This window comes from Phacochoerus africanus, chromosome 15, assembly GCF_016906955.1.
Source record: "Phacochoerus africanus isolate WHEZ1 chromosome 15, ROS_Pafr_v1, whole genome shotgun sequence".
Classification (NCBI taxonomy): domain Eukaryota; kingdom Metazoa; phylum Chordata; class Mammalia; order Artiodactyla; family Suidae; genus Phacochoerus; species Phacochoerus africanus.
The window spans coordinates 16,080,186-16,224,364 of record NC_062558.1 but is presented as its reverse complement, the minus strand read 5'-3'; the positions used below and the strand labels follow the sequence as shown (position 1 = coordinate 16,224,364).

At 37.9% G+C, this 144,179-nt stretch overlaps 1 long non-coding RNA gene across 2 annotated transcripts; it reads right to left on the bottom strand.

The window, feature by feature from the left end:
* Window positions 1-29,330: 29,330 nt before the first annotated feature.
* Window positions 29,331-118,310, bottom strand: LOC125116826 (uncharacterized). 2 transcript variants are annotated; one of them, XR_007132431.1, is made up of 3 exons: window positions 118,116-118,310; window positions 110,894-111,040; window positions 29,331-29,555 (listed from the first exon to the last, which is right to left on the bottom strand). It is a non-coding gene; the product is annotated as an uncharacterized LOC125116826 (long non-coding RNA). The 2 variants fall into 2 exon arrangements; XR_007132432.1 differs by lacking the exon at window positions 29,331-29,555 and adding an exon at window positions 101,716-102,377.
* Window positions 118,311-144,179: the final 25,869 nt, after the last annotated feature.

The following is a 144,179-nucleotide window of genomic DNA, read 5'->3' as shown; positions in this document are numbered from 1 at the left end:
TTTATAATAAAACATAAAGACGGATAGTGGGTTAAAGTGTCCCTCAACCTGAACTTCAATCTATCTAGCCCTTGAGGCCTTTTTTCCATTCAGCTGCCTATGACCTCACCATATCTCATTGGAAGGACATCATAGAGCTGATCTTGGGCCATGCACAGACGGGCAAGGATTTAGGAGAAATGGGTTAGGGTTTTCTGTACTCTTAGATTGTGTGACTTGGAAAGGGAGTGGGAGAGGTGCCAGGTTGGGGGAAACTGATGGAGTCAGAGCTTAGCCAGAGGGGACCATCAGGCACTTTTTGTCACCAGCACCTGGAAGCTCCATTCAAGTCCCAAGACCATCTGAAAGCACCTTTCAGATGCACAGTGGACATCTGTTCCTTGTAGGAGTGACAGCTGTCCTCTCTGTTACTCCTCTTTGAACTTTAAATAGATGGTTTAGCTCAAATGTTATAAGGAAAAAATGACCCATTGTAGCACAAAGACTTTTTCTGCTCTTAAAAAATTCACACCCACTGACAGTTATGCCTAAGCTATAAGCTGTCAATGACACAAAGTGAACTTGTGGTTAAAAATTATGCTGCAGGCATTCCCTCATGACTCAGTGGGACAAGGATCCTGTGTTGCTATGGCTGTGACTCTGGTTGCTTCTATGGTGAGGGTTCAATCTCCGGCTTGGAGATTGAAAAGAAAATTATTCTGTAACTTTAAAATAGTCATATAGCCCAGCAGACATATACTGTGAAACATACATTCATTACCACTTTTATTATTATTATTATTTTTGCTGCATCCGCAACATATGGAAGTGACCTACTCCACAGCTGTGGCAATGCCAAATCTTTAACCCAATGCACCACAGTGGAAACTCTATTACCACTTATTCTTTTTTTTTTCTTTTTTCTTTTTGTCTTTTTAAGGCCGCACCCAAGGCATATGGAGGTTCTAAGGCTAGGGGTCAAATTGGAGCTGTAGCTGCTGACCTACGCCAGAGCCACAGCAATGCAGGATCCTAGCCATGTCTGTGACCTACACCAGAGCTCATGGCCACGCCAGATCCTTAACCCACTGAGTGAGGCCAGGGATCAAACCCACAACCTCATGGTTCCTAGTCAGATCTGTTTCCACTGCACCACAATGGGAACTCCTATTACCACTTTGTTGTGAAGCATTTCACAGCAAAGCAAGATTTTTGCTTTAGTCATTGAGATAAACTAAAGCTAGATAACTCTTCGTAATTCCTGAATATAAATTATGAAGGTTCTAAAGAGAATCTTAAGATTAAAGAAAATAATATTAAATGTACTATACTGCATTTTTTTGCCATATATATATACAGCAAATGGTGCAGTTTGCTAATTATATAGTTTGTCTCAAGTGGGTACTAAAAAAACCCACAGAATACTGCCAAGAAACATTTATTAATTTTTAGGATTCTAGGCATGAAGCAGCCATCAAATAAAGATAATATGCTAATGCAAGTGTCAAAATGATACATGAAATCCATATCATAATATGGGCAGGCAGCAGGCATCACTGATGCTGACAATCTTGTGACTCTCTCTTTAGCAGACTGTGTCCTTCAGGGAACGGAGTTTGACACTCAGAGCCAGTCCATCCCAGGACAACCCCAGAGCATCAAACAGCTATTGTTTTAGTAGAAACGTAGCCAGCAATGTCTCCTGAAGTATTTGGGAGTCTACAATAAGTTGTGTTCTCACATCCTCATTTCTGAGTTTTGTCTAAGAATATCACTGCCTTGGGTTTGGGAGAAAGATTTTCAAACGAGTTGTTGCACATGTAGATGCCTCCCCATCAAAACCTTAACAGTTTTTCCATCAACTTTATTTTTAAAGGAAACAGTTTAGAAATAGCCATGTGTTCAGCCGTTGCCAAGGATATTAGTGAGAAAATACCTAAAATATGTACAGCTTATGTCACACAATTGCCTAATAAATTAGTACAAAAAAAAGCGCAAAACTTCAAGAATACTTAATGATGACGGGATATTTTATCACACTGTAGCAGTGTAAAAATAGTCTGGAAATCTTGCCAGAAAATTTTAGGGACAATATTCAACAGTTCATTTCACATGCTGTACAATGCGGGCATCCAGATGTAGAAAACCTACCCAGATGTCCAGACTGGAGACACTCTGGGTCATCACTGAGACACTGTCTACCAATTTTTAACTAGTTTTCACAAACACAAAGGTACAAACACTCCTACCATGTGTCCTGTGTACCCCTCCCTGAATTTCAATAATGACCAATATTTTGCAACACTTCTTTTTCCTTTAGCAACCTCTAAAATTTTTAGAATAGTAATAATAATAATAAAAAATCCACAGACATCATGTCATTTCACCTGTAAATGCTGTCAGCATGCAACTTTAACTTTGATGGGCTTTTTAAAAATTAACTGCTATTCTCTCACACCAAAAAATTAACAATTGCTAGATATCATCTATATTCATACTCCCAGTCTATAGTCTAATTACCCTGAGGGTTTTAAGAATGTTTTTCTATGGCTGGTTAGTTTGAATAAGGATCCAAATAAGGTCAATAAAGACAAATACTACATGGTATCATGGACACGAGGAATCCTAAAAAAAAAGAGAGAGAGAGAGAGAAAGTCAAAGTCACAGAAATGGAGTGGAAAAAGTGGTTGCCAGGGGCTGGAGCTGGGGGAAATCAGGAGCGGTTGGTAAAAGGGTAGAAACTTTTAGTTATAAGCTGAATGAGGTCTGAGGATCTAATGTAGAACTCGGTGATGATAGCTGACACCACTGCTGTATAATTGGAGTTTGCTAAGAAGGTAGAACTTAACTGTTTTCCCCAAATATATGTATGGTGAGGGATTAAGTGTTATTACGTGAATGAGGAGACTCTTCGCATCATGTGTTCCGTATATCAAATCACAATGTATCCTCTAAATGTCCTACAATTTTGTCAATTTCACCTCAATAAAGCTGAAAAAAATAAGACCAATACACAACCTTTGTTGTTAGTCTAAGTCTCTCTTATTCTGTGACAGTTCTCCAATCCACTCTGCACCATTGATTTGATGGAGGGACTGGAAATAATTTTTTAAAAATCGTTAAAAATAAGAAAATGTAATTTATTAAAAATGTTATCCCTTTTTTGTTAAAAAGGTCAAGCCTGTATTACTCTTCCCTTTTATTTACATTTACGTCCAAGGTCTGGATTTGGCCAGTTGCCTGATCTGCTGTCATCTCCATTCTTTCACTTTTTCCGGTGAACTGGAATTTAGACCCAGAGGACTGATGGCCTTTAGTTATTCATGGGTGATGCCCAGTGCTTCCTTCAGCCAGTCTCGAGGCACCCATGTGGTTGCCGTGCTCTTAGTGTGGCTAAGATGGATCCGTGGGATCAGGTGGGGTCAGCCTGACTCTCCTTTATAACAATCCCCATAACTTCACTTTTTTTTTTTTTTGGTCATTTTAGGGCCATATCCGTGGTGTATGGAGGTGCCCAGGCTAGGGGCTGAATCAGAGCTGTAGCTGCCAGCCTACACCTGCATACATACAGGCACAGCAATGCTGGATCCTTAACCCACTGAGCAAAGCAAGGAGTAGAACCTGCATCCTCAGATTCGTCTCTGCTGAGCCATGACAGGAACTCCCACTTCACTTTTTTTAAACCTTGGTTGACAACGCTTGTATAGATTCAGTATTTCACTGCAGTTGGCAAAATAACAAGTCCCTAATTTTGTTGCTTGTGGAATTCTTTTAAAAAGGGATTGTGCGTTATCAATTATTTAGTTATCTTGAAACATGGGACACTTTCCATCTATTTAGTGAGGCTCAGAATAATGTGTTATCGCACTAGCAACCCCAAAGGTGTCCAGAGAGGCATTTTTTGGCATCATTTTTTTTTTTTTGGTCTTTTTAGGGCCACATCCACAGCATATGGAAGTTACCAGGCTAGGGGTCGAGGTGAAGCTGTAGCTGCCGGCCTACACCACAGTCACAGAAACTTGGGATTCTTAACCCACTGAGCAAGGCCAGGGGTCAAACTCAGGTCCTCATGGATACTTCATTACCACTGAGCCACCGAGAGAACTCCTTTTTCAGCATCATTGTGAATGCACATATATGATGTATTTTAATCCATTGCAGTTACTATTTTCATACTAAAACCATCACACTTAGGCCAGTGGGAGCCCCTTCATGTTACCTCCTATGCCCTTTGACATGATCCAATTCCTCTTTGAGAGAATTCCTGCTTTCCCATGAGCTAAGACCTCCCAGGCACATCGTACACATTTGCTGGACCTAATGGCAATTATTTCTCTAAGACCCCTTGGTTCTTGTTAGTGGGAAATCTGACCACCAAAACTTGACTTTATAAGAAATACTGCCCTGGCGTCATGGGCATAAACATTGCACACAGTATCTTTTATTTTTTCAAAAATCCCAAAGTATTTGAAAAAGACTAGACATATAAAACCTTAAAGTGGGCCTTTCAAGGTTTAGCAAGCCAATCTATTACTTCTGTAATGATTTAAAAGTTTTATGTACACTTATAGATAGCATGTGTAAGTGTTTTCATTTATGCCTTCATAAATTTTATTTAAGAAATTTTTGGTTCTCTGAAATAGGAAACACGTACACCAATGTTCACTTGGCAGTTTCAAAATGTAAGCAATATACAGCTTGAAGAATAATACATTTAATGAAACAATTATGTTTTCTATTTTCAATGATTTTCAAAACATTATTTGTGGATCTGCTTTTCTTAAGCTAGTATTTCTATTTTGGAACATTCAGTACGAAAATCTGAAGTATAGATTTGAAGTAGGTGTTTAGCTATCATTTAGAAGCCGAGCAGGCAAAGAGCTCTCTTTTGTCCAAATGTCTTTCAAAACAGTGCAATCCCTCTGTCAAATAACCCCTAGAAACTTCAGGGCTATTAGAAGCTGCCTAAATTTCTAAATTCTCTTCACTCCCCGAGGTGCAAAAGCATCACATAATCCTTTTTCTTCCTTCCTTCCTCCTTTCCTTCCTTCCTTTTTCCCTCTCTCCCTCTCTCCCTTCCTTCCTTCCTTGTTTTTTTTTTTTTTTTTGTCTTACTTATTTTGATTACTTGAGCTCCAGCAGGTATATTCAAAGACTTAACGTTACCTAGGCCCTTAGGCACCTGAGGCCAGTGTGGTGCTTATCAATGTTTTGGAATAAATGTACCAAAGAATCTCATGACCAAACCCAGAATGGTGGGGGAACTGAGGTGGAAGGTAGAAGTGGCTGTCTCCTCTGGTCCTCTCTCCGTTTGATTTTAGCTCTGGGGTACAATACAAGGTCTGGTCCAATACAAGTCTTGAAATTGGTCTAATTGGCTATGGGCTAACTTCCCTTCATCCCTATCCCTATCCACCCCTACTTTTACTGCCCTTGCCTCATATGAACCATTCATTTTTAGATTTTATGTGCGGCACTTTTCATTAGCAAATAGAGCCTCTTGTGACCTCCTGGAAAGACTTGTCAAATTAGAGGGGGTTTCTTGTTGCTTTTCGCTTATGAAATAAGAGCAAAGCTTATATAACACTTAAGTCTGTGGGCCAGACACAGTTCTAAGCACTTCACATAGTTCAGCTCACAGCAGCCCCATGACAAGGATACTGTTATCAGTCCCATTGTACAGATAAGAAAATAAGATGCCTAGAAGGGATCATGTAACTGGCGCAACATCACACAAACAAAGAAGGGCAGGGTTGTGTTTGGGGCCCAAGCCATGTGGCTCCCACTAGTCTCTGAGCCTCAGAGTTTGATCTAGAATTAGCTTCTGTGAGCTGGAGCCTCACAGAGTCAGAAGGACCTGGTCTTTGTCTTCAAAGGGTCTGGAACTGTGATAATAATATAAAGCCATTCTCGATTACTGTAATGGAGTGACTTTCTTTCTTTTCTTTCTTTCTTACTTTTTTTTTTTTTTGTCTTTTTAGGGCCACACCTGCAGCATATGGAAGTTCCCAGGCTAGAGGTCCAATTAGAGCTATAGCCGCCAGCCTACACCACAGCCGCAGGAACGCAGGATACAGCACAGCTCACTGCAATGCTGGATTCTTACCCGCTAAGCAAGGCCGGGAATCGAAGCCGCATCCTCATGGATACTAGTCAGGTTTGTTAACCGTTGAGCCACAGGGGAACTCCTGGAGTGAATTTCTTGCTAAAGCAAACCAAGCAACCAATACATAGGTCTCTGGTAACTACAATTGAGACTTTAAACTGTCCGTGAAGGTAAAGAAAGTGGAGGATTATATAGTACCACTTCAGCTACGGTGTCCTGCATCAGTTAAATTTTCCGGGCTATAATTCGAGAGGGAAGCTAAATAAATATTGAAAGGCGCAAAGCAAAGGCAGGATATTCATATTAGAAAGTGTGGACTAGAAATGTGGCTCTATCACAGCGTGTAAAGAAATAGTCGAGGTCAAGACCAGGAATCTGAGAGTGCCATGACCTACACAGAAAAGCTGTTCCCTCACCAGGACCTGGACTTCTACACATTACTGTCTGGAAGGTACTGAAGCCAAAACACAAAGCCTACTGGACCTGAAGCAATGGCGGGTGCGGGGACATGCTGTCTTTGCTGCAGCCGGTGCATGGGGTGGCAGGTCGTCCTTGGGATCAGTGTGAAGTTGCCCCCACAGGCCGCTGGGTTGTGTGGCCCTGAAACGTCTGGCATTGACGAGGCAGAGACCACCACCCTCTAGCCAGGCCGGGGACCCAGGTCTCCGAAGGTGGAAGGTCAGAGCCTCACCTCACAACACCGCCTGAGGTCTGTTTCTTATTACCAAATAATTTCCAGAAGGAGAGCAGGCAGGAGCCTGACGTCCCAGGAGCGGCACCAGGGGATGGAGACTCGGAGGAGGAGAAGCAGGGTCTTCCATGCAGCGTCTTCTCAGAGGCCGAGGCTGAGAGGGGTCGTGGGGTCAGGAGAAGGCGGCCCTCCCCCTGACCCCGCCCCAGGACAGATGTGGCTGTGGGAGTGACCAGGCCACTCCTCAGAGGACGACAGAAGCTCATGGGGAGGAGGAGATAGGATGAAATGAAGGCTCTGCCATCAGGAGGGCCGCCTGCCTCTCAGAAGCTGTGGGCGGCAGCCTCGGGCAGGCCGGTCCCCAAGAAGGGAGGTGCAAAGCACATCCACGGGCCCGAGGTGAAGGACCACCATTAAAAATAAATAAGAAACTCCAAATGTGTAAATCCGATATAAGCCAAACCATATGGCATAGCATGAAAACGTTTTCTCCCTATACGTTTGGTCCCATGGTTTCCTACTCGATTTGATCCACAGGAAGGTATTAACACACCTTGGGCCCTGGAGCGTCTCCCCTGACCCATGGCGTTGATAACACAAGCAGCGCAGCGGTGCTGTGGGTGCAGCTCTCCGTGTGAAGAGAGGGCTGTGTGTGGAAGGGCTGTAATCCCAGGATAACACCTCATACATTAGCGGCCTTCCACACTGAACAAAGCCATTTTTCAGACAAGTCATAAAGTAGCCCACGAAACAAGTGTTTCAGTGTTTGCTCCAAATGAGGCAGTGGCCCGGGGCCCACCTTCCCTGACATCATTGCTGACACGGCCAGCGAGGGTTTGGTATCTGATTAGGGCTCCCGCCACCGTGGTGCCAGACGCCCTCTTGAAGTGAGGTGACGGAGGGAAATTAATGTGTCAGAGTTAGCAGAAGGTGAGAGTGTCTGCTCCACGTTTCCTTTGGAGAGCTTCAGCCGGCTCGGCCTTTGATTCTTCCCAAGAGAATCTTTTGAAGCAATTTATGGAGTTTGGTAGTAGGTAAAGAAGAGCTTCCAACAGGAAACTCAGCCAGCATCACAACTGAAGGTGACCTAAGGGATGCAGATATGGGGTGACTTTATGGATAAATGGGGTAAAATAGGTGACTTGCTGAAAGGATGCTCTGAGGTCCCCTGGGAAGTGAAAGCAGCTGTATCCCTTTATCCCTAAAGGATGAATTTTCAGCTGGGCTGAGCCCTTGAGCCACCCCCTGGTTCTGGAGAATCATAACCTCTCTCACTGTCAATTTGTTTACCTTAACAATAAGGGGAAATGTTACATGCTTCACGGACTCATGGGAAAATTGGGTAGAAAATGCCAACATGTGCTTTGAGATTGTTTGATGAAAGGATGATGTATATATATATAGGTGTTATTTCTGTAATGTGTTCTTTTCTCCCCCTCCTCCTCCTGGCCTGTCAGCTGCTATATACATAAAACTTATCACAGCTCCCAACCCTCTTCATTTCTGCTTTCCCGGCCAACATTTGGATCTATAGATGGAAGATTCTGTGGTGTACCTTTGCTTTATTCAATTGAAACAATGCACACAAAAGATTTCTGCAGACCTAAAGCTCAGACAGAAATATCAGTTACTATTTTCTTTTTTAATTGAGAAAATACAACCCCAAAATTCATCCTTCTCATCAAAGTTGGACCTGAATCTTGGCTGTGGTACTCACACCTATGTAGAGCTTATGCACACACACACACACACACACATGTGAGCAAATGCAGTCACACATATGCACACACAAACACAGACACGTGCCTCAACTTGGGGCCAGAAGAATGGATCTGAATCCTGCTTCCACTGCATGGCAGTTGTGTGACCTTGAATCAATGACTCAACACCTGTACCTCAGTCTCCTCCTCTGTGAGTCGGGAATAATGACAGTACCTGTCTCACAACCTCGCAAGGTGGTTGTAAAGATGAAATCAACAAACTACTCAGAACAGTGCTTTGTGCATAGTAAACGTTGCATATTTATTTGCTGTTAATATTAAGGGGAGAAACTCGGCCCCCCTAAAAGAGATTTCTTTCTCAACAAGGCCTTTAATAAAATTTTCCATATATAAAGGGGAGAATGAAACATCTTACATGAATTAACAAAGATTTTAATGGGTCGGGCCATCTTAATACCACACATGGAAAGGCTGTGTCATTTTCGCAGCAAATGTCAGGCTTTCCTGGTTTACCCATTGGGAGAGTCAGCCCTGGGCTCCAGCAGTTTTCAGGAGAAATGCGAGACCACGGCCAGTAAACACTGTAAGTGCCTCAAGGTTCGTTTCAAGCTGTTCTCCTAAGAGTTTAATGGAGGCAATTATCTGCCTTCTCAGAAATCTGGGGGATTGAGAAGGGCCTCTCAATGTGAAAGGAAATAGGCTTCACCATTTAATATCTACTTTCTTGAGTAATGGAATATGCATGGTCACCGTTCTTCTTGGTGCTTTTTCCCGCAAGCCAACCTCTGAGAATGGCTGTATTACTTTGCGTTATGTTTGGAGTTGCTTCCGGTTCATAAGACCTGTTTAAAAATGTTCATTCCTTCTCAGATTCTCTGTAATTATGATGTACTTTGGATGGAAAAATAAGACCTTGATCAGGACTGTGGGGTTGAATAACCAGCCTTTTGGAGGCGCTAAGAGTTAGGAACGTGTGTGCTAAGTTGCATAACTAATGGAGATTTAAAGAAACACTAACTCCTGAAGTAACAAGCTTGGTTAGTAACTCAGAATTATTCTTCATCACAGCTCATTCTAATCTTAATTTCCAGCCAGGTTGAAGAGCAATATTCCATCAATAAAAAAAAAGAGAGAGAGCGAGAGAGAGCTCCTTTGACATGTGGGTATTTAACATGTAAATCATTGCAGCTTTGATTTCTAAACAGAATTTTATTTCTGCATCGTCCCTCTTCCAAAACCTACTTCCGAGGACCTTCCTGAAGTGCGCACACCCCTTCACTTTGACTCAGGGAGTCTCGGGTAACTGTAAATTTTCAGTCACATTATCAACTCCTCACCTGCATCTTATTTTCATCAAGGAGTATGAGCAGCTCAAAGTTTTTAGGTTAATGTAAAATACATACACAAACCCAATTAACCATTTCTTTTGTTGAGATCCTCCCCATCAAAAATGTTTCATATAAATTGCTTTCAGAAAAAGTCTGGAGTTACACTAGATTATAGCATAAATCTTTATATTCAAACAAAACTTTAAAAAGTGTTTAAATGGGAATAAGTGATGGACAGGAAATCCATTTTTTGATAACCTATGATGTCTCATGCACTACTCTGTATCTGAATTATTTGACTCAGTCCTCATAACAAGCATGTGATAAAGATAAAGAAACAAAGGAATTTCTGAAATGCAGGAAACCACTCATGCTAAGGGCAAGAGATGAGATTTTTTTTTTTATCCTAGATATAAATCTAGGATAAAATATATTTTAATATAGAAGGGCTTTCTGACAATTTCAAGCATACCATTTATTTTTAGTATTATTTTTTCGATCAGCAGAATATTAAGGACTCAGTACACACAGTGAGTTCATTAGGACAGTCACTGGAAAAATGATTCCCATCTTCAAAGAGGGGGATTTAATTGGTGAGAGAAAAACATACAACCCACACCTTCAATAACCACATCACTCTATAAAACAACATGGGACAGACAAATAGGGGTGAAGACAACGAGGTTAGTCCTCATTTATGGAAAAGCCTCCTGAAGGGGGGGGGTCAATTAACCAAGCCCCCAAGGATGGATGTGAAAAGCCTGGGAGGAGGCAGAATCTATCATTACTATCATAACGATGGAAGGATTTAAAATTATTGTGGGACCAAAAGAAACTGTAAATGATGATACAGTTTGGAGGATAATTGGCACAGTTTAAGCTTGTGGTGATAAAATCTGGTTCAAGATGATAATAGTACACATATAAACAGGGGGAGGGGGGGATAGTTTTAGAAGACCCATTGAAGCTATGAGGTCTTCACAGTGATAACTGTTTGACCTGGAAAAAATGGTTTTGCAGATTGTTTGATTTTACAGGAGAATCCTTTCATCGGACCCAACTGGTACTGGTGTTTGGTTGCATAACTGAGTCAGCTGAAGAAAAGAATCACTAGGAAGTGAAATATATGTATGGTTTGAACATTTTGGTTATTTTGAAAATTCTTTTGCATAAATAAGTGCATGAAGATGCACTTACTAATATTTGATGCAATTCCAAGCCTTTTCTTAGGTGGATATGTTCATCGGATTCTAAATCATCTTTCTTGTATAAAACATCCTTAGGGCATTAAAATTCCAGATTGTTGAGGTTTTTTTCCCAGGTGAATTAAAGACAGTTACAAAACAATATGATCAAGAAATTCACCTACATTTTGATTCCCCCCCACCCAGTCTCTCAAAGTTGTCTCACCTACACCACATTCAACAGCGATCATTTCTGTCACAGTATTATTAAATATGACTCAACAGATATTCACAATTGTGCAAATGAAAGCTCCCAGGTGGGATGTGAGCTTTCAGGGGGCTCCCAGCAGTGGTCACCGCGTTGTTTTGGTAGCAAAGGCATTAGTTAATCCAGCAAATCAGCAAAAGAGAGATTGGTGAAGAGCTTCTATTGTTCTATGCAGAACACATTCCCCCAAAAGTTAAATGGTAACTGGATGTTTATCATGATTACTATGTGCATTAAAGTGTACTGTTGCTCATTTTATAATAAAACTATAGCTTGACTGTAAACATATAGACCTCCAACATTTTCTTCTGGGGAATTTTCAGTTTAACAGAGAATAAATGTTGAGTCTAACAATTTGTAAATTTGGAGTAAAATTGAGGCTGTCAGCAGATAAGAAATGAGATAGAACTTGACCTTCTAAGGTAAAAGATTTATAAATGTATATAAGCCACAAATTTATTCGCTTCTCTTATTCTTTATGAGGTTAATCCAAATGAACACCTGCTTATTTTTTAAAACTGTATTTTCCCCCACATTTATAAAATTATGAAATATTTATCTGCAAGAACCACTTTAGGGAATTTTTTAGGGCTTTCAGAAACATGAAAGAAATGGATCTTCCTTATTCCCTAAATAAGTGAAGTTAAGCCAAAAAGTTATCACTAACTTCCTTGAAGTCATCCATCAAGTCTACAAAAGCAAAGGCTATAATTAAGGAGAAGACACTTGTTCCAAAGTTATCCTTTGACATGGAACCCCTAGATCTGTTATTCCATCTCACTTTTTTTTTCCCCCTTCATTTTTGTACATGGCTGTACCTGCAGCATATGGAAGTTTCTGGGCTAGGGGTCTAATCCAAGCTATTCCTGTGACCTATACCAAAGCTTGAGGCACTGCTGGATTCTTAACCCAATGAGAGAGGCAGGGATCAAATCCACATCCTCACAGAGACAATGTTGGCTCCTTAATCTGCTGAGCCACAGCTGAAACTTCCCATCTCATTCTTTCTTAAATCTAAGACTTTCACTGATGTGTCTGAATGGCAGAGCCTACTAGCTCCCTATTGCATGGCAGGCTGGTTAAGTTCATTTCTGACCTCCACTTTGGCATCCAGGTCCATAAATTAGAAAGCACGTGAACATAAGGCATTAAAATTATAGACTGTGACAACTGAACACTATAGCTGATTTCAAATCATGCCATTGCATGTCAAAATGAATCTTTTTTTTTTTAAAAAAGATCCTTTTCAAGGGTAAAGGTTTTAAATACGAATGTCTCAACTTTTTATTTTAAAGCATAATCTGACTTCACAGATTGAATTATCTAAAAGTAAAAATCCATAGTAGGAAACTTGAGTGTGTTCATCATGGAAAATTATCTTCCCAAAGTTCATCTTTCCAATCTCTAGATATGATAACCATGTCCCATCTAGTGTTTTATAAATTGAGTGATTTCCAAAGATCCATTTCAGTGGGTGTATTTCATTTAGTGAGCATCTGGATGGCCATTAACAGCTTTTAGGTCCCTCAGAGATTTTTAATTATGACAGCATGGGTAGGCCTGCAGTGAAAGGCCAACACCCAGCAGTACATCACTTAGATGGCATTGCACTTGAAGAGCAGGGGAGTTGGAGCTGAGTACTTTAGCTGATAAAGCAGGCATTTTTCACCAACCAGACCTCAGTTCCACTTGTCTCTGATCCCTTAAGTGAAATTCATTTTGTTCTATCAACGATGCTACCATTAGTTGATAATCCAGGAGGCAATAGATGTCATACACAGTTCACCCTTCGTCTGTGGCTTGGTGTTTCCGAACATAGGCTGCATATAAAAAGGAGGCATGGTGGACGTGCTTGGAGAATCCCTACTTACAGCCTTAGCTCAGAAATTGTACAAGTTTGGTGAATCGTTAGCCGTTTTGTGCAGGATTTGGGAGGCAGTTGGGGTGATTATGCTAATTTTTTTTTTTTTCCTTTTTAGGGCCATATCTGCAGCATATGGAAGTTCCCAGGCTAGGGGTTGAATCAGAGCTGCAGCTGCTGGCCTACGCCACAGTAACAGTAACATGCGTTGCGGATCTGAGCCGCATCCATGACCTATGCCACAGCTTGCAGCAAAGCTGCATCCCTAATGCACTGAGTGAGGTCAAGGATGGAACCCACATCCTCATGGATACTAGTCATGTTCTTAACTAGCTGAGTCGCAATGGGAAACCCTATTCCGATTTCTATAAGCAAAGAAATATTGGCAGATTTACTTTAAGAGTCCCATGGTCACTGGATTGGGAGAGAATTTGTGATTCTAATATTACCTTTGTGAGTTCTAGTGTTCTGTGTTTGCCTCCCACTCAGGTTAAAGATGAAAACCTAATGCCTGGGGCAGTGTTTATTATATAGTTTGTGCTGAAAATATGGGAGTAAGGGTGAGGTGGAAAAAGAGGTCTCTATTTTTTTTATTTTTTTTTATTTTTAGGGCCTTGCCCGGGGCACATGGAGGTTCCCAGGCCAGAGCTGAATCAGAGCTGCAGCTGGCAGCCTATGCCACAGCCACAGCAACGCCAGGATCTCAGCTGAGTCTGTGACCTATGCCACAGCTCAGTGCAACACCGGATCCTTAACCCACTGAGTGAGGTCAGGGATTGAACCCGAGTCCACATTATCCTAGTCAGGCTCATTAACCACTGATCCACGAAGGGAACTCACAGAGGTCTCATTTTATGAGACCAGAAGAACCACTAAGAATATTATCACAGAGGATTTGGGAATGAAAGATCAGAACACAGGTACAGGCATTAAGACTCTGAAAAGATGATACAAAAAGCTTTCCAGGAGTAGTGCTCAGCGAGACAAGACACTCATGCAGAAATAAGAAACAGTCAGATGCCTGAGGTCTTTCCTGGGGCTGCTGATTGAGTGGAAGACTGAGAGGGCATTTTACTTTTGGGTGAGTGCTTTTAGGGTCTACTCAGATATCCCCCAACCCAGCCTGGGGAAAACTTATCACAAGCTCTTCGAGGGAGGGAAATTAGGAAACTAAAAGAATGAGATCACCCTTCCAGGAATAATAATCAAGGAGGGAGAAGGCAACTATGAAGCCTTTGGGATTTTTCTTAACAGGCTCTAAGGACAGAGGAAAGCCCTGTGATCTACCCCAGGGGCACACTCTGGCTGCAGAGCTGGCTGGGAGGGTGGGATGGCATTCCCAATCCCCAGCCCTACACGTGGGCTTGATAAGGAGATAGCACCACTTACCAGGAGAGTCTACACTAGTTGATGAGTAACATTAATAACCCATCATGGCTGAGGTGGTTGAGTGAAGATAAGTTCCATGAGCGGCAGCCAGAGGAAGTTAATTACCTCCAAGGAGAATGTGTGAACCACTTGGATTCCACGTGGGAGTGGGGATGGCCTTTGGGGGCAAGTCCAGTGATGCTTCTGGCCTCCATCCAAAGACCAAGCCCCATTACTGTTGCATTGGATTTATTAATACTATAACTTTACACAAATTTACCCATGCTACAATTTAGATATGCAGAAAAAACTATAGTTAATTTATTTTGTCTAGAATTAGTCTCTCAAAAGTCCTTGATGGGAATTGGGGTATAGACAAAATAGAAGTTTCCTGTTTCCAGTTGAAACTTCTGGAGATAGATCCCCTTTAGATGGCCTTGCACCACTCTGAAACACGACCAGGGCAAGATAGGTTTGGTGGCTCCCTCTGGTTAGGCAGGGGAAACCTGGATATTCAGACTCTTTGGGCTGCTCTAAACGTTACCTATAAAATGGACTGGATGTCACCCAGCAGTTTCCACAGGCCCCTGGGTGGGGCCGGGAAGGTGGATGATTGCCAACAAATGAACCTGTTCTTGGACCTGCGTTCAGTACAGGTGAGGAAACTCTCCTAAACCCAGGAGCAAACTCCCCACAGGGAGCAGGTGGAGAATGTGAGATGCATGTGGCTTTTTAAAAAATTTTTCTTTTCTTTTTTTCCTTAGAATTTCTTGGGCTCATCCATTTCTTTCCTTTTCACTCCACATCTGTGGAAGGGACTGGCTACTGCATCTTACATCTCATTCGAAAGGAGAAAGAACTGTCGTTTAGAATTGCGGTTGATTCCAGCAACACTGACACAACCTTACTGTATATAATATATAATGAACATAATGAATGGAATCTCTGAAGACCCCCCAAACAAGATGCCTCATTAATAATTGAAATTTTGAAATAAGAAAATTATGCCTGCACTGGGGCCACAACTTCCTCTTTTCTGTTTATCTTCTCCGCAAAGACATCAGTCTACTTGTCCCACAAGCATTTGCATCATGAAGGTTGCTCTTTAAACATAATTCAAGTCCTGAAGAACGCTGGGAAGAACAGGTGAGAACTTTCATCTAAACTGAATTCCATAAACATCTTGGGGGACCAGCTTTGTTGAAATGTCCAGGTCACTTTTTTCATCTTAAATGATTAAAGGTGAAGAGGCATTTTTAAGGACAACATAATGATACAATAGTGTTTTAGAATTTTTAAATTTAATAGTATTAGTAATTCTGATCACTCTATGTCTTAGAATAGGTACTGTTTTACCAAGGAGGGACATGATTAGGCATAATGAGCACCATCAGCAGAACAGGGAATAGGGTAAAGCGAGTGGGGTACCACAGTGCTTGTCCTGGTGATTAAGAAGTTCGGCGAATGAGACAAGCTGGGTGGGAATAGCCTTGTCCCCTAAACTTTTCAGGTAACTACTGCCAAATCCAGTTAACTGAAAAATATGACGATGGGAGACACAGGTTTTAGAGGGAAGAGTGGTGTGACCAATTTAGAAAACATTTTTTTTTCTTCCTCTTTGTCTTTTTAGGGCCACACCTGTGGCATATGGAAGTTCCTAGGCTAAGGGTCTAATCGGAGCTGTAGCTGCCGGCCTACACCACAGCCATAGCAACTTGGGATCTGAGCCACATCTGTGACCTACACCATAGCCAACAGCAATGCCAGATCCTTAACCCACTGAGCGAGGCCAGGGATTGAACCCGAGTCCTCACAGATATGAGTCGAGTTTGTTACCACTGAGCCACAATGGGAACTCCTTAGGAAACATTATGTTTGGACTTGATTGTAAGAGGCAACATTGGGGAAGTCAGATAAAAGAGATGAAAAAGGGATGATTAATTCCTGAAAAATTTTCTGTCCTATTTGAGGTCATAAATATTTTCTTCGTGAAGGAAAAGACTAATAAAAGTCATTCTGCTAAAGAGTGTAATTCCCCTAAATCACAGCATCCACATTCTGAACACTTTTTAGCACACAGTTTGCAAAATAATAACCTGGCCACGGTGACAGATTGTGGATTCTGAAAACAGAAAAACCCTTTAAAAAAATTCTCAAGCATTTGTCCATGTATTGTTCATATTAGCTTTTTCTCCCTATTCTATCCCCTGTTGATTTGAATTAGGTGGCAAAAGGACATTTGATTATGTTAGATATTTGCCCTAAGGTTAATGAGTAATGTTTGTGATCTGAAACAGGTATATTACACTGATAGTGTCAGGAATGCCCCTTGCTGTGCAAAAAAAAGGTGTCAAAATGCCAATAACCAAGTGTGTGGGGAAGGTTGTAGGGACTGTATCTGGCCACTTGGCGGGCAGATCATAAACTCTTAATAAGTGGCCCTTGGGCTGGGAAAGCCTCGTAATTTGTCCACAAGTCTTTCCTCTACATCACCACCCCCCCTCAACGCACAGCCTGTGGCTTTAAACATTTTCTCAAGCAAATCTCAAGGTATTTCTTTCTAACTCCCCTGTAAATAAGTGGTGAAGAAAGAACTCTCCTGTGCTTTCAAACGTCTATTTTAAACTCCTAGTGTGGCTCATCCATTTTCATCTTTTAAAAAATAAATTACACCTATGAATTGAACCCCTTTAAAATGACATGCCCTTTTATTTTTTCTTTATTTTTTATTAGAGTATAATTGATTTACAGTGTTGTGTCAATTTCTGCTATACAGCATCATGACCCAGTCATACATACATATACATTCTTTTTCTCGTACTATCCTCCACCATGTTCTATCCCAAGAGATTGGATACAGTTCCCTGTGCTGCACTGGATCTTTTTTTTTTTTTTTTAGTGCCAAACCTGTGGCATATGGAGGTTCCCGGCTAGGGGTCCAATCAGAACTGCAGCTGCCGGCCTTTGTCACAACCACAACAGTCTGGGATCCGAGCTGTGTCTGAGATCTCCATCACAGCTCACAGCAGCACCAGATCCTTAACCCACTGAGTGAGGCCAGAGATCGAACCTGCAACCTCATGGTTCCTAGTCGGATTTGTTTCTGCTGTGCCACGACGGGAGCTCCTGTCCTGTAATGAATCTTGAGTTTGCATTTAAACCTCTCGATTGCAACAGGATGAGGCTCTGAACCACGATGGCCTTCAGAACCGGCTTATAGAATATCTAATCCAGTTACCTTCTTGGCAGCTGCAAAGACTATCCCACTTGTCTGGTTTTAAAGCGGATTTAAACATTTTATACGCTTTTTTTTTTCCAAATTAACATTTATGATAGTTTACAAAAATATTTCCTTCTTTTGTTCACTTATGCTTACCATGTGCCAGGTTGAATTCTAGGATTTGAGTTATTGGAGAAGAGAAGAGATGTGTTTGAGAACTTGGTTTTTGCATCACACACTAATGGATTTTGGCTGGTTTCTTAAACGGACCATTTCTATATTCCTGAAATTCAGTGCAAAAAGGAGATCACTGTGATCTTGTGTGAGAGTTTTGACAATTAATCACATTATTCTTATCCAGGCACTGTGCCTAGTGTTTTTTACTCATGAGAATCAAGGGAACAGTCCTCCCCCTTGTCCTCCTGCCAGTCAAATAATTAACCTGCTCATCGTGTCTTAAATGACTATGCTTCACAGCCTCTGAAATTCACATCTGGGACAAGCTGGGGGAAAAAATTCATAAAGAAGAAAATCCTGGTAACTTCTCAATGTTCTACTTTTCCTGTCTCTGGCTTCCTTTTTTCGTTCCACCAATGTTGTCAGCTTTTAATTCTTTGGGGAGAAGAATAAAAGAGATGGGAAAAGGCCACAGGTATGTTGGGACATATAGTATTACGTTTTTAGGTGGGGACATTCCTGGTAGCCCTATTGAACTCATGTTACCAATGGCTCTTCCCGGTAGCAGAATGCAGCTGTAGGATGCAGGAGGTTTTCCTGTTGGATGCTTCGCCATCCTGTCCATATTCCTTCCTCACTGTGGGAATGATGTTTGTAGAATTGTAAAACATGAGGGTTTTGAGTCAGAAATTAGAGGGCATTTATATTTGTCTTCTCCTGCCATGACTGATTAAGTTTTCCCGATTCATACTCTTGGATGAATAATAATGTTCTTTTTGCACAAAAAAAAGGTTATATCTTGAATTTAAATTCTCACACATACTGAGAGCGGGGAGGGATAAATTGGGAATTGGGGATTAACAGAAACACACTATTTTACATAAAATAGATAAACAACAAAGACCTACTGTATAGCACAGGGAACTACATTCAATACGATGTAATAACCTATAAGGGAAAAGAATCTGAAAAAGAATCACTTTGCCGTAAACCCCAAACATTGTAAATCTACTAACTTCAGTAGGAAAATTTTTTCACAATTCTGCACAAAAGAGTTTGAATTATATTCCTCCTTTCCTCTTTCAGACACTTTCTCTGCTGTACAGAATAGTGATGAGGCAGGAGGAGGCTGAAGGAGTTGTTCATCTTTTAATGCAAATCTATGGAAAATAGGGTTTCTTTAAAAGCAAACTGTGAGAAATGTCATTTCACTTTTTAAAAAGGAAATTGAAGTCATTGTATCTCTAAACAACAGTTCTTCATCTTTGCAGAAAAAAAAATTTAATTTTCTTTGAAAACTATCATGCATGGCACAGGCCTTGTTAATCAGAGAAATAATACTCTGGATAAATTATTTTTGACAGAAGTATCATCTCTTTGTATAGTTTTGGCCAAGCAACTTCAAGAAATTACCTAAAGAACTAGAAGAGAGTGTAAAATATGATGCTTTAGTTACTGTATGTGTGAGTTAGAGTCCAATAATATTAGTGACAGAGATCCCATAATCAGAGAGGTGTAGTTGATGAGTGAATATTTTGTTTGGGGGCTTCTGGGGCTTATCAAGTAGATTTAAAAGCTTGGATAGCCTTTCCACATACATATAATCTGGTATAAAACACGTATAAGATATTTTCTCAGATGATGTTCCTAGAAGTAACTGCCAGTTTGTCTTGTTTCGCTTTTCAGTTTTCACCTTGTCGACAATTTCAAAACAGCGATATTACTGAAAATAAAAATGCTCCAATGAAATCCATGTGTTTACAGCAGAGGGCGATTCTGCTTTTTCATATCGAAAGAAAGTATTTGAAAGACATAAGGTGAACAATTTAGGAACTTTGCTTTCACAGGCTGACTCTACTTTTGGTGGAGGGTGATTATTTCTGCTGTTATATTATTAGTATTTCATATTTCTACCCATAGTGTCTGCTACAGACATATTACTTTCCTTAATTCATTCTAAATACTTCAATTTTATCTTAGAAATGCTTGGGAAACATGGCCACAATTTCACGTCCTCTTCCCATAACTGATTTATTAGTTTTTACTTGATTACACAAATTCAATGCCAAAAGCAGACTGGAAGCTGACATAAGTCATTAGAATAGAAGTAATAAAAAATTCACATCATAAAAATTTCAAGTGAAGTATTGTAAACCAAAGACCTTGAATAGCCATCATTCTTTGAGCCCCTGTGTTAGACTTTTTTCCTCAAACTAGCGTCAGTGAATTCTCTGAAAGATAATTAAATTTTGTGATTCCGTTACAATGACAATCTAAAGAAAAATAAGATGTGCATACACTGGGTCTGTATATGATTCATGCCTGAGTTCTCACATTTGGAGATGTGCCTACAATCTCATTTACACTTGGGTAGGTCAAATAATGTCACAAGGGCTGTATGGATAAAAATTAATAGTATTTTGAATATAGAAAAAGGGAGTGAAGATTGAATAATTATAGAATGACTATTAATTACTCAACTACTATAATTGTAGTGTAGACAGCAAAATGGACTAGTCAAGCCCTAACAAATAAATAATATTGCCCCTATATCGTAGCTTTAGGTACTGTACTTGAGCTATGGATGGACGTATTGGGTAGACTGCCCAATTTACAATTCATTGGCAGTAAGTATGATAAATGAAAAGTAAAAATGTTTCTGTCTAGGATCCAGAAATCATTGGTTTCCATATCTGTTCAAAGTTGATTTCGATTGCACTCAATTTCACCCAACTTCAAGTAAACAATGTAATTTTGCAGAGTATTCAAGAACTATCTTGTTGAAATTGAGAATAATGCTGGGTCTCTACCTTTCCTTGTCTGATTGTTTTTGTAAATGACAAATAGAGTATAACTATCAATTTATACATTAAACGATGTACTTGGAGAACTGGTTCTTTTAAAGGATCGAATAATGGCATGCACAAAATAGTAGGAAAAGAGAAGAAGAACCCATCTTGCTTATTTGTTAAATTTTATAAGTTATTTGCCCTAGGTAAGTAAAATATTAGTAAATTTTTAAATTTATTGACTCCAATTTTTTCCCCTATATCTTAAGTCTTCCCCAATTTTTCCCTTTAAAACTCCTACCCTAGTGGGGGTCATGTCCCTAAGTACAGGTTTTACAGCCATGGGAAAGTTGCATACATTATGTAATATGCTGGTTTATGGCATAATGCATCATTTCAATTTTTGTGTGTTTCTCCTCACACCTAGAATGATACTAAAAGATGCCATAGAATAATCAGCAAATATATGACTTCATATCAAGGAAAAGCACTTTACGGAAGAGGAGAGACTCCAGGGCAACAGATTTCTTACAGCGGTACTTTCCTAAGTGTACTAAGGTAATTAGCCTCAATAGGAGATAATTTTGGTTCACAGGGGTTGCTGTTGTTTTAAGTCTTTCTGGGAAATTTGGATTTTCCATTGATAGCAGTTTTAACATGTCACCCTGGAGCCAGAGTGAATTAAAGTGAGGAGCTACACAGTCTAAACAAACATTCCTTCCCATTATCAGAAGCCTGACAACATAATAGCATAAACTATAGTCATGTGGTCACATTCACAAGTAATGCAGGATCAATTAAAAATCAAAGAAATGCTACATTTCCTAAACCAGACTGGAGTTGGGGAAAGCATGTTTAAAATTACCACTTTCCTCCCCTCCCCCATAACTTTTATATTGTGTTTTAAACTGAAAAAAATACAACAGTGTTTATTAGAATCACTCACTCATGTGATTAGTCTACCTCTCTGTTTTGTAAAATTAAGGCAGACTATGGCAATATTGCAATACTACTTCAGCTATTTCAATCTTGACTATGCTATGTGATTTGGCATGCTTAATTTTTATTTCTCTATTTTACCCTAATTGCACAATTACTCAAAGTTAGAGCTGCAATTCTGCTACATTTTACATTTTCCCCAAGGATGTTGATGGAACATGGTTTGCTTATATTTACCATGAAATCTTTTTAAACATGTGATGTTAAAAGTGAAATATTTTTCCATGTATTTTTTCATTTGTATAACAAGGAGATTTACAAAGTAATTTATAAAAATGGAAGAATTATATTTCTGAAGTGACAATATTTTGTCAGTAATTTTGGCATTCTAATATGACTTTGTTTACTACTTTTAGATGACAGTTATACAGATAACAAAAATGTATCAACATGCTTTTGGCTACAGAATGTTTGTGTTATAAAACAGCAACAAATTTTTTGTTGTTGTTCAAAGGAGAGTATATTAATTGTATTTCCAAAAATCGTTTAGATTTGAACTTTGTGTGTGTGTGTGTGTGTGTGTGTGAGAGAGAGAGAGAGAGAGAGAGAGAGTGATTGATTCATGGGGCCCAGGAGGAATTTACCTGCATGTTTTTTGAGCTTCCTGACCGCACATCCTTTGCTTTTTAAGACCCTCATTTTCAAATACTCTGTTTCCGTAAGTATATTCAGATTTTCCCAAACTTTTTATTTTCGTTTGAAAGGAAACAAATCAGTCACCACGATATTAAAACATGGTCCAGGAGGCTTTGTTGTTTCTTTGGGAGCAAATTCTCCAAGCAGTGGTTGGGCAAACAACTCACTTTGCCCTTAACTTTATCCTGGTTTGGCATCTCTGAAAACCAGCTGAATACTATTCTGAATTCAGGGATTGGGGTCAAGCCACAAGTGAGTGGAAAATACCAAGACGCACCAAAATGAATGACAGAGGGAATTCGATTCATCTTATTTTTAAAAATACCTACATATGCTAAAAACTGTGAGTAACTGTATGGAGTGCAATAATTAGAAATAGCCAGCTCTATCCTCAGAGAATATACACGCAGTAGGGAAATATGACGTAGAAAAATAATTACTATACAAGGCACATGATGGAAGTGTTAAAAGAGCAGAAAAGGTGCTAAGAAAACAACAACAAAAAATACAAGGTCTTGAAAATATCCCTAGTTCAGTGTTTCCCAAGCCCGACCATAGGTGAGGAACACCAAGAAAGACCTTGATTTAAAAAAAAAAAAATTGGAAATGCTATAAAATTGGCTGTGGTGATTTGTACAACTATAAATGTAATAAAATTCATTGAGGAGTTCCCGTCGTGGCTCAGTGGTTAACAAATCCTACTAGGAACCATGCATTTGCGGGTTCGATCCCTGACCTTGCTCAGCGGGTTAAGAATCTGGTGTTGCCATGAGCTGTGGTGTAGGTTGCAGAAGCGGCTTGGATCCCAAGTTGCTGTGGCTCTGGCATAGGCCGGTGGCTACAGCTCCGATTCAACCCTGGGAATCGGAGCTAGCCTGGGAACCTCCACGTGCTGCCAGTGTGGCCCCAGAAAAGACAAAAAGACAAAAAAAAAAATTCATTGAGTCATAAAAAATTGAAAAAAAAAACAAAGTTAAAAAATCTATACTAGTACTTTCTGGACCCACTGGATAAGAATTTTGGAGGTGGGAGGTGGAGAAACTAGGAATGTATATTTTGAAAAATCTCTCTTAATTCTGGAGCCCAATCAGATTTAAAAACATGAATCCGCACTATCCTGGTATAGGAATTTATGAAGTTTTATGTAACCGTGTGTAGCCCTAATTATTTTCTATTTGGGGCTCATTCATGTGGAACTGACTCTTTCCAAACTAACGTCCATTTGCAAAATTCAGAACATGCTCCAAGGAATCCCATGAGGCTCCCATCACTTCATTTACTCAGACAACATCTATAATTTTGTGCTTATAGTGGTCAACACAATTTCCATTTTTTAAGACATTCTTAGTGATTTGTTCATGATTTTATCTTGAGTACACCATGCATTAATGCCACTGAGAAATTTTTCTTGTAGTTAAAAATGTACATATATGCATACACATACACAAATCTATCTACATATGGATATTATGATTATACATATATACATGTATATGTTTTGCCTTATCAGCCTAGTCTTGTATTGTGTTTGTCGTGGTTGTGCCTACTTTATTGATTGAAGACTTTGGAAGACATTAGCAAAGTACTCTTCACAAGCATGCTGGTAAACATTTCAGTGACAATACTACCTCCCAACTCCAAACCCCTCACTACCCCCCTGCCCCCACCCCAAAGCAATTCTGGATACAAATGTAATTTATACGTAATTTCTACTTCTTAAGCTTTAGGGCTCTTTCAACCAGACTCTTGGAAATGTTAGTGATCTGGGAGACAGAGGGCAATTCCCCGTTTTTTAGCTCAAGACCTCCAGGAGAGTGGGATGTGGGAACGCAATGATTAGAGAGAAGATAACAAACAGAAGGGAAGGGGGGGGGACACAGGGATTTAGAAGCAGGGGATAACAGGGGTTATGCATACTTCTCCCCCATTTAACAGTGTGGAGTCCCAACTTTTGAATTCTGATTTTCTCATCTTATGGTAATTTTCTGATCTGTCATTTCACTTCAGGTTAATTTTCTTTCATCACAATATTTGTTAAAGTGCCAAGTTCATTGTATTTTCATTTACTACTGAGAATATTCTATTTTTGCTAAACTGAGTAAACTTGTGTAAGCAATAATAAAGCCAGGAAGCAAAGTTTCCAGGAAAGTGTGAGTATAACATATTTTTTCTTTAATCTATACATAGGGCCAAAACCCAATGCCAGTTGACAAAAAATGGCAATAGTTCATATCTTTGAGGTCATTAGACAAATGGTTATAAAAGGATATCAAATGTTTCCCACAGTATCACTGAGTTCAACCAGCTGGGTCACAGCAAGATAGAGAAACTTTAACCAAGAGCTCCCTGTGGGAAATAAAATTTTCTCCTTCTTGTGTTGACAACAACAACAACAACCACCTTATGAGGCACATGACTGGGGAGGGAAGGCATCCTGGCCTTTGTGTTCCTGCCTTTGAGAACCTTGTTCTGAGCATATCACATCCTTTCTGGCAAAAAGGACTTGAGTTTAATCACACTAAGCTTCCAGACCATGCAGATTTCTGATCCAGAACAGTTTTATTCCTGGCACATCACACAATTAAAAATACCCCTGGATCAAAGCACAGGAAAACCAAATCAAACCAAACCAACCAACCAAACAAAAAACACCAGAGATGCAACAGGTACCACATTCTGTAAAATGTGGAAGGTGCCAATGGAAAGCTGAAACATTAAAACAGTTCATAAGGTTGCACTGAGTGTTACCGAAATATGCAGTACAGCTCTCAGTTTCTGATGGTCACCCCTGGAGTCAAGACATTGACAACTCAGGAAACAATAGTCACAGGCTCATCTGGTTTTATTTTAGCAGTTATTTTAAGTTTTATCCTAAATACTGTGTATACAGAAAAAAATGGTACTTTATGTATTGATGGACTTTGTAAGGGTTGTTTTGCTTTAGCCCATCGTGAGAAAGTCCTGGAGAAAATGTTGACCAGCTTAGGAAATGTATTTACAGATTTCATACTCATTCAACAAACATTCAACCAACAAGTCTTACTGAGCATTGGCCCCTGTTCTCAAGGAGTATTTAGTCCCACCAAGAAGATATATGACCTGAGAAAATGTATATGACAAAAGATGGCCTGAGGGATAGGGCATGTTGGCTGCTACCAGCCCATTCTGTTTAGGGGGCATTATGGAATGATACCCCTTGATCAGCTGGGGTTGGTCACATGAGAAGACCTGGACACCATTCAGCTTGAACCTCAGCCTCTAACAGCATTTGTCCTGAAGCAAATCGCTTAGCATCCTCCTAGCCTCTCCTTCCTCAGCAGAAAATGGAGAATAAAGCTCCCCTCATTCATGGAAATTGTGGTGAGAGATTTTAAAATATGAGATAATAAGTCTAGGAAATAGTTTTATTTTTAATCACATAGTTTAATTTGGAGCTTATTGAGATTCATTTACTATGTGTGAGGCTCTGAGCTAAATCCTTTGATGGGTGCTATGTCCTTCTTACTCAAGATCATCTTGTGAAATAGCATCTTGTGCATAAATGCCATTATTCTTCTTAACAGAGGAGAAAACTGGGACCTAAAGAAGTTAAGTGAAATGTGTGCTAAGGCCACGCTGTAGTCAGTGGAAGTGTTAAAACCTAGGTTTTTCTGAAACCAATAAAAGCACTCTTAACCAGTATACTATGTGGCCATCTTTTAGTGCCTCAAGAGTAATTGATTTCTAAAGTATTCATTCTAAGTTAGCAGATGTAAACCATTCCATTTAGATTGGATAAGCAGTGAGATCCTACTATACAGCACAGGGAACTATATCCAGTCTCTTGTGACAGAACATGATGGAAGATAGTATGAGAAAAAGAATGTATGTACATTATGACTGGGCCACTTTGCTGTACAGCAGAAATTGGCACAGCACTGTAAATCAACCATACTTTAATAAAAATTTCTCTCTGAAATTCGTACACATATTCTTAGTCTAGAACATCACTGTTAAAGTGTCTGTGCTCAGAGTGGGGAGAGAACAGGGCTGGCCTTCCAGCCTTCCCCTGTTAGAAGATTAGTTTATCAAATTGTATTATCTTCATATCAGAAGAATCAGGGAGATGGTGCTGAGGGGATGAAGTATGTGACCTAGGTGCCCTTGAAGAGTTGCACCAGCAGAACCCCCTAGGCCCCTCGACCCTACCCAAGTCCTAGAGACCAGCCAAAAGCAAGGTCCAGTGGATGAGGGAGCAGGCTTGGGTGGTTGTCTTGGACTTTGAGAGACCTTTGCTCAGTGATGGAATGCAAAGGATGAGATGCGTCTATAGTGGCCAGAAGCGTTTTCCTTAGTGGTCTCAGGGCTGCCTGTTGACACCCAGTTTTGACTTTGTTGTTGATTGGGTGAGGTCAATTACAGGGAGGACAAAAACAGGAAACACAGCAATGTCACTTTTTTTGGATTAGATTGAAACTGTGCAAAATCATTTTTGACGAAAAAATGCCTGTCTGCTTAGTTATACAAAAGGAAGGTCGTGCAGTCATATAAAAAATTGGCTTGTGCATAAAAAAGAGAGACATCGATGCTATTTGTGTACGTTTGATAAATACTTGGATTTTGAGGTCATGGCAATCATAAAGGGATTCTAGCAGAGTGATTCATATGCAGTAGGTTAAGTAATAAAGTCACTACCATTAAAACTTGAATGAGTTTCTCTCTAGAAATTCCTAATGTGGGGCGTAATTTTGATCTGACATGGACCATAAATGACGTCCATTAAAAAGTGAACCCTTGAGAGAAAAGGATCTCTTTTTAGTTTTGTATAATACTAAGTGCACTTAGAGAGAGGGTTTTTCTTTTTCTTTTTTTTTTAAAGCTTTAGTTAGGCTAATGAAAAATTATTTTTAAAAGGTATGTCTAACAGAGGTCACCAACATGCCATGTCCAAAATTCTACTCTTGAGCTTCTCACCAAACCTGTTCCTCCCATAGTTTGGCACGTCTTGGTTAAAGGTCCTTTCTACCTGAGCTCAGGTTCAAACTTTGGAATCATTCTTGCCTTCTCTCTAACTGTCACATCTGCATCAGATCCATCAGCACATCCTATGAGCTCCTATTGGTTAGGGTAGAGGCTAAGTTGCTCTAATAAAGAGACCACAAAATTGAGGTACTAGGACCTTAGAACTTAGTGCTTTGTCATGTAAGAGTTCATGAAACACAGTATTAATTCAGGGCTCTGGGGAAGCGGCAGACCTGCCTTCATCAACAAGACCAAGGCTCCCAGTTATCACCATTTCCAGAAAGAATGGGAAGAAGAGAAGCAAAGGCAGGGCAACCATCTTCAGGAGGAAGGCTGGGAGCTGGCACAGAGCACTTCCGCTTCACATCCACTGGGGAGGCCCTCGCCATGTGGATATGCACTGGGCTCCAAAGGAAACTTGGAGATGTGGTTTCTAGCTGGGTATCCATATGCCCAGGAAGAAGTAAAGAACGGACATGGGAGGACAACCAGTGGTGTCTGCCACAGGTTGACATTTCCAAAATAAATTCCTCTGCAATTACCTACTGTCTCCTCTACTCCACCACCTCTGCAGGACAACCCTTCAGCCATCATCCCAGTAAAGCGGTATTTCTGCTTCTGCTCCCGCCTCTCTACATCGGTTCCCAACACCTCAGTCCCTGATGGTGTTAAAACCCCTGAGGAACTGTGGCATTTTGCTGCCCTTAACCCTGCAGTAACCACCCTGGGGCGGGGCGGCAGGGGGGGAATCTTGGTCTCTCCTTGCCTGGTCACCCCATGCGAAAGCGCAACTCCTCCCCCACCCCATTCTCCCTATCCTCCTTCCTGTCTTATGTTTATCTCCAGCACCTTCTAACACGTCCCCTATTTTACTTATCTGGTTTATTCTCCCCAGCCCCCTCCCTTTCGTCCCAAACCCCAGAAGTTAAGCTCAGGACAGTAAATGTTTTCATCTGTTTTGTTTTCTGTACCTTGTATGCACCTGGCCCATAATAAATGCTCAATAAATTCCTTGGAGTGAATCATAGGGGAAAACGTACAACCTCAGGCATCTGCCTTCTTGTTTAAAGTACTGTCTTGTGGTAAACACTTAGCAAGATATAAGGAATCAGTCTTATGATAAGAATTAATGTTGTGAGACTCTGTGACTAGGAGTTGAATATTGAATGGGCCATGGAAGGAAACAGAAGCTTGAAATGGGGAGATGTTATGTGTACTGCCATTCTGAGACTAACCTATTCATGAAATGAAACAATTCATTTCCTCTCTGTTTGCCCCAGTTTTCTCAGCTCAGTAAGACATAAATACCTACTTCAGGTTTAGAGGAATTAGGAAACTGAAATACGTGAAAAAGGCAATGGCACTATCCCAAAAGTATTTGTATGTAATGTGCCTTTAAGTTTACAACATTTATTAAAGTAAAAGAGTACCAAAGAATTTGCTAATTTCAAACAGAATCTTTTGTTAACTGCTTTAGAACCGTCCTTTTCTAGTTTGTGTTTTAGTCTCTATCCCAAAGTTGTACTGAATCCCAAAGGTGTCTTGAATGTGTCTAATAAAATAGCCATAGTAATAGGAATTAAGAACTTCTGTCTGTAACTCGAATATTTTTACATATTATATTAAATCTTTATAAAAACCCTATGAGGTAGATACTTTGAGACAGGTAGGATGTGATTATAGTTGACTTTAACAATTAAAATAATAACAAAATATAATTTGATCATTTAAAATATTTCAAATTTTTAAGATTATTTTATCTTTAAAAATTTTATTGGAGTATAGTTGACTTACAATGCTGTATTAGTTTCAAGTGTAGAGCAAAGTGAATCACTTATAAATATACCCATTCTTTTTCCTCATGTAGGTGATTGCAAACTATTGAGTAGATTTCCTGCTGCTATCCAGTAAATTCTTATTAATTTCTATTTTATACAGTATGTATGTGACAATACTTCAATTTTGACATTAAAACCCAATTAACAAAAAAAATTGTGTGCAGATAAAATGAATCTATTTTTCTGAGATGAGTATTTACTTACACAGATGACTCCTTCCCTTTTCTTCCACAATGGGTTATTTCCTCAAGTTCAACGGACAAAGAATGTCCGAATACATTTAAAATGTAAAAAGCAATAGCCTTCGTATTTCCTCTTTTACACTCTGATAAAGATGCAGTTCATGGCAAAGGTCACTCATTCAAATCTCATTGTTCCAGTTTTCTTTCCTAAATTAGAAAAAAAAAACCAAAACATGACTTTTCCCCCTGTATATTAACTACACTGCACCCCATAAAAAGAAGTTTTTATCTAATTTTTATAATTTATAAGAGTGACAAACTTAGAAAAAGAAGCAAATCATGAATAGAATGACAGCGTTTGGAATGATCAAGGAAATAATCCAGATTGTTGCTAATTTAGTTTCAGAAGATGATAATAATGCTTTTTTATCTCAAACTTGGCTCAGGCCTTTGGAAAAAATATTTCCCCAGGAAATTTGAACCCAGCTGAAGCAATTGATTTTTACTGGCTATATCCAGGATGCTCCTTTCTCAATTTTGGGTACTCCTGTGGTTGTTTGGTCACACGCATACTAATGGTTATTCAGAATTGAATCGACAACATTGATGGAGTTAATATCTCTGCTGGCCTTTCACAAAATGCCCTTATTACTCCAGAAGATGGACAAGAACCAGTAGAGACAACCCAGTTTCCTAGCTACCGTAATTTACACAATCAAAAACAGTGCTTGAGTAGCCACTGTTCCTTAAGACACCATGGAGAGGGCACACATTTCAAAAAGAACATGGTACAAGTCTCCCAGGAATAGAATTCATCATATTCTAAAAACAAAAAACAAAAAACAACAAAAAACAACAAAAGTCTTTAAAAAAATGTCATCTCCGGCCTTTTATTATTTTATGGGCTAATCTGAACACATAAAACTTGTTATTTCTACAAAATTCTCAACAATGATGGCTATAATGAAATTCTTGACAGTATTACTCTTAACACAAACCACAGATAACTTCAAATTGATTGAAATAAAAACGAAAAAGCCTTCTGGATGTTAAAAAAAAATAATGTAGTGGCTTTTTGCAAAACTTCCACTTTGATAACTTTATACTGATTATGGAAGTTTTAGTATCACCGTGACTTTCATTAAGTTTTATAATGGTAGCTAAGATAAGTACAGCTAAAAAATGTCCAGAGTGTTCTTGGGTTTAAAGGGTCACTTCCTTAATAGATTGGGGCTGTGTCAAATCTACTTTAAAATGAGATAGCACATATAAAAATACTTCAAAAAGTTAAAAGCACTATATAAATGCAGGACCTTTCATAGATCGAGGCCCTGTTTTGGAAGCACTTAACCATAATTACAAATGCTGATAAATGAAAAAAATAGGACACCAAAAATGCTTTCATTGCCTTTTTCCCCAGTGCAAGTGCACGCACCGATGAGGAGAAATCTGTTTCATGCATTAACTTGGCAAAACCATTTAAATACCAAACATGAAACAAGTATTCAAATCTCATTGAATGCTCCCTTCTTCTTTTAGCCCTGTATGAATGTAAGTTTGTTATAATAATAGTTTTAATTATAGTAGTCGAGCATAATTATAAACATGATTTGTCTTTCCAAAATGATTCATTCTTCCAAAGCGATAAACTTCTCCTAACTTGTTATTCTCCTCAAAAGGTAGGGATGGTTTTGTTTCCTTCCTCACTTTTATAGGAAAAATAATGTACAAACCTTTACTCTCGGGGTAGCATTAAGAATCAACTTCATCCCCCCAAAATTGCTGCGTCCTTGGGCTGTGCCCTTTAAGCTGTGAGGAAGCCCTAGCTCCCTCTACTGGCTGAATCATTATCACCGTTTCTAAGTTGCGTTGACCCAAGACTGACTGACATTCCTCCCCAGAAACTGAGGTGAAAACCGAGGGCTTTGCCGGCCGTGTGCTGGCCTTTCAGAAGCAGCCGTGAGCCAAACAAACCTGGGAAGTTTCTCTCCATCTTTAAAAGAAAAAGAAAAAAGCGATTACCATGAATAAAGAGCCCTCAGTGGAAGAAAGAAATTACTTTTCCTAAAAAAAAAAAAAAAGTACCAAGGCGCCTTTTGCAGATGAAAGTACAGATGGGCAGTGCTCTGTATGTACCATATGACTTCCCTCGGGATAAATAAAGACGAAGCAATTCGTGAAATACAGTCACCTAAACTCTCGTGGCTGCTCATGGATGAATATTAAAAAATCCAGTATTTATCTTCCTGATCAAGAGCTCATTAGGGCACTCCTACGTGTCGTCAGTGAGGGCAGCGCTGGAGTGGAGGTATTTTAAGTGGCGTGACACATTTTCTTTAGGTTCAGAGGGTTAAACAGGTAAGTGGTTTCACATGTAGGTCTTTCCTAAAACATGAGGACAAAAATGATGAGCTAGCCACTTTTTTAGAGGTGGAGAAAAAAATGGGTTAGAATACACAGTCTCTGGAGACACAGGCCCCCAGTAAGTGGAACCTTGTGACGGTGGAGGCGGAGCCAGGCAGCAGCTGGGTTCTGTCACCCTGACTGGGGCGGCCTTGTTAGTGTAGCGTGACCCCCAGAGGGCTCCCACAGATAATACCGGCACCTCTCCCCACTCTAATCTCCCACCCGTCTGAGCAATTCAACAGGAGATAGGGGCATTAAGGCCATATTATTCCAAACAACATTTAGCTGAATGGTAGCTGAAGATTGTGACAGCCAAAGACAAATTCTCCCGGTCAAATGCTTTCCTTCCCAGAAAAGTTTCCTGTTTTAGGATTTTTAAGGCACAAAAAGGTCATTAAAATGAAACCAAAAAGGAAATCCCACACCACCCTTTGCTGAACCTGGGAAGACTTTTCAATCTCAGACAGAATTTGGGGAGCTTCCTCTGCTACTAGGGGCTATAATAAATTCACCAAATATTCAGACTAAGTCAGTCCTTCATATATGTGCTGATTTTGTTGACATTGTTGCGTATCTCCAGATATGGGCACATAGCCCGTTTTTACAATACATCGCCGAATATCCGGTGGCCAGTAGCTGTTTTTGCTGGAATGGGACAGGGTTATAACAAATCTTGGGTCAAAACTCTGAAGCCAGCGACAAAGTACTGCTTCGTTAACAACTTCCCCTGCGTTTAGACCTTATCGAATGTGTTTTCCCACAGCCCCAGTGAGCAAAAGGAAAAACGTTCTTCAATTCTTACAGCTGATCTTCAGGGCTACGACTCGACTCTGACATTCTTCCCTATTTCAAAGCGGGAATCTAAGCAAATAGATATTTAATGTACGTGAGGAGAATTAAGAGTATCCCCTGTGGTTCCTTTTTCTATTTCTATTGTTTTTCCTTTCAAAATATGCAGCACCAGGATTATACTGTGATGTTCTAATAATCCAATTTGGATTTGAAATTCTGGCAATGAGACTTATGGGAAAAAAAAAAATCGGCTATCTCTCCGGTAATCTGCAATGCCTGGTGTTCTCAAATAAGATCAGACAGTGATGGGAGATGATGCTTTCCTGTGACAGGGAGCTGTGTTTTGGGAAAGGCTGATTATTCTTTTCATTTTGTCTGCACCCAGCATGACCTGGCTTATATGCAAATATTTGACTGGAGGCAATAGCCAGGGTCTCTCACACTCCCGAGTTTCACCATAGTTATTAATAATGAATAATGCTAATCATTTAAAAAATCTCCTTTCCGAAAAATGTGCGCTTTGCACACTTCAGAGGAGGTTATCATATCAATAAGGAGCTGTTTTCTGTATCATTCTTTTAAACATTCTTTTAACAGACTTTTTAATGATAAGGATGAGCTTTACTCTATTGAACAGCATATTACATAGCTTTGAAATTCATACTTCAGTTGCGAAAAATATATTTCCTGTATGTCAACTCAAATAGATTCATTTTGTGTTGTTTTCTGAGTCAAAGAAAGTAAGCTCATTCTGTGTGTGTGTGTGGGGGGGGTATTGGTGAGTCGTGAAGATGGCTAGTCACTCTTGTACTCCAAAGTAATTCATTTGTTGAATCTGCCCATAAGTCTTAATAGATTATGAAAACATGAATCTATTCTCATTAGAACGATTTCACCAGTTTATTAAGAGTTATATCTTCATGTTCTTTTGGTCACAAAAACAAAGGGAAAATGTATTAATGATAAACACGCTCACTGTTTCAACCTAATGAGAAGCATGTCACTTTACAGCTGGAACTTTGTAATTATCGAGTCAACCCCTTTATTTTACTATTTCAGTAACAGAATCCAGAAGATGAAATAATTCTTTTAAAAGCACCTAACTGGTTGTAATGGGAATTCACCGTAGAACCAAGACAGCTGAAAGAGTTTTGTTTCTACTACCTACTTCTACCTGCTGTACTAGACGAATTTTCAGCTATTCATTATAAGTCAGTTAATAAATAAATGGAGAAGTGGAGGTACAAATATCCCTCTATGGTAAGACTGGGTACAAATAGAATTATAGGAAGAGCCAGATTAAAAAATAGGCATATCAGGCAATCTATATACATTGCTGCAATAAATCAGAACTATGATGCCAGGACACTAGGGTTTCTGAAGAACACTTTGTACATAACTGATAAACTATAACTTGGTCCTGCTCATGGTGAAAATAAAAGCATTCCGCACCCACACCAGTCTATCTCTGAGTATTTCATTTTGGCTGTGATTCAGGAGTCGGCAGGGAGTGCCAAGGACATTCAGCTCAAGTTCACAAACAAGTAATACAAGGCTTTATTGAAACAGTGATTTATCTTATTATTGAAATAATTATTTAAATGTTAAATTACTTCATATACTTCCTGAGAAATTGTCTATTCTAGAACACTGAAAAGGCAAACTGAAGAATGAAAAAAGGCAGATAAATTAGGAGATTTTATAGACATGAAAGCAGGAGAAAACAAACATGTACAATATTTGTAACTAAACTTTATAGTTACATCTATGCACAATATAGCTTCCGGTAGTGTGATGGAGAAACTTTAAAAAAGACAATTTCCAGACTTTTAAAGTGCTATCTTGTAATGGATAAGAAACCCCCTTTATGATACCAATAGAACAACAAAAAATGCTTAGAAATATATTTAACAAGAAATACTCTAATTCTACATAAAGAAAACTATGAAATACAACTGAAAGCAAAGTATTCTTGAAGATAGGAAAGAGTTCCTTGTTCTAGGACTGGATGTCTGTCTGAATATTAAGATGCTGGTTTTCTGTTAGTTAATTTATAAAAATACCATATAATACCATAAAGTAAAAATACCAATAACCTTTTTTTAAGTAACAGAGCTAGGTGAATTTGTACTTAAGTTCATGTGAAACAATATGAAAGGCAAGCTAAAGAAACACTGAAAGAAAGAGGGAAGCCTAACAATAATAGACCTTAATACAAAGCATCTATAATTAAAACCGTATGAGAAAGGAAGGAAGGTAGGAAGGGAGAGAGGGAGGGATGAAGGAAGGGAGGGGATGAAGAAAAGCAAAGGGAGGACTCTTGCTTAGAGAATATTGAGAGTCAACTAGTAAATGTAGAGGGAGTGACACAGAACTGGGAAATCACCGTTTTGCAGCCAACATAGTTAAAACTAGTTCAGGCAAAAATCATCAATGGGAGCTAGATCGAGAGGGAGAAATTTGGAGTTCCCATCGTGGCATAGCAGAAACAAATCCGACTAGGAACCATGAGGTTAATGAACCTGACTGGTAACCATGAGGTTCCAGGTTCAATCCCTGGCCTCTCTCAGTGGGTTAAGGTTCCCGTGTTGCTGTGAGCTGTGGTGCAGATTGGAGACATGGCTCAGATCTGGCTTTGCTGTGGCTGTGGTGTAGGCTGGTAGCAACAGCTCTGATTGGACCCCTAGCCTGGGAACCTCCACAGGCCACAGGTGTGGTCCTAAAAGGACAAAAGACAAACAAAAAAAAAAACAAAAAAAAGAGGGAGAAATTTGATGAGGAGTGGGGTGTTTGCATGGACTTGAAACTTTTCCCACAGACTGCTATTACTTACAAGGGAAAAAAAAGCAATAACTAATGATGGAGAAATGGGACAACAGCCCGATGGGATACTCCAAGTTGACATCACCAGTGAAAGGCAGATGGACATGATACCTTGAGAGGGGAGTAGCCTCCCCTATATGATATTTCAGCTGAGACCATGTAACTTCAACCTAATCATGAAAAAAACTACAAACAAGTTAAAAGTGAAGAGAATTCTGTGTTTTTTAAAATGGGGGGGTTATACTTCAAACATGTCAATGTTGCTAAAACATAAGGAAAAGCTACGGAAATATTCTAGATTAAAAGAGGTTAAAGAAACATGACAACTAAATGCTATACTAGATCCTAAATTGATCTTGTAGTGGAGGGAAAATGATGTTATATAGGAAATTATTAAGTCAATTAACAGATTGGAACACAGGTGAGGGATTAGACAAAAGTTAAAGGTATTAAGCTACGTAGTTACATAAATGAATATTCCTATTCTTAAAAAATACACCTAAAGTATTAAGGGTAAAGTGCCATAATGCATGAAATTTACTTTCAAAGGGCTCAGAAAAAATATATATAAATAGATATATGGATTAGATTGGCAGATTAGATGTATTAGATGATAAATATATATAAATAGATGATAGATTGATAGATAACAAATAATAAAGCAAATGGGGCTAATGGTTAAGAATAGGGGAAAATCTGGGTAAAGGCTATATAGGCATTCTGTGTATGATTCTTTTTCTTGCAACTTTTCTTTAAGTTTGAAATTATTTCTAAATTAAAAGATTTTTTAAAAGAAAATACCTTATAGATGGTACAGTTAATACATAATTTTGAGTATAATGATCTGAACATTTTAACTCATAGAAAATCAATTTATTAACCCCACTCTATCCCCAACCAAATAAACGTTGAATAAATATTTATCAAATGTTAATTTGTGGATTACCAAGCCAGAACCTATCAAGAGTCCACATCTCAATAATTCTAGCTATTAGTGAACTTGTGAGGTAAGCTAAGTTGCTCTTGGTATCATTTGTACTTCCTAGAAACAAAACCAGCAGAAAACAGACTTTTATAGCATTTCTTTTTTATTTTTATTTTTTTCAGGGTTGCACCTGTGGCATGTGGAAGTTCTCCAGGATAGGGGTCTAATTGGAACTACAGCAGCTGGCCTACGCAACAGCCACAGCAAGACCATATCTGAGCTGCATCTGCGACCTACACCACAGCTCATGGCAACGCTGGATCCTTAACCCGCTGATCTGATTGAAGCCAGGGATCGAACCTGGGTCCTCATGGATATAAGTTGGTTTCATTACTGCTAAGTCACAATGGGAACTCCTGCAATAATTCTTACCAATAAGAAAAACGTGCTTGGTTATCTCAAAGAAATATTAAAATTCCAAAGAAGAAAATAACTCTAAAGTCATTTTGGAGTGCTTTATAGCCAGAAAGTTAAAGGATGGAGATACTTAGACTTGATACCCCCAAATGTCAGAGAGTAGAGTTCAAAAAATTCAGAGAAAAAAATAAATTTTGACTCCTAAACATGAATTTCTGGAGGACAGTCCAAAGTGTTTGGGAAGTTATGAAGGCCTCAAATGCAATTCTAGCAGATGAGGAATAAAAAGGGAGTACAGATAGGATAGTGTTACAATGTGGAATAATAAATGACCTCAAAAATTTTGATATAAGAGTTTGGGGTTGGTAGATGCAAACTATTACATTTAGAATGAAAAAGCAATGAAGCCCTACTCTATAGCAAGGGGAACCATATCCAGTCTCTTGGGATAGAACATGATGGAAGATAATGTGAGAAAAAGATAGTATATATATATATATGCATATATATAGATGTCATATTTCTGTACAGCAGAAATTGGCACAACATTGTAAATCAACTGTAATTTAATTAAACAAATTTTTAAAATTTTAATATAAGCATAAAAATTTTTACAAAACCAAATAGGAATGCAGCAAAGGATGGATGAAAAGGGTGATGAGGGCATGTAAAAACAATGTCAGGAAGACAAATTCTCCAATGATGTTGGAGTGCTCACCCTACTCCCCCAACCGTGCAAAAGAAAACAAAAATTTTCTCCTGCTGTACTTGAAGCAATAATAATAAAGGAATAGAGGACATTTTGCTCAACCTCAGGGATCATAGATAAAACACCACTTGGGCTGAATTTTGCAAGAAAAAGTTTGAGAAACCAGAGTCAAGAGGTCTTCCGGTGTACAGGAGTGCCACAATGGTATGAAGTTGAGGAGGAGTCATAAAACTTCCATTAGGAGAGGTTGAGGTTGATCAAATGTCTAAGACAGAGCCAGATTGTGAGGGCCTAATGTACCACACCATGGATTTGGGGCTCTAAGCTGCAACTGTGGGAGGTGGGGGTCACTGAAAAAGTTTAATATTAACATTTATAATTATGTAGTTCCTCTAAGCACTGCTTTGGCTTTAGCCACACCCTGCAATTTTGATATGCTATGTATTAAGTATCATCTTGTTCAAAATAAGGCTTTTTTACATTGTGACATCTTCTTTGCCTTGAGAATGACTTAGAAGTGGGCCACTTAATTTGTAAATAGCTTGGGTCTTTCTATGTATGGTGTTGTTATTGCTTTCTAAGTTAATTCATCTAAGATCAGAGGACATTCTCTGTGAATTTCCATGTTTTAAAATCAATTTGAGAATTATTTTGTTGTCCCAGATATGACCCAACTTGGTGAGCCTTCCATGTTCACTTTAAAAAACTATGTATTCTTTAAGTGTAATGTTCTATCACTGTCAATTTGGTTAACGTAGGTCATTTAGATGTTCTACAATCTTACTAATTTTTTATATGGTTGTTCTAACAATTGCTAGGAGAAGGGTGTTAAAATTGCCAAGTATAATTACAGGTTTGACTTTTCCTTTATTACTGTGAGTTTCTGCTTCATGTTTTTTTGAAGTTCTGTTATATAACTGTAATATATCAGTGATGTATTGACAATTTAATTGCTATGAAATGTCTCATTTTGTGACAAGTAATCTCCTGTCTTGAAGTCTGAAGGAGCCACAAACCCACAAATTCACCCAGAATTTCTTTCCAAGACAGATTCCCCTCTGATTTCTGTCTACTGCTTCCCAAGACCCCTGCAGTAATCCCCACACATGTGTAGCTGCAGTTATCCATGGATTTGGAGGGAATTTATGTTAAGATCCTGTGAGTCATCCCTCTTGCAACTTTCTCATTTCCAGGATCTCTCTCCTAGATTTCCAGATGCTTCGTCAACTCTTTTTGTCCAGCTAGGTACTAGGGTATGGTCTGGAAAGTCATAATTAAGACTTTAGATACTCTTCTAAATGCAGTGGGATGCACTGAAGATTTTGAAAGAGGAATGTGATGTGATGCAAATTTTATGGCAAAAAGATTACTCTTAATGCTCCAGGGAGACTGTCATAGAGCAGCAAGCATGAAAGTTGGGAGAGGACCGGCCAGGACATGATTGCAGTAGTCCAGACATGTACCCTAAGCTTCATTGTTGATTGGCTATCTGCAGGAATAAACACACACTCTGTGAAACTGAAAGTATCAGCTTTCATAAGGAATCAATCTTTGCAAATGTCTACATTTCTGGATATGTTAGGGCCTGATTCACTATATATTGGCTTATGATTAGTAAGTCAATCATCTTCTTAGTGAGGAAACAGTTGACAATATATTTCATGAGGTAGTCTGAAGTGACTGGTTGGCTCTGATCTAAGGCTGGGCATATTCTAGGCAAATTCTCTAGCTTCCGAGAGGTTATGGTCTAGATGGGGAGAAAATAATAACGAAATAGGCTAACAGACCTGAACCAGGCATGTGGAGGTAAGTGGGCTGAAAATATAATTAGAAGAATTAGAGCCAGTGAGCTCTAACTTTAGAGTATTCAAGTGAGTCTCCTCCAAGGAGGTCACGTCTGAACAATGACCTCAATGATGGGAATGACAGAACCATGTACAAGTCCATCAATATTGGACATCAAGATGGGAGAGTCTTTGGTGTTCAGGTACTGAAAGGACAGAGTGGTGGGATTCAGAAAGATGGTGTCTGAGACCCATCAAGGGCCAGGGAGGGTCAGGCTTCAGGGCCCACAGTTAGGAGTCTGAATTTCATTCTCAAGCATCACTGTCCATTCATGGATCAGGGAAGTAACATGAGCTGATGTATATTTCTAAAGTATCACAAAGTGTTTGCTATGATAATCCTTCTTGATCAATTCCTTTTGGAGAGAAAATGATCCATGACTGTCTTTAATTTCTGTATATCTTGAGAGCAGAAATATTTGCTACCTTGGTTGCAGATCATCTTTCTAAGGATGTCTGGGTGAAGAACATCCTTGAAGCTTAGAGAGAGTGTCTTCCTCTGGTGCACAAATTCACCAAACATGGATCTCTCCCACCTCATGTGTTGTCTGGTCTTTTTGATTAACTCTGGAGAACTGGAAGTTAAGGAAACAATAGCAAACATTGATTTTCTGGACCCTGCTATTTTCTTGGGCAATGAAGTCCTTTGACTTAGATTTATGTCTTTTTCCAGCATCCATGAAACCATGGCAAGCTAACTTACTAGCTTATAAGCTAAAATACTTCACATTTCTTGACTGTTTGGGCAAGGAGGATGGAATGCTGACAGGCAGAACACTTTCAGGAAAAGGCAAGAGGAGAGCCTCTCTGGTGGATTCTCAAGAATGGAGGGAAATCTATGGGAATCAGAAGTGAACACTAGCAAATCCTACAGCTGATTTGGCAATAAATGGTGTCCTTCTCTTCAGTGCTTGTTAATGAGGGGGGAATTGGGGAGATGGCTGCAGGTTGAGCACAAGGAACTGGGTTTAAAGACAGAATCCAAAATGTTCCCTGCTTGTTGTTTACTCTCCTTGGGGAGGTGGGGTGATGGGAAAGAGAGGCTTCCTCTGCCATCTAGCCATTAGCTGCAGGTTTGCCTGAATGTGGAAACGAAGACAGTTATCAGACTCAGGTTCAACTGGTTATCACTCAGGAAACCAATATTGAGAGACAAGTGTTAGGTGAAAGGAAAGAGAGCTTTATTGAGGAAGTTAGCAATCCTGGAGAGAAGGTGGACTCTTGTCCCAAAGAACCAACTTCCCAGTCTTTTAGGTTTTGTTCAGAGATTACACAGAAGAAAGAGTAAAGGCCTGTGTGTTGAAAAGAGGGTTGTGGGGTGCATGATAGGCTCATGAACATTTTTCTGATTGGTTGGTTGGTGAGGATTAACATCTTCAACCTTCTGTGTCCAACCAGTCTGGGGTCTACATACTTTTGGTTGGCATATAGTCAACATTTCCCACCCAGGAGAAAGTTTCAGTATATGCAAGACAGCTCAAAGGGTATGGCTCGGAATATTACCTATAGCCCTTTAGGAAGAAATAAAGGTCTTTGACTTTGTTTAATGAGTAAACTATTATTATTTTACCTTGTTTGACTATTTTCCTTTATTTCTGCATTTTATCATTTTTTATTAAATTTATTCCTTGGAACTAGGTCTTCACCCTCCACCACCAGGTCTTCCTATAGACAAAGCTAAATGCATTCAGAAGAAATACATAACCATGGTGTTCCTCACTGGCCTGATGAGTACAAATGACAATTAAAATGAAAAATGATTAAACATTTAAGGATGGAAATGAAATTGATAGAGAAAAGATAGATCCACTGAAATAAGGGCAATTTTTATGGCAGTAATGTAAGGAAGGAAACAGGAAAGAATTGAAAGTATTAAATGTGATCTGAGGGGAACTCTACAAAAAAAGAGAAGAAATCTTAGAATGATAAAGTTTTTTTGTTAGTAAAAATTATAATATATTTATTTTTTTGGCTTTTAACTCAATGAATTTATTATATTTATGGTTGTACAACAAAAAATTATCCAAAAAATAGAAAGGATAGTGATGAAAGCCTCGTTAATAATGTGGCAAATGAACTGGAAATTATCCTAAGACAAAGAGTAAAAAAGGCAAAGAGAGCTAATTAGGAGAAAAAAGATAAGCATAGTGGAAAATATATCTAGGAGATCAAATATACCAATAATTCAGAAGTAGATAAAGGAACAGATGGGGATTAAAAAGTCTGCAAATAGCAAATGCTGGAGGAGGTGTGAGGAAAAGGAAACCCTCCTACACTGTTTTGTAGGAACATAAATTGGTGTAGCCACTATGGAAAACAGTATGGAGGTTCTTCAAAAAACTGAAAATGGAGTTGCCATATGATCCAGTAATCCCTCTCCTGGACATATATCCAGACAAAACTCTAACTCAAAAAGATACATGTACGTCAGTGTTCATTCAAGCACTATTTACAATAACCAAGACATGGAAGAAACCTAAACATCCACTGACAGAGGAATGGGTAAATAAGATATGGTATATATTTATAATGGAATATTACTCAGCCATAAAGAAGAATGAAATAATGCCATTTACAGCAACATGATAGACCTAGAGATGATCATACTAAGTGAAGTAAATCAAAGAAAAATACCACAGGGTATCTCTTATATGTGAAATCTAAAATATGATACAAATGAACCTATTTGTGGAATAGAAACAGACTCACAGAGAACAGAATTGCGGTTGTCAAGGGGGCAGCATTGTGGAGGGATGGACTGGAAGTTTTGGATTAGCAGATGGAAACTATTATATACAGAATGGATAAACGATGAGATCCTACTGTATAGCACAGGGAACTATATTCAATATCCTGTGATAAATCATAATGGAAAAGAATATGAAAAAAAAGGAGAAACAGATGGGGAAAAGAAATAGTCAAAGAAATAAGAAAATATTTCTCTGATTTCCCAGATCTATTCCCGTGATTAACAGGCCAATTAACAGCAACAAACAAGACGTTCTATATAACCTGGAACATTTTCTGAAAACTCAAGGATAAAAAGCAAATCTTCCAAGCTTCCACATAGAGAGAAGAATTTACCAATCATTAATCAGAAAAGAGAAAGATGTCCCTGTTGCAACTCAGGAAGCTGCAACAGAGTAAAACAATATTTATAGTTTTCTAGAATTCAAGGATCCTACGGGCAGCCAAGTTATAACTCAGGAGTAAGGGAGAGAATTTAAGACTTATAGAATTGAGTAATTAAGTAGACAAAATTATAGATGCATATATAGAACTTAAAGAATATAAAGTGATATATGAATGGTGTACATCATAAAAACTCAGAATAATCATTTTTTCTTATGCCCATGGAGTATTTTCCAAATGGACACATAGTTAGTCACGAAGTAAATCTTAATCGATTCCAGAAATGCATATTTTATGGCAACATCTTTGGACTAAAGTAAAATAAAAATAAAATGTAAAAGTTCTGGTTATTTAGAGATAATAAACGTAAGAATATTCCATATGAAAACCTACAGGATATAGCTAAAGGAAAATCCACAGCTTTAAAGGATTTCACTAGTAAATAAAAAAGATTTAAAACAAATGGAATAGCCACTCAATTTAAGAAAGAGGAAAAATATAGGAGCTGGAAATTAATAAAGATAAAAGCAGAAATTACTGATTTAGGAAATGATAATAATCGTTAACATTTATAGAGCATTTGCCATGTACCAATTACTGAATAAGTGCTTTGTAAACATTGTCTTATTAAATCTTCATAATAACTCTAAGAGATAATATTCATCATGAAAAATAACAGTCATAGGTCTTTATGAGACAAATAACTATATCAGATTCTATAAAGAAAAACAGAATTACATTTGTCAAAGAGGTCTTTTAAAGAACTCTTTTGGCCTTTGATGAGTTTAGAAAATAAAAGGCCAAAACTCCCTGCAAACGAAACAAAACCAAAACAAAGCTCAGAGAATTTGAATAATTAGACAGGGTAGAATACAGGTATATTTATATTTTTCTCTTTCAAAGCTTATACATGCATAGAATTAAATATAACTGATATATTAACGCCCTAATGAAAATTAAATCTGAAAATCTGAATTTGTATCATTCACCGTCTCTGTTTAGAATTTAAACAAATTAAATTGAAACAGGCTCACAGAGAACAGAATGTGAAGGAGTTAATAAGTATTTCTATAGAATAATACTGAAATATTAAATATATATTCTCATCTGAAATTACATAATATTAGTGAAATAACAAATGAGGATTTTTTTTCAAAATCCATGAGATGAGGCCAAATCCAAATATACAAGCAAGTGAACAGACTGAATATTTAGATTATTAAACAAGAAAAAAATAAAATAAGCTAATTATTCAACTAAAAAAGTTCTGATATGTAAAAACTAAGGAAAATCCGCATGGAAGAACTCCTAAAAACAAAGTAAAACAATTATTTAAAACTAGATACATTGTTAAATCTTATTTTTAATTTCTTTTTTCTATTCTAATGCATTCAGAATAAATTCGTTTGTTATCATACTATAGCTTTTTTTGTCAGTGTCGAATCTGCGGAACTGTTTCTAAAGTTGATTTTAGTGATGAAATTCCTTTCTGTTTTCTCCCAGTCTCAATCGCATACCTTTTCTTGGGTCCTTTCTTACCTATGGTGGACGCTATTTTATCACCGGCCTGTTCCTTTCCATGAATTGCCTATCCCTTCAAAGAGGTTCCATTAGGATTTGGATGGCTTGCACCAGACAAAGGTAAACCCCGTGCCGGACCTTGGTAGCCTTTCTTGCCAGGTGGCAGTGGGAGAGCAGAATGGAGCGGATGCACGTCGTGGAGGTGGGATCGGGGGTGGAATTAAGAGAAGCAGTGTAGTCGGGGGCTCATCTGGATCCCACAGGACTCTCCTTCCCACCTCAGGCCTGCTGTCCCCCAACTGCCCCAGCATTTGTTGTCTCTGTTTTTGGCTGACTGGAATCAAAAAAATCCTTTCTCAACACGTTGTCTTTTCTTGCACTTCTTATTGGTTTCCAGTCATTATTTTTCAGTGACTTTACTGAAAATACAAACCAGACTCTTAAAATCTGTAGTTCTGCTTTCTTTGGTCAGTTAAAGTGTGTGCTTTTGTGCTTCTCCTCATCTTTCTATTAATGAACTTCATGGAGATGATTTTTTTAAATTTTGAAGAATTTTTTTTTTTTTTAAGGGCAGCACCCATGCCAAATGAAATTTCCCAGGCCAGGGGTCGAAGCAGAGCTACAATTGCAGCTGGAAGCCACAGCTATGGCAACATCTACAACTCACTGACAACGCTGGATCCTTAGTACACTGAGGGGGGCCAGGGATTGAACCTGCAACCGCATGGATATTAGTCAGATTTGTTGCCACTGAGCCACAAAGGGAACTCCTGAGTAATTTGTTCTTGAAGAAGATCAGGTTCTTCCACCCATGAGTGGATTCTCTTTGATGGCCTCTACTTGAGCACTGTTTGATATGCATGCCCTTGAAGGTTTACAGCCCTTTTCCCCTGTGACTCTGGTGGCATCTCCCTGACATCTATCTGTGAGTGGTAGGGTTCACTTCTGGTGACTCTGAGGCAGCCTAACCTCTTCTCTTGCCAGAATTTGTTGCTGAAGAACCATGATCCCTACATGAGTTACTTTCAGCCCTTCCAGGCTCAGCTTGTTCCTGCAACTGATTTCATATCTTGGAATGTCAAGTGCTACTCCCTGTCCAGTGCACTGTCCGCCTCCTGCTTCAGTGCATCATTGGCAGTTCTTTATCCTCCCTCTAGTCCTGGAGGATAAAAGTTCATGTCAGGCTGTGCTTGTTTGTAACACAGTGATACACTTTGCCAAAACCACTGGTTCTGTGTGTCAGACCTCAGACAATAAAGCAGAAGATTCCAAAGACAAAGACTGCATAGTATGGAAAATTCATGGTGTCAGGAAAGTATAGAACTTGTGTGAAGAGAACAAATTGCCCTATGGAGGCTTAATCTGTAGGTCCCTGAGTAACTCAGGGTTGGTTGTTGTGGGTTTTTTTTGTTTGTTTGTTTGTTTGTTTTTTGAGGGAAACAGTTGTCAAAGGGATTAGAAATTGAATGAGAAAACTGGATAGAAGGCTAGAGAGAGATCTAAGGAAAGGTCCTCCAGCCTCTTGTTTGTGGCATGAGGTCTGTCTGTTGCTGCCACCCTTGTAATCATGGTTTTTTTGTAGGTCATCATAAAACCAGAACCTAAATCACAATATAGTATCAGAGAAGCAAAAGTGAAAATGTATTAATGGATAGCTAATGAAAAGTGAGATAAGAATAACATATGGTAAAATTAGAAGATTCAAAGTTGTTTAAAGGCGTCAATAGTCAACAGAAGAGAATTTAACAGCAATGCAAAAAAATCAAAACCTTCGAACATTTTAAAAAATAATTAACAGGGAATTCCTGTCGTGGTTCAGTGGTAACGAACCAGACTAGTATCCATGAGGTTGCAGGTTTGATCCCTGGCCTCTCTCAGTGGGTTAAGGATCTGGCGTTGCCATAAGCTGTGGTGTAGGTCGCAGATGTGGCTCGGATCTGGCATTCCTGCGGCTGTGGTGTAGGCTGGCAGATGTAGCTCCGATTCGACTCCTCGCCTGGGAACTTCCATATGCTGCAGGTGTGGCCCTCCAAAGACAAAAAAATAAATAAAAAGGAAAGAAAAATATTAAGGGTGAGAAAAGTGAAAACTGTTCAAAATTAAGTAATTTGCATAAAGCCATATCAACAGTGAGTTATCAGTCATTTGTGTGAATAAAGCTTTGAAGAAAAAAAGTAGTGAGGAAATAAAATATATCTGCTGTGTTGTATTCACTCTCAGTTTCATTTAAAACTCAACCATGATAGTTTTTCTCTCTCGAGGTTTCTGCCACAATTATTTTGTCTTTTCCTCTCTCAAGTAGAAAAGAGACAAGTATCTCTGTCTTTAAATATACGCCATTTCAAATAATTTGGGGAAGCAGACACAATAGGTTTGGTAAATCTGTAATGTGAAAGTTCCAACATTCAAAATAATATATAAGAGGAGTTCCCATCGTGGCTCAGTGGTTAACGAATCTGACTAGGAACCATGAGGTTGCGGGTTCGATCCCTGGCCTCGCTCAGTGGGTTAAGGATCCGGCGTTGCCATGAGCTGTGGTGTTGGTTGCAGAGGTGGCTCGGATCTGAGTTGCTGTGGCTCTGGCGTAGGCTGGCAGCTACAGCTCTGATTCAACCCCTAGCCTGGGAACCTCCATATGCCAAGGGTGCGGCTCTAGAAAATACAAACAAACATAACATATATAAGAATGTCATTGTATTACTCCCCAAGGCAACCAGCTTTGCCACATCAGCAATGAAAGGAAAGGGGGAACATGGTGGAGACACGTATGTTCTTGCTTCACCTCCAGCATGGCCAGTGCCCTTGGCTTACCAGCCCCATGGGACCCCCATCTCCCGCTCTCTTGGGATTCTTACATATTATTCACCACCTATCACAGAAGACATGTCTGTTGAGAATCTCCACCTTTTTTTGTATTTTTCAACCCCAAACAGTTTTTCCAAACTTAACTTTCAACAGCTTAAGTTATAAAATTGAGATTTATTTTTCTTATAATGTAATAAACATGGAGTCAATGTTTTTAGGAATTGCACTGGTTCCATGGCCTGAAAGTTACAGAAATTTCTCCTGTAAGCATGTCCTCTCTTCCTAGCTTTTGCATGGATAATCACAGCTACCATTGCCAAGCTGGGAATTATGATCTTAGAAAATAGCGTAAAGATCCTTATAGATTTCAAAACAGTTTGTCCCTTTAAGGAAGACAGAAGAAATATCTTCGCAACCCTTACATTTTCTCCTTTGTCTAATAAGTTCGTGTTGTCTTTAAGAGTGGATTTTTGCCATATCGTCTGGATTTTCAAAGATTACATTTGCCAAGTAGAAAATCTTGGTCTGGTCATCACACTTTTGGTTAGGTAACCCCATTTTCAGGAAAACTATCCCTGCTTAAGGTGGGCATTGCAAGAAGAGAAAAGCACTGCCTATACTAAGCTTTCCTGCCATTGTCATCTCTACCGAATCTCCTTGGAGGATCCACAGTCGGTAGCTTTGTCTGTATGGAGACAAAAGGTATGTCTGCTGCCCTGAACTTCTGCATCTGGTATTTTACATTACAAGAAAGTCCACAAATCAAAAAGAAATATTAGGGGAAGCTGAAAGCTGCACATGGATAAACAAAGTAAGCCTTGAATAATGGAAGTTGTTGATGGTACTATAATTGGTCCTTGCAACTTTATGGAACAGATGGGATTCCTAAAAGATCTTAAGAACTAGAGGGTGGCATCTATTATATAACTGTCATACTCTGAACTCAAGGAGAGTTCTGGGAGGGGGGGAATAACTAAATTAGGAGCATGTAAAACAAATGTGTTTATTGTTGTCTATTATTTATGGCCTTCTGGATAGCTGGTGGTTCATTTGACTATCCTTCTGCCTAAACCAATTTAAATTAATCTAGCTGGTAAATTGAATAATGTTATATCAACTGCTTTGCTGCAATCAAGATATATTGCATATACTCAACTCTCTTAATCTAGTAACCATATTTTCCAATGTTGATGGATAATTGCCTTTAAGTGCATCCCTGCCCTCTGCTTTTAGGTCTGGTTGATAGGACCATTACTGGAAGTGGTGTGTTCCCAGAACCATTTTGAGAATGCAATTTGGCTTAACTCTCCCATCAGTGATATCAGTATAATCTGAGAGTTCTAAAGGCTATTAGCTTTCTGTAATGGTCTTTGACTCCCTTAAATAATGACCAAAAAGGATCCAACAGACAAGAGGAAACAAACTTCAACTTTCAACTCCCTACTATTTTCTCCTTTTCAGTCATTTCAGTATGAATGTTCACTGTCCTTCATAAGCACAAACTCCTGAAGGAAAGACTGTCTCTGTAAGGATGTGTGTGCCGGGCTGTATCAATGAAAACAGAGCGTGCAGCTAATCAAATCTGTAATTTCCAAAAATAAATTTGTCACAGTAGTCAATCTGTTTCCCTTTTATACTTTCCTCAGATATTTGTCCCATGGCCAACCAGGAAGCTGTGAAGAAACAAGAGTGTTGGTGAGTCTGGCCTTGTAGACCTTATTAACAGCTCAGCTAAGAGCATTTCAGTAATTTGTGAAATCCCATCACTTTCACCAATAGGACTGGCTCAGAATTATGAGTTGTTTGCACTTCCTGTTTCCGTTGAAGCGGTTGGTAGATACAAAGATTGGCTTTACGATCTCAGCTTGCATATGCTTCTGTTTCTTTTCGTTTTTATCAGGGATTGCTTATTCCTTTAACGTTCAATGTTAGTGCTATAGCTTTGTGAATTTAGCTTAGATGTTGTCTTCACGTTTTAAGATGAGGTTTTCGGAATCTCCCGTGATCATGACTACTGGTAACTACAATGGGAGACTTGAAATACTCCCACCATAGGGAGGGGGCTGGAAGGGGTCTCCCAGGTATGGTTATAGCTAAGGGTTGGTCCCCTCTGATTGATGCTGCCTCAAACAGACAGAAGGGGCTGCCTGTTTTACATCGTAGAGAAAACCAGATATTTCCAATAATTGTTCTTTTCAGCTGAAGAATAAGAGACCTAAAAAACCTTATGGGTTAAACATTAGGAAGATAATCTTTGAAAGATCATACCTCAAACCTCTAATGCCGTGGGAAAAACAAAACCTATAGCAAATGAAAAATATTACACTTTTTGTTGTAGCTAATCAAATGAGTCTGTTCATATACACATATATTCTGTTTTATCTTGAGTTGACACGAATGGGTGACCCAGTGCGTTATATTTCTAGTATAATAGAAATATGTTTATATGGTGTTTGGACCAAAATCAACATGAGCTCATATTTGGGAAAGTACTTCCTGCTTTAGTATACGTTTAAGATATGCGATTTACCACGTATAGATTTAGGTAGGCCTAAGAAGCAAAATGTTCCTTCAGCACTCTCACACTGAGTTATCCAGTTGGAAGGATGTTAGCTGATTCTTCACTGACATTTCTGGGTAATCATTTGATCATCATACAGTTTCCCAACCCAAATCCTTCCTTAAATGGATAACTGTAAATCATCAAATATTTACCAGCGTAGCCAGGATGACTGTCCACATCATCTCTGGTTTTCAGACACATGTGTTAGACAGTATTTCAAAAGGCATAAATATGTATAAATGCTCTATGAAAATCCACTTGAGTTACTGTCATATGTTAGCTAGTTCTCTCCCTTTATACATATAAACATACATACACAGACATATATGTGAATTTTTAAAAGATAAAATTAGATATACTCTTTATGCAGAGACCAGTTTTTATATCTTACCCAAAAGCCATTTTAAGAAACAAAGATACTTTTCATAAATTCTCCAAGTTTGCTTAGGATTCTCTAAGTTATGATTCTCGCAGTCATACACTTAACACATATACAATACGGGAGTTCCCGTCGTGGTGCAGTGGTTAACGAATCTGATTAATAACCATGAGGTTGCGGGTTCGGTCCCTGCCCTTGCTCAGTGGGTTAACGATCCGGCGTTGCCGTGCGCTGTGGTGTAGTTCGCAGACGCGGCTCAGATCCCGCGTTGCTGTGGCTCTGGCGTAGGCCGGCGGCTACAGCTCTGATTACACCCCTAGCCTGGGAACCTCCATATGCCGCGGGAGTGGCCCAAGAAATGGCAAAAAGACAAAAAAAAAAACCAAACCCACATACAATACACATAAATTTAGCTGTATGTACCTTGAGTGCAGAAGTTATGCCTTTTTTCTCCTTGCATAATTTTAGTACAGATTTTAGGAATATCCTAAAGTGGATACTTCATAGATGTTTACACGGAATGAATGGGTGGCCGAAAAACATCTTTTTTTTTTTTTTTTGTATCAGCTGTGTGGAAAGTTCTGTCAGTGTTAGTAAATGCTGGCACAGAGCAGCACTATTTCTTGTTTTTTTTTTTTTTTTTTTTTTTTTTTTTTTTTTATCTTCTTGCTATTTCTTTGGGCCGCTCCCGCGGCATATGGAGATTCCCAGGCTAGGGGTTGAATCGGAGCTGTAGCCATCGGCCTACGCCAGAGCCACAGCAACGCAGGATCCGAGCCGCGTCTGCGACCTACACCACAGCTCACGGCAACGCCGGATCGTTAACCCACTGAGCAAGGGCAGGGACAGAACCCGCAACCTCATGGTTCCTAGTCGGATTCACTGCGCCACGACGGGAACTCCCGAAAAACATCTTCTTAATATATTCTCAAGTAGAATTCTATGTTTGATTTAGAGGTCCAGAACACTGGTCCAGAAAGAACTGATAAAAGGTGATGTCAAGTCATAAAACCAGCAAGAACCCTCCAACCATCTACAGGCAGAACAAACTGGAGTGATGGAAGATACCATCTCTTTTCCTAAGAGAGACTTAGATTGTAAAGTGATGCCTATTTATCCGGGTCACCCTTGTTTTATTTCAGAGTGTGCAGGACACTCACTGCTCCCCACCACTGCCAGACTGACTAGCATGTGATAGTGACAAATCAATTACACAGCGTCTGAAGTAACAAGACACTCTTGTCAAGTAGATCTTATGTGTTTGGAATGTTCCAGATATGGAGCCATGATATTAATCCAGTAAATGCCCTAGTTAGACTCAAGTCAGCAGATTTTTATAAAGTGATGCTTACGCACTTAACATTCTGATAAGGATTCCTGGGGAGTTTCCATCCCTGGGGATTCGCTTTTGTTGGGGAGGACAGAGTTATATATATTCTTTTAAAAACCAGCGACTTGAGAAAACAAATATATGATCCAGTGATAAAATGGAGATGACAGATTATAAGTGTTTGAGGAATAAAGAAATCGGTGTGCTGAGTTGTGTTCAGACATAGGTTTCTGAGGAGAGCTGGTCTTGGGAAATGAGCCGGATTTGGATTGGCGGGAAAGATGGTAGAGACTGGAGGAAAGGGTATGGTTCACACACCTGTGTAAATAGGCAGTGTGGGCATCTTCACATCAATATTGCATGGTGATTAGAGTCAGAGCCCTGGACTCACTTTTCCTGGGTTCAACTCAAAGCCTGACCCTGTGTTACCTAAACTGGTTTTATCTCATTTTTCTCACCTGTGCAATGAGGGAAATAAAGGTAATTATAGTAATTATATATATAATTTATAGTATATATCATATTAATAATGTATCATTTTATGGGTTCTAGATCTTGTTTTATCTCTCTGAGTATTTTAATTAGATATACTTTTAAAATACTTTCTTCTCTGCCCTCCATTACATCTGTTTCCTCTAGATTTCTTTCATTTTTTTCCCCACAGCATGTGCAAGTTCCCAGGTCAGGAATTGAACCCACACCATGGCAGTAACCAGAACCACAGCAGTGACAACACCAGATCCTTAATCTGCTGAACTGCCAGGGAAGTACCTAGATTTCTTTCATGTGTTTGGTGTTTGCTTATTTCTTTAGCAATATTAGCAATATTATAAATATTATAATAAATACAATAAAGAAATTTTTCTTTTTTAATATTAGGCTTTCCTCAAGTATCTGGTAATCTCAAGCTACCCCATGTCTAGAATGAAGTACTTAAAATTCATTTATTCAGTATTCAATAAGTATCTATTGAATGCCTATGAAGTACCAGGCACTGTTCTCCAGGAGCTTGAAATTCAGCCATGCAAAATTGGTTGGGAATTTTCTGTGCTTAGCTGAAGAACAGACAAATCCTCTCCCCTCTCCCCTTATTTGTCCCTGTGTCTTTCTTCTAGAACTAAGAAGAACCTGCAGGTCTTCTTCCTGAGTAAAGAATGTTTGGTGGTTTCTATTCTAGCAGTGAGGCAGGGGATTGGGGATGACCCTTTCAATAAGCAGATTTTCATTCAATCCCAGCCAGTACCTCCAATGCATCCTATCCCTTGTTTCCATATTCGAAATTCTTCCAAGCAAAAGATTTCCGATTTTTTTGCCTGAGAGCAGGTCATTCTGATCTGCATGCAGGGGAACTGAGGTCTGACCTTCTATATAGTTTTACTGCTGGCCTCTGTGGAAATGGACAAAAATAAGCATGTCTAGATGATCCATGAGAAGAATGAAGAAGGGTGGCCTGAAAGTGAGAAGATACCAAAGACAATTTTTTTTTTTCCTTGTTAGGACTGAACTCATGGCGTATGAAAGTTCCCAGGCTAGGGGTCGAATTGGAGCTACAGCTGCCGGCCTACACCATAGCCACAGCCATGCAGGATCGAACTGCATCTGCACCCTACACCACAGCTCACAGCAACACTGGATCCTCAACCCACTGAGTGAGGCTGAGGATCAAACCCAAGTCCTCATGGATACTAGCTGGATTCATTTCCACTGTGCCACCACAGGAACTCCCCAAAGACAGTCTTGTTACCTCCCACCTTTCAGTGGGCCTGCAGTCAACAGTGGTGCCTCCCTCACTCACGGGAAGGCAAGTTACTTTCTCCTTGGCCTTTTTGTTAAAACCAAATACATTAAATCTCCCTCTTTACTGTTAATAGTTCAAACTTGCACTCACGAAGAGCAGAGTCTCCTCCTCTTTCATAAGCCCAGTATATACCCATGACTAATACATGTTTATAATTAGTTTCAAAAATTATTTTTTCATCCTCTCACGTTGTTTTTGCCTCCCTGTTCGGTAACATCATGTCCTCCTAAGCATCATTCAGTAAAATCTTCAATTAGCAGAGTAACTAATATGTCCAAGGCATCCATTTTAGGAAAAGGCAAAATAGAGAAAAATATTTTTAAATGATAACAATGAACACGGCCTATCTCTCTGAAGAGAGGAGATGACATTCTGATTGTGGAAATGAGGCATAGAAAAATACTTAACCGTACACGTATGACGGAAATGGTGAGGAAATGACTAGAAGGCAGCAAATGAGATGAGCCATCGCTGAGCAGGAAATGAAGATTTGGCAATTCTACCTCTGTTTTGTGGTAATTAAATCCTCTGTGTGTGGAGTCAGAGAGCAGGATCCTGAGTCTGCTGCTATTAGCTGTGCAAACCTCTGGGTAAGTTACTTAAACCTTAGAAACTCCGGCTACCTCATTCTTAAAATAAGTATCAGACTATTACCTAATTTTTTCAGTGATGTTGGAATATCCACCACATGCCAGGCTCTCCGGTCCCAACGGTGATTAAGACAGCTTTGGTCTCAGGCCTCTTGAAACAATAAAAAATGAGTCAAAATTGGGATAAGTATTCTGAAAGGGAGATATAAGAGTGCAGCAAACAAAACCGACTCCAAAAGAACTGGTCCTCAGGGAGGAGACCTAAGTTCTGTGCTGCATGTGTAGTCCGTCTGGAGGGTAGGAGGTGTCTGAAGGTTGGAGCAGGAATGGGGGGGCGGGAAGGCAGGCGGGAGACAGAGCCAAGACCTTTGACTGACTGTGGATTACAGAGGACTGCAAACCACAAGAAGTATTGCAGACTTTAACCCAAGCATGATGAGAATCTATGGGGGAGTTTTAAGTATGTCTCATTTAAAGAAGTGTTACAAAGGAGTTCCCATTGTGGCGCAGTGGAAACGAATCCGACTAGGAATCATGAGGTCGTGGGTTCGATCTCTGGCCTCGCTCAGTGGGTTAAGGATCCGGCATTGTGGTGAGCTCTGGTGTAGTTCACAGACACGGCTCAGATCTGGTGTTGCTGTGGCTCTGGCGTAGGCTGACAGCAACAGCTTTGATTAGACTCCTAGCCTGGGAACTTCCATATGCTGTGGGTGTGGCCCTAAAAAGACAAAAAGACCAAAAAAAAAAAAAGTTACAAGAATTACATGAGAAATTGCACATAAAGTCTCCTGCCTTCCTGCCATCCTTCCTTCTTTTTTTCTATTTCTTTTCTTTTTTTTCAAATTAAAGAGAAGTAGTACTAATTTACATCTCACTCATTATATAAGGAGCTTTGTGGTAAGAACCTTAAGTTTATCGACCAGACTCTTTCTGACTCTTTCTCTTTCCCTCTATACAGCCATATAGTTTCAGTCCCAGCTGTATTTCCCAGATGACCCACCCCTTAATTCAACCTGATAGGAATAAGCTGAAAACTTTATTTTAAAACAAATAGGTAATTTTTAAGAAATATATAAGACATGCCCCACTCCCACTCTGCCTTGGAATAGTATTCATTCTTCTCTGATAAAAGGGAGACCTTGGTGGAAAAGTGTTACAAGTGCTGATATAAGCTCTTCATAAATGGTAAAGTTATTATTATTTAAAGGAAAGACAGAGAGGAGCTTGAGGGTGCTTTGAAGCCCAGAGAAAATGGAACTAGGGTTTGTAGGAAGAGTAGTAAATGTGAATGGAGAGGAGAGAAACGTGTCCTAGGCTGAGGACTCACTGAGAGTGAAAGAAAAATCACAGCATTAGTTCACACACAGTAAGTTGGAGGGATAATCAGTGGAGAAATCTGGATAATATAGGGTCAGGGGGTGGGATGAGTAGAGAATCCATTGAGATCCAGGGAGACTCCAGTGTAATAAATAACTCCACGGTGAAAATAACTAAATAACTCCACGGCACATGATTCCTTTTTTAAAATTTTTTTGACTTTTTTCCCACTGTACAGCATGGGGATCGAGTTATCCTTACATGTATACATTTTTTCCCCCACCCTTTGTTCTGTTGCAATATGAGTATCTAGACATAGTTCTCAATGCTACTCAGCAGGATCTCCTTGTAAATCTATTCTCAGTTGAATCTGATAACCCCAAGCTCCCGATCCCTCTCACTCCCTGACTCTCCCATCGGGCAGCCACAAGTCCATTCTCCAAGGCCATGATTTTCTTTTCTGAGGAGATGTTCATTTGTGCTGGATATTAGATTCCAGTTATAAGTGATATCATATGGTATTTGTCTTTGTCTTTCTGGCTCATTTCACTCAGTATGAGATTCTCTAGCTCCATCCATGTTGCTGCAAATGGCATTATGTCATTCTTTTTTATGGCTGAGTAGTATTCCATTGTGTATATATACCACATCTTCCTCATCCAATCATCTGTCGATGGACATTTGGGTTGTTTCCATGTCCTGGCTATTGTGAATAGTGCTGCAATGAACATGCGGGTGCACGTGTCTCTTTTAAGTAGAGTTTTGTCTGGATATATGCCCAAGAATGGGATTGTGGGGTCATATGGAAGGTCTATGTATAGATTTCCAAGGTATCTCCAAACTGTTCTCCATAGTGGCTGTACCAGTTTACATTCCCACCAACAGTGCAGGAGGGTTCCCTTTTCTCCATACCCCCTCCAGCATGTGTTATTTGTGGACTTATTAATGATGGGCATTCTGACTGGTGTGAGGTGGTATCTCATGGTAGTTTTGATTTTCATTTCTCTTATAACCAGCGATGTTGAGCATTTTTTCATGTATTTGCACGGCACAGGATTCTGATTTGTTAACCTCCCACGCTTCTGAAGATACGAAATAAATTTTTACAAAATTGCAAATATGAAAAAGTAGGCTGAGTAATACAATAAAATCACTAGGTAGAATAAATGCATTTCCCCTGGTGTGCACTGATGAAGAGAAGAGTTAATTGAAACAGATGAAGGCTTTTGCCTGCCAAATAAGCTTCCATGCTGGTCGCATGGAAAAGTGGAGAAAATGAATCTGAGGTCAGATGCCTTGGAATGAAAATGCTTGGTTGCAAGCATCTTCAAATACCAGAAGGAGGGAGAATGCATTGAGTGGTTCATACAGTACGTGGTGTTGCACTTCATAGTACATGAATTCATATCTTATACACATGCATTGATCAGTTATGCAGTGGTTTGTTCCTTTCCAGAAGATTAAGTCCGCCTGAGAGAACCTCAAATAATCCTAAAATTAAAAGAATGATACTATTAAAAAAAAAAAAACCTTTAAAATAAATCTATCGAAAGAAAACTAGCAGTGATCTACGAATAGAAAACTAGCTTAACAAGTGTGATAGACTTAACAACACTAGCACAAAGGTATTTCAGTGTTAGAGTGACATATACCCACTCTTATTCCGGCTCCAAATCTAAAGTCAACCACATTAATTTTTAAAAAAAAAAAGAAGTTGAAGACTTTGTTGTAACTACATAAAGATACCAGATAAAAATGTTTCCTGTATCACCTCTACAATGCTAGAAGAAGAACTGCTGGGCCAGAAATCATGTGTAACTGTCTTTGCTTATATCAATTCTGATTTAGAGATCTTCCTCTATTTTGATAAATGTGTTAAATTTTTGTATGTAACATTTCAGGAGAAGGCATTTGTCTTATACTAGGCTTAGTGTGTATATCTCTGGGAAAGCTAGTCAAAAGAAAGACAACAGAGCTATTTTTACACAGTGTTCCTACATTTTTATTGCCTTTTAATGAAAGAGATCCTTGCTTTTTGAGGAGGAGATGATGAATAGTAGGGAGTGTGAAGTTTAAAAGAACATATATCTTGGCTATAAATTCCATAATGTGGATACAATCCCTTTTGTTTAGATCTCAGCTTTTCTCCAAGCAATGGCGAGCCCACTGGGGAATCACTCATGTATTTAAGCTATATTTACATATCAGCATCGTGTTTTGATGAAATAGGTGGTAAAGACATGGGGAGCTTCCGGGATGTAAAGAGAAAAAATAAATAAATAAATAGAGGTCCCAAAACATCCTGAGATTGTGAAATATTCACTCATATTCAGACTGGGAAAGCACACGCAAAATCTGTGCACATCCATCTTGATGAAATTTTGTAATTTCAAAAATAAAGAGGAAAATTTTACAAGCTTCCTAAAATGGGGGTGGGGGGGTGGGGAGAGGCTACAAAGAAACAGAATCCAACTGCATCAGATTTTATGAGTCAGATGATAGAAGACAATGAAGCAACTTATTCAGATATTCAGATTTCCAGGGGAAATATTTTAAATCTAAAATTTAGAAGTTATATATGGGGAGTTCCTGTTGTGGCGCAGCGGAAAAAATCCTACTAGTATCCATGAAGATGCGGGTTCAATCCCTGACCTCACTTAGTGGGTTGGGGCTCCGTCCTTGCTGTGGTGCAGGTCACTGACAGGGCTTGGATCCTGAGTTGCTGTGACTGTGGTGTAGGCCGGCAGCAGTAGCTCTGATTGGACCTCTAGCCTGGGAACTTCCATATACCTAAAAAGTGCACACACACACACACCCCAAATTATACATGTCGCACATATACCTATGTGTGTGATTTAATTTTTAAAAAAGTATGTTCATATGCTTCAAAAATAAAAATAGTAAAAAATGATATAACATAAAGAGAAGACTCCCACCTCTGTCCTTATCCTTTCTGAAATTTTATTTAATTTTTGTGTATTCCTCCTTTAGTATTTCTCTGTAAATATGTAAACAAAAGTGAATATTATTTTTTCCCCTTCTTACACAATTTATAACTTACTGTAAATATGGTTTTATTACTTTTTTTATCACTGAACAAATATTGTTGGTCCTCACCATTTTGGTACCAAAATCTTGGTTATGCTATTCTTTTTTTATATAGCTTTTTTATTCATCTTTTCTTATAGTTTCCTAGGACTGTGGTATGTGGATAGACTGGAGTTCATGTGACCAGTCCCTTGTATTTGGACTTGAACAGTTTCCAAGTTTGTAGTGTTATAAACAGACCTGCAGTTAATAATGTTGTGTATATGATATTTCTTAAATGTCCCTATGTATCTGTAGGATTACTTCTCAGCAGCAGGATTGCTAGGAAAGATGAAATGCCTTTAGATACATAATATCAGATTTCCTTCCTTAAGAGTTGTTCCGTTTTGGAATCTAGAAAAAAATGTATGAAATCACTGATTTTCCCACAATTTTGCTAGAAGACTGTCAACCTTTTGGATTTTTTTGCCAATAAAAAATGTGAAAAATGATACCTTAACTTGCATTTCTTATATTACCACCATTGAGGTATTGCTTCTTTTCCTATGATTGAGGGACATTTACCTGTAAACACTCTTAACCACATTTCTTTGGGGTTGTTGGTTTTATTTCAGCTTCTAAGAGCTATTTGCCTATTAGGGAACTCATCTTTGTTAAAGAGATGAGTTACAATTCCCCCGCCCACCAATCATCATCAATTTTTCATTTATCTTTTGAGTTTTTTTTTTTTTTGTCTTTTTGCTATTTCTTGGGCTGCTCCCGCGGCATATGGAGGTTCCCAGGCTAGGGGTTGAATCGGAGCTGTAGCCACCGGCCTACGCCAGAGCCACAGCAACGCGGGATCCGAGCCTCATCTGCAACCTACACCACAGCTCACGGCAACGCCGGATCGTTAACCCACTGAGCAAGGGCAGGGACCGAACCCGCAACCTCATGGTTCCTAGTCGGATTCGTTAACCACTGCGCCACGACGGGAACTCCTATCTTTTGAGTTTTTACCTGGTGTTTTTTTCAGTTCATGAAGAATTTCTCGATTTTTCTCTGCTCAAAATCATTCTCGTCTTTAACGACCTCTGGATTTTGCATTATATTAAGAAAGACCTTCCCCACTTCAAGGATATAAAATAATTCCATAATGTTTTCTTAGAGCATTTGTATGGTTTTATTTTCAAAATTTCAATGGTAGATCCATTTAGAATTTGTCCTGGTATAGGAGGAGCAACTTAACTTACTCCAGATGGCTAGCTGAGTGTTCTAACGCCATTGACCAAAAGTTTATATTTTTCAATGAACAGAAACCATGGGTTAGTGTTGGTTTGTAATTTCTCATGGGGGAAGGCTTTTCTAACCATTTTACAAAATCATGAAAAAGTGGAGCCTGATACTTTGGAGCACATGAAAATGGAAAGCTTCATCTTACCCACTGTTTTCCAGTGACACTTCTATTGCATATTAAACTCTTGTATATATATTTGATTACTTATTATCTTATTATTATGCTTAATGTGTCTGGTCACACATAAGTAATACATGACTCTACCTATTGAGGTTTAGAGTAGACTTCATATCTGCTAACTAGTTTTTGCTCATTGTTCTTTGAGTTTATCTGGTTAGCTTGCTCATTTTTTTATGTGAACTTCAGAATCATTTCCTCTGGTGTCAGTTGGTGTCACATTTAAGATCACGCTAAATTAAAACAAACAAGCAAAAGAACTTAGGGAAAATGGACACCATTGATATTGAATCTGCCTTTCTGTGACAATGATATGTTTTTCTATTAAGTTTATCTTTATGTACTTTAAGAGCAGTTTAAAGGGTTTTTTTTCCACACAAGGTTTACACATTTCTAAGTTTAGGCCTATGGTTTTATTTTTTATGTTGCTATCAAAAAATAGGGTCTTTCAGAGTTCTGTGGTGTCTCAGTGGGTTAAGGATTTGGTGTTGTCACTGCTGTGGCTCTGTTGCTGCAGTGGCTCGGGTTTTCCATGAAAAATATTACGTCAATTGCAAATTGTAGTAGTTTTGCCTCCTCCTTCCTTATGCTTCTAGTTTTCTTGTTTAATTTATATGTTACTCTCTTTCAGATGATGTTAATTTTAGTGATGGTGGGCATTCATCTTGTCCTTGACTTTAGTGAGAATACCTACAGTATCTCCCCATTAGTATGACACTGACTTTTAGACCTATCTCCATATGTCTACTTATAGACAGACACATTAAAAAAGGAAGTATAAAACGATTCCTGTATTGTTGATGCTTTTAGCAAAAATGTTTTTTTTTTTTTTTGTCAAATGCCTTCTCCAAATCCACGTAATCTACATGAATAATTTAATAACAGAACTAGGGAGTTTATGGTTCTCTGTAGTATCTGCTCAATGGTCTATAAATCAAACTACTATAAAATAAAGTCTACTAATTTAAAAGGTAATTTGTATATATGTATATATATGTATATATATTTAAAGAAAGAGTGGCATAATTTTCAAGATACAGTATCTGCTGAGAACTATTGGGAAGAAGGAAAATATTTAGAAATAGAGAACTTGTTAGCCTTGACCTTAGAAAATTCTCCATGGAATCACAAAGTTTCAGTAGAAACACATTTCCTTCTATACAAATTCAAAATCTTTTGGAGGTTTTCAGCTTTCTGATTTAACTTATACAAAGCTACATCAACCTGATGTAAGTCACAGAACAGAAAGAAATGTGATAACCTTAATGATGTAAACATTATCATGTAACAACAAAAGCTTGAAATTAGGTGGAGAAAAAGGGGGAAAGGAGGTGAGTGTGCTTTTTAAATATATTTTAAAATGGTGAGATACTGACTAAAAGTGATAAAGAAATAGAAAGTGTATATTTAGTGACATGAGAACAACTTTAAGAATGAAAGTCATGTAATAAAATTTTAAAGTTTATACAAAGGGGAGACAATATTTGGTGTGTGTTAATTCCATATATTGTCATAGAGGAGAATAAGTAAATATTAACTGACTAATCGGGAATCAGAGGTAGTGAATGAATTTTCATAGTTACTCAGATACCTGGAATAATTAAAATCAGAAATTTTTATTGGCTGTGACTTCAAGTTTGGACTTGGGTAAGGGAGTAATGAAAAATGGAGAAACACTTTTTCTTTTATATGGGCTATTTATGATTTTAAAAATCAATCCATGTTCATGCATTAATTCAATAGTCATTTATGTACTAATATGGTAAGAAGATCATTACATAATACTAAATTATTACCAAATAATAGGCGTCGTATGATTCCATATTGTAACGATAATATCTCTGTGTGTATCTATGCATAGAGTCTACAAGGTTAAATAGCAAACACTCTGGAGTGTGGAATGAGGTTGAGGATCCTTTCACTTCTAAATGTCTCTCTCTCCCTCTCAACAGTATGCATCACTTTTTATTTTTAAAAATCGTAAATCTAAAAAAAAAAGAAAAGTCCCAAACACCTAGAAAATATGGAGACCCCGAGGCCATTTACCATGGACTCCCCCACATGTAGACTTATAAGAATCCTAGTCAGCTACTTAGAGAAAACCACCCCAAAAAGTCAGGTAGAAAGAATTATGCAGACACCAAAATTTTATGGACCACACTGTTAAATTCACCAAGGAAAAACATAAGAGAGAGAAAGATTCATTAAATTATAACTACAGACACAGATTAATTTGTTAGTTTATTCAGCAAGTACTTACCACTTAATCTGTAACAGGCACCATACTTGGTACTGGACCTTGATCTCTTCCAGCCCTTGTTCATTATTCAACTTCAGAGTATGAAATTGTGACACTAAAAAGTCTGACAGTGTGACGTGTTTTGGAGAAGAGTGTCAATATTCTAAGCTTCCAAGAGGAAAGCCAAGTGAGAGAGAGGGCTTTAAGACAAGTACTCTCCAGTCTTGGTTGGTAGAGGATGTTCATTGGGAGGATGTGGAGGTGAGAGCCTGGCTGAAGGGGCAGCCCTGGAGCAACAAACTGGGAAGTAAGAGCATTCAAACTGCAGTGGGACAAAGATATTTATGGACCAGATGTGGATCCTGCAGTGACAAACTAGCCTAGGAATACATTTAAAAGTTATTCCACTCAAGATCATTTTGGAAGACCGTTTCAATCTAATGGATGGAGGGATCACAGGGAACCAAGTTGCAAAGCAGGGCTGAGCCAGCAGGAGAGCAGACATTAGGATACAGAGAGCTTCATTGAAAGAGTCCCAAAGAGGGTTCCTTAAACGAGTCAATCCTACGTATTCCCTGGCAGCCTGATCAGGTCTATATGAAGAGCAGTTAGCAAATGGGAAAGAAAGCAGGTGCAGAAGAAGACAACCATGCCTTGTGTCTCCCATTGCAGTCTTCTCTGCTTAGACCTTAGCTGTGGGAAGGAGAAATTTAAATTGGGTAAAAGTTTAGAATTTTGATGTTACCCTCTGCTGGACCACAGCATATGGAGATTCCCAAGCTAGGGGTCCAATCAGAGCTACAGCTGCCAGCCTACACCACAGCCACAGCAACGCCAGATCCCCAGCCCACTGAGCGAGGCCAGGGATTGAACCCGCAACCTCATGGTTCCCAGTCGGATTCGTTACCACTGCGCCACAACAGGAACTCCAGTCTTCCTATTTTCAAATAATATCCAGAAGTTAAGGAATCAAGCCTGTGACTCCATCCTAGGTGTGGAGAAAAATAAGTTGTGAAACTGACCTGAAAAAAAGGGAGAAAATAAATAAAGGTGGTTTCTGGCAAAATCCAATTTCTTCAGTAAATCAGAAACAAGTATATAGCCCTTCTTCCAGGTCTTCTAGACATATAACTACATTCCGGCAAAACTGGACCTCAACCCCTCGGTGTTTAATGAAAACCTGATTGACATTTTGCTCAGAAGAACTCATCATCTGCAGGATTGGCTCATATTTTACAGAACTTTTGGCATTCTAAAATTCTTGCCCTTTAAATGTCAATTAAGCTCCCCAGTAATTGTGACAAATGTTTCCTAAGTCAGTACCTCCACAGACTGAGGAATGCTAACTCTGGGTAAATGCATTTAATTCTGACAACCTGGGTATCTTCAAATAACACGGTAACCCCTAGTCACATATGGCAAGAGGTGAACCTTGGATGGAAAACTCTAGATTCCCTCACCAGTTAAGATCTCCACATTTAATCTCCACATTTATATCTCAGTAGGAATAAAAGAAAAATCCATTGAATGTGATCACTTCCTTGGGATGCACTGTACCCTTGAAATGGGACCTACAACTGAACTATGAATCTAGAAAAGGTTATCACCCTCCCGTAAGTCCCATCCAAACATAACATACTGCAAAAGTTTATGATCCTGGAGTTCCTGTCGTGGCGTGGCGCAGTGGTCAACGAATCCGACTAGGAACCTGGGTAGGAACCATAAGGTTTCGGATTCGATCCCTGGCTCGCTCCGTGGGTTAAGGATCCAGCGTTGCAGTGAGCTGTGGTGTAGGTCACAGACGCAGCTGGGATCCTGCACTGCTGTGGCTGTGGCAGAGGCCAGCGGCTACAGCTCCGGTTAGACTCCTAGTCTGGGAACCTCCATATGCTGCAGGTATGCCCCTAGAAAAGACAAAAAGCCAGAAAAAAAAAAAGTTTATGAACCTGAAATGTCATCTGCAATAATATGGTGAAAATAAAACCCAAGAGAGTTCTAAACTGTGCACAGTGGCAAGTACGGACTTAATAGAAATCAGACTTGCTGCAAATATTATCAAAGAATTTTGAACCTGTAAATAAGGGATAGCGTCTAAAATACAACTCTACCTGACATTAAGTATTTATTATAAGACTTCTTGCAAGTGGGATGTGAAAAGACGGCATGGTCAAGAAGGGGGATTCAAATATAAGAATTAAATAAGGAAATGGAAATGAAACAATTTGCACTGTATCAGGAACATGGATGTTTAGACAAACCAAAGCACACCCACAAATAAAGAAAGAGCTAGGAGGCAGAGGAGAAGAAAGAGGAAAAGGATAAGAGGATGGAGGAGGTTAAGTTAAAGGAGGGAAGAAAGGGGAGGTAGGACTAGTAATTATACATCAAAGAATTAGTTCTCTCTCTCCTGGGGAATAGAGAGATGACCTGCCATCAGCTATTGAGATGATTTTTAGAGAATCTAGAAATAAAGGGAATAAGATCAGAAGGGCTATATTAAAAATTAAAATGGATCCAACCTGAAGGAAATAAAACTTTAGGCAAAAGAATTCTAGGCAAGAGGTTCTTGAATCAAATCCCTGAAAGGTAAATAGACATCAAAGGCAGACCTTGCAGAGTATACATTAGCTGCCAAGTTCCCTCAAAATAGCAGATTTATGACAGTCACTAAATAAATAAATAGATGCAATGGGGACCATAAAATAAGTGATCCAAGGGGACTAGTCCTGTAAACTGGAGCTTTGTCTACAATAAATGCACAATAGCTGAAGGTAGAGAGAGAGACTCCTTTGACAAAGTAGAGAGATAAATTACAGAAAATTCAACATTTAAATCACTATTACACAAATAATATAGAAATAAGAAAGTTTTTTTTAATAAAATATGCTTCTACAAGTCTCTATGCTTATTACTTAGTGGAAGTGCATGATGAAACCATCCTCACTAGACTTCACTCACTCTTCTCCTTTTATAGAAAATAACCCTGGAAAAAATAACTATAAAAACATGATTTTAAATTAAAATTTAAAAAATGAAATTATCCTCCACTTTCTTTCCAAAACTGAAAGTGTAAGACTTAGCAGAAACTGGTTGCACCAAAATTAAAGATGGGGTGTGAATATTAGCCAGTTGTTGATACTTTTTGCTCGTTCCCTATTCATTTCTTACTCGGAAGCCCCTGGACTCTTCTCATTCTGCCTGTGAGGATGATTACAGCAAAGTACTACATCTCCCAGAGATGTCTTTGAGCAAACTAATCCCAGTAAGAATCGCTAATGTAAACCAAGCACTTACCAAACACTCAGCAAGCAGAAGGCTCAGCACCTTACATGTATTGATTTACATAATGCTCACAACACTCCTATGAGATGGATGTTATTGTTAGCCCCATTTAATAAGTGAAAAGTTGAGAAGGCTGAGCTACCAGGAGGTCAAATAATTTGCCCAAAGTATGCAGCTAGGACAAATGAAAAGGGCCAACTTTTAAACACGCAGTGCCTCTCCACTCCCGAGCCAAATAGCCAACTATTGATGTCCTTGCATTAATAAGAAAATGAGACACACCTGATGCCTTTAATAAACAAGACTGAGCTTAGAGGCTTGACTTGGTGGGATCGTTAGGGGATGCAGCCCTCAAAGGGTGAAGAGTGTTGAGCCAGAGGAGAGGCGCAGTGTATAGAACAAGTGGGAGGAGCCTGCTTGTGTGGGAGCTTGCTGTCATGTCACTTCTCATCAGATATGTAAGGCCTAGCACGCCTTTGCTTTTGGCCAGGAGGTGAAGCAAGGGGAAGAACTATTGAAAATGGAACATAAACTTGAGATGATAGTCACTTGAGGGCATAGTTACTATATAAATTAATTAAGATAAATCTAGACCAACTGAAAAAAAATAAAAATTAAAAAATATTCTAATCTTTCTTAGTAGAAATAAAAATTTGAAAGCCAAGAATCCATTCTAGAATACCTCCATACAATGCTTTGTGGCACACAATGTCCTTTGTTTCTAAACAGTTTTATCTCTAATTTTTGAAATTACTAAAAGGGGGTATCAATCATTTCTTCCTCTTTTTAAAGTTTGGTAAATTACCCCCTAATTTATCTTATAAAATTATAAAGATCAAAAAATAATAATTTTATCTGCAACTTTATTAAATTTAAAATTTTGAATTCTTTTTTCATTGATGTCCCAGTTTTCAAGCTAGCCAATTGTGGCATTTGTTTATGTTTTAATACCTTAAATATAGATACTTGATTGCCTGTTAAGATTTTAAACATACACTAAAGGAATCTATAAGACGTGAAATTGCTTACCCCAAGAAAAAGTAAAACACTAGCTTGATCAATATTTTATTGGTCATTTGTTAAACAGACATTTTACAATACTCATTGAACATTTTCTATATGCTAGTTAGGGTGGAATACAAGATTATAGAAGGCATGCTGGCTCATGCTTTCCCGAAAAGGTCTATCATAAATACACAGTCATTACAGGAAGAGGTATTGGCAAATACCTTGGGTATGGTATATGATCGATCAGACAACAGACAGGTAGTCCTTTATGCTGGTGGGCAAAAATAATAAAGACAATCTGGGAAACTTTTCAGATTTGCTGAACTATAGATTGTTATTTGGGGAAAATGGAAGCATAAAGAAAAATGTAAGTTGGATCAACGTGATGAAGGGCCTTGAAGGCCAGTCTAGAACTGTTTGTATAACATAGATAAAACATCTGGATGACTAATCTTTTCATCCAGATATTTGGCATTATCCCACAACTTGACTTGGAATTTTCAGGTTAAAAAAAAAAAAGAAGAAGAAAACATAATCCTTGGATAAAAGTCAAGGCATATCTGAATTTGATTTCTGATTTTGGAATTTTTCCCCCAAGGGGAGCAGTCTTACTACTATCTCCGGATACTTGAAACAAAAAGAGAGCAAGTTTAAGAAAATAAATTCTGACAAAACATCAAAAAAATCAGATGGTCTATAACATGAAATGGGCTTACTCAAGTTATTGTTGATATAACTTTATGGGCATTAATATTTTAAATGGTCCTTAAGTGGTATAGTGCCCTCACCCACACACAACCAAGATGCAAGGTCATTGCATTGGCTATTCCTGGATCAGTATTTTAAATGGTAAAATGCACATTCGTGTCCACTGAACTAACTTTGAAATTCAAGAGTCTTTATTTATTAGTGCATGCACTTAAATTTGTAAGCTAGAAAGTCGTGAGTTCAATCATAAATTTGAGTCATTAATTTGTAGGCAGTCTAGAGCTTAATCATAAATTTTAAAGTCATGAATTTGGCATTGGTTTCAGTCTTACCAAAATGCATCTTCCTAACTCTAATCCAGTGACATCACTATGGCCTTCAAACCTTAATCCCTAAGTAGGCTCAACTCCAACTGTAAACACTGGGAGTTTTTCACATTTTAAACTATAAACCTCATATAACTAAGAGTTTGGTTGTGACTTTAAATGTATATAAAACTCTGGTTTTAATCCCTAAAAGCATAAAATAAAAATAAGAATTCTTCAAGCACGAATTTTACCCATGAAAAGGGTGTGCTTTTCTCTTTCTTAAGTGGGGCATGAATTAAGGATAATCTGTCACCATAACTTTGAACTACTTGATCTTGGTACGCTTTACTGGTCTAGTTTTAATGTTTCTTAAACCCAATTTCTCTTGTCTCCTTTAAAATGGACTAATCTCCAATCATCATGGAAATAAGTCAAGTAAATGAAAAATCATAAATTACATGGGGACCCTAATTCCGTCGGTTTATTTGAAAACAAATGCCTGGGGCTTCAAAGAGAACCAACTGCCTTAGCTCCAATTCATCGTATGCATTGGCCAATTTAACTTGCCAGGGAAATGATAGATGATTTAACAAAGTAAGTGGCCACTGTGACTGTCTGTTCCATCCACAGAAGTTCTGGGGGTGGGAATGAGGTGGGGGTGGTGGGGGGTGTGGGACAGAAAAGTCTGGAGTATTAATTCTAAATCATGGTTTTTATGAAACACTCAGGTTAGTTACATTCCCCCCCCCCCTTAAGGAAGTATCATAAAACAACCCAACATTTTCAAAGTTAAATCCTTTCAATTCAATTTAATTATAGATACTACAAAACACTTTTTAAGAAGGTTATGAATCCCCAAAGGCTATGAAATATAAAATTAGATATGTGCCAATCACAAAATAAATGAACTCCCTAATAGTTTGTTACATTATTAGAAAGAAAAAAAAGGAAGATATCATCTAGAATAACAACAACAAAATGAAATGAAGATGTAGTAACGTTTATCTTTTAGCCATATTACAGTTTCCAGGTGTAAATACATGTCCGCATTATGACCTAGTCATTTGAGATATGAGAGAGCGATATTATTGTTCCCATTTATCAGAAAAAGAAAACACATGGAAAGATTTAATGATATATTCAAGGCCACATAGCTGATAAATAGAAGAAAATAGATAACCATAATCATTTGGACTTCCCACCATAATTCACTAATTATTAAAATGTAAGCAAAGGAAAGGAAATGCAGAAGATAAATATTTTGTAGAATCCAAGATAATATTTATTCATTTGTTTCTTTAAAAATAATTTCAGGAGTTCCCATCATGGCGCAGGGGAGACGAACCCAACTAGGAGCCATGAGGTTGCGGGTTCAATCCTTGGCATTGCTCAGTGTGTTGGGAATCCGGTGTTGCCTTGGGCTGTAGTGTAGGTCACAGACGTGGCTTGGATCTGGTGTTGCTGTGGCTGTGGCTGTGGTGTAGGCTGGCAGCTGTAGCTCTGATTCAGCCCCTAACCTGGAAAACTCCATATGCTGTGGGTGCGGCCCTAAAAAAGACAAAAAAAAAAATAATGATAATTATATATTTTCTCTGTCTCATACTTTATTATGAACTAGTGAATAGGTAATTATAAAAATATAATTTTAAAAGAAACAGGCTGTCTAATACAGAATTTCTTGAGTGGCAGCTAGTTAGATAAAGCTGATATTTTCTCATTACTTTTGCCTCTACACCATTTATTGAGTTGTTAAATTCTTCCCTTACTTACACTCTTATGATTTTTTTTTCTGCAGATATTTAGAAAGAGGACTCCAAAATAAAATTCCATGTTGAATTTCGAATGTTATTATAGGAGAATATTCTACCAATTCCCTCACTATCAGGCAGTTTATTTGAAACAAAGTAATGTGTTATTGGGCCAAAATACTTTTGAAAATTAATAACTGAATTATGGTAAACTGACAGTAGTGGAATTAAGTTGGAATTTTAACTCTCTTTTTTTTTAACTCCCCAATTTGGGGTGAATATAGTATGGGCTGGCAATCGTAGACTTAGCCTAAGGGATAATTTGGAAAAAAGATTCTTAAATTCTTGTATTGATGTACAGGAAGTAGAAAGCAAATGTCAAATATGAATGTAAAACAGGACAGAATAAACTATTACAGCAGACCACGAAAGTGACTCAGTTCAAACGGGCTTGTCTAGGAATTTTGTGCTATCCAGATGGGTCAATTTGATACATGCACTATATACATCCTACGAGAATCAGCTAAAGTCTCTTATAACTGGAATGTATCACAAGCTGACAGCTTATGAAATACCAAAGTATTGAAATACAAGCATGGTGTGATGAAAATTAGAATAACATACAAAAATCAACTTTAATTACTTGTGCATTAATTGGATCCAAATTAGTTGTATATTCACAAGTAGAAGCATTTGGATGGATGACGTGGACAGCTGCTAGTTGTGTAGGCCAAGGCAGAAAGATAATTTTATTTTAGCTGCTTTAGGAAGGAAACAGAGAAATTCTAGCAAATATGACAGGCTAATTAAATAAATTAGATCTTTTCAATTACTGTACAGTGAATTATCATATAAACCAAAGAGTGATCATGTTATTTGGGGCAAAGTCATTAGAAAACAGAACAAGAACGCTTAAATATATAATAAAATAATCATGAAGACAGTGTGTTTTTAAATAAATACATAAATCAGAGCCTTGGGAATGAAGATGAAAAAATAGATTGGATAAATATCAAATAATGGAAAATTAAGATCTACATATTTTTGTGTTTAAATGAGGGAGGGACGCCTTCTTACCTGCAAGTAGCAACAGTTATGTTAGTCCTCATAGAGCCAGAAAGATTACTAAGAGAGAGGGCCACTTTAGCTAAGTTGTAAACAATTGGGTAAATTAGCAGGAAGGAGGCTGCTGCTTTGCATCCTTGCTCCCTTCCTTCCTACCATCTTCAGAAACAAATACAGGTTACTGCAGTGCAGGCACCAGAATTTTTTCTCTTGGTACTACTTTTTGTGTTCATCTATTTCTGGTCATTGTACATCGAATTAACACCCTGACCTACAGAGCTGGATAAAATCCATTTCGTTAAGTCCCTTCATGTTTAGGGATCCTAAATAAACTACCTTCAACAGACTATTCCTGTGCCTGTGTCCAGATTTAAAGCCATGTAACACCTGGACTTTGTGAGCTTAACCTGCTGTGACAAATAAAAATAAATAAGAAAGTTTCCCGTAGTTGACAACCCAGGTGGAAGTTTTACTACAATTTCCATCAGTGACGGGGGCAGGCTTCAAGTGAAATAAACTGTATTTACACACAAGTTTGCTCAGAAAGGTGGTTGTATTACAGCTTTATACAGCCTCTGAAACTTGCAAATAGATCTGTAGATATAAATAAACAGTGAAAACAAATCCCCTTTTCCACTTGAAAATTTTTATCTGTTTACTTGAAATTTTTTGTATCTAGACCACTTGGACCAAGTAAATTTTGCCCTAATTAGGAGGAAAAAAAAATGGGCACTCAACATGAATGACAAAAATGCTTTTTGGGGAAAAAAATCCAAATATTACAAATATTCACTCAAAGTCACTCAATCTCACATCATGATTTTAGTTTCTCTTTTATTCTGACTTGCTGAACTGATAGGGTAGGTAAATTTTGACAGTTAAAATTTTGGGAAGTATTCAATAAAGATCCCTCCCCCTCAAAAAACCCTCCCCAAACCAAAAAACACATCACACAACTGCAATCTAAGATAGAGCACAGGATAAAGGAATCAAAAGTCTAGGATTTAACTCAAAAGCATTTTTTTTAACTAACCAGTTTTTTTTTAAGCATATGACATGAAATCCAAGACAAGTAAAAAAAGATTTATGAAAGGAACTTGCAGAAAGATATAAAAATGTTGTAAAAGTACTATACTTAATAAAGTGTGGTGGTATTGACAGGAAAATAAAACCAAACTAGAGCTTCAAGAAACAGAAAAATCAGAAAATAAAAATATGGTGTATTCTATGGAAGACACAAAGCAATTGTAAAAGAATTTTGCCATTAAATAATGTATTTAGGTTTTCAGGAAAAAATAAAGTTATCCCTCTACCTCTACCAAGGAATGACATGGTTTAACCATCAAAACCATTTGGATTGTTTAACAATCTTAATATTTAAGAAGGAAAGAAAGAAACTAAAAAGATGAAGAAGAGATCTATGAGTATTTACTTGATCTTGAGGTGTGGAAGAAGTTAAGGAAGACACCATCAAGGCAAAAGCAGATTGAAAACATAATAGTAGAAATCCCTGAATCACAAACAAAAAGAACATTCAAAGGAAATGACGAATTAGAACAGCATCACAACACACACGGTAGGTTAGTGGACACAATTCTAACTAATAAAGAACTACAAATAAATTTTAAACATACCAGTAAGATTTTACATAAAGACAAGAACAGACAACTTTTAAGAAAGGAATAAAAATAGTCACTCAACATCATAGCAAATAGGGTTCATTCCACTCTAAGAAATAAAAATTAACGTGAAATATCATTTTTCCCTTTCTCTTTGAAAAATATAAAAAATAAATGATAAAACCCAGTGTTTTTGGGGTAAAGTAAGCACTCCTATGCTGTGGGGAGGAGAATAAAAGTATTTTGAAAAGATAAGTTGCCAATGTGAATCAAGATCCTTAAAAATATCTAAGCATCAGAGTTCCCGTCGTGGCACGGCAGAAACAAATCTGACTAGGAACCATGAGGTCGCAGGTTCAATCCCTGGCCTTGTTCAACGGGTTAAGGATCTGGCGTTGCCGTGACCTGTGGTGTAGGTTGCAGACATGGCTCGGCTCCTGCATGGCTGTGGCTGGCAGCCGTAGCTCTGATTGGACCCCTAGGCTGGGAACCTCCATATGCTGCAGGTGTAGCCCTAAAGAGAAAAGAAAAAGTCTATGCATCTTGGTTCAATAATCCCATGTCTGGGGATTAATCATATGGAATTAATTCAGAGGTACACACTAAGATTTATGTGTAAAGATAGTCATAACAGTTTTATTTATCATAGGAAAAGTTACTTAAAAACTCAACTTTAAAAAAGATGAGTGAATAAATTATAATACATGCATTAAATGCAATCTCCTACAACCATTATAAATCATATCTTCAAAGAATATTTAGTGACTTGCAAAATGCTCATAAGAAAATCAGGATATATACACTGATTCAAATTTTATTATACACAAACATAAACAGAGAGAAAGACTATATTGAAATGTATCAAAATGTTAACATGGGTTAAATATCAATCTTGGATGTTAGTCGATTTAAAACTTCTTTATATGTTTCTGCATTTTCCAAAATACCTATAATATTGCTTTTCTAATTTAAAGACAATAAATTTATAAAAATCCAGTGTTTGACCATAGCTTCACCAGCTCTTAGGGTCTTCATTTACAAAGTGCCCACCATCCCTCTCTACTTTTCAGAGGTAGACATATAATGTGTTTAATGGGTTCAAAAATAATAATACAAGGATTATACACATTGAAAGTTGTTTTCGTTTTAGAAAATAAGAAGGCATTTATTATTCATCTCTGATGCCTTCATGAAAATTAGAGTCAAAAGCTCAAAAATAGCTTAGGTTTCATAGTTAATAGAATTTGCGAAAGGTTTTTTTTTTTTTTTTGGCCACCTCCCCAATATGGAAATTCCCAGGCCAGGGATCAAATCTGAGCCACAGCTGCAGCCTACACCACAGCTGCAGCAACACCGAATTTTTAACCCACTGCACACAGCTTGCAACTCCTTGAGAGATATTTCTAACTCTAGTTTCCACACTATAGTTGCTAATGGCAAAATACATGAACCTTCCTTCAATTAATAAAATAAAACCAAGCTGAAAGAAAATTAGAGTGTGGGCACGAAGCAAGCTTTCTACAATGTTCTAGATATTTTTGTTAATATGAAATATGAGTGCCATTATTAAGGAAAATAGATTTCTGTGCTGCCTGTATTGAAATATTGTTCTGAAGCATTGGATCATGATGGATTCTGTTTCTCAGTCAGGATTCAGGGAATACTGATGTCTAACAAAGGCTGATGTTTGGAAGTCCCTCCTTGCTCTTTGACAGTGAGCCAGCATGAAGGTTACAATTATTGTGTTGGCAATAAGAAAGGGGTAAGATAGGAGACTGGACATATGGGATAAATGTGAAATATGAAAATAGAAAGAGCAAGGTAGGGTAATTGTGTTTCCAAAAAGCAACAGTTGCCTTTAACTGGAATAATAATATTAATAGCAACAGCAAACATTTTTCAAGATGGATGAATTTCAACCATCTTGACAATAAGTCATATGCTGAAAATTACTAAATGTATCCCTTCATCACTCTATTCTAATTTTTCTTAATTTAATAGTGAAGGCAAATTTTTTACTATTTAAGGAAAATATTTACTATTTAAGGTGTTTTTATTATTTACGGAAAAAAGTTAATCTTAGTGATCAAGTTTACAATCTACTAAGAATCCTTTTACATCTGAGGTCAGTGGATCTACCATGGAGTAGGAAAAAAATCAAAGACATAGACATTTCTTAAATTTACATTTTTAGATATGGAATTAGAGGGAAAAATATAGAAATTCTGAAAGTTCTGAAGCTTTGAGGATTCTCCCAGCTTCAGTTTCACAGAGGATTTAGAACTGTTTACATCTCACCTTGGTTGACTCTCTAGTATGATTTTATCTTTAATAAAAACCGATGAGTGTTTTGCTTGTGGGAGAAAAGAATAAGCCATTTTCCTTTTATCATCCTTTGCAATAGTCTGTTATTCAGCCAATAACTTGCAACGTCAGTGATTACCAATGGCAGTAACTTCCGGTAGTAATTACAACCTTAATCCTGCTTTGGTGCTCTGGTACAAGTTGGTCATCTTTGTTTTTCTTTTTGGTGTACCCACAACATGTGTACATTCCCGGGACAGGGATGGAACCAGAGCCACAGAAGTGACCAGAGCCTCTGCAGTGATAACGCTGGATCCTTAACCCACTGAGCCACAAGAAAACTCCTCATCTTTGTTTTATTATTACAACTTCATGCTTTATTATTACAACTTCAACCTTAAAGTATATTTCTTTGATGAAATTTGAAAGAACAGAAGTTCTATGGCTCTGCGTAATAGTCTCTCCTGGTTAAATCATGCAGTTTCTTTGTGTCTCTTCTGGAAGTTGAGAAAAAGTTCCCTCGGAGAGGGACCAAGATGACCAGAGTACCAATTTATCTCCAACAGAAGCAACAGAAAGTTCATTGAGCTCCTCCTATTCAGCAGCTGTTTCCTCAGCCACCTTCTTTCTCCACTTTCATGAAGGAAAAAAGTTCTCTCATCCACACTTTGAGACAAAGTCAACACATATTTGCACAGAGTTACACATGATGTGTATAAAATTTTATGTTGCTAATGTACTCAGCTTTCTTTTAAGAGTAAAAGGATGTATGTTCTGCCTTTTTTTAACGTGTAAAGGCAGTAGAGGCTTGTGAGTGTGTCTACCATTTGCATTTGTTGGGACTTGGTATGTGTGCCTAGTGGGAAGTTCAGAGTAAATACGCTTAAACACTTGACCAATGTGATGCTGATGATAGTCAATGATAATGACATTCAGTGATAATGAAAGGAGCTATAGGGAGTTCCCACTGTGGCTCAGCAGTAAAGAACCTGACTAGTGTCCATGAGGATGTGTGTTTGATCCCTGGCCTTGCTTAGTGGGTTAAGATATCTGGCATTGCCCTGAGATGTGGTGTAAATCACAGTCACTGTTTGGATACCAGGTTGCCAAGGCTGTGGTGTAGGCTGGCAGCTGTAGCTCCGATTCCACCACTACCAGGAACCTCCATATGCCTCAAGTGAGGCCCTAAAAATAAAAAAAAAAATTAAAAAAAAGGAAGGAAGGAAGGAAGAAAAGAGCTTCTATTACTTATCATTATTGAGACTGACTCTTGAGAGATAAGCAATAATATTGGAAAGAATATGGACCTGAGAGCCAGGTAGTACCTTAATTTAATCTCAGCTCTAATTTACAGGCTCTGTGATGGGATATATATTATTTAACCACTCTGGTCCTCTGCACCTTCCTCAGCAAATTGCTGCATTTGGTGGGCAAGGATTAAATGTGATATAGTATGATAGAGTGATGCATACATATTATACACTCAATCAGACAATAAGTGGAAGCAGGCTTTTAAATTCTTGTTTAAAATACACTGAAAATTGTTTAACAGGCTACACTTCCTGTCCATTAAGAATATGAACTCTTGGAGTTTCCATTGTGGGGCAGCAGAAACGTATCTGACTAGTACTGTGAGGATACAGGTTCGATCCCTGGCATTTCTCAGTGGGTTAATGATCCGGCGCTGCCGTGAGCTGTGTGGGTAGGTTGCAGACGTGGCTCGGATCCTTCATTGCTGTGGCTGTGGCATAGGCCAGCAACTGTAGCTCTGATTCAACCCTAGCCTTGGAACATCCATATGCCATGTGTGCAGCCCTGAAAAGAAAAAAAAAAAATGAACTCTTCCTATCAAAATTCTTCAAAGTATCAAGTGATTTCTAAGAAAATTGTTTGAATGTTCAAGATCTAAAAAATAATTGAAACATAATTGATATTTAATTTCCTCATTTTTCTAATCTGAAGGCTGAAATCCAATTATTTATTTTTTATTTACTTCTTTATCATCTCTCCCCTAGACTGTAAGCCTTTTGAGATCAGGGACCAGGCCACTTATGCTCTTCCTTGCTTTCCCAGTACATAGCACATGGTGGGCATTTAATCAACTCTATCAGCATGTATGGGTTGAATGAATGATACCCAGTGGACCTCTTTTATGGGACAGCGAGCAATGAAGGTGATAAAGGCACGGCCAGCACCACTGAGCTTCCTGCCTCTCTAGGAGCTCAGCAGAAGGGCCTGGTGCTGCAAGGTGCACATAATCCTCCAGATCATCTGATCTCTGATCAGCCCACTAAATCCTTACTATCATTGGTACAAATAATACGCTAATGCAAATTAATTTCGTTTTCTATACATGCAAATTCAGAAATTTTAACTCATGTCAGAGTTGGGAAAAGAATAAGAAAATGGTCTTGTCTATAAAAGAATCTTGGGAAATGCCCAATATTTACCCCGTTAGTGTCTGGCTGCATCTGTAATGAGCCCACTCAAGGGATTAGCAGCATCTCCTGAAAGAACAAGTCAGGGCCCCTTGTTGTACCAAAATATTAGGTGGCCAGCGGGTGGGAAACCCAAGGAAAGGGTAGTTTAGCTTTTTATTTTACTATCTGCCACTTCTTTTGAACAGCATGGGTGGTGCTGGGGGCCTCTGGCACTGTTCCCAGAAGCACTGGCCCTGCCAAACAGAATTTGCACCTTTACAGGCGCTGATTGGCTGTGTTAGAAAGATATGGTCCCCCTTTTTGGAAGCAGCTTTCTGGGAAAGATATTATGCCCCCAGTCTGGTTTTGGGGAGGACCTGAGGAAAAAGGGCTGTTTGTCTGGTACTAGTAGGTAGTGGATGATTTGATTCTTTTCTATCTGCGCAACCTACAATGTCTTTTGAAGACTTGGGCTCCCCAGAGACAGGTCAGAGAAAAATAATAAAATATGAAAACAGTGAGGTTCTTCTTTTTCTTCTTCTCTCTTTTTTCTTTTTTACAGAGTATTATAAAAAGTTTGTTTTCCTGGCGGACAGCAGCAAACTTACAAAGCTTTCTTCGTTAGGGTTTGCTATTTAAGCCATCAGCTCATTCTGTGAGAACATCAGACATATGTCCACCAGATGCTGGGAATGGCGCGGTCCTAAGGACCCGGCTCAAGTGAACAATAATCTGTGGACAGCGGGTGTGAACCTGAGCTGGGCCAACACCTCATCAGACCCAATGGCTAATTGATTTCAAAATTAGACTTGGTATTTCTGAACAATAATCTTAAAAGGCAGCCATAAAATACATCAGGATCCTTTGAGCTAGCCAAGCTTTCATCCAAATGGCTTATTATGAAGAGCTGGCACACCTGAACTTTGGCACAGTCAAATAAATCCAAAAACAGCAAATGGAAACCACATTTGGCACTGGAGGTCTGTCAGGAGAAGTTTATATTCATGAGGAAACATGATTTTTGATTTTGAAAATAATTTTTGTGTTACAAGGCAGGAAGCAATTCATTGAATGCATTTTACTTTGACACCTGTGATTTACGCAATAAAATATGCATAATAGGGATTTGAAGGCTTGGGAGGTGTCACATAATCTTTGGAACACCAGGAGCAGGCAGGGCACAGCAAGGGTTATAGTTGTTCCATTAGTGATAACTTAATCGCATGTGTAGGCCTCCCCCTTTGAACTCTGAATAACTGTTCCATGGCATCGGGGTCCAGAAGGGTTTAAATCTGACTGCACTGCAGTGACAATAAATTATACCAACTATTTGAGAAATGCTTGGAATCTTATCTCGCCTTTAGAGTGAGCAAACTAAGATTACAATCCCTGGTTTAAAGGATGGCATAAATTCTGAGAACAAACATTTGAGATTTACACAATGTTGATGGTATATTTCAATACTTTCCTCTTGCAGCATTTTATTAGGACTTTTACAGACACAAATGGAAAGGCTCGTGCTTTCTTTGTTTTTGTAAAGGAAGCAAATAATAAGGTATGTCTGGATGCGTACGGTGAATTAAAGAATTGATTGCATAATCCATGTAAAAATGGAATTCTTATTTTAATTTTCTGGCTGTTTTAGAAGAACAGCTTTTGGCATTTTCTTTACACTTCCTATCCAAATAATTGACTCCATTTTTAAAGCTAAGTTTATGTAAATGCAGTCTGCTTAACTGGATTAATTCGTTAAATTTTTCACGTTCCTGTTAGACTTTATCCAAGGGTAATGTTTTTCATAGAAGGAGGAGAGAGAAAGAAAAAAAAAAAAGGTAAGGGCAGGAAACATAATTACTAGCATTGGGCTAACCCAGAACTCGTATGGCAAGGACTCATCGCGAGAACGAGGATGTGACCTGGGAGATTTATCTCCAGTTGAAAACATTTTTCTCTTCCTTGGCTCCGCTTTCTTTAGGGCAGTATCTCTGCTCAAAGAAAAGCTGACAACCGAAAAGCAATGATGATTATGACTTTTTCCCTAAGAAATTACTCCCACCCACAGCCCGTGCTGAGCTCATTAGGGGGTGACTGCCACTTGGGAATTAGAGGTTGGAGAGCTAAGAAAGTCAGATATGAGTTCTAGTCTCTGCTCTTTCATTAATTCACTGGATGATCCAGGACATGTCTTCCTTGCTGGACTTGTTTCCTCATTTTTAAACGTTGAGAATTGGACTAGATGACTTCTAGGGGCTATTTCAGTACTAAAATATTATTAAGCTATAAAAATAGTTCCTTCAGCATTGAGATAAACAAGCTTGGTGCAGGGACTGCTGGAAATAAAACAGAAGAAGAGACATATTTAGGGTGTGATACTTAATGAACTGGATTAGGACACATGCAGTGGTTTTAGAAATTTGATTTATAACCACATTTTTCAGCATAATGAGATAGAGAACTAATTGACCAAAACCTTAATGAGAAAATACTACTTGAAGTGGAAATAATTTTTTAGCTAGAACTAAGTAGATGGAAAAATCACTCATTAACTCTACTAGTGCAGGGTAGTAGCAAAATTCTCCAAAATAAAATTAGTTTCTGGGAGTTCATCTTTTAAATCACATTCTCCATTTATCCAGTTAGCCAGCATATTCTTGAGTGTTTCTTTTATAAAGACAAATGAATACTCAAGATACACAAATTCTCTAGAGAATTACTAATGTTGAATTCTGGAGAGTTTTAGATATTATGAAGATTAACTACTTGGTATTCTGTTTGTATTGTGTCAGCATAAAATAAAAAGCCTGTCTTTAGTTTCAGAATGTTATTGACTCTCAAACATTAGGATCCAAAAATAATGTTTAAATTGCTAAAAGCCATATTCTACAATCAAATCTAAAATACTTAGGCTTCTTCATTTCAGTATTGAACCATGCTACCATGACATTGTGTTAGCTCTACCTTTAAATCATTTTACCTCAAACCTTAACTAATGTATTTTAGATGATACCTGTTTTTATTTCATTGAATACGCTTTTTGTCTCATTTTAAGTCATTTTCTAATTTTTGTAAAATGATAATAATAAAATATTTAACAATTATATTTTAGTGTGCCAAGTATTTTGAAAGCAGTAACTCACTTAAATTTCATGGTAAACTTGCAAGGTGGGTACTATTGTATCTATTTTACTGACTAGGAAAACAAGTTTAAAGAGGTTAAGTAACTTGCCTTAGTTAACTTGGTAACTTTTTTTTTTTTACTACACCAGAAGTTCTGGGGCCAGGGATCAAACCTGAGCAATAGCAATAACGACATCAGATCCTTAACTAGTGAGCCACCAGGGAGCTCCAATACATTAACTTTTAACTGTCTGTTATTTACCAGTTCTTATTTTGTGCAATAGGCACCATTACTACTCAATGGAATGAGTATAATCAATTCATTTATCCATTCATTCTACATTGGTGACCTGCTAAATGGCACGGAGGATAGTGTGAAGTTACATTTTAGGGTGGAGGGTCAGAAAATAAATAAATATATAAATAAACAAGATTATTTCAGTTAAAGGAACCACCATGTCTGTCTGGGCAAGTTGTAACTTTGAGTGTCATGAAGGAAATAAAGTAGAACAATGCAGTGGAGAGTGAATGGGGAGTGATTTTAGACGAAGTAGTCAGAGAAGGCTTCCTGGAGGAAGTGGCATTTGAGCTGAGATTTAAATGACAAACTTCCTACAGCCTATGAGGATCTTGGGCAGGACCACCAGGCCGTGCAAACAACTAATACAAAAGTGTAGAGGCAGGGAGAAGTTTAATGAGGCCAAGAAGCACACAGAAGGCTGTGAGGTTAGAGCCCAGTGAAAGGGGGTGGAGGGGGGAGGCAAGATGAGTGCAGAGAGGAGGGGCTGGAGGACCATGTGTGGCCTTCCTGACCGTGGTAAAGAGCATGCAACGTGTTACTAAAATACTAATGTAAACCTACCTTTTAAACTATCGTCATTAACATCTGTTTTAGTGACCTAAAGCAGAAGCTTGTGAACCTTTCTCTTAGAATGCTTGGCGATTTTAAGGGCGGGGAGGGAGAAGCAATGGACCATCTCCCTGAAAAGAATGCACAAGTACACAGAAATATGCACACTACTTCAGGAGTTAATTGGGTTCGTGTCCCCCCCAACCCCCACCCTGGAGCTTATAGATGGGCTCGTGAATTTCAAGTTAAGAAAAATCACAAAAGCTAATACTGAGCTAAATGAATTGTGGTCATTAAATCATAATTATAATCCCCACCTAAGTAGACAGCTTTCCTCCCGAATTATGTAGTCCAGACCACAAGGCACACTTCTCTACACAAGACTGCATTTCCAGTTTCAACTTTAGAGTTGTATTTTTGAAAAAAACAGATCCACAATCTCCTTTCGGCAAAGTCTCCTTTCATGCAAAAGCCAAATTCCTAAAACTGAAAAAATAAATAAATAAATGGATTACCAGCAACATTTGAAGTGATGTGAGATTATTTATGATTGATGTTTATTTGTGCCACTCATGTCTTGTGGCAAAGATAATAATATAGAGTGGTGCCTCCCTCTCCTGGTGATGTTAACAGATGATAGACAGCTGCATAGATCGATCCTTTCATCAAAAAAAAAAAAAAACAAAAAATCAGGGCATTTTCCATTGTAGCTCAGTGAGTTACAAACCTGAGTAGTATCCATAAGGATGCAGGTTTGATCCCTGGCCTGGCTCAGTGGGTTAGGGATCTGGCATTGCAGTGAGCTGCAGTGTAGGTAACAGATACAGCTTGGATCTGGCATTGAATTTAAAAAAAAAAAAATCAAAATTCTGAAACACATGAGACCTTGAGTTGTGGGGCTAAGGAAACGTGGGCAGGTATAACTTCTCTTCCTTCCAAATTTTTTCTTGATATTTTATACTTCTTAATGTATTTGAGATACCAAACATACGTCAGCATACGGGGCTCAAACCGCTTACATTCAGCTGGTATCCTGATGGATTTTAGATGACAGCCTAGGGTTTCCTAGTGCAGACCACCTCAGGAGCAGGAAGGCTACAGGACCCTGGAATGTTCTCCCTCCATATATAAAAGAAACACCCGTACCAAATAAATTTGTACTTATCCAGTGTGAAGTTCACAGGGTCCTTTAGCCATTTTCTTCCTTGGAAGGGTGGTCTATTGACTTAGCTGCTGTGCAAAACGAGCCTATGCAGGGAGCTCCCACCTCTAGAGGGGCTTTTCTGGGAATTATTTGTAATATATTCCCGAGCTTGTTTCTTCCTTTGTTTTCTCTATTTTACTTAATCTTTATTTAGATAGCGTAACTTTGTACCTTCAAAGAATTTTACCATCATTAAATTGTTAATACATCCCACATTGTCTTAACGTCGATGTTATTCTCCTTGTGCTGCGGAGAGACCCAGAGATGGGCTAAAGTAATTTGCCCAAGGAACCTGAATGTCATAGTGAAGAGGCTGAAATTAGAACTCAGAGTGTCATATGTTATTCTTTCCTCAAGTCTCTGGGGAACTGTACTGTTATATGGGAAATGTTCCCAAAGACCAAATGAATTATCCCTTGCTGTGCTGCTTCAGCCTAACATATAAACACTTCAGGGGCAGAAGCGAAGAGAAACTGTAAAAAAATAATTTTTCCATAATGTAGTAATGTAATGAATATAATGTATGTATTAACTCTTACTCTTTGTATGATCTTTGTAAAACGATTTCTCCATCATTTTAATATTTTTTAATATGACTCTTTAAAACCTAAAACAATTACACTTTAAAAAGTAAAATATTAGATTAAAGCTATTAGAGTTGAACCTCTGTTTATTTATTTATTTGTTCATTTATTTATTTTACTTTATGTGCTAAATAGAAAAGGTAAGATTCAATTTTTGCAGGTAGTGGGAGACCAGGAAAAAAAAATGTGTATATACATATATATATATGTAAAAATGAAAGTTTCTAGTGGAGAGCTGCCAAAATTAAAGTATTTCTTTTAACACAAATGTGAAAAATTTACATGAGTTAATATGAAAAGGAGGGAAAATGAGGAATTATTCTTTTCTAGCTTTTCCCAATTCTTTCTCTCCCCTGCAATGTCTTTTGGACACCCCTTAATTAGTGTTTTTCTTCCTGTGGTCTTCTCTGCATCACTGTAACTAGCCTGTTTCCATTGATATGCAACTTGCATCCAAGTTTTTCTAAACCTGTGCTTCAGCCCCTTAGGTTATTGTGGAATCAGCTATTATACAGAATCTGTGAGACGTAACTAATGCATTTGATAAAAGCAAAAATTTGATAAAAATAAATGAATAAAAATTTCATCTTAATAAACCAATTGGTTTATTTCTAATAAACCAGTAACCATGAAGACATTTCAACAGGTAGTCAAATATATAATTCACCCAAAATGACACCAGGCGTAAATACCAAATCTATTTTGCCACAATTTCAAAGAATAGAAAAATCTCATCTCATATCATTTATTTCAGGAAAAGCAAAAGAAAAATAGAAAAAGGGTGAACTAACCTTTTTATGAAGCTAATATAACACGAATCCCCAGAAAAGAGGGGATCACAAGAAAACAACATTGTAGGTCAATTTCATTCATAAATACAGATGCAAAAATGAATTTTAGTAAAGTTCCTTGGTATATTAAAAATGCATGATAACTGAAAAGGATTTATTCTAGAAATGTTATCTTCTTTTCTATGTTATAAAATCTACATTTCTATTTCAATAAATATCAAGTAAGTTGATAAAAATCAATATTTAGTAATGATTTTTTAAAGTTCTAAACTAGAATAGGGAGCAATTTCCTAACCTGACAAAGTCAATCTATCTAAAAACTACATTTCCAAAGGGATGATATGAGAAATGTGATAGGCTCTTTTCCAAGCAAAATGCATTTTTACCTGCTGAAGTTTATTGAAAAGCATATAAGGTCTCTGGAAATTTTCCAAGGGCATATAGCAAATGAAGAAACATCTACACAAGAAAAACTACTAAATCTTGGTGAGAATCTGTGGCATTTAAGCCATGACCCACTTCCACCTCTTCTCCCCAGCTCAGTGTGATTGAAGTTCTTTTCCAGGCGTGTACCACCAGAAGGCAGGGCACCCTTTGCACCTTGCTCCCCATTCCGGATATGGTTTCACCCTGGGAGGGGCTGGCCATCAAGCACTTATCTCCAGCCCCCAGTTCTGTATTTCAGAAGCCCTATTTCAGGCAAACTTGGACAGGAAAACCTGTCTCCTTTCCTCAACCTAACTTGCACTCTCTGGGATGAAGTTCTACTCCAGGGGCAGTAAGTGAAGAATACTGGGCCATAATGCTTCCACCTAGGTTCACTTATAGGGTGAAAATCCGTGCGCAGAGGAGCAAATTGAGAAGAGTAATGTCTGCTGTTCTCATCCTGAGCTATGCTCAGAGCCCAGGAGTATCACTTTGAGAAAAGAAGGTCATCACCTTGGCTGTGGTTCCAGTGTATCCGCACCGAAGTTGTGCCTTGGGTGGGGAGACAGGTTCAGAAAACAAAGCACACTACAGCTCTGCTTGAGGAGACTGTGTCTGGAACAGAGTATGGGGAGGTTCATGAGGAAGGGTATTGTGGAAAACAATGGAGATCGCAGTGGTGAGCAAAAGAGAAGGCCAGTAGCTCCTTGAGAGAAACAAGCTACATCGTAAATGAACTAGCAGTTGAACAGAGGAAACAGAGAGAGCAAGATAAGAGAATCCCTGGAGTTGGAACAAACCTTAAAGATTCTCCTCAAAGACAATCCCTGCAAAGAGGAGCAAATTTATTGGATCAGACTGTGAAACAATTTATGCTCCGGGGTACTGTCTCAAACAATAGAGCTATCACCTATAAAGAGAGTGGAGGCTGACAGCAACCTGTGATATCAGCAGATGCAATCAGTGAACAGAGAAATCAGGCAGCGACAAAGAGAGCCCTGCAAAAAACATTCCAGTTCAAGCTGATTGTACACATTAAGGATGTGCTCTTTGAGGAGCGTCATCAGAGGCTGCCCCCAGAAGGGGAAATAGACTTCACTAAAATAGTCTGCCCAAGTCACAGAACAAACAAAACAACAAAAGTAAAAAGCCCCAGAATCAAAGAAGGTAGTCAGTATCTGCAGTTGCCATAATATATCTTCCTAAATGTTCAGTTTCCAACAAAATAGTGTGAGGCATGCAAAGAAACAAGCAAGTGTGACTCATAAACAGGGGAAGGAAACAAACAAACAGTCCAACAAAAACCAGGCAACTGAAACTTTGACAAAGCTCAGATGTCAAAGAATTCAAAGAAGCAAATAATTCTCTAGGTCGCTGTCAGAAGCAATTAGAGATATGATTTTAAAACTGAAAAAAAAAATGAGTAAGAAGGAAAGGAACATGTGATGACAACATCTCATCAAACAGGAAAACATTAGGAGATCAGAATTAGGAAATTCTAGAATAACAAAAAAGAAAAACTCACTAGAGAGGCTCGACAGTAGATTTGAGCCGGCAGAAGAAATAAGGAGCAAAGTTGAAGATAGACTGGTAGAAAATATGCAATATAAAGAACAGGAATAAAAAAGTAGAAGAAAAATGTTAAGAGACTCAGGAAAATGTCACCATTAAATACACCAACAAAGTGGAATGGGAGTACCAGAAGCAGAAACAAAAGAGAAGGAAGCAGAAAAAAATACTCCAAGCTATAATGGGTGAAAATGTCCTAAAGATGATGAAAAATATTAATCTAAAAATACAAGGAGCCCAAAAAACTAGCAGAGTTGAAAGACCAAGACAAACAGCAGCAGAGAAAAATGATTCACTATCTTCATGGAAATCCCAATAATATTAACAGCTGACTTCTTATTGAAAATAACGAAGGCTAGAAGGCACTGAGATGCCATATTCAAACTGTTGGAAAAAAAACTATAAAGCAATTATCTTAAAAAAATTTTTTTTTATTTTTTCCATTATAGTCGATTTACAGTTTTCTGTCAATTTCTACTGTACAGCAAAGTGACCCAGTCATACATATATACATATTCTTTTTCTCACATTATCCTCCATCATGTTCCATCACAAGTGACTGTATAAAGCAATGATCTTATATCCAGCAAAAACATCTTTCAAAAATGAAGATGAAAAAAGACATATTGAGATAAACAAAAACTGAGAGAAAATTTTGCTAGCAAGGATACTCTATAAAAAAATACCTAAATTTCTTAAGGCTAAAAGCAAGTGAAACCAGAAAGTAATTCAAATCCACACACACACACACACAAAAAAAAAGTGTCAGTAAAAGTAATTATAAAAATAATTGTAAAAAAACCAGTATAATTATATATTTTATTTCCTTAGTCCTCTTAACTGATTTAAAAAACAATATGTACTATATATACACAGAACCATATAATTTGATCTATGACATATAGAAATGTAATATATTTGACAATGACAACAAAAAGGTAGATGGGAAGAAATTTGTATTGGAATAAGAAAATAACACCAGATGTTAACTTGAATCCGTAGGAAGAAATGAAGAAAACTAGAAATTGCAAATTAGATGACTAACATAACAAATTCCACATAAGTATTTGTTCTCCTTCCTTCTTTCAAAAGGTGTAAAAAATAATTATCACAGTGTATTGTTGAGTGTGTAACATATATAGATTTAAAATGAACAAAAGTAATAGCAAAAAAAAGGAGAGAGAAAAAGCTTATAAGGGAACACTGCCTATCTCTCCCTGGACTTAAGTTAGTGTAAATTAAAAGTGGGTTCTGGTAAGTTAAGATGTATATTTTAATGATTGGAATAACAACTAAGAAAATAATTGAGGAGTTCCTGTCGTGGGTCAGTGGTAACGAACCTGACTAGTATCCATGAGGATGTGGGTTCAGTCCCTGGCCTCGCTCAGTGGCTTAAGGATCGGACGTTGCCATGGGCTGTGGTGTAGATGCAGAGGAGGGTCAGATCTGGCGTTGCTGTGGCTGTGCTGTAGGCTGGCAGCTGCAGCTCCAATTCGACTCCTCACCAGAGAATTTCCATATGCTGCAGGTCTAACCCTAAAAAGCAAAAAAATTTAAAAAAAAAAGAAAAGAAAAGGAGAGAAAAAAAATTGAAAAAAAATGTGTAAAAATTATTACAGTAAATAAATGTTACCATAGATAATATCCAGTTCATACAAAAGAAGGCAATAAAGGAGGAGGAGTAGAACAGAGAAGATATAAGATGTACAGGAAATTTTTTAAAAGAGGGGCCAGGAAGGTGAGCTTGTGGCGGGGGGTGAGGGGGGGAGCCCCCTGTGAGTTCTCTGGGTAGGAAGATGGGGACAATGCAGAGAGCTGAGCCAGGAACCAAAGAGAACTGTTGTACAGACTATGGTTTACTCATCTCTTGGGGACCTGCATTTTGAGTTTAGTTGTACCATTCTAGGCTGTGATGGCTTGGAATTCCTACCTTCAAATGATTCTGTGGTGACAATCTTATTGGAAATTAATTTCTTTTAGTGATTTTATTTAAGCCTGTGTGCACAGCAAGTGCCCTGCTTTGTTTAAATGGCCCCATGGTGGAGGTCAGGGAGTGGTTGGGAGCCCAGATGAATCAGGGCTTGGGGGTGGGGGGGGGCGGGCGCTGAAAGCCTCCAGAGTCTTCAGCTGAACCACAGCTACTGATACTTATGCTTTTAACATCTCCAGACACAAATATGTAAAATCAAGGGTTGTCTTTTTTTTTTTTTTTGCCTGTAAAGTAAATCAGCAAAGTATGAAGACTGTGACTCATTAATGATGTTCTCCCCTGAGGGGGATTAAGTGGATTTTAGCAAAATGGTGCTTTTCTCCTTTTAGCTTCTTTCTCTTCTCATGGTCTTATAAGAACCTATTAGAACTAATATATTTTAAAGAGAATACAATATTCCTCCCAAGAGGGATCTTGCCTGAAGCAACCTGGTTTATAGGTGCTTCCTAAGGCAGTAAGCCCAGTCTTTTACAGACATGGTACCGCACAGGTGTGTTAGAGCTGCAGTCATGAGTAGCATACGCTTTTAGTTACATATTCTCCTTTATGGTGTCATCGGGGTGCAAGAAAGAAAGAATACTATGAGGTTTTTTTTTTTTAAAAGGAACAGGGAAAGATTCTGAGGCTTGTTTAAAAGTTAAGTAGTCTGGGAATCATGATCAGAATAAAAATGCTGAACTCTTACTGTGTATCCCATTTATAGCCAAGCATTCACCAGTAAAAACTACATGGAGGGAGACTAGAGAATGTTTTAAAGTCTACGGGGGGAGTTCCCACTGTGGCTCAGAGGAAACAAGTCTGACTAGTATCCACGAGGACTCAGGTTCAATCCCTGGCCGTGTTCAGTGGGGTTAAATATCTGGCACTGCAGTGAGCTGTGGTGTAGCTTATAGACGCGGCTCAGATCTGGCATTGCTGTGGCTGTGGGGTAGGCCGGAAGCTGCAGCTTGATTCGACCCTGAGGCCAGGAACTTCCCATGTGCCGTGGATGCAGCCCTAAAAATAAAAAAAATAAATAAAAAAATTTAAGTAATAAAATCTATGGGAAAATAAGGGTAAAAACAAGTTTTCCCATAATGTCACTGAGTCAGCCTTGACAAAACACCACTCTCCCTTCAAAGTTTGGTACATTAACCTTTGCATAAGTTCTGTTAACACTGGCTTTTAAACAGAGTAAAACAGCAACAACAACAAAAACAGATAAATGACTGACCTTAAATCTTATCCTCACTGGATACTGCAAACAAAGCCTTGGGCTTCTTAAAATTCTGATTGGCTCATCTACAAAATTCAGCCTCAAAATTTATCTTGGTTTCCTTTGGAAGGATCACTCCTATTGTGATCAAAGGTGGTATGGATGGCTCTCCTTTGAGGAGTTATATGAATCTTCAGACTCTCCCTGCGACTCCGAACAGTATCTGGGTTAATATTAACTGTCTTGGATAAGGATGTATGTTTGAGCTAACTGTTGCATTCATAGGGAACGATCAAGCCAGGCAATTCACACTTACACTCTTTTCTGTCACACAAATTATCATAGAGGCAAATGCTTCCACTTTGATATCTGTCTCTAAGGCATCTAGCAGAGAGGGTGAGAGGAGTGAAAGCATAGTGACGAGCAAAAACACCAGCCTTTCTGTGTAATATTGTAAAGGTTTGGGTATCAAAGAAGTGGGAGAAAATGTAAGATAGTTGATATACTATTCTGGATGGTTTGATCCCTTCCTACAGATACTGGTGACTCAGGAGCTGCAAAGCCAATCAAGAGAAGATGGCATGAGGACTAAAGCAGAGCAGGAGACAGGCCAGTCAAAGGCTAGTCAACCAGCAGAATTCACCAAACCCAAACAGAGCCAGTGCAAGAACCAGGGCCCTGGAGCACATTGAAGATTAAAGCTGACCAGAGTTGAAGAGGAGAAAAGAAGACTAAGAAACATGTGTGTTTAGAAGGCCCGTAGTGGCGCAGTGGTTAACGAATCCGACTAGGAACCATGAGGTTGCGGGTTCGGTCCCTGCCCTTGCTCAGTGGGTTAAGGATCCGGCGTTGCCGTGAGCTGTGGTGTTGGTTGCAGAGGTGGCTCGGATCCTGCGTTGCTGTGGCTCTGGCGTAGGCTGGCAGCTACAGCTCCGATTGGACCTCTAGCCTGGGAACCTCCATATGCTGCGGGAGCAGCCCAAGAAATGGGAAAAAAAGACAAAAAAAAAAAAAGAAGGCACAGTTCTTTGTGGTGGCTTCATCTAAACATTTGTGTTGTCTCCTGCCCCTGGAACATCAAGCTGTCTCTAGTTTTCAAGGGGCAGCATTTGATAATGTTTCATTGGGTTGTCATCTCCCCGGGGCCACACCTTCCTAGTTTTGACACATTTCACACAGTTGTCATACCCACTGTCCTCTGACAAGTCTGTGTGCTTCAGATCAACCAAGCTGTGCTAGTACATGTGTCTGTAACTGATAAGGAATGAGGCATCTGAAAGGCTCATGGTGGCAGGACCAGAAAAGGATTCTGTCCTTTCTCCTCCTGTCCTTGGAAACTGATGTACTTTAGATCTTCCCATCTAAACACTTGTTCTTCCAAATTTTCTTTTTTTTTTATTATAACATATTGAATATAGCTCCCTGTACTATACAGTAGGTCCTTGTTGTTTATCTATTATATATATAATAGCGTGCATCTGTTAATCCCAAACTCCTAACTTATCCAAATTTCCTATTCTTGCCAAAGCAAAGATAATTCTTCCAGGTAGCAAATCTGTCGTTTTTGGCTCAACCCTCTCCTTTATCTTCAGCACAGAATCTCATCATGTCTGCCAATCCGTGCTTTTGAATAGCTTTCAATTTCATGTTTTTCTTTTCTCTCTCAGTATCACCACCTAGAGTATACCCTGATCACATCAACTTGGATTTTTTTGAATAATCTTATCATTAGATATGCTGGTTCCAGCCTCTCCTTTCCCTAATCTGTCTTCCACACACCCATCCCTGGCTCTGGGATCTCTGAGAAGTCTCATTACCTGTAACACTAAGTCTAAACTCTTCCTGTGATGCCCAGTATCTGGTCCACCTTCTCTTCCCAACCACATTTCCCACTTATCCCTTGTTACCACCCATTTCCCTATGTCCAGCTTTTCCATGTTTCCCCTACTTCTTCTAATCAGTTTTCCTTGCTTAAAAGGCCTCCTCCTTCCTCTCTAGCTACCCAAACACTGCTTATCCTTCCAAGAGCAGGTCAAATTATCTCCATTGTCTTCTCTGAAAAGTCAGTCCCTTTAAATTCTACAGCCCTGTCAATACCACACAGGTATCCAGAAGATTTTCTTCTGGTTTGTGTTATTTAATACATGTTTTATGTGAGTGTAACTCCCTCAACTGCTTTTGAGAGCAATGACTTTGTGACACATTTCTACTACATTAAACTTTCTAATAGTTTATAATAGGCACACGATGGGTGTTTAATATATAGTTACAAAATGCCTGAAAAAATGAAAGAAAGCAAAATTATATTAAGAAGGACTCTTAGAAAGTCAGCTTGGAATTTAGAGAGGTTTAAACACATTACACAGAAGAATTATTGAGAGACACTAGGAATGAAATATTCTTCTCCCTCTGACCTTTGGGCCAACAGCAACGCTGGCCCATTCTCCTCTGTTTTTTGGCCCTTCAACCAGTTTCTGGGCTGCTTAATTGGCCTACATTCCAAGTTCATCATTGGAATGTAAGACATCACCTCCATATTTAAATAAATAGTTACCTCTGACCTCTTGCTTTACCAAGTGCAATAATGGTTTCCAAAAATGGGACCCCACTGCTCTGCCCTGTCCTTGGTGACTTGGGGAAGGGTTCGTTTGCAGTCTCCCCCACTTCCCTGTGTTGAATTTACTTTCTCGTTTCCCTTGAAAATGACACAAAGAAAGACAGTGGTAAAAGCAGAGCCCATGGGAAATGGGAGGATGAAGTAAATTTGATTCTTTTTTGTTCTAAATAACTAGCATACATGGTACTTTCAGTTAAACAAAATAATGTGATTTTTATTAACCAAAAAAAAAAAAAGGCATTTTCGTTCTAAATAACTAGCATACATGGTACTTTCAGTTAAACAAAATAATGTGATTTTTATTAACCAAAGAAAAGAGAGCCTGAGTGGGGTTGTCACCAGCTCTGGATCTGCTCAGCAGTTGGATGATCTAATAAGTAAACACTACAAAGGTGGAAAATATACCCAGAATATGAAAAAAATATTAACTAACAATGGAGTGAAAATTCTCTTCAATTAGGTCTTCTGTACTGCATCTTTCAGAGGCTGAGGCGAAATTGTTTGAGGGATGGAAACCATGTTAATGTTATAAAATGGTGAAGGAGAGTTGCGTTTAGACCATATAAACAACACCGGACTGGGCTCCTGGAAAATTGAATTGATGTGCCTAATCTACATGCAGAAGTAGAATCTGGGAGTAATCAAACAATTAATTTTGAATAAGAACATCTCATTTTTATTACTCTTTCTTAACACATGTGATTTAGAATTTCAGTAATCAAACCATAATGGGTTGAAAATATGAAGTTAGCTCACCAAATTTATGTGTAGACGAGATTAGCCGTTCAATAATGTGCTGACTAATCTCACTTGCCCTAAACATATAATTTTCAGATTTGATTTAAATAGCTAAGTTACCACTTCATCTCCTTCTTTGTCCAAGCCAATCTTTTCCCTCCCTTCTTTTGACAGGACCATCTTTTCTTCTTGCTCAATATTATCAAACCGAGCCACAAACCTAATTAAGCTGTCTTGATGCCAAAATCTCTGCTCCTGGAGAAATGCCTCATGCAGCCCATCTAGGTAAGTGAATTAAAAAAGCATCCAGGCAGGTATCTGGTGAATGTCTCGGTTCATCCTCGCATAATAAACTATCTTCTCATGCTCATTCATTTGTCAGTCACAGTAACTAAGGATTATTGTTTGCTGGATGTACGTGACACCAGCAATTTGCAAAGTCTGTTGGCAAGAAAATCAGGTTAGAATGACAGAGTGAGAAATTAAGCAGAAGCCTGATGTAATTAGCTACAACAATCAGTGCTCTAATTTCTGATTTATTGTTTCCTGTTTTCCTGCTGCTCTCCACGTTGTGTGTACTGTATGTGCTCCATACAGGCCAAACAATGGCCTTATCAGTCCTGGCAAAGTGAGAGGTCAGAGTTAACAATATTTATTTAAACATGCAGGATGCTTCCCGCTGCAATTAGGAAATAACTATTACTAATAGGTCCTTGGCACTACTTCCTCATTTATACAATTTTTTTGGGGGAAAAAAAAAAAAAGAAAGAAACAAGAAGGAATTGGGATTCATTTTCTTCCAAATGCACAAGAGCTGATTTATCTCTCTCTGGGGGAATCTTTCTTACTCTCAAAAGATCTATGATTCTAAATGAGCTAAACAAATCATTCTTGTTATAGCTGAATATTCATAAACATATGGAAAAGTATCTTTGCTGATAAATAGTTTTATTTTCAAAGCTCTATTAAAGGTCATTGTAGGTGTTTCCCCCACCCCATCTCCACCTCCTCCCCCTTGGAAACACTATATAGTCTATAAAGAATTTGCTTGCTCTCCATCATTCCAAACACAAACATAAAATGGGGTTAGTCATTCTTTGTATATTTTAAGAAAGCATTCTTTAAAATTGCACATAGGATCTATTTTTTTTTAAGTAACTTTTTTTTTTGTTTGTTTTTGGTCTTTTTTGCCATTTATTGGGTCGCTCTTGCTGCATATGGAGGTTCCCAGTCTAGGGGTCGAATCAGAGCTGTAGCCACCAGCCTATGCCAGAGCCACAGCAATGCGGGATCCGAGCCGCATCTGCAACCTACATCACAGCTCATGGCAACGCCGGATCTTTAACCCACTGAGCAAGGCCAGGGATCGAACCTGCAACCTCATGGATCCTAGTCGGATTCGTTAACCATTGTGCCACGACAGGAACTCCAGGATCTATTTTGAAGAGGAAGATTATGAGCATTCTTAAACTCAAAATAGAAATTTTAGAAAACCCTCTAAAATAGAGCAAAAAACCCCCCTCCTTTTAAGATAAAAATATCAATACACAACATTGTAACTCAATTATACTTCAATAAAAAAATAAAAAATTTAAAAAGTTTTTAAAAAGACAAAAATACCATTTTACTTAGAAAAATGTTAACATCTCTGAAGGATGACTACAAATGAATTTAGGGTAAATTTAAATGAAATATGCATCACAGGCTATGTAAATAAATATTTTTTAGGTTCCTTTGAAAAAGAAAGGAAGTGGCTGGATATGACAAAGTCAAATATTTTTGTCTTTATCTCCTTAATTTCAAAATTTTACATATCAAACTGTCCCAGAGGGATACATATCTATAAGAAGATGAAGTAGAACATACTTACAAGGCCTCAAAGCATCATCAGAATCTAGTCAACTGCAAAGCAATATGGGATTGGAGACACATTAGATTCAGTGTCAAGAGGCCTAGACTTTTCCACAGCCCATTTCTCTCATAAGCTAGTAGTCTTCAGCAAATCATACGACTTTCCTACGTCTCATTTGCCTTACAGAAATTTGGACTTGCTCTTCAGATCTTTTTTATAATAAAAATTAGTGTGTATCAAGCACTTTTGTTCTGTGCCAGGTGCTAGGCTAAATATTTTAAGTGCTCTATTAGAATTAAAGTAAAATTTAAATGTAAAACATAATGGGCAAAAAGAGACATTATAATACTTGTAAAACACATGAGGAGATAGTTTATTATATTTGCCCATATTTCTTCCCTTTCCATTGTTCTTCCTTCCTGATGCCTCATGATTCTTTCACTCACCATTTCACCATTTTCTTTTTTTCTTTTTTTTTTTTTTGTCTTTTTTTAGGGCCACACTCGTGGCATATGGAGATTCCCAGGCTAGGGATCTACACGGAGCTGTAGTCGCCGGCCTACGCCAGAGCCACAGCAACGCGGGATCCGAGCCGCATCTGCAACCTACACCACAGTTCACAGCAGTGCCGGATCCTTAACCCACTGAGCAAGGGCGGGGACCGAACCCGCAACCTCATGGTTCCTAGTCAGATTCCTTAACCACTGAACCACGACAGGAACTCCCCATTTCCTTTTCTTTTGCACTTCTTTAGCCATTCTTTTCAGGGTGGGTCTGCTAGTAACACATTCTTTTAGTTTCCATTCATAAGAGTGTCTGGATTTCCTCTTTGTTTCTAAGGGATAGTTTTGCTGGATATACAATTCACTCTTAATCCCAATAGTCTATGAAATAGGAACACATTATCTCTACTTTACAGGTAAGGAAAATGAAGCTTTGAAATTCAGTAACTTGCCTGAGGTTAGTCAACTGGAATGAGACCCTGGGATCATTTTAAACCAGGTTAATCTGTGCTCATAACCCAAGTGCTTAATCTGTGCTATACACTACATCTTAAGATCTGAACATACTAATGTTCTAATCAAGCAGTTATACAGATATATGAAGATGAACACAAAAGTGTATTTTAAACCAAAATGTAGAAATCCACAAAGTCCTACCAAAATAAGATGAAATATCTTAATGTGTGAGCATCCAGTTGTATTTGTATATAAGAAAAATTCCATGAAACCAATAAACCATTCCAAAAAAACTCTATGGAATCAATCACTAATTAGTTGTTGAGCACCTATTATGTTCTCAATTCAAGATTCTATTCTGTAGGAGGATATAGACATACAAAATGAGAGAGGGAGAGTCTTAATCCAGTTAGGATAATTGTCCATGTTGTATATTCATTCCTGGCAAAATCTGAAGTACACACAACAAATACTGAATGAATTCACCTGAAGGATTTCAAATCTCAGAGCTAAAACAGTGAGGGAAGAACTCATGGATGAGGTAAGTGAACATGATCTAAATTAGTAGAAAAGGGAAAGAAGAGCTTTAGTGGCAAAGAAGATGGCAGGTAGGTGTTGGTCAAGGGAGTGAAGAGATACAGTATTGCTTACAAAAGTCTAGTCTTCAAATAGAAGCATTAGAGGAGTGTGTGTGTGTGTGTGTGTGTGTGTGTGTGTGTGTGTGTGTGTAGGAGGCAAAAAGGGAAAGAAGGAAGGAACTTTATATATTCAAAGAAGTGTCATAGGCATCATTGCAGAGTTCCTATTGTGTTGATTAAAATATTTCAGGTGGGGGAGTTCCCGTGTGGCGCAGTGGTTAACGAATCTGACTAGGAACCACGAGGTTTGGTCCCTGCCCTTGCTCAGTGGGTTAACGATCCGGCGTTGCCGTGAGCTGTGGTGTAGGTTGCAGACGCGGCTCGGATCCCGCGTTGCTGTGGCTCTGGCGTAGGCTGGTGGCTACAGCTCGGATTCTCCATATGCCGCGGGAGCGGCCTAAAAAATAGCAAAAAGACAAAAAAATAAAATAAAACAAAATAAAATAAAGTAAAATAAAATATTTCAGGTGGGAAAAGACAGGAAAGATGCATGTGAGAAATATTTTCAAAGTAAGCCTAGAAAGATTATTATTTATTTACTTAATCATTCATTCATGTGATTAACCTTGATTGTAACTTTATATCTGGGAACTGTGACCAAGGATATAAAGATGATTAAGAAAACTCCCTGCTCTCTTATAGTTATAGGTTATAATATATTATATATTATTATATTGTATTATATATAACTTCTGTTATATTATATAATATATATTATAATAAGATATATGTTATATAATATAATACATAATACTATATATGTTATAAGCTTATAGTTATTGCAGAAAATAGAGGCAGACGCATAAACCGGTAACCACAACAGAATGTATTGTGGTGAAGCCTGAGGAGAGAGAATCTGGGGATGTTAGAAGAGCATCTGTGAGGAGCCCCTGAGTAAGGCTGCCCTTCAAAGAGAGTGTCTTGAAGAGGATGCCTGAGCTAAGTCTTGTCGGGTAAATAGAGAGTATCCAAGTGAAGGACCAAAGTAAGGGCATTTCAAGGCACAGGATAAGCAAGGCTGACTGTGAGATACACCCCTGCATGTTTGGGGCTGTGAAAGAAGTTTGGAACAACTTGGGTATAGGTGCTAGGATATGGAATAGGACAGATGACACTAGAGAGGAAGGCTGAGACAAAGTCTTAAAGGGTCTAGAAGAGTATGGTATGTATTCAGTTTGAAATAAGAGGGAGCAATAAATGGAATAGCATGACTGGATTTTAATCTGGGAAACAAGATTTTCAACATAGATGAACATGCCATCTGCAAACCAAAATAGTTTTATTTCTCACTTCCTAATCTGTATACCCTCTTTCCTTTTCTTATCTTACTGTGTTAGCTACAGTTTCCAATATGATGTTTAAAAGAAGTGGTGAGGAGGGATATCCTGCCTTGTTCATCATCTTCGTGGGAAAGCTTTAAATTTCTCACCATTAAGTATGTTAACTCTAGGATTTTTAATAGATATTCTTTATTAAGTTGAGGAAGTTCCACTCTACTCCTAGCTTAGTGAAAGTTTTTTTTTTTTTTTAATCATGAATGGGTACGAGATTTTGTCAAAATTTTTTCTCCTGTTGCTATAATCATGTAAATTTTTTTGTTTTAGACTATTGATATGATGGATTACATTATTTGACTTTTGAATGTTGAACCAGGTTTGTTTAACTGTGATAAATCGCACTTGGTCATGGTGCATAGCTTTTTTGTAGATTGTTGGGCTCTATTTGTTAATATTTTATTGAAGTTTTTATGTCCATACTCATAAGAAAAATTGATCCGTGGTTTTATTTTCTTGTAATATCTTTGTCTAGTTTTGGTGTTAGTGTAATGTTGGCATCGTTGGACTGACTTAAGAAATACAGGGTAATGTTAGCATCATAGAATGAGTTAGGAGGTATTTTCTCTGCTTCTATACTCTGAAAGTGATTGTAGAAAATTAGCATAATTTCTTCCTTAAAAGTTTGGTAGAATTCAAAAGTGAGTCCATCTGGACCTGGTGCTTTCTCTTTGGGGAGGTTATTAACCATTGACTCAAATTATTCATTAGATATAGACCTATTCAGATTTTCTATTTTTTCTTATGTGACTTTTGGCATTTTCTCTCTTTTAGGGAATTGGTCCATTTCACCTAGGTTATAACTTTGTGGGCATACTTATTCATAGTATTCATTGATTATCTGTCCAAGGGATCTATATCAATGTCCTTTCTTTCATTTCTCATATTAGTCATTTGTATTCTCTTTTTTCTTAGATGGCTAGAAGTTTATCAATTTTATTCATCTTTCACAGAACTGATATGGTTTTGTTGATTTTCTCTACTGATTTCCTGTTTTCAGTTTCATTGATTTCTGCTTATTATTTCTTTTATTCTGCTTACTCTGAATTTAATTTGCTCTTTTTCTCATTCCATAAGAAGAAAACTTACATTCTTGATTTTATTTATTTATTTTGCTTTTTAGGGCCATACCTGTGGCACATGGAAGTTTGCAGGCCAGGTCTAATAGGAACTGCATCTTCCAGCCTACACTACAGCCACAGCAACACAGGATCCAAGCCGCATCTGCAACCTACACCATGGCTCACCGCAATGCTGGATCCTTAACCCACTGAGCAAGGCCAGGGATGGAACCTGCATCCCAATGGATACTAGTCGGGTTCATAACCCACTGAGCCACAACAGGAAGTCCACATTCTTGACTTTAGATCTTTTTTTTCCCCTAATATATGCATTCAATCATATCAAGTTCCCTCTAAGGACTGTTTGTGCTATATCTCACAGATTTCAATAACTTGTGTTTTCATTTTAGTCTGGCTCAAAATATTTTAAAATTTCTCTTGGGGTTTCTTCTTTGACTTGTATTTTAGTTAAAAACGTGTTGTTTAATCCTTGTGTATGTTAGGATTTTCTACTTATCTTTCTGATATTGATTATCAGTTTAATTCTGTTGTGGTTCAGGAGTAAACACTGTATAATTTCTACTCTTTCAAATTATTTAAGATGTGTTTTAGAGCCCAGTGTGTGATTTGTCCTGGTGAATGCTCTGTGTGAGCTTGAGAAGAATATCTATTTTGCTGTTGTTGGATAAAGTAGTCTATAGATACCCATTATAGCCAGTTGCTTGATGGTGTTGTTGAGTTCAACTGTGTCTTTATAATTTTCTACTTACTGGATCTGTCCATTTCTTTAGAGCAGTGTTGAAGTCTCCAACTATGATATGTATTCATCTATTTTTCCTTACTATTCTTTTTTTAATCTAATGTAGTTTGATTCTCTGTTATTAGGCACAAACACATTAAGGATCATTATGTCTTTTAGGAGAATTGACTCCACTGTCATTTTTTAAAGCCCTTTATTGCTGATAATTTTCTTTGCTTTGAAGGTTTTCTCTGTGTGAAATTAATATAGTTACTACTTTCTCGTGATTAGGATTGTTATGGTATATTTTTCCTCATCCTTATACTTTTAATCTGTGTGTCTTTATATTTAAAGTGGATTTCTTACAGACAATATATATTTGGGTCTTGTTTTGTTTTGTTTTTGATCTGCTCTGACAATTCTCTCTTTTAATTGGTGTATTTAGATCACTGGCATTTAAGGTAACAGTTACCCAAATAGTTGGATCAATACCTACCATATTTATTTCTGTTTTCTATTTGTTGCCCTTTTTCTTTGTTGCTTTTTTTTGTCTTCCACTCTTTTTCTGTTCTTTATGGTTTTAACTAAGCATTTTATATAATTCCATTTACTCTCCTTTCTTAGAATATCAGTTACATTTTTTAGGAAACTTTTTAGTGGTTGTCCTAGAGTTACATTCTAATAACACTATACCACTTTGCCAGTAAAGTGAGTAATACATAATAATAAAATAATCCTAATTCCCCTCTCCCATCTCTTGAATCATTGCTGTCATTCTTTTCACTTATACATAGCATACATAAGCTTACATATATATATTTATACACACATACATACATATCGATACAACATAAACATACATAATCAAATACATTGTCATTGAAAGAAAAGATTCTTGATCATATCAATAAATGGAGAAAATCTATTTGACGGAAGTCGACATCCAGTCATACTAAAAACACTTAACAGATTATGCATGAAAGGAATATATCTCAACATAATAAATGACATATATGACAAGCCCTCAGCTAACATCACATTCAATGATGAAAAGTTAGAAGCATTCCCTCTAAGTTAAGGAACAAAACAAGGATGCTCACTCTCACCACTTGTATTCAACATTGTATTGGAAGTCTTAGCTAGAGCAGTCATGCAGGAAAAAGAAATAAAAAGCATCAGAATTGGAAAATAACATGTAAAACTGTTTCTATTTTCAGATGACATGTTTTACATACAGAAAACCCTAAGAACTCAACCAAAAAACAGTTAGAGCTGATCAATAAAGGGAGTAAAGTTGCATGTTAAAAAATCATATACAAAATTCAGGACTGCCTGAAGGTTGTAAGTGAAAGAAAAGTGGTAGGAATAAAGCTTCTGCAAAGTTAGAGAATCTGAGGACAAAGGGAATATCAAAAGAATCACAAGTGTCAAGTGGCTATTCATACGCAAATATGTAAGACTCCATCTTTTTCTAACAGAATAAATTCCGAACTAATCAGATGCAAATGTAGAATATGAAACTAACAGAGTCATAGAAGAAAACATGGGTAAATTCCTTTATAGACTGAGAAGCAACAAGTGGAAATAGTTGATAATTTTGAACACACACACACACAAACGTGGGTTTTGCATGACAAAAATGAAAACATAAGCCAAGTTAAAAAAAATAGTGTATTTTTAAAAATTCTACTTATATCATAGGCAAGGATTTATTATTTCTAAGATTCCAGTTTTAAAAATTGATAAGTAAAATGGGAGTTTCTGTTGTGTCACAGTGGGTTAAGAATTTAGGCGTTCCCGTCGTGGCTCAGTGGTTAACGAATCCGACTAGGAATCATGAGGTTGCGGGTTCAATCCCTGGCCTTGCTCAGTGGGTTAAAGATCCGGCGTTGCTGTGAGCTGTGGTGTAGGTCGCAGATGCGGCTCGGATCCTGCGTTGCTGTGGCTCTGGCGTAGGCAGCAGAGAGGAGCCTAAAGGCCCATGACAACCATCCCACTCTCAACCACGACCAGGGCGAGACAATTCCTCAAGTTTAGGAAAAAAATTCATTTCGAGAATCACTGCTGCAGTCAGTTTTCTCCCAAGTTTTCCCTAAAATGAACTTCCTAAAATATCTGTGTGATCCTGTTACTCCCAAATCATCTACCTTCAGTGGAATATCACTCTCATAAAATAAATGGCAAACTCCTTAGAATTTCACATGAGCTGACACAGCTACCTGTAACCTATGCATATTTTAAGCTAGTCAGCCCTCACCCACAGAATATTCCTTTGGGCCTTTTCTCACCTGACCCTTTATCTAACAAGCCTCGAGGCACATTTAGATCATAATATTCTTCCTCATTTTTATGATTTTAATCTTTCTATCCCCACCTTGACACTAAACTTCCTGGACAATAGAAACCAAATCTTAGTTACTACTGTTTTTCTCCCTGAAAGGGAGTCGTCAACAAGTTAGATTAAAAAACAAAACAAAACAAACAAACAAACAAAAACTTGCTCACTTGGTTCATCTTAGTTATTTACTTTATTCAGGTGTCAAAGACACAAGGACCTGTTAGGTTTCCTGTTTTGGATTTCCACCCTTAGACTCCCACACCTCCTGAGACCGGAGATAGGACTTTAGTTCAAAGGAACCCATTTATTTGGAAATGCATTTAAATATCTCTGTGACTCATTTTCAGATTCATACTCATGTAACTTCTCGAAGTCCCCAAAGTAGTTTTTGCTTCTTTTATAAATAAATAAACAAATCTAACAATTATTTTTTAGATGAGCCAAAAGTTCATGATGGTACACAATGTTTAGGAATTTACAGACAAAGGGACATTTCTGCAATGAGGTCATAATTGTTTAATTCCCCCCAGAACATCAGATGTGACCTTCGCTAGGAAGGTAGAATAAAATTTGGGAAAGTAAGATTCAATTCCAGTAAGCAAGTCCCTGCACTTTTCTCTTAAAACTTGGGAAAGTCTCTGATAATAATGATAGTATTATTACATATCAATATCATTTAAAAAGATAGGCTTATGGAGTTCCCGTCGTGGCTCAGTGGTTAACGAATCCGACTAGGAACCATGAGGTTGCGGGTTCAATCCCTGGCCTTGTTCAGAGGGTTAAGGATCCAGCATTGCCATGAGCTGTGGTGTAGGTCACAGATGCGGCTCGGATCCCGTGTTGCAGTGGCTCGGGCATAGGCTGGCAGCTACAGCTCTGATTAGACCCCTAGCCTGGGAACCTCCATATGCCACAGGTGCGGCCCTAGAAAAGACAAAAAAATAATAATAATAAAAAATAAAAAAATAAAAAGGTAGGCTTAGGCTATCTCTCCGATCTCCATCCATCTAATCTCTCCCCCTGCATCCCCCACACCCACCTCTGACCTAGACTCACCAGAGGTAAATAGAAGTCTATGAATAAGAGTATTGCTCAATTTGGAGTTCCCATTATGGCTCAGTGGAAACGAATCTGACTAGCGTCCATGAGGACGCAGGTTTGATCCCTGGCCCAACTCAGTGGGTTAAGGATCTAGCGTTGCTGTGACCTGTGGTATAGGTCGCAGACATGGCTCAGATCCGGCATTGCTGTGGCTGTGATGTAGGCCAGCAGTTACAGCTCCGATTCAGCTCCGATTCAACCCCTAGCCTGGGAACCTCCATATGCTTCAGGTGCAGCCCTAAAAAGACCAAAAAAAAAAAAAAAACAAAAAAAAAGAATATTGCTCAATTAGAACTGCAAAGCAAAGTTAAAAATTAAGTATAAGATCATCTGGTATCTGCACCCAACCAAACACACAACAGTAAAAACTAAACTCTGTATTAAAAAAACATTTAAACACACATACCTGCATACATATATACATACCTGCTCTAAACCTGATCTGTTAATGCCTGATGGTTTGATTTTCTTAAACATTAAAAATTACTATATACAGAATGGATAAGCATGGAAGTCCTACTGTACAGCACGGGGAACTATATCAAATCTCTTGGGATAGACCATGATGGAAGAAAATATAAGAAAGGGAATGTATATATATGTATGACTGGGTCACTTGCTGCACAGCAGAAATTGGCACAACACTGTAAATCAACTATAATTTTTAAAAATTTAAAAAATACTATATCCTATTAAGAGCTCCATTTATGAGAAGAAATCAAAGTGAAACACACCACTTTGCTTCTTTAAGGGTAGTGAGATCCACAAATTTTTGCCCAAACAGGCACCCGCTGATTTTTGCAGGATTCATTTAAGAGGACAGAGTCACTACAAGACAGAGTCATTGCCAAGATATTATCGCTAATTTGCTGCCAGTGAATGTGGGGTACAACCCAGAATTTCAGCTTGACCCTTGGATTTTATAATTTAATACCAATATTACTTACATTATTAGTTTTACTGGTAAATCAGGAGCAAGTTTTTGGAGTCCAGCTGTGACCCCGGGGCAAGAACTTTTTGCCTGCTGTCACCTTCTGACAGTTGGGGCTGTTAATTACCTCCATCAGTTAGAACACAAGCACCTCTCTGTCTGCCAGCTGGCAGACTCAGCTTCAGAGAGTGGCAGCTCAGGAAGATTTAAAACCTGTAAAAAGGGCTGCTGTGTAAACGATTGTATAATATTCGAGAACCACAGTAAACCCGCCTCAGTAAACAAAGGTAGATGCTGCTCTTGTGCCTTGATAAGTTCCCAACGGAAGATGTTAACAATAGCTTTTGTTTCTCTCTTCTTCATCCAGAAGAAGGAAACTCAGATTTTCAGTTCTAGAGGCAGGATATTGATGCCTTGGAGGAAATGCAGTCATTTAGTTCTCCTGAAATGGATGTAGACACACACAAAAAGAAAGATAACTAAGCAGTTGTGTTTACTTTGCAGAAATCACAAAATGGGTGGAAAAGCTTAAAGCTCTCTATGGGTTAAGGACGTGTGGTATGGGTATTCCCTTGAAAGAGGGTCTGTACCCCTCATGCATGGGTTCTGTGTTATGTGTGCACTGCACCATGTAGCCAGTTATACTTGGGGCTCTATTCTGACCAAAATGACTTTCTTAACATTCAAGGACATTTCAAATACATTTTCCAAAATCATTCTCTGACTTTTGAGATTGTGTCTGATCTTTCACAATCTCTGTGCCAAATCTATAGACAATTTTTAAAATGTTGATTTGATCAGACTATCAAATGAAAAATCAAAATGCTAAATAATTCTTAATATTTTAGGTTCGAGAGTTCCCACTGTGGCTCAGCAAGTAATGAACCCAGCTGGTATCTATGAGGTTGCAGGTTAGATCCCTGGTCCTGCTCAGTGGGTTAAGAATCTGTCATTGCTGTGGCTGTGGTGTAGGCTGGCAGCTGCAGCTCCAATTCCACCCCTAGCCTGGGAACTTCCATATGCCACAGGTACAGCCCTTAAAAATTTATATATATATACACATACACACACACACACACATGTATATATTAGATCCTACTTGAACATTAAGATTTAGTTACATCTGGTCTTTGTTGATATAATGGCTGGTTTCATAAGCCAGCTGGCTTATGTTCAAATCATGAGCAGAATCTAAATATTTTGTTTTTTTTAAAGAAATAAAAACAAGCCTAACACACTGTGATAAAATAGCACTAAGTGATTTTCAGCAAAGAAATGAAACAAAATTAGCATGTATCTGCCTTTGATTCATTCCTTTGGGGTGCTTTTTTCACATTTCCAGAAGAAATTAGCATCCTTCTTGATATTTTCCTTGGAGCCTCTTTTCATATAAATTAGCAAACCAATTTAGAATTAAATATTTTTGTCCTCTCTCTCTCTCTCCTTGTCCAGTCTACAGATAATACTTATAAAGATGCTGGTATTGCAAAAAAGACTTAAGAACCTCACGTCTAAGAGTAATTCCTATAGGTTTATAATCTTTGCCTTGCCTTCTAGAGAAGCAAAACTTAACACCTCTCATTCTTTTCGAACTCCCTGAAGCATCTCTTCTTTTGTTGATCATAGTAGATCATATTGATTGCTTGCTATAAGCCACGCAAAATGAGAAGCACTTAAAGGGACTTTTTTCTCATTTATCCTAACAGCCTTGTGAAACAGGCTATAAGAGTGCCTTCTCTCTAAAAATACAGGCAATATAACTCACTCACAATCATGCAGCCTACAAATATTAAAACAGAGATTCTGCAGGGAATCTTTCTGACTCATGGCTCTAGACTCTTAATTGCTCTGCTGCACCACCTCCCAGTCAACATTTTCTTGAAATGCTTGCAAGACCATCACATCTCTGTGCTTTCTGGGCTCCTGTCCTTCTTTCTGCCAGAACTTCATCAGCTTTCTTCCCCCCACCCCCCAATCCCTTAGGTAGATATCCATTCCCCGGGCTTATTCCCATCTACTGTTCTCATTTATTTCAGTGGCTTTAACTTTTACTTCGGTGCATGCGGCTCCAAATCTTCACGGATTTTCTCCAGTCCCAGTGCCCTTGTTTGGTTTGGTTAGTCTCCCTCTGCAGCAAACCTGCCCTGTCCCTTGTTGCTTCATCTTAGTTAGCGCATTACCATCTACCCAAACTCAAGATTATCGTTCATCTCTTCATGCACCACTCACTCCGGTGGGGGAAAAAAAAAATCTGAAGAGTCTTGATTCTAAAAATTATCTTTTCCTACACCTAAAGGATGACTGGTTCGAGTCCCCACTGTTAGTCCTCACTAAAGTAGCATCGCAGCAGCTGCCTAACTGCTTTTGTTACTTGTTTCCATCCCTCTAATCAATCCCACACTGTGTCACCAGAAACATCCTTTTAAACCCTGAGCAGTTCTCAGAACCCCCTTCTCAAAAACTTCCAGTGGCTTCCCAATGTATACAGACCAAGATCCAAGCTCCTCAGTTCAGTCAATCCCTTGGATTAGTTCTGGCTTATCTTTATCCAGTTTAACTTTGACTTCAATACCCCAAGATGCGCACTCTGCCTTCACTAATCAGCCCTGCCCTTGTCTCCTCCTGACCGTCCTTTCTTTGTGGGCATCTTTTTCCTCTTTCATCTTAGTCACTCTTGATCCACCTCTGGTTTTCTTCTATGAAACTCCTTGAGGTCCCACTGGAAGTTCATCCACCTCTTCATTTATTTAAGGAACATTTGTGGAATACTTACCACGTGACTTACACTACACTAAGAGCTGAAGTCTTTAAAATAAAGGGTCCTTCCCTCAAGGAGTCTATAATAGGCCAATGGAGAAGACAAACAAGTAAACAAGCAACTAAAATGACATATAGTTTTCATGAAAGACACACATTTCCAAAGCTCACTCATGAAAAAATAATCTTAATAGTACTGCGATTATTTTTTTTAAAAAGAAGGAAAAGATTGCTTCATTAGTGAATTCCACTAAATATTTAAGGAAGAAATGATTTTAATTATATACTAAATCTTTCAGAAATGAAAGATTCCACTATTGCTCTGATAACAAAGACCAATCAAAGATCTTATATAAAGTAAAACTAAAGGAGTTCCCTTGTGGCTCAGAAGGTTAAGGATCCAGCATTTTCACTACAGTGGCTCAGGTCACAGCTGTGGCATGGGTTCAATCCCTGGCCCCGGAACTTCCATATATTTTGGACATGCTTTGGGATTGGCAAAAAAAAAAATTATATTTCTGTATATTAGCGCACCTAATGACTGGAAATTTTAATTTAAAAAAATCATATTCAGCATCAAAAATGTAAAATACTTAGGGATAAATGAAAGTTAGTTGAACTATTAAATAAGTACAAAATCTGTACATTGAAAATTTTGAAACATTGTTGAGAGAAAGTAATAAAGAGAAATATACTATGTTCACACATTGGAAATTTTGATATGACAAAGAAATCAATTTTCTACAAATTAATCTGTAGAGTCAGCATGATCTCAATCATAATCCCGAGTTTTTGTGTAATTTGGGGGGAACTTCGTATATCTTTTCGTGACAAGATGACTCAAAAATATATATTGACATTCAAATAAACTAGACCAGACAAAACAATTTTTTTTGGCTGTCCTTGCAATGTGAAAGTTTCCAGCTAGAGACTGTCAAAACAGTTTTTTAAAGGACAGCAAGACTGGATGATGTGCACTACCTGATTTCGAGAATTATCACAGAGACACTGCTGAATTAGCGAAGCATAGAGATCAACAAACTTAGGGTTATTCGAAGGAGAATGTATGGCATTTTGAACATATGGTCCTGGAATGAGTAGATATTTATATACAAAGAAGTGAATTTCAAGCTTTGCCGAACACCACACATAAAAATTAACTCAAAGTGGATGATCGAGCTAAACAAAAAAAGATGAATCTGTGAAACTTCCAAAAGAACGCATTGGAGAAAACCTTTATGACCTCAGGTTAGGGGAAGATTTCTTAGGAATGTCACAAAAATGCAAAAAATCCTAAAAAAATAAGTTGATGACATGGACATAATCTGCTCTTTGAAAAATACGAAGACAATGAAGAGACAAGCTACAGATTAGGGGAAAAGATTTGTACAGAACATAGCTGATAAAGAAATTGTATCCAGAATAAATTAGAAGCCCATAATAAAGGAAAAAAGGCAAATAAGGTTTCAACTGACACTTCACCAGAGAAGATACATTAATGACTAATAAATACATGAAAAGATGATGTTCAACATGGTTATTTGTCAGGGAAACACAAATGAAAATCACAATGAAGTACTACTAAACATCCACTAGAATGGTTCGGATTTAGGATGCTGATGATAGCAAGTGCTGCTAAGAACACAGAACAACTGAAACTCTCTTTTGTTTCTGGTATGAATTCAGAATGGTACAATCACTTTGGAAAATGAAAATTGTTTGGCAATTTTTATAAGTTAACCATATGCTTAATACTGCCTCCTATAGGATCGTTATTCTCTTTCCATTCCAAACATGTATATGCTTCATACCATAAATTCATTAACCTGTTAATTTATTCATTCACAGAGCATTTCCCACAAAATGGTTTTTCTTAGAGGATAAGCTTAATCAAGCACAAAATTTCTAATGATATTTATGTTTTAAGCAATTATTTCTCAATCTAGAAATTTCCAAGACAAATAATCCCTTTGACGTTAAATAGGCTGTATTAATCAGGTTATGCAAACTAACAACCTAATATTTTATTAAAGTAGTTTTTATTTCTTATGCTAATCATAGTCATTTGCAATAGGGAGGGAGGGGATGACTTTTCTCTATGCTGTCATTCAAAGATTTCGTGGCTTTTATCTCTGTGGTTTTACCACCTTTATAGGGCATTTTTACTCCACTGCATCCTCTGTGTGTAGCTGGAAGACTAGCAGAGTTGGTGCAGTGATAACAAGATTGGTTTTATTTTATTTCATTTTTTAAGTTTTATTGAAGTATAGCTAATTTAACAAGGCTGTGATAATTTCTGCTGTACAACAAAGTGACCCAGTCTTACATGTACAAGATTTGTTTTAGATTCAAAGTCTGAGAGTCTGTGTGCTTCTGCCCTCATTCTGTTGCCCAGAGCTCAGTATCATGGCCCCATCTGAAAGGAGGAAAGCCTAGATGTATTTAAGTTGTGTGTTCAGGAAGAAAAGGGAACAGGTGAACACATACAACTGTCTTGACCACAGTGACCACGAGAAGAACCCACATCTCACCATTTTCCTTTGGTATTTGCATATATTTTGGACAAGGCAAGGTAAAAAAATTAATTGATTATACTTTTCTTGTCATTAGATCATAACCAGTTTAATAGCAGAAATGTTTTCTATGCTGAAATCTTTCCATAGTACCTATTATAGTGGTAGAAGGAGTGCACTAAATTTTACCATGATAATCAAAAAATGCCATAGATGTGACTCAATAAATAAAATGAAACTGAAAACCTCTGCATATATGCGCTCATATGGGTAATGAATCTACAGATATCTGCACCCATGTTTCTAGATAAATTCAAACACAAATATGTACAGTATATATGAGTCACCACTTTTTTCATTTCTATTTACTTAGGACCAAAGAAGTACATATGAAATACCTCATTATATCATGGAGGGATGGCAAGAGAAGTGGATTATAAAGTAGGACTCTCTCAGTAAGGAATGGGTGAAGCCACTATCTATGGTCTTGGCAAGCCAGTCCATCTCTCTGGATCTTGTCAGTAAAGGGAAAAGCCATGGACCAGATTATCTCCAAAGTACTTTACATTCTAACGCTCTGACAGTCTTTATGAGGCCATCAACCCAAAGGGGCTTATCCTTCAAGGACTGAGTGTTTTGGTGGCAGCTGAGATGAAAAGAAGAGAGAGAGAAACCAAACTGAACCAAAATGCAGGGAATTTGTCATGTACAACTAAATCCACCCAGGGAAATTACATTTCTCTTCTTCCCACATGAGGTTATTTTGGGCTCAGAAAGTCAGTTGTCTTTGCCAAAGGTTATTACCTAATCCTCTACTTATTGATTGTGAATGGGTCCTAAAACTCCAACAGCTAAGACAATCAAATGAATGTTAAACATAGGGAAATTTCCTGATTTGCATTTAATCAATTTCTAAAGAGTAAGCACAAATAAGATGATTCAGGCCTCAGAAGTGGTTACCTGAAGTAGGAGAGATAGCATAGATATAGACTCTGTATTCTATTTTCTGCTCTGCTTCTCATTGTAAGATGTTGGCAAGTCACTTAAGATCATTAGATGTCAGTTCCTTTATTAGAGATGAAGAGTTTGGGTTTGTCGGTCTTTAAGATGCCTGCCAATCATGGAATTCCTTGAATCTATGAAAAATGACATCCAAATTGAGAAGTACAAATAATTGATATTATTGATAAAAAGCCTGTCCCAGATGAATCTAGGAGGAAGCCTCACAAGCAACATTTCCTTCAAGAACTGGCATTCTGGGTTATCTTGGACCACCACCATTGTTGTAAGAGAAAGCAAAAAGGGCACGTTTCAGGTTTCTCTGTTCAGGAGACGACAGGGTCAGTTACATTCCTATGTCACAGATTTCAAAACCAGCAAAGTTGAAAGGTAGAATAATGGAAAAATTAGCAAGTACATAACTTAGCTGAATGAAAAGGTGAGAAATTTGTCATATTTCCCTATCACAAGATCAATTAAATGAGAGATGTCAATGCTCCTTGGAAGAAATAAATTTCAGTTCCAAGCCTTAAGATCCATCAAGTCAGGTAAAAGAATTCTCCGATGCCATATACCTGAAAATATCACAGTATTGTAAATCAGCTATACTTCAATGAAAAGAAAAGGAGTTCTTCTGAAGAAAGCAGGGAGAGAATATATACTGAAGAGTGATTCAAAACGAAGTGAAATATTTTTTCCAGCAAAAATTAATGCTGCTTTTAAAACTTCAGGTGCAAGAAAAATTTTTAAAAGAGAAAGATGTCATTCTCAGAAATATTCTCAAAGCAGGAAGTTTTCCTAGAACCAGGTTAGAATATCTCCCAAATGGTATAGTAATGAGTAACTTCCTTTCTCTTTAAATTATTCCACTGCTGTATTTGACCAGCAAACATCTCACTGGTCGAGGTGGTTCAATTGTATAATTACAGCACTTTTCATTCTTTTGACTAATACTTAGATTACCTCTTTAGAACTGTCAGATAACTTAGATTTTATCCTCTTTTTTTTTTTTGTCTTTTTGTCTTTTTCTAGGGCTGCACCCGAGGCATATGGAGATTCCCAGGCTAGGGGTCTAATCGGAGCTGTAGCCGCCGGCCTACGCCAGAGCCACAGCAACGCAGGATCCAAGCCGTGTCTGCGACCTACACCACAGCTCACGACAACGCCGGATCGTTAACCCACTGAGCAAGGCCAGGGATCAAACCCACAACCTCATGGTTCCTAGCCGGATTCGTTAACCACTGCGCCACAACGGTAGATTTTTATCCTTATAAGAGAACAATTCTGTTAGGGGAACAAAGACTGCTGTTTAAGTTGTCAGTACTTAGGACAATCATCAGAATTTAGATTCACAAAACCAAATAAACAAGCCTTCCTGACCACACGAGGAATACGAAGCTTCTCTAGCTTTAAACAAATACGGGTTGTCATTTTACATTTACCCCACAGTGTGAGGTAGCAAAACATTTCAAAAATAGTACAAAAAAGAAACCAGACTCTGGTGAGGAGTCTCAAGATAGTTATTGTGGGTACTTGTGTATACATATTCACACACACACACACACACACACACACACACACACACACACATACACACACAGCCTGTCTTGCAAATGAGGAAAAACAATCTGTTTCTGCAGAAATTATCTTATTAACCTAACCCTTGGACAAAACATCATAGTTGAAATCTTGAACAGGATGGGCCCTTTAAACCATTCATCATTCTTTTTTTTTTTTTTTTGTCTTTTTGTCATTTCTTGGGCCGCTCCTGCGGCCTATGGAGGTTCCCAGGCTAGGGGTCCAATTGGAGCTGTAGCCACCGGCCTGTGCCAGAGGCACAGCAACGTGGGATCCGAGCCACATCTGTGACCCACACCACAGCTCACAGCAATGCCGGATCCTTAACCCACTGAGCAAGGCCAGGGATCAAAGCCGCAACCTCATGGTTCCAAGTCAGATTCGTTTACCACGAGCCATGACGGGAACTCCCTCATCATGCTTATGTTAGAAACGACTCCTGCTTTTTCATGTACTACCTACAGTATTTAAAGTAATGGAGGTTCTACATACATGGGCCAGTTAGAAATAATGCATCATTTGTCATTTTACCATTCCCCTTCACAGTAAACATCTAAAAGAATAAATTCTAAAAGTACTCTTTGCTTTCTTTCTGCTTTTTTGGTAACTTTCCATAAATTTTTATGTATCTCCACATCATCAATACCTCTGTTCACAAATTCTTCAATGAATGAAAAAAACTTAAATAACAAGAAAAAAAAAAGCTAAAGAAGAGAGAAGAAATGAAAGAAAAAACTAGGAATTCGACATTTTAAAAATAATGGCAAAAACATGTCTCCTAGGCTCTGTCAGATTTTCAACATTAATGGTGGGAACAAAAGACTTGGGTAAGTACTTGGAAGAACTCCACATACTCTGTAATTCTCTAACTACACCCGAAGGGAAACAAAACTCAGCGGGAATTGCAGCCCTCTCTTGGATGTCATAGACACCTCACACCTTATGTGGGTTCCAGGAGGAAGGAAGTTCTCAAAAAATTTGCAAGATTAGGTGTTTTGTCTATTTTGGACAAATCGTCCATTGACGTTTAGAAGAGTTTTAAATATACCACTCTAGATTCTACCAGTAGCCTTTGTGGGATTTACTTTTCTTCAACTAACTGTATTAGTACCTTAATTGGCAGTTGCAAGGAACAGTCCTCATCCGTGTAAAGGCAGACGGTGTCTATTCAACTCTCTGAGGGTAAACTGGAATCTCAGTAAGGCTTGTGTGTGCCTCCTGTCAGAGGTGTGCTGGTGCATGTTTAACACCAGGCTCTCTGCAAGAAGAAAAATATTTGTAAATAGGTTTATTGTTTATTATAAACTGTGCTGATGTAAAGAATGTGTAACATACAAATAACAAATAGTAATGAAATACGGAAAACTTTTTTTTCTTCTAAGTTCACACAGCCAATTTACTCTCACAAAAGGCTTTGGTTGATTTTTGCCAGACTCTGAAATTCCTAATTGATCTCTGGTTACAATTGATGAGTGAATATGAATATGAATATGTTAGAATTTAACATGAACATTGACCTTGTTTGTTAAGACAAATGAAAATATTAGCCAAAGTAAAAATGTCAAAGAAATAACTTGGAGTGTCACTCGTTATTAATGATATGAGCATTTCCTTTGCTGAATAAATAGTTGGCAAATACTCAAAAAAAAAAAAAAAGAAAGAAAGAAAGAAAAAGAAAAGGAGTCCCCTCGTGGCTCAGCAGAAACGAACCAAATATCCATGAGGACGCAGGTTCAATCCCTGGCCTTGCTCAGTGGGTTAAGGATCTGGCATTACCATGAGCTGTGGTATAATTTGGATCTGGCATTGCTGTGGCTGTGGCATAGGTCGGCAGCTGCAGCTCTGATTTGACTCCTAGCCTGGGAAGTTCCATATGCCACGAGTGCAGCCCTAAAATTAAAAAAAAAAAAAAAGTTTGCAAATACTAGAAGGAAATGTCATTAAATTTTGCACTATTCACCACGTAACAGCTACAGATAAAATGCACTTTCATTTTTTAAAAAGTTTTATGGAAATGTAGTTGATTTACAATGTTGTGATCATTTCTGCTGTACAACAAAGTGGTTCAGTTATACACGTGCACATATCCATTCCTTCAGATTCTTTTTCCATATAGATTATCACCAAATATTGGGTAGACTTCCCTGTGCTATGCCGCAGGCCCCATTGACCAGCCATTCCATATACCACAATGTAAAGTGCACTTTTAAATATGATTTGCATTAATATTCTTCCATCATTTTTAAAGTCTAGACCAAAAACTCCAAAACAACAACAACAAAAACAAACAAACAAAAAAACCCAATACGATAAATAAAGCCTTGATTCTTAATGTTTGCCAGTTTTTGTGGTTTAAGTACTTCCGAGCATGGATGATTGCACAATGTAGTAAGTTAAGTTGGAAGTAATAAATTTTGACCATGTATTTCCTTTGTTTTTAACATAACTTATTTAATTGTAAGTTTATATAATCCATTTTTTAATAGCAGCTCACAAAATTCCTTAATATTTAACAATCTGCTTTTGGGAGCCCGTGTGGACCAACTCCAGCACATCGCTGCCTCCTGTTCAAAATCCACCAGGGGGTTGAATACTTGCCATTTTATCAGAGCTTCGTGAACCTAAATACTCACCTGGCTGAAAGACTACTGGAATTAGCAGAGAGAATTTTTTAAGTTTCACTTGAGAAGATATCACTAAGTAAACAAGTCCAAATTTGGCAAATACTTTTGAAAGCCTCTTTGTTTACGATAGAAACATCTTATACCAATGTGTATTTACACGCCACAGAAGAACAATAGACAGTTTACATGGGTTTACATTTTATACAGCTTTAAAGATTTTCTGTTTCTTTGTTTCCATAACAGATCTCGACGATCAGAATATAAGTAGCAGGCAAATAGTCTGCTTATTCTCATTAAACCCATTCAGAACAAAATGTATTTATAGTATAAAACACCAGAGCCTATAAAATTACCAAAGCCCCATCTTCAAGAATGTAAGCAAGATACTTGGATTTGTAGATCAGATTTTGCCCCAATTCTATCATATGATCTTGTACCCTGTCAGAAAGCTACGTTAAAGATACTGACAAATAAGTCATATATTTAGACATGAATCAAACTTCACACCTGAAAAACAAAGAAAGAGATGTAGTAGAGATAGAGCAAGAGGATCCAAGGATTGGAGTTAAAGAAGGTTTGGGTCTAAATTCCAGTCAAGCCACTTAACTAACCATGTAATTTTGGGAAATTGCTTAACTAATCTTCTGTTTCCTCAAAGACATTGGGGATTACTTGGTTTACAATACCATTAGGATTATATAAAAGAATATAAGTACATCACCTGCACATACTAGCAAATCAGTAAGTGATAATATTGAGAACATGTATTCTTTTCTGCCTAATCAGACTAGTTGAGACTCGGATAAGAACCCATTATAAAATAAATATTCAAAATGTCATCAAGATTTTTTTTCTGAGCATATTTCATTCAAAGCAAAGTAAATAGAGATTTTCATCAGCTCCAGCGGATACTTCAAGCCCTAAATGTCATTTTTTAAAAAGCGTTAGAGTTCCGATTGTGGCTCAGTGGAAACAAATCCCACCAGTATACATGAGGATGCAGGTTTGATCCCTGGCCTTGCTTAGTGGGTTAAGGATCCAGTGTTGCTGTGAGCTGTGGTGTAGGTTGCAGCCGTGGCTTAGATCCTGCATTGCTGTGGCTGTGGTGTAGACCAGTAGCTGCACCTCTAATTTGACCCCTAGCCTGGGAACTTCCATATGCTGTGGGGGGGTTGGGGGGGGCTAAAAAGAAAAAAAAAATGGATCTCTTCTTTGGGTTGGGATGATACAAACTAAATCTAACACGTTGAAGCTATATTTGAGCCATCAAGTCCAAGATCTTCAGAAGTACTGCAAGTCCTTTGTAATCTTTTACAAACAATACTCTGATAAAGAAAAAAAGAGATGATAAATATCTGCTATTTGCTACTGAAAGAATCATGTTGTATTCAAAGAGCACAATTTGGGAATGATGATATCAGAAAATTCTAGTTCAAATGCATATTTTACTGAAAATTGATCTCCTTGCCCTCAGTACCCATTAAATGCACCCAGTTTTCATTTAGTTCTCCTGAGGGATGATGGGGCAAAGAACAGGTAATTAATTGGCGGTGGGAGGAAGCTACAGTCCCTTAGGAAGTTCTTGTCCAGGAGAGTAGTCACAGCAGTGAGAGAGTGATGGACTTGGGGGCACCGCAGCCTCAAGGGAAAGGGAGCCACGTAAACTAAGTTGTTCTATTTTGCAGTTTTGTGTGAAAGCAGTATTAGACACAATCATAAAAATCACTATTTTTTCTTTGAGCCCCAGAGATTTTCTTGACGAATTCTCATTAACATCAGCAACTTTGGGGAGTTCCCGTCGAGGTGCAGTAATTAACGAATCCAACTGGGAACCAAGAGGTTGCAGGTTAGATCCCTGGCCTTGCTCAGTGGGTTAAGGACCTGGCATTGCCGTGAGCTGTGGTGTGGGTCTCAGACACGGCTCGGATCCCACGTTGCTGAGGCTCTGGCGTGGGCCGGTGGCTACAGCTCCAATTAGACCCCTAGCCTGGGAACTTGCATATGCCACGGGAGTGGCCTTAGAAAAGGCAAAAAGACCAAAAGAAAAAAAAAAAGAAATATCAGCAACTCTGTAAATATCTTTACTTGGGCTTTTCTTTAGGGACAGAAAGCCATCTTTTAAAAAAAGATTTCTTCTTTATACTTGTATGTCTTTAGTAAAAAAAGGTATAAACCAGAATTCCTGATATAACAGATAAAGGAACCAGCAGCCAAATAGAAAATTAAAGTCCCAAAGCAAAAGCAGTGGCAGCTCCAGAATATCTGCATGGCAGAGGCCATCAGGTTTCAGGGGAAACTTGATTTTCTTTGACACAGTATTTGCTTAGCAAGTATATGGGTTTTAGAGAATATACTTCTTTAGGGCAAGATGGCACCAAGAGTTGAAGGGAACCTTGATGGATATAATGAAGAAGTTAAATTCTCTATAGGATAGAATAAAAGAATCCCACACACCTGCAATCACTCAAATGAGAAGAGAATAAAAATATAAATTATACATTATTTGAAAAACTTTACTGAATTTTTTTATTATAAGAAGCTAATTTAATCAATGTCATCACCATTTACTGATTGCCTACAATGTGCTTGGTACCAGGTAGGAGTAAGATGTGTCCCTGCCCACATGTGCATGGATGCAGGTGGGAAGATGGACACTGGGCAATAAGGTGATGTGATTGGTCTTAGAAAAGGGTGACAATGGAGATTCAATATGGTCTAGAGGGTCAGGGAAGGTTCCCAGAGGAAGTGGGGATTCAAGGAGACATTACCCGGGAAAAATCTGAGCAGTTAGGGGTGGGAGAGGGAGAACAGAAAGAGGAAACATTCCTGGAAGAAAGAACTGAATGAGGAAGTCAGGAATACAACCATAAGTAGTCCCAGGAACTTAAGAAATTTGTCTTGAGATGAATGGATACAGAAGATGTGATATATATATTAATATATATGCCTATACATAATATATATAATATTATATTATATAGAGAGAGTATAAAATGGAATACTACTCAGCCATAAAAAAGAATGAAATAATACCATTTGTGCCAAAATGGATGGACCTAGAGATTATCATACTAAGTGAAGCAACTCAGAGAAAGCCAAATGTCACATGATATCACTTACATGTATAATCTAAAAAGGGATACAAATGAATTTATGTGTAAAACAGAAGCAGACTCATAGACATAGAAAACAAACTTCTGGTTTCCAAAGGAGAAAGGAGGGAGGGAAAAATTGGGAGGTTGGGATTAACCAGTACACACTTCTATATGTAAAATAGGTAAATAGCAAGGACCTGCTGTATAGCACAGAGAAGTGTATTCAATACCTTGTAATAACCTATAAAGGAAAAAAATCTGAAAAGTACCTTACTTTTCTGTACATCAGAAACTAACACAACATTCTAAATCAACTAAATTTCAATAAAAAGTTGTTTGTTTAAACAAAAAATGCCTGTAGCAAACAGTACATCAGTCAGAGTCCAGAAGGAAGCAGAAACCATGCTGGTTATTCTAACAAAGAGAGCTGGGAGTTGCTTCTCGAGCATTAAGCAAGAAGAAACAGCAACTGAAGAAAGCAAGAATCCACTCCTAAAGTCTGAGGGAACAGAACTGGAGTCCAGTCCTTAGAGGAGGGGACTCCGGCCAGCAGATCCTATTTACGTTTGAGACACTATGAGCTGGTCTGGGGAAAATGCTAGCGGCTGGAGCCCATTGCTTCAAGAGTGAAGAGCTCTTGGTGCTTAACCAAGGAAAAACAAAAAGGAGCTGGTCTTTTCTTTCTTCTCCATCTCTCCTTAGCACCTCCTGTCGGCCAAAGTTAACTGCAACTCTGATATTCCCCATAAGAAGGTCTCCATATGTGCATCCAACTGTATTTTGATATGGAGCTGGTCTTCTGTTATATCAATACTTGATTTGCATGCATATTTTTTTAGGGCCACACCTGTGGCATATGGAAGTTCCCAGGCTAGGGGTTGAATCAGAGCTGCAGCTGCCAGCCTACACCACAGCCACAGCAACTCAGGATCCAAGCTGAATCTGCAACCTACACTGCAGTTCCTTAACCCACTGAACAGGGCCAGGGATAGAACCCACATCCTCATGGATAATAGGTGGGTTCGTTTCTGCTGAGCCACAGTGGGAACTCCCCAATTTACATCCATATTTTCATAGCCAGAAACTACTACTTCACTAAAATATCATCAAGTTATTTTATTCTTCATTATTTTACCTTTCATTTAATCCCTTCAGTTTGCACCCTGCATTAGACATAGTCTACTTTAAGCAAAGCCTAGAGTAAACGTATGCAGCTGACCAAGCACTCTCCTCTGCAGACGTGCTGTTAAAGGGGCTCCAGACGGTGCACCTCACTCTTCGCAACCACTTCGGGGAGGAAGGTACAGGCCCCTCTTCCATGGAAGGCAAAAAATGAATTGGAATATTTTGCTGTTCTGAGACTTTAAAAGTGGACACTAAGAAGGGCTTCAGTCTCTGTCTTTGATCTCAAAGCAAATTAAATTGCAGGAGTAAATACAGAGATGGGATTTATCCTTTTCTCTTACTCCACACTAATGGATATTTCTAACTACCCCCAAAGGTCAGATTTCTGCAATATTCTGCCGAACATGGGTGAAATAGCAGAATTGTGTAACATTTTTTTTTAAAGTATCGAAGTCCTAAATTATACTAGAATGAAATTACATACTTTAGGGAATGGGCAAATTTTACTTGACCTGTGTATTTTTTTCCCTCCCCAAGTCACCTCACAAAGTCTGAACTCCAATAATTTGGTAAATAGTGACAAACTTCAGAATTTTTCATTTTATTTTTCTTGGGCTCCTAAGTCTCTTTCATAGATAGCTAGAGCAAGAGTTGGAAAAGGCAAGGGAAAAAAAAAATACAAGCAAGGCTTGCTTCATATTTTAAGACATCAGAGATAAAATATATCGTGTCCATAAATACAAACCCGGAGTTTCCAAAATGGATATAATTTGCAAGGCTCAATGTTTGATATCTAGATATATTTGTAACATCTCAAAGCACTCTGAGCTGATGTTTTTAGACAGATTTTACAGAACCCAGCTTAAGCTAACAGAAGTTGTAAATTATGTCTAAGCGGACTTTATAAACAAAAGTTAAAGTTGAGCATGCAAGGGAATATTGAAAAGTTTGCATAATGCTGTCAACATCTCCAGTGCCAATGTTCATCCTTTCTTTTATTATTAGCTGAACTTTTTTCTATAGACATGGATCTATGTCTAACTAAGTATGTGTGTACAGATTTATGTTTTCAAATGAAACAAAGCTGTGCAGTTATTATTGCAGGGGTCGCCTAGTCTCTGCAAGCACGTGCTTCCCGGACCCTATTAAAGTACAGTACCGACATTTCCCTCTTGTAGCTTTGTGAGTGTGATCTGCCCTGGGCTGGCGTTTCAGGGAGAGCGCCTGGAGAATACCAATTTAATTTAGGAACTGCTCCGCTTAAGTGTTTGGTAGGGTTTGACAGCCTCGCATCAGGTGATCAGATATATTTTCAGAGCTACCACAGAGAAAGTTAGAAATGTCACCCCAAAGTTTACATTAAATGCATTTTCCCTACAAAGGAATTGATTTTAACCATCATTTAAATTTATAACATGTGCCAGGTTCTAGTGTTTTGTTACATGACCCAATTTAGAGGCTGGTCTCTGCTTTCAAATTATTTTAGTACCTGGTATGGACTCTCGCTTGAAATGCAAACGTTGTTTTTCCGTTGCACAGTCTTCAGCTAATGGCCAGACTGGAAACTCTCATGTGGTGGAGATGAACAACTCTTTCTCCTGCTGGTTGAAACACTCTTCCGTGGCGAAAACAATATTTTTGGCTATTTTCTTTCTCTTCTACAACCTTTTCCATTCCCATTACACAGAGCTTTTAAAAATGGATAAGATTTTGTAGTTGAATTAGCCCTGTAATATCTTTGCAATAAAACTATATAATTCTATATATAACATATACCATATATAGAGATTATGTGTTTTTAAATTTTTATATTATATATCACACTATAACATATAATGTAAATAATTTAAAATTACATGTAATTATGTAATTTTAATATATTATATAATATATATTTATATATAGAAATATATAATATATATTTTATATTATGATATATATGTAATTATATACATTTTATATTATATATCACACTATGATATATAATATAAATATATATACTTATATTATAAATATATATAAATATATAATATTTTTTATATTATATTATATGTGTAATTATATAAATTTTTATATTATATATCACACTATAATATATAATGTAAATAATTTTAAATTATATGTAGTTATATATTTTTAAATTATATAATTTTATATGTAAACTAAATGCATACAAATATATATAATGGACCTTCCCACTCACCACCCCCATTTGAAGAGCATTCCTCCACCCCAACTTTTATTGAACGCACAGTGTATCTTCAGTAGTACTATATATTGTCACTGAAATTATGGGGAAGAAGCAAACTATGCCAGTCTAGGTGAAAGCCATTCAATCAGTAACTCATATGAAGACAGTGTATTTCCAAGAATACACTCGGGATATTTGCTGGTATTTTTTTGTTGAGACCCTGGGGGGAGAGAAGTACCTTAATTAAATGTGAACAGTTTCTTCCACACTGGCTTATCAGCTTGCTTCTCTGCCCACCTTTTTATTGACTCCAAACTTTGTATTTCAGTGGCCCATTAACTTCTTCCCGCGTTTTAGAGTTTCTTTGAAAATATCTTGGGAACACGGAAGGAGCAAAATGGCACTAACCATCTTGCCAGTCTGTCTTCTCTAAACAAGGACAGGAATATCTTCAGGTTTTATTTTGTTTGTTTTGTCTTGTTTTAAAATGAGGGATAGAACATTAACACATGACAACGGTGAGATGCCACAGATAAATTTTCTCCCCTTTTTTCTAGTAAACATTCTAATGATGGACTTCAAAGGCAGGCGAGGAAGAAGCTCCCCTGTCTTCTGCGCCAGAAGGAGAGGCTCTTTACCAGTCATATGGGAGAGATGAGGAGCCTTTGAACGGATCATTGCTTTTTATGAGCAGTAATGAGGTGAGAAGTATTCTAGTGTGTGGCACAGGCCTTCATTAAAAAGCGTGAAACAGAATGGCTTACAGTTACAGGGGGTAATTTGTTCTAACATACTTGCTAAATTGTGCTGTAACCATGCCAGTTAACAGCACTATATTTTCCATAGGATTCTTGAATGCATTTGTGTGCAATTATTCTGCCCATACAACGCTCAGGGATTTTTCCAGCAGCTTATGTTAACTACTTGACAGTGCTCGCTCCATCCGCGGAAAGTATTGAGCCCCATGGTTAAAGAGGGTGTAAGGATCCAATGATGCTCTCATTCTCTTCCAAAAGCCAAAGTTTCGTGTAAAATCAAAGACTCACAGAACCCAATTTTAAATGAATACCATTTGCCTAAAAGGTAATGTCAGAAGTAATAGCCGGCAGAATCACGACAAAGCTTAAACTTTTAAACTGTGATGTAATAGGTACAATAAGCAAAAAATAAAAAAAAAAAAATCAGATTTGATGGTTTCAGGTCCACCATTTAGAAAAGAAAAAAAAGCTGAAAAGTAAATTATTTTGCCACATTCGTGAGGAAGCTTTGCCCTTCAAGAACTTAAAATTTCTATGACATACCGAGAAGTTCGCTTGTTCAGGTTCTACTGGAATCATTGGACTAAAATTTTTTCACTGGAAAAATCATCCTGCCTAGAGGAACATAATGTGTTTTTGGTTTTGTTTTGTTTTGTTTTTTACATGACCAGCTATGAAAAGAAGAAAACGTTGTAGAATAAAAATGTTAAGTTCTGGACATTATCTACAATTTGGGTACATCATATGGGAAAACTCATTTATGAGTGATAGCTTTTTAAGACAGGTTTACTATTATACCAAAAATTTTGTAACATTACATTTTTGAGGGGAGAATAACTCCTTTGAATTTTCTAGAATTTTCTTAAAAGGCAATACTATACATATATTCATTGCTTTATAACATATGCCCTGATTTTATAACTGATGACATAAGTGTATTAGAACAGCAGTATATTAATTAAATACAATTGATATGCCACCATGGACTAAAATTGGTGGCTTAAATGTGAGCTGTAACAGACTTTACACTGAGACAGGAAGTGTCAGTGTCTGTCCACTCAGTGGAATTTCTGAGGCTTAGCAGTGGGGAGAAGAACTTCAGTTTTGTCACTTTCTACCCTTTTCGTTATTATTTAGTTTTTGCAGGTTCAATATTTGATATTTTGGGGAAAATGTATTTACAGCCTCAGTTTCTTACATCATTCTAGCTTCACAAATAAATACTGTCAAACTTAATAGAAACCAGGCAATGGGCCTAGAGTCAATGAAGTAGGCTCAGCCTCCCTTTTCTATTTCTTTTTATTGGGTTTTAGGGAAAGTCTATGAAGGAAATTCCAATTGCAAACCCCACTCAGTCAGTTCTTCCAGCCTCAGAGGGAAATGGAAGATCTGGGCTACGTAGTAGAATTAATGGTGTTTTTTTCAAGCTAAATTGAGTATGTGAGAACAGCGAATAAGAAAAATTATATTTCAGGATGCTAATGTTTATCATTGTACCACAGGAGTCAGATCAGGTAAGGGATGTTATTTAATCAAAATAATATCTTATCCTATGCTGGATCCATTAACTTAGAACATTACCGAGAGAAAAAAAATCTAATTTTTATTATTATCTGAGTAATTACTGTCAGTAATCAAAACTGTACTTTTCCTCTAATTAATGCAAATGTGGACACTCCAAGTTAATTGGTAATGAGTAGAAAACCTGGAGACTAATATGAAAGAAAATGTACATTAAAAGGACATTTATCATTCTTTAAGCTTTCTTGGGTATGTACTTCATTTAGATATAACTGGAGAAATGAAAGCATTTCAGACTGTTAAAAAGAAACAATACAAGGGTTAGTCAAATGCAGTGTGAAATGAATATTTATGTCTGATTCCCTTACAACACCATGGCTCCCCAGGACTGGCAATAATGGTTTCGTGATGTCAAATGCCTCTGTTCATTTGCATCTATTCTCAAAGTTTCTCTGAATTTTTAAAAAATGTAATAAGAGGAAAACAAGTAGACGGAGACTGAAAGGAAAATTAATATTGGATAGAAAATATTTATCCAAGTATGTGAAGACTAAATGCTGTGTAGTAAGAACATGACTCTGGGGAGAAAAAATAGTTACAATAGTCTAAACAAAATATATACCTACACTTGGGGAAATTCTGTATTGGAGACTACTAGTAGTTGCATTTTCATAAGAAAGTGTGGAGCTCTTGAACAAAACCTGCACGTGCTCCATACCGCTGACACATGTGGAGACTGACAGGTGTAGAGGAATCCACCAAGCTCCTGGTCAGTGCGAGAGAACGACCTGGGCAGTGGAATGGTGTTACAGTTCCATTCTCTCTGCCTCCAGGCATCTCTGCTGAGCTATCATTAACGCAGTAGAATATATAGAAGATTTAGAAAAACATCTAATTTTATGTGGCTCCACTAGACACAGTGACTAAAAAGTGGGGAAGAGAAAGAAGTGAGGATTAACGCCATTGGACCAACCCTAGAAGAAGCCACAATTTTAAAGCCATCAATGTTGATCTTTTGATTTTCTCTCTTTGGTTATATCCTCACACCTTTCCAAATCCTCCTCATGTGAGTCTTGGATGGATGTTAAGTCAACTTTCATGATTGGGGAAACTCAAGTTTATCTCTGCCCTATTAGTGGTTACCCGACTTGGAATTATTCCTGTTACATTCATTCAAAGACAATCTCTGGACTCCACCCCCCACCCCCACCCCCTCATCGCTTCTTCCTTTTTCTTCCCCACTTTCTGGCCACAGAGGCAGCATATGGAAGTTCCTGGGCCAGGAATTGAATCAGAGCCAGAGCTGCCACCTATGCTGTAGCTGCTGCAAAGCTGGATCCTTAACCCACTGCACCACATCGGGAACTCCACCCCTTCTTCCTTTATAGGATAATCCAAGGCCCAAGCTCAAGTTACTTCTACATGTAACCTAGTTATTATCTCTCATCCATTAAGGACTCCTTTGTCCTGACTACTGTCTGTAGCACACACATTTGAAATAATTATATTTAATTTCTCAATTTGTTATTCGTTTTCTGGAATTGTTCATAGATTATTTCAGGTGTATCGATGGCTTCATGATAAACTCCTTGAGGACCCAAAATATATATATTATCGTATTTTTGTCTCACCAAAAGCACAAGTGAAAATTAACATAAACCTAGAAAACCTGAAGGAACAAGATTCAGTACGTTCTTTCTCACTGCACATACTTATGTTTTGTAAGGTCATTCTCTTGCTGTATTGCCTAATTTCTAATGAACTTAGCAGTGGAAATTATTGTCCAAATAAGAAAAGAGATCAAATTGGTCAACGGCAGAAGAGGGGTCTTTAGATGAGCATTTCCTGTGGTGCTCCTTGGAATCCCTTCCTGTATTACTCACTTTGCTTGAGATTGTCTAGAAAAAGAACAAAAAGGAAGATAAAAATGACATTGAAATTTAGGACATTTGGAAAAGAATGGGACACTACTTTGAGGAGATAAAAGGGGCAAAGACATGCTGGCATTTTGAAGGCCATTTTCCGTGAGTTTGTCAAATGCCAACTATGCTAATTTAGCATATTGAACCAGTGATTTGGTTTGTCCTGTTCTGGATTTCTATACCATGAGGAAATTATGACTTTAGTGAATGCCTAAAAATTGCAAAGCGCAACCAATCATGTTTCTTATTTACTTAAAAACACTAAATGAACATAACATGGTTTTGTTCTATTCACGATATTGAAATGGATATTAGGTAGAATAATTTTATACCTCACCTTTTATTCTTTTAATCAGAACCGAATCTTTCCAAATTATCTTACAGGTCATAAAATTACCTCTTATAGAGTGATGTTCCATGTTGAGCTTGTTTGTCAAAAATCTCCTTTGAATTACCAGTCCTAGTCATGAGCCCAAAATATTTATAATTAAGATCTCTGTGGTAAGACGAATCCATTTAATGTTTTTATTTATGCTACCCATAACTGGCAGAATTTAAGGAAACTGACAAACATTGCCTCAATAATTCTCTTTGCTCAATTTCTATGTAGAAATGATTGAAGTTTCATTCCATTTACAGAGAAGTGCCATATTTAGAGACATTTAGCAAGACATTCCAAAGCTATAAATAAAATTCCAGCTTAATTCCAAATGCAGTTCTGTACCTCAGTAAGTAGAACCACAGAAAATAACTGGCTGGCTGCCAAAAATTAAGGAGTGGGCTAGAAAGTCTTTCTCAAATCCCAGTTAGTGAAATGAGAAAATTGAAATGAATGCTCCCCAGGATGTGGAGAAATCTGCATTATCCGTAGACCAGCTATAATCATTCCAGTTCCCAAGTTAATATTTATAATTAAAATAGATAACTGTGAAAAAGCCTTGGATTTCGTGTCTAAATGCTTTCTGGCAATGAGGAGAGAGTCCTGCAAAAGAATTACCCTGACCTGCACTTCCCACAGCCCAGAATTAGAGTGAAAAGTGTTAATGTCCCTTACAATTTTTCTTTCTCAATAGCAACATGTTAAAGTCCCAAGATTTCTCATTATATTATTACAATTTTTAAAAATTGCTGGCTAATCCAATTCTGATCTGAAAAACCTTTCTCTAATTAGTTTCTTTGCAAAATTGGACACAGACAGATTGTAATCCTTCATTTACTGATTTTATTTTAATGCTATTACTCAGCATATGTTGGCTACATTAAACCATTACAGTAAAAATTAAAATGAAAGTCATATGATTTACCCCCCTTTAAAAGTGCTGGACCAGTCTAATAAAAGTTGAGTGCCAAATACCAGATGTCTGATTTAAAAGAAATTCTGAACAAAAAGGAAAAACCCTCCCATTATTCTCTTAAGATATTTGGTTGAGATTAATACCATCCAAGGAAAAATAACATTTATATATTAATATAGCTGCATGGGTATATTCAACTGAAGGAAGAAGATGCCAGGGATAAAAAATAAAATATGAATATGGATCTTGATTTTTTTAGACCTTCATCTGCATAAATAAATTTGTACTGCTTTTATACACTGTCATTAAGCCAACTTGATATTTTAAAAAGAAAATGAGGAGGTTGTTTCCATTTAAAATAGAGAAGATCAAAATAGGAATATAAGGTATAATCAAGAAAGACATTTCTAATCAAGTTTTGCTCACCACTTTTCCTTCAAACTTTAGTTCCTCCTTGTTGTTTAATGATCAGCATCATTTATGACCAAAATCCATTATCTGGGAAACTAAATTGATGTTCTCAGGTCTATAGAAAGATTTTTTTCAAAAGGAGCGCCCAATAAAAGCAGCTGTCTTTTCAGTTTTCACTTTAACTCAACTGCCCCGTATTCACCACTCCCCAAACACAGTTATTTCCCCCAACTCCAGCTCGTTGCCCATATTATTTTTTTCTTCCAAGAACAGCTTCCCTCTTTCCAACCGTTAAGATCTATGCCTCAAAGCTGATCTCACAGAGCATTCTTTTCACACTTGGCTTTTTTTTCCGAGTATTGCTCCCTTCCACGGCTGTGACTGCAATACTGTCAGGGTAGTCCCCAGCTAGCTGGTCCCCAAACACACTTGCCTTTCCTCCTGAATACAGCAGGGTTACGTTCCCCAGCCTCCTCCTAGGTGAGGGAGGGCCATGGAGCCACGGGATGGAGAGCAGCCCAATGGACTGCCAGCAGCAGTCCTGACATCCTTCTGTGTGATGGGCTACTCTCTCCTTCTGCTGGCCGGATTTGATTTGGGGATCATCATCCTGCTGGATTCCTGAAGATTCCGTGGCATTGAGCCCACTCTCCTTCCCATCCCCCACCCTCTGTTGCTGATTGAAATTTCCCTAGCAAGAAATTAACTTCTATTTTGCTTGTCCGCTGAGATTTCTGGATTTCTCAGTAGCTGGTGTCATCACAACTGACACAACCAAAATTATGGTGTCTCCATTACTGAATACCCATAATACTTTGTATTGTTCTTGTCACTGTCTATACTTTCCTTGTATCTTTATGACACTAGTCTTGCCTTTCTCCTAAAAGCACCTTTCCTTTTCAGCTTTTATTCTTGCAGTACTAAGCACAGACCAGTACAAGGTACATCCTGAATAAATTGCTCTGTACACATCAATCCGAGTTTATTAGACTATTCCAAACTAAGAGAGTCTCTTGGTTCACTCATTCATTCTTCCATTCATTTGTGTATTCTAAATATCTTGTATCCCAGGAGTTCCCATTGTGGCTTAATGGGTTAAGCACCCAACATAGTGTCCGAGAGAATGTGAGTTCGATCCCTGGTCTTGCTCGGTGGGATAAGGATCTGGTGTTGCCATAGCTGCGGCATAAGACACAGATGTGGCTCAGATCTGGTGTTGCTGTAGCTGTGGTATAGACTGGCAACTTCAGCTTAAATTCAACCCCTAGCTTGGAAACTTCTAGATGCTGCAGGTGTAGCTCTAAAAAAAGAGCAGAAAAGAGGAAAAAGATAAATATCTTGTATCTCTACCTGTGGTGGTGCAGTAGACTTCTTTGGGGTATCTGCCCCAGTTCCCTTGATTTTTTTCTTTCTCAAGGACCCTCCCCGTCCATAAGGGGTGGACCTCCAGCAGCCATAACCATACCACAGGAACTGGGGGCCAACTGACCAGAGGTTATTAGGCCAGTCAAGCTGGGCCAACTAGGATTCTGTACCCAAGAAGGAAATAGTCAGTTAATCCTTTATCATAACTAGAATTGTATCCTTGGGAACAGAGGGCTGATCTCTAACATTACATTGGTCCAAGAAACCCAAAAAAGCTAGTCTATGGATCAAAGAAGAAAAAAAAGCACCCAGAAAGAAGATTATGATTCAAGAGTGAATTCTGTTATTAAGTGTTTTTTAAAAAAATCCCTCTTCCCAATGATGTGTCAACAGGGTAGAACAAACTTCATTTTAAGTGCCTAGACCTTCCACCAAAATGACTTTTTTTGTTGTTTCTAAAAGATCTTTCTATTTAGTGTCTGGACCTTTCACCAAAATGACTTTTTTATTTTGTTTTTAAAAGATCTTTCTATTTAAAATAGTAGAACATTTTAATGAACATTGTGACATTTAATAATATGAAGTCAAAAATTAAGGCAGAGGGTAAGGGGAGAAATTAAAAATGGAGTTAAAATCGATTAAGTAATATAATGGGTTGAAGGACAAATTTTAAAGGACGCGTATAGTTTGCAAGTCCTGCTCTTGCCGTTTGTTTCCTTTGTCTCACATACTGAAGCTTCTGAGGACAGCAAATCCAGAAGGGGAAAATCTGACTCTGGGAAGTAGCTGGGTTTCCCCTCAATTCTCCTGCTGAAACCTCAAAGTCTTTTCCTGGCCATGCTCTGAGATCATCCGTGACTTTCACTTAAGTTGGTAGCCTCTCCTCATGGCTCTGACCTCAACTTTCTAATGTTCTCTGGGATGGAAAAAAAGAATATCATGAGCTAATCAACTAAAGCATCGCCACTAGTTAATTACCTATGAAATAATTAGCTCCTACTGCATAATCAATGAATGAATGACGCCTTAAGAATCAACTAGAATGTTGTCTCTTTTCTTCTCTCCAAAAGGGAAAAAAGAAGAGGCTTTGTCCAGCACTTACTAAACTAAGCATAAACAAGAACAGAGACCAAACCTGGTTTCTCCTTTCATATGGAATAGACAGACGTATATCTGTGAAGCAGAAACCACATAACAGAAAAAGTGGGAGGTAATGGGTTTCATTCTGATGCTGAGTGTTTTACAAACAGAAACCCCAAGTCAAATTTCACAGCAGTAAAAATGACACAAGTCTGCAAGAATGGATGGAGTGTGTGTTTGTTTGTGTGTGTTTAAGGAGAGGAATAGATTCCTTTTCGAGGAAAAGTGTCAGGAAAAAACATATCATGCCACCTAGTGGTAGAAAATAAGCCCATTTCTTTTCATCATACAAAGTAATTTCCGTCAGAAAACCAAATGAATTCGTTATCATTGTAGGAGCTTGATTTGGCAGATGACACAGTAGTTACAATTTAAATGTCATGGTTGTGTTTTAATTGCTCACTCTCCCGTGGCATTAAGAAATAGGGTGGGGTTTAAAGAGCCCTTGGAGTCAGAGTTGGAATGACTCCCATTTCTCTAACCAGGTCACTTAAGCATCCTGGAGATCAGTTTCTTCCATAAAGGCGCAGGATGGATGGGCTCAAAGCTGCGATCATGCTCTTAAATCCCATGTTTCAAAGTCAGACCACATAATAAGGGTACTTTTATCTAATGCAGCCCCTTGTGACAAAGTCAAGCCACCATCTTTCCTGACCCAATGCTCGATTTCATAAATCGGTTTCCACACCCTCAGTCCCATTCCGGTCACATTTTACAGGACTCCACTTTTCATTCCAAGCCCTTCTTTATTGCTACTTCATATTACTGGATACCTACCGCAAATAGCCCCTTGATTACAACTCTTAACGCCTGTGAACCTCAGCAGTGGGTATTTGAAATATATTTTTTCTAACTTATATAAATATCCACATAGTCCCCTTTCCCCTTTGAAATCAAGTAAACTATTCCTCAAAGAGGAAGAGAAGCGGAGTTTGGTGTTATGCAGCAGTATTTCTCAGATATTGTAAAATATAATTTCCCCTTTATCCCACTTGCACTAATAATGTATATCCAAGGGTGACCCTATTAATCAGAATCAGGAAAGGCCTTAAAACCAAGCAGCTAATCTGAGCTGTCTGGAATATTTAATCTCTTGATAAGCAGTTTTTTCTTGCAACCAAGCAACAAGAATATCAAGGTTTTTTTTAATTCCTCAAGAAAGAAAGTTTCCTTATACTATGTTAACTATCCCAAACATGATGGAAAGACTGCAGTATTTCTCCAAAGCAACTGTTGAATAAGTGTCAGAGTCATCTGCAGAAAGACTTTTCATTTGGAAATCTGGCTTTCTCTATACCAAAGCCTGGCCCCTCACCCCACCCCCACTAGCAGCAGGAATAGCAAACAGCTTTCTAGTGAGCAGGCATGCTTAATGCAAGAACGTGTTGATTTGCTCTAAGAAGCGCACCCTGAGATCACACACTGCCAGCCTTATTGTGTGGTCACTATTGACAACACAGTATGACACAGATGAAATTATGCATGGAGGAAAATCAGTATTTCCTTCTCCAAACCAGAAAAGAGAAAATATATGGGACGAGGGTAGGAAGGGGATAGTATTATGCATTAACCCTCTGTAGTAAGCGCATAGAGAGACTGGAGATGAGATTTGTGGTGACTATTGCTAATAGTCCCCTGACTCAAACTCATGAATATAAGAACTAGTTTTCTCGAACACGCTTATCACTGTATTTATTTATTTTCTCAACTCCCTTCTTTATCTTTCCCAGACGTCCTTCAAGCCTACAGCCTCTTTCACAGACATCCACACAAATGTATCCAAGCCCTTCACTTTTTCCTCAGCCTTTATAATACCTCTATTTAAGGCTTCAGCCCTTTATGTAAGGGTTTACTTGTCTGTCTCACTCTTCTGTGAATTATAGGAAGGGAGGACCTTATCCTTGTTCATCTTAGGGTCTGTCTTACTAGGACTGGCATCTAATAGGCACTCTTAAAACCTTTGTGGAATTGAATAGACGGTGTGAATATACATGGAGTGTACTTTCAGTAGCAAACCCAATGATCCTTTCTCCTTTTCATTGCAAAGGGGACATATATTCTCCACGGCGAGCTTCCTAAATGGAGTGCTCTCCTATCCCATTTGGAACAACTAGAAAATACCACTTTCCTTGGTGCTCTTTTAGGCGTATGGACAGCAAAGGTCTCTACCCACTTTTAAACACTTCTGATGGGGGAATGACTAGGAAGCCTCCTTCAGTGAGGTCAGAGGTAGGAATCAGAGGAACATTCAGGGTTCCTGCTGTGGCACAACGAGCTCAGCAGTGCCTCTGCTGCACCAGGGCACAGGTTCCATATCCTGCAGAGCACAGTATCTTGCGTTGCCACAGCTGCACTGTAGGTTGCAACTGCGACTTGGATCTGATTCCTGGTCTGCTTTGAGGTGGCCAAAAATAGAAAGAAAGAAAGAAAGAAGAGAGAGAGAGAGAGAGAGAGAGAGAGAGAGAGAGAGAGAAGAAAAGAAAAGAAAGGAAGGAAGGAAGGGGAAGGATGAAGGAAGAAGTAAGGAAGGAAGTTGAATGGACGCATTAAAGAAAAGGAAGCGAAAATAAATAAGAAACAAAACTAAAAAATACGAAAGAAAGAAAGAAAGAAAGAAAGAAAGAAAGAAAAGAAAGAAAGAGTTCTTGTGTCTCAGAGGAAATGAATCTGACTAGGAACCATGAGGTTGCAGATTTGATCCCAGCCTCACTCAGTGGGTTAAGGATCCAGCATTGCGGTGAGCTGTGGTGTAGGTCACAGATGCAGCTCGAATCCTGTTTTGCTGTGGCTGTGGCATAGGCCAGTAGCTGTAGCTCTGATTCAACTCCTAGTCTGGGAATCTCCATATGCCACAGGTGTGGCCCTAAAAATGAGGAAGACTTGGAAGCATCCTTCAGATTTCATGTTCTTTGTCATAGGCTAATATCAAGATCATTTTTCAGTAAAATAATCTTTCTGGTACTAGTCTATACCCACATCCTTCTAGAAATTGGGGGGATTCATGGCTCAGTCTAGACATGAAAGAACAAACAGTAATCTGGGGTGTGCCTATTAAGAATGCAGACAGGTTTATATCTAGGAGTAGCAGGGGAAGCAAACGTTGGAGGCAACAGTGGTATTTGCTATTTATTTCCTCTTATCTCCTCTGTCTTATCCTCCCCACCGTCACCCACAAGTAGTCATTTCTCCCTCAACAAATTCTAGGTAGGACAAAATCTTGCATGTATTATGAATGGAATGAAATTAATACTAGAAGGAGCTTAAAAAGTACTTCTAGGTGAGAGAAAATGTAGATGTCATGATGAAATGTGGAAGTCATTAAGACAAGGGTGAGAAGTTAAATTTTTTGTGCCTGATGATTTTAAATAATTATAAAGTCACTATTTACTGAGCTCTGATTAGGTGCAAACTACTAGACTAGATATTTTCATATATCATCTCATTTCATTCTCACAAACACCCTACAATATTGGTTTTTACCAGCCTGCCTCTTCAGGTGAAAAAAAAAAAAAAAAAAAACCTAAGATGGGAGAGATCGACTTGCCCAAGGTCACCCTGCAAGTAAGTAGTAGAGCCAGCCCTCAAATCAAACCTGTCAGACCCCAGCCCCACCCCGAATTCCTGACCTCAGCTCTGATCCCAGAAACAACTTCTCAGGCTTCACAGAGGGATGACTTGCTTGTTGGGTTTTTTTGCACCTTTGTTTGTGCGAGAGGAGTTGTAGGTTAACTCATGATAATTTGAGAAATGCTGTAACAGCGTTGTGGTACTCCGCATAATGTAAAGGATGCTCTGGCAATGTCCCAACAAAGTATCTTGGCATCAAGGATATATTTTGCAATGTTTTTCACAGAAAGATCAAGACTCTTTTTCTCTAGGGACTCAAATACTCACTGGCTCCACCTGAATGTCTCACAAACTTCAGACTCACTGGTCCAAACCAAAGCACTAGTTTTTCATCCCAGTCAAAGTCCTCTTCCTCCCCCCTTTGCTGTACATTTTGGTTGAAATGACAAACGTGCAATGTCCCCAGTCAAACTTGAGACACATTTTTAAGTGCCCCTCATGGTAGTGGATGCCCCACAGGCCTGGTTTTTCCCCCTCCTATTTCTCTGACCCTCCTCCTCAGCTCCATTTGGGGGTCCCCTTCTGTCCTCCTGTCTGTGTTAACTTTCCTAAGTTTCCAGGTCGCTGCTCTTTGTTTTCTGCTCTCTCCATTCTTATGTGGTTCCAGTGATGTTATATACCATCTTAAGATAATAAAAAGTTCGGAATCTGTGTCCCCAGCCCAAACTAACAACACTCTCTTCTCTCTTCCTTGCCCTAGAACCTGCCCTTCCTCACTGGCTCAATGGCTCTACCATTCACAAAGCGAGTCCAATCAGGGGTGTGGTGTCATTTTTAACTCTTTTCTTTGCTCTGCCCAATCCCCCACTTGCACTTCAAGCCTCACACAAGACCTGTTTGCTCCATCTCTTACACACTCCCTAAATCTTTCCCCTTATCACTGTTCTCTTGGCCACTTCCCTTGTCCAAACCCCAACCGCCCCAACTCCTACCTCCTCTCATTCCAGTTACCGCTCAGCCCCTTCGGTGGTTCTTTCTTCCAGCCTTGCAACCATGCAACTTCTTCTCTGTACGACCCCAGAGGGACTTTTCTAAAAACAAAAGAACCCAGCCTTTCCTGACCTTAAACACTTCCATGTTTTCTCTTTGTTTTCAGGATACAGTCTGAACTCTGTAAGACTTTCGTGATCTCCCTTTAATCCATCTCTAAGCTGGTTATTTTATAGGTTCAAATTATTTAATTTTTTTATCAAAAATTAACAAATTTTTGAAGCTCAAATGACGATGACATAATATTTTGGATCATGTGTTTTAGAAGTTTTTCTTCTTTAACTGAGTTTTACAGTGGTTGTATTCACGACTCTACTGTATATTTGCTCAGTCTATCTGCATTAAAGGGAAATAATCATGCAAATAATCATGCAATAAGCATAAATTAAAAAAAAAGTTTTCCACTGGCCAAAGTTGGAGCTATTTGAGCAGCAAACAAGTACATGAAATCAATTGAATAAGTATTTTTTAAATAAGTTGGTTGTGCTACCACAGAAAGAAAGAGAAGCCAAAAAAATCAAAACAACTTGAAGATACCTTTGAAAGTAATTAGGGCACTAACCCCTTGCTATTAAAAGAAAAAAGTTGAGCATTTAAGCTAATTTTCTTGTAAGAATAGTATATGATTATGAACTGCATATTAAATGACACAAGTATTACTGTTAATTTTATTAGGTGTGATTGTGCATAATCATACCTAATAAAATTCAGAGGTGAAATGACGTAATGTTGGAGACTAAAAAAAACACTTTAGCAAAAAAAAAAAAAAAGATGAAACAAATGTAGCCGAATTTTGACCAATGTTGAACCTGGGAAATGTATTATATGTGGTTCATTGTTCTAGTCTCTCTACTCTTGTCTTCATTGGGAATATTTCCAAATAAAAATTTTATGAAAGAAATATTGACTTTCTCAAATGTTGGTGAATGCCAGTGAAATAGGGTCTAAAATATACGATGTCAGACAGAGACCACTTTCTAAACATAGATTTTCTCAAATATATCCACTCCTCTCCATTCCCATAAGGAACATTCATTATCTCTTGCCTCAATGAATGAAATGTCATCCTAATTGTCCTTCCAAACTCAGATCTCATAGTTCACATGGTGTACCATGGTCCTTAGCCAGGTGCTAACAACAGGTGCTAAAGCAGCAGTCAGGAAACACTCATGCAAGATAGGTCACATCATACACAAAAAGATGAGGTTCTGATGGTGATCCCAGAGTAAGGCTTCTTGCATTCACTAGATGGCAATTTCAGGTGAGTGTGGGCCATTTCCAGCTCCCATGACCTCTATTCTGATGTACATTCTTCCCACTGATCAAACGGCAGGTGCTCTTGGAGAATACAATCTACCTCTGGCTTCCATTGTTTTAATCTCCCTTTTACATGAATTGGCCTGCTCTTATATGATTCTCCATCTAGAGATATTTTTCTCAGTAAGCTGAATTTTATAATTTTCTTCAAAAAAATATATCTTCACAAAGAATGTACATCTTGAGGTGATTCTGGAAGAAGTGCGTAGGACGGAGGCATGGGAAAGTGCTTTCTTCCAGGAGGGCGAATAGGTGAGAGAGCATGAGGTCCTGGTGAGCATCCCGTGGGTCTGAAATGTAGGGTATGTTGATTATTTATTATTAACCACTAATATGCATTAAGTGCAGTCTGGGAGATACAAAGATGAATCAGTTAAGTCATTCACATATTAATGAGACAAATACATATTGAATGTGTACCATGTGCTCGGCATTCCAATGGAGGATAAATAAGATGAAGTCCCAGTCCTCTTACTTACAGGTGTGAAATACAGGAGAAGTTTTTTTTTTTTTTTTTTTTTTGCTTTTTGGGGCCACTCTTGTAGCATATGGAAGTTCCCAGGTTAGGGATCGAATCAAAGATGTAGCTGCTGGCCTAAACCACAGCCACAGCAATGCTGGACCCTTAATCCACCGAGCGAGGCCAGAGATCGAACCCGAATCCTCATGGATCCTAGTTGGGTTCTTAACCCTCTGAGCCACAACAAGGACTCCTGGTGCATTGTCCTTTAGGCTGCTGCTTGGGGAACAGGGGTCCAAGCTAAGTGTAAGTATGGAAAAGAGTTACTTCTTTATCACTTGTTACACTTTTTCAGTACCTAGAAAGTTGAATATGAAGTGCTCCAAAAATAATTGTTGGGTTAGAAAAATTTTTAAATCGTGTGTTCGGTGGAAGAGTACATTTTTGATACATGTACTCTTTTTTTTCAGAGAGGCAACTGGTATATGAAAATGAGAGTTGTGTATAGTACATTGGAACAGCAATTAGCTCAAAATATATTTCCTAAGTCTATTTTGACAAAATTAAATATTCAGATGTGGTAACTCAATACAAAAATTAGCCAGAATGAAAACCTTGTAAAGTGCTAAACGTAACTCATTTCTATCATTTATACTTGCACTTTTGAAGCCAGGATGCAGATAATCTGTGGATCGTATTTTTATCATAGAATTCTGCCCACTTCAACTGAACCCAACTTTTACTTGCTGTGCATTTGTAGGTGGCATTATAGTCATTAGATTTTCTTTTCTTCCTCTTGTTTTTCAAATTACAAAGACTGCGACTTCAGGACTAAAGCTGGAGAACTGCATGGATTGAAGGCGTGTTATCATGAGCATGAACAATGGTTATTAAATGTTCTTATCAAAGGGGGTTGAAGAGTAGTGAAATATATTCTTGAAGTTGGAGCCAAAAAATAAAAGTTCACACAAATTTGCTTGATTTTCATGTCACTGAATTGCAAGTATGTTTCCTTTAAATGAATTGCGCAACGCTGATCTCTTTAAATTTCAAAGAGGAAATTTTCGATGGTATATATGTTATGACAGTAAAATTCCAAATAAATGATGGGTGGGAACTGGGTCGTTAGTTTAAAAACAGGCAATCCCTGTGGTCTCAGGTACTGGAATATGGCCTTTGAATGATGCAGAGCAAAGACTAAAGAAATGATCCCCCCCAATTTTTTAAAAGAACATACAATTTGAATGTGTGGGCCATACTTCCCTATAAAAACTTCTACATCAAAAAGCTTTTAACTCAATCTGTTAAAATATCCTTAATGGAAACCAAATAGAAAAAGGCATTCACATTTCCAGTATTTGCTTTACAATCATTTTTGCTAAAATACTGTATTGTTGGAAGCAAGGTCTACCCCACTTCTTATAATTGTGATTATTTCAACCAAATGTTTTAAATATAACTCAAAGACTTGTAATGCAAGTCCTGCAATTACATGACTACCTGTTATCAGGAGTCCCCATTTTTAAAATTATGAACTAGAATGCTTGGAATTCCCAGTGTGGTGCCATGGGATCAGCAGCATCTCTGTAGCACTGGGATGCAGGTTCAATCCCCAGCCTGACACAGTGGGTTAAGGATCCAGCATAGGTCACAACTGCAGATTGGATCTGATTCCCTGGCCTGGGAGCTCCATATGCCATGGGGTGGCCAAAAACAAAGAAAAAAAGATTATTCGTTATGCACACTGAGGTATATGGAATGATTGGCCATATATATTGCACGAGGCATCAAATAATTAATACATTAAAAATATTAATTATTATAAATATATTTATAAATATATAGCATGAGGCATCGAATAATTGATCAATTCTTTTTTTAAAAGTCAATTCAGTTAAAGAGGATAATCCATACCAATTTTTTTTACAGTGGCAAAAGCATGTTTATTACACATTTCCCTAAGATGTACAGACATAGCTCAGTTTCAGCAACAGACAAAATTGAACAGTAATCCAACAGATATTCAAATTATGCCAATTATTTTATATTTTCCTCTTTTGGATAAAATTCTCACATGAATATATAATATCTATTTGTTTATTTATTTATTTATAGAATTTCCCCACCAGTATTAAAACTATATTTTTTAGGAAAAAAAAACATAACTAAGGATCTTTAAGGAAAACTACATTGTAGAGTACCAAATAATAAAAACAACCAAAAAAAAGTCAAGGTTATTTCAGTTATTGAGGCAACATGACAAAGATTTATTTAGTTAAATAATATACACTATATTACAAAAATTGAAATAACCAGTTTTAAATCTAAAAATCAAAGGTACAGAAACACCCATTTTTGCATCTGCTAATGACAGTTCTTTAAATGAATAGTATAATTTGCTTGGGATCTCTGATGCTTAGTAGAAATGTTTATCACTTCAGTGAACAACTCTCAAGATTGCAAATGATCTAAACAATTATTTTAAGGACATTTTTCAAGGAAAATTTCACCGAATGTCTCAATTGTGGGTGAGGAAGGAAAATACATATAATAAGAAAGGAGCTTAAGGTAAACAATAGAAGATGAATATATTTTTATTAGTGTTTAATAAAAAAATCAAATGTTACTAAAGAAAAGGTCAAAAATGTATTTCCAAAGCCTAAGTGTGTTTGTTTTTTAGTATTCGAGATCCCACTATGACTTTAATTCTAGTATCGTACCTTGGATTTTTTTTGTTGTTGTTATTTGGTTTAAGAAACGGCTCGTATCTTTAAAGCTCTGGAACGGTGTAAATCATTACAGTGGTTTCACATTTTCATGGGATCAAGGAAACAACAGTAAGCTCATAAAACAGATACCACTAATTATGCAGAGGAGAAGTCATAAAGTTACTGGGAGAAGCATGTTTTATATTCATGGACACATCATTAAAAGTTTAAGACATGCTATCAAATTCTACATTTTAATACTATACCCAATAGCATTAAACCCTCCCAACAAGAAAATCAGATTGTTTAATGATCCTTTTTTGTCACACTGGTTTTATATGTCTGCAGTTGAAGCAGATGTGGAATTTGCATGGCTGAACTTTTTAAAAATAACTGGACAATTAAAAAAATCACTTTATCCCTAGCTATATCTAGTTCTAAAAAGATAGGAATCATCTTTCCACATACCTCTCTTAAATAAAGTTTATTTATTGAGGTAATAAGCCGTGATTCTAGATCAAATGTGTGTTTTTTAGGATAATGATTTGGGTCTTCTTCTGAACATTTAAAAACATAAGGGGGCTTAATAATGATAAAACAATTTCCATTTTAAATTAATTTCTAAAAATGCAGATTAAAAGTAAGAAACAAAATAAACTCATTTCACAGGGCACATATAAAAACACAAAATCCTAGACTATCACCAAGAGAAATCCAAACATCATACAAAATGTTAATCATACAGACAGTACTTTAAAGAGGTGTTCATAGCTAGACCACCACAAACATTTGCCAACACTGGGACACATATTTAAGCTGCAATCTTTTTTTGCTCATCCGCAAACGGACTAAAGATGGTCTATCTTAATTTGTGTACAATTCTAAAATCTTTCCATTTGTACGTAAATGTTCTGCATTCCACTGTTTAAGCACATCTTAGAGTCAGCTTTAGAAATATACACTTTCTGGAGCATTTTAATGGGGATTTTTTACATGCTGATAGCTTCAAGCTTAATCTCAAAGTGAAACTAAAAGATAGCCCTGGAAAATTCAGAGATGAAACCCAAAAGGCTGCAAATGAAAGAAAAAAAAAAAAAGGAGTGATTAGTTGTTGGGGATAAGAAAGAAACCCTGGGAACAGCAAAGTCATTGAAAATACTTAGACTCTACGGAAGAGATTTATGCAGCTGCTCAGAGACTAAACTAGAGGAACCAATCACTGCAAGAAACTCGGTGAGGGTTTATTCCTGGAACTTGGTGAGGTCAGCTGTGTGTGCGATGGGTGCCCGTGGAAGCAGGCAGGGAGCCTGGGACCGCTGTCCGGTTTGGTGGGCTTACTTGGCTATAATTTCACCATTAATTATTCAATAATTTTTTTTTGGCTTTTTGTACACATTGTGGTGGTCTTCAAAGGGTGAGAATATATGGATAAAATACTGGAAAAAAAAATCTTCTCTAGCTTAAATGTTAGACTCACCAGATCAGGATGGACCTTGATTTACAGTTTAAAAATTATACAGCCTGTACATCAAAGTGGCCATTAATATGTTGCATAAACACAATTCGATCTTCATAAACTACATGAACCACATTTCCTCAAAATTAATTGTAGTAAACTGAAAAATAGAGGAAAAGGCGGATGATAGATGATGGATAGAGAAAGGGAGAGAGAGATGTCATTATTATATGGCAACCTATGTTTTGATAAAACTACTCAATTTAAACACATACACACACACGCAACAAATAGCCATTACTAATTGTCAGGCATTATTCTAAGCATTTTATAGAAATATAAATTTATTTAATCTTCTTGATAACTAAAGAGGTAGATACTATTCTTGTTCCCAATTTATAATGAAGAGATGGAAATAAAGTGCCCAAGTTCCCAGAGCTTGTAAATGGAGAACCTAGATTTTAAAACTAAGTAATTTATGAAAAATTCTCAGAATGTAATGTACTCTGGGTCTACCTCACAAATCAGGTAATATAGATACAAATTACAGTGCCTTTTACTGATGTATAGATATCCTTACAATACAGAGATTTATTTTGTTAACGTGTAAGGGCTTGTATGTTTCACACTCTCTGAATCTCCCCTTGTGAGCAAACCTATCTTGTTCTTGTGCAAGGCACAAAGACATGATAATTTTGGCATTAAATCCATTTAACCTGCAAACATGAAGAAGTGCAGATTTTGTCATTCGAGGTTAACAGATACGTAAATATTTTTAGTAAAATTACAGATATGTGAACTAGCCCAGACCTGCTCTAAGCTGTCAGGAATCAGCTCTTACAGCTTTGGAGCTGGTTGTAATTTAGCACTACAAGTGAAATCCAACAAACTTAGAGGAAAACATGGTTACTCATTTGCATCTTCAATTGAATAATGCCTCTAATGGTCCAGTTACCCGAGTCAGATCCAAAGGTTTCTTCTTCTGCCAGATGCAGCTGCTCGACCAAAACACTGATTTGATTTTTCGGCAGGGTCCCTGTTCTCCTGATGAATAAATAATGCCAGGATGCCATGGAGTTGTGGACCTTGCCCTGTTTGTAAAAAGGGCTGCATCTGTTTATTCTCAGACATTCAGGGTCCTAAAGGAATAAGACACCAGAGGCCTGTGAATGAGACGCCCTTCTCAGACCTACAAAGCCTTCGCTCCTGAATCCACCTTAACCAGTTTGGAGAAAAGAGCTTTTGGCACCAAGGCATCCTTGGGGAAGACTGATAATGATCACTAAAGACGTATTTGGGGCTGCGGCCTCCCTCACTTCAAAGGTTTTCTCTCTTAATCAACATTAAATCATCATTTTGCCAGGGATCCGGGGACAGCTGTACACAATCTATTTGTTTTAAAACAGATTACAGTCAGGTCCCTCTGCCAAAGTATAAACTTCTTAATGTTGCCTGTGCTTTCAGAGGTTTTTAACTTGGAACTTTTATTTCTAACGTTAGTGTCCCAAATTAGCATTTCTCTCTAGGCTTATGGCTTGCATCGTCTCATAAAAGCAGAGCTAATAGTTTTATCAATTATCTAAATAATATAAACAGCCAGCGTAGGCCAAAGCAAAACGTTTAAAAATAAATCATCCAAATATTTCAGGCTGAAAAAAAAGGAAGGTCAAACCCTTACAGCACTTTCTGTGGTGTGTATAAATATCATACCAGGGCAATTGTCTTATTATTTGGTATTAACCATCCGATTATAGAAAGCCATATACACACACACATATATATGTATGTATGTGTGCATGTGTGTGTGTATATATATAGTCATGACCCTTCTTTTTTCTTCTTGAAAATGTAATCTACGTGCCCTATATCTTTTGCCTTCGTTTGGCTCCCATGACACTAGCAACCCTCATCCTCCTTATCCCCTGCTTGTGCTGATAACTCAAGGGTAACTACAAAGACATTTTATTACCCAATTAAAGAAAAGATTTTTTTAAAGATAATGATCCAGGGCCCTAAATTTCACCCCTACTTGATCTCTCCAGTTTTATATAAAAGAATAGTAAGCTGCAATATCTAAAGACAATCAACAATCACCACTTCAGAATCATATATAAGTAAATAATATATACATTAAGTAGATAACGATTTCCACTACATCGAACTATAGTCAACTAATACAAAGTCATCACTTAGTTAAATCTTGGTCAAAACAATACCATTAACAGTATAAATGATTATACAGTTAGAGAATGTTCATGTTATGTCAATTTTTATTGATTTTTGAGTAATTTGTTGATAATTCATTATGAGTCATTACCTCCATTGCACTGATTACTGAATTGAACAGTAGAGAGTTTTTACTAAATTAATTTGCCACAATATTAGATGGGAATCAATGAATATTTCTTTTGGTCCTATAATTCTAGCATCTCTTGCTAGCAATGCCTTTTGAAATCTTTTACATTTTTGCTAGAAATGTAGAAAGGAAAAAATACATGTGGATTAGGATTTTCTTTCTTAAGACACATACCAGAGGGTATTGTTCTTATGGCTCTACAGAATCTAAGGTTAATAAAAGCCCTCTCTACTAAATTAATCTTTCACTTATAATTTATATTATGCAGGCACTAGTGACGGCTTCGAATGTTTATTGGAGAGGTCCATTTAATTCCTACAGTTTTCCAACATTGAGAGGAGTTGAAAAACTGAAAGAAGTAAAGTTCTACAGAAATAGAAGGAATTAAAGACTTCAGATGGGTGAGCATCCCTATTCTCCTATTTACATTAGAGTGCCAGATGCCAGTAAAGGGGGTGCCATTGAGCCTCTCGCCAAGAATAAACACAGTCTGGAGCCCTGACTTCCTCCCACCCACATGTCCTAAGCATGGAGAGATCCAGGGATAGAAACATTTGATCAGCATTATTGCTACTTTCACACCTTTCAAGGCAGGTAAAAACGCCTGCCTCTGTCCATAGTTCAAGCGCTGGCAGATTTCATAGGTGGTTTAGCAAAGTCCAAAAGGACCTCTTCATCAAGACCACTCTTCTGCTCAGCGATGGATGAGCAGAAGCCCCTAACAGAGTGCAGGGGATCTGAAAACTACTTACTGTTTTCTGTGTTCTCTTCCTTCCTTCTTCCCAAGTTTTCAGCCCTTCTGCTAAAATTCCTAACCTTCCTACTTAATTGTTGGGAACAAGCAACAGCCAAAAATGTGACAGTGAGGAAGCACTTGTAACTTGGTGATTGAAAGTATGGGTGCTAGAATCACCAGGCACACCTGAGTTCAAATCCTGGGTCCGTCGTTGCTTCTGGCGTCCCACTGAGATGTTACTCAAATTCTTTGATATGTCACAGTACCTACCTGTGAGAGTGCTGTGAGAATTAAGTGAGAAAAAATACGTAATGTGCTTAGCATAGCCCTGGGTATATAAAAATGCTCCATGAACATTAAATATCATTATCACCTTATCATACAAAGCATTCACATCTGTGAAGGCATAGCATAGAAGCTACAAAGGGGATGATATGATTAATTATAGGGTGATATTATTATTCCAGCATCTGTAATTGGTATAACACCATAAAAAGGATTCCAAGTATGGTTCTCCTTTCTTCCCTGAAGAAAAATGAATATGGCTGCAAAATAACAGATGACTATTAACAGCAATAATGGAGAGAAAGAAGGAATTTACTTTATGGGTTGATTTATATGACGGTTGTGAGCAGCTGTCTTCAGAATTCCTTAAAGGACACCCACATCCCCAGGGAAGCCATGGAAATCCTTTGATTGCTTCATTCCTCAACCATCATCAAAGTGTTTATTTAGTCTAAACGCCTAACTGGTTCATCGTCTCTAGAGATTTTATAGCCAACAGTTTATCCTTAAGTTCAAGAATTCATATCGCCAGTGGAATTTTTTGCATCAGAGTGAAATATCTAGGTTTGAACACTGGGAAAGGACATCCAAGCGTTTCATGACTGGGCTTCTTAGAACATCTCAAGACTGAAAGAAGCATTTTACTTTTACATGATATGTAATGCAAACATTTGTTCTTTATCTTTTCTTCAGATTCTTAATCAAAACCTTTCTCTTAGTTGTGTGTACTTGCCATAATCTTTGATTAGCAGTTCATAATTTTCCTTTTTTTTGGAAATCCAGCTCTGTCATTTTATATATTTTCACTGCCAAAATTGCACAAGGTGAAAGATACTTGTCCTGAAATATTGAAATATCAGAGCCCTGAATATTGAGTAGGAGAAATTATGAATGACAGAAATATTAGCAAAGAATTGCTTAGAGCAAAAACTTCATATATACTAGGGCAGGAAGATAATTGACTAAAAAATGTATTTAAAAGAAACTCAATGAAATAACCAGCAGAGGAAAAAATTCCTCTAAAATAAGAGCCTGGGAGTTCCCGTTGTGGCGCAGTGGTTAACGAATCTGACTAGGAACCATGAGGTTGCGGGTTCGATCCCTGCTCTTGCTCAGTGGGTGAAGGATCCGGCGTTGCCGTGAGCTGTGGTGTAGGTTGCAGACGCGGCTCAGATCCCGCGTTGCTGTGGCTCTGGCGTAGGCCAGTGGCTGCAGCTCTGATTCGACCCCTGGCCTGGGAATCTCCATATGCCACAGGAGTGGCCCAAAGAAATAGCAAAAAGACAAAAAAAAATTAAATTAAATTAAAAAAAATAAAATAAGAGCCTGTTTGTGCTGGTTTGAAAAAATTAAACATAAAGTGAATCCTAGTTCATGTCTTTTAAAGGGGAATATGATTAAAGGTATTGATAAAGGTTATATTCCAACTCAACAATTTTCCAGGTCAGATAAACAATCTACATATTATAACAACATTTAATCATATAAAATGCATTCTGGGGCATTATCACTGGAACAACTTTATTTTGGACGATTGAACTTAAGGCTGGGTTTGAGGCAAAGCCAGCTAAAATGTTGACAAGCCTGTTATCCACCACTTCCCCTAATCTAATTATGCTTTAATAAACATAAAAGTCTATGTTTTGATGTGTTATCTTTTTCAAGAGTTAGAGGGTGATTCCTTAATAATTAAGAATTCCAAATGAATAATGAATGTTGAAATCTCTTGCATGGGGGATCTTTTTGAAACTTCACATAAGAAATCACTTATTTCACTCTCGTATATTGTAGGCATTTGATCACACAGTATTTGTTGTACTAGTATGTCATTTTATTCAAAGCCACATATAGATTCCTTAGAACGTTAGAACATCCTTACTTTGTATCAAAGAAGTTGTATGAAATCGTTTCTGCCTCCCTTCTCAAAATTGAAGATAAAGTTGTCTAACATTTTAAATGATATGTAAGGGGGGATATATTTAAATAAGAAAATGGCTATTACTCAAGATTTTCCAAATTTTTATATAGTTTTAGTCCACATTTGAGAAAATATAGCTAAAACTGCATTAAATAATTGATCAGTGTCAGTAATACAAATCATATCCACACAAATGGAAGAGAGAAATTATCAAAAGAAGGCTCCTCCAAAAATGCTGTTTCATGAAATATCTATTTAATAAGGACAAAATGACATTCTAGCTTGAACTATGTGGAAAATTGGCTCAATTCTCCAATTTATTGTGCAAATGTAGTCACCCTCAGAATGATAAAATTATATCTATTATAAAGAGACCTCAAAAGGCTGAGGCATCCGGGTCAGAAAATTGAAAACAAAACCAAATGTTTACTCAAAATCAAACCCAGAACTTCTTTTGAAATTCACTGAAAGAGCGATCATTTCAAATGTCTTTTCACCTTCTGGTAAGAGATGGGAGTCAAACTGGAAATACTGAAACGCTTTAACAAAGGCAGTAAAACAAAAACAAGCCTTCTCATACGACTTCCAGATGAAAGTGTTTTGAATAAGCATTTAATCATGTGGATCCTGGTTCAAGCCAAGCTGAACCTCAAAGGTTTACCTGTGCTCATTATTTAGAATTCACTAAGGAATGGTAACTCATTGCATCTACCGGGAACATTGACGGTGAAATGATTTCTTAAGGAAACTGAATGTTTATGTTAAGCCCATAGTTGTGGTCCATCTGGCAGAAGGGAGGAAGAGAATTCTGCAGTTCTTGCCAGGCTGTTTAGAGGTGGTTTTGTTTTCAAATTCTGTGCTCTCAAAATCTTGAATCTTTTCATGCTCACATACGATTCTTTAAGTCTTAGTTAATGTGCCAGCTAATTTTCCTAGCTGATTTTAAGTTTCGTGTATGTTTGTTTCATGGAAGACTGTTTTGGTTAAAGAAAAAAAGTTCTTTGAAAGATAGTTGTTTAGGATAGGACAAGGAGTATTAATAAAATGAAGTATTATTAGATATCCATAAAGAGTTCGAAAAATTCAAATTGGATAAG